Source organism: Motacilla alba, chromosome 17 (assembly GCF_015832195.1).
Source record: "Motacilla alba alba isolate MOTALB_02 chromosome 17, Motacilla_alba_V1.0_pri, whole genome shotgun sequence".
In the NCBI taxonomy this organism is placed as follows: Eukaryota; Metazoa; Chordata; class Aves; order Passeriformes; family Motacillidae; genus Motacilla; species Motacilla alba.
The window spans coordinates 8,807,826-8,942,211 of record NC_052032.1 but is presented as its reverse complement, the minus strand read 5'-3'; the positions used below and the strand labels follow the sequence as shown (position 1 = coordinate 8,942,211).

Genomic DNA, 134,386 nt, shown 5'->3' with positions numbered 1-134,386 from the left:
GGAAAACCCGCTGGAGTTTTGTTCTTTATCCCAGCCCAGGCTGGATGTCACAGGGAGATGCCCTGTGCTGACCCACAGCTCCAGGCTGCCCCTTTTCCATTCCCCCCTCCTGCAGGAAAAGCCTTTCAAGCCTCACAAAAAGCAGAGGTGGGACTGCTCCATCCTCGTGGGCACATTTCCATTCCAAATTTCATCCTACAGCCTAAAAAAATGTAAAAAGTCCTTTCGCTTTGTTGCCTCCCTAAGCCCAAAATATTAAAATCAGCAAATTTGCATGATGGAAGTGTGCAGCGCCGGCCCTACGTCTGCTACAGGAATTTCAAAGGAGTAACGAAAAACCCCTTTAAAGCAGGAGCCTCTTGCTGTCTGCTTTGCATGCGAGATTATGTCAGGACTTCTTTGGATCTGGAAGTTTCTCTCCTCTCACGCTCAACCAACATTCATCATTTCGAGGCTGCCTTAAAATCTGCGGCAAAATATCCCCATATTTTAAAAAATCAGCATTGAATGCCTCGAGCTGCTCAAGGCTGAGGAATTTCATTAGCACTTGACACTTTAAAAAAACAGTGTCAGGTCAGGACAAACACATTCGCTTTTCTGCTCAAGATAAATTCGGGGTTTTTTTTTAGAAATGCTGCATGAGGAATATGTCCCCAGCCAGATTCTGAGGCAGAGCAGCCGTAGAGCCCTTCCAGGGTGAGAGCCCAGCTCCCCTGCCTCGCTTTTCATCCAAGCATCCCCACATCAGCTCATCAGCAGGGGGTGACAGGAGGGGGAATGGTTCCAGCTCAGAGAGGGCAGGGTGAGGTGGGATTTTGGGAAGAAATCCTTCCCTGGAGGGGTGGGGATGCCCAGAGAAGCTGTCCCTGGATCCCTGGATGTATCCCAGGCAAGGTTGGACAGGGTTATGTGGGATTTTGAGAAGAAATCCTTCCCTGGGAGGGTGGGGATGCCCAGAGCAGCCATCCCTGGATCCCTAGAAGTGTTCCAGGCCAGGTTAGGCAGGGTTAGGTGGGATTTTGGGAAGTAATCCTTCTCTGGGAGGGTGGGGATGCCCAGAGCAGCCATCCCTGGATCCCTAGAAGTGTTCCAGGCCAGGTTGAACAGGGTTAGGTGGGATTTTGGGAAGAAATCCTTCTCTGGGAGGGTGGGGATGCCCAGGGCAGCTGTTCCTGGATCCCTGGAAGTGTCCCAGGCCAGGTTGGGCAGGACTTGGAGCCACCTGGCACAGGGAGAGGTGAAATCTGAGAAATATCTCCTGTAAAAACTTCCCTGGCCCAGGAGATGCCCCAATCCACCTCGTGGGGCTGCAGCACTGCTCCTGGGGGGGCAAACACCCCTGTGGGGTGACCAGCACTGTGCCCTGTCCCTCCCTGGTCACCACAGCCACATCAGAGCATCCTTGTGTCACACAGGACGTGGGGGACAGCGTGGCCCCAACACAGCTGAACAGCTCCATGCCCTGGCTCAGGGATTTGGGGTTTGGGAGCCCCCAGCACCTCCCTGGGGGTCTCAGAAAATCCAGCCCCGTCCACAGAGGGCTGCAGAAAACTCCAGTTCCTCTTCCAGTGCTCCAAGAGGAGAGGAGATCCGAGCTCTGTGACTCACCCAGCCTTGAGAGACAGCAGAGCCCTGAACGCTCCAGCCCAGGAGCATCTCCCTCCCCTCAGCCATGGACATTTTAAAAATGTTCTGTGATGGAGAAAGAAACATTTCTTAAGTACCATTTGATGTCTCGGAATGGCTCCGGGGCTAGAGAAAACATGTTTATTTACTACTCTGCTGATTTTAATGCGAAAGATTGGTTCAGTGAGTAGAGGAAACAAACCAGGCAACATTTTCCATAATGTCTGCAAAGTGTTCTTGGGCTGCGGAAATATTTTCTTTCTCTCTCTCTCTCTCTCTTGCCTGAGTTTTTTTCAATCTAGCATTTCAAATTGAAGAATGGCTTGAGGGCTGAAGAAATCACTTGATAAAATACCCAACATTTACATTCTTGCAGGAGAACAGCTAACTTTTTTTTTATTTTTTTTCCATCTGAACAGTGGTTTAGCGAAGCAGAAGAAACAATCCTGCAGCATCCCACATCCCTTTAACCCTTTCTGGCTGCAGCTCTCCATCTGAACTTTCCCTGTTCACTGCAAAACTTCAGGGATTTTGTTCCATCTCCAAATTCTGGGCTCTAGGGCCACTGAAGGTGGCTAAAATACACTCAGCAGCTTGATTTCCGGGTGGATTTCTGGATGTCTGGGTGAGGGAGCCAGCCTGGCTGGGGACCAGCCCATGGCAAAGCATCAATCGCTGCACCAACCTCTGATTTATTTCGTGCAGGGACGTGACTTTCCAGCAAACTTTGGAAAGCAAAAAGGTCTTTCTAATCTTCCTGCCCCCAGAGATTAGATTAGATTAGATTCCTGCCCGCACACCTGCCGGGGTGGGGATGCCCCTGGACTGATTCCCAGCACTTTGTGGCGGTGGGGATCACCCTGAGTACCCCCAGGGCTGGAAGGGGTGCTGGAAGACATGCCAAAATTCAGGAGTCTGCCAGGAGACTCCTTATCCTGCAGCAATCCTTCAGAGGACTTCCACTGTCACATTAGGAAGAATTGTTGTGGTTTGTTTTGTAGGTAGAATAAGTTTTATCTCCCCAGCCCGAGGTGTGACCAGTGTTTGTGCTGGGCTGTGGAGCTGCAAGGCCTTGGGCAAGGTGGAGAGAATGGCCAGAAGCCCTGCCTGTGGTGGCCCACTTAGGCAGCACTGCAGCACGATTGATATTCATGGAGGGAGGAGAGGACACAGGCTCCGTTACAGCCCAGCCAAGTTCCCTGGGATTGGCATAACCCCGAGAATGGTGGCAAGCTGTGGGGTTTCACCCCCGGATTGGGATGACCCCAAAAGATGGAAAAGTCCCTCCTCCAACCCGTGCCTTTGAAGAAAGACTCAGCAGTCCTCTGTTGTCCGTTCTCAAGGTTGTTTATTGTTGGTTATCTAAAAGATTCTTCTCCTGAGCTGCTGTGGCCCGTTCAGCAGGTCAGACAAAGGCACACTGCCCTCCCAGGGGCTGCTGCCATCTTTGATATCACACATTCCGTGTTACATGTTTGTACTTTTCCCCAATACCTACTATCTATATTGAATGGTGACTTTCTACTCGAAACCAATCTGTGAGTGCCAACATCACCAAAGACATGGAGGCTAGGAAGGAGAAAGGAGGAGGACAGGGCACACCCAAATCCCTCCATCTTAGAACCCCTGACCCCCATGTACAAAACTTGGACCCCTGTGTACAAGGCTTAAAACCCCCCTGTACAGCACTCAGAAATCCTTCCTTTCACTTCGTGACTACTTCTAATACAATATCTAAACTTTTGTGACTTCTTGTTCTTCCTGCAAAGTTGGTAAACTGTTCCATGGGTCAGGTTCAAAGCCACAGGGGTCTCTGGCTGCATGCCAGGGTCTCAGATGCTTTTGACCTGGGTCTGGAACGTCCGAGAATGTCTGTGGGACATTCTGAGTTCCGACAGCAAGCCACGAAACAAAATGGATCAGAGCCCCTCGTTCATGCCACAGGGACCTGCCTTCTCCTCTGCTGATCACGGCAGCCCGGCGAACTTTGCCAGGTGATGAGCTCTGCTCCCTCCTGCAGGAATACAGACAATCCTCAAAACCTGACAGCAGCCTCCTCAAAACCTGACAGCAGCCCCCTGGGCGAGGGGAGGGCTGGTTCTCTGGGGATTTGTGGCACCCAGCAGGGCAGAGGCTCTGGCCACGGGGAGCAGCGACCCTCCAGGTGCACCCCTGTCAGCCACAAAGCTCAAATCGGGGCTGAAGGCAGCTCTCACGCCGCCTTTCCTCCTGGAAAATGGACACTGAGAGGTTTGATGGCCCTGCCTCCCGTGCCGTGGTGTCTCCATCTCCTCCCGCTCCAGGATTTCTCTCTGCTCCCATCAGGGAGCCTGGCTGGGGTGCATTTCACTGGGAAAGCTCTAACCCTGCTGCAGTAAATCTCTCCTGGGTCACGGGGGGTCTCATTCCAGCCCAGCAATGTTTCCATGTCAGCCCCCAGAGCTCCCCTGGGAGGCCTGGGGCTCAGAATTGGCATTTTGATGGCATTTGAGCTCTCTGGACCCGGCCGTGACCCTGCGAGGTCCCTGCCACGCAGCCCTCTGGTGACAAGAGCCATTGCCACTGCAGCTGGGACAGTGAACGTCCCCCACGGCCTCCAGTGCCACCCGTGGGACGAGGGATGAGGTGTTAACGCCACATTTTGGGACGAGCCCCTGAAATCTTTGTCCAGCCAAAGCCACAGCACCCAGGGGGATGATTCCTTACCCATGAAATCCTTTTGTTTGTTGTCTTTGGTGGCTGTTCAGCTCTGCCATTTTTTCTCCATGGGGTTTTCTCCTTCCCAGCTCTGACAGGGGTGCGATGGCTCCAGCTCTCCCGGCTCTCCATCCACGCCAGCTCCTGTGATGTCAGCCAGGAGAGGGAAGCTCTGCTGGCAGCCTCTGCCACCCCCATCAGCACCATGGAGTCACTCGTGGCGTGGCAGGATGGAACCAGATGCTCATGGAATCCCAGAATGGGTCGGAAGGGACCCTAAAGACCACCCCTGTCCAAGGCAGTGACGCCTTCCACCATCCCAGGCTGCTCCAAGCCCTTTCCAGCCTGGTGCTGGACACTTCCAGGGATGGGGTGACGTTAAAGTTGTTATTTTTTATGACTACCATAAATAAATCTCTGAGTTCTTCACACGAAGCCTCTACACAAGGCTCCAGCATCGCCCCGTGCCACGCAGCTGACACGAGGCAGATGTGGATTATTTTGACTCCAGCCAGGCTTATTTGATTTACATTAAAATGATTAGGAATAAGTTAAAACAAACAGAAATGAGATGTCTCCAAGGCAGCTGCATTGTCCTGCCTAAACTGGCACAAGGCTGTGTGTAAAAAGGCTTTACTTGTTAGTAAATAGAGAAATCCTTCAGATCCTGCAGGGAGCATTGCTCCAGAAGCTCAAGGCACTGCTTGTTTCCAGCTGGGTCCCCCGAGGTGAGAGCAGGACAACAACAGAAAATCATGTATCATTGGCCTGTTTTAGTAATTATTTATTATATAATGGTGTGGTGCCTGTGCAAGTGGGAGAAGAGAAAGCCCAGCCCTGGGAGGCATTTTGTGCCTGTGTTCACTCGTGGCAGGTACTCACGGCCTGGCTCAGCTGAGCTGCTGGCCTGGGAGCCTCTGACCTCCCTGGACACAGCCTGCAGACTGTGTTCCCAGGAGCAGCATTAAAATAAATTTCCATAAAAGTATCTGCTTTCATCTTAAAGACTCAACGCGCTGGTGGACGGAACCCCGTCTGGTAAATGATGTTGATATTTAATTGGCTCTAAAGCTCAGAAATAGCATTCAAGTCGAGCTGGCGCAATTCACAGGACACCAGCAGCCTTGCTCTGGCTGCCTGCTCTCCCTCTGAGCTCTGCCCATGATTTCTGCTCCCCAGATGAACCATCTGACACTTGGCTATGGGAGCAGACGTCCCGTTAGTGCCGGATCCAAGAGCCCTGGGACACTGAGGCAGCTCCCAAGGGACTTCTGCTGCAGCTTTGCACTGGAGTCAGGGTTCGCTTCAAAGAGTTTGGAAAATTGAGAAGGAGCTTCTCTTTTGGGTCTGGCAGAGGAGGTACAGCTGCTCCCTGGGCACCCTTGTAATGTGGAGGGGGCCAGCCTGGGGGAATTGGGGGACACGGAGCAACACCTCAGCCCGAACTCCCTGCAGACCCAGGCCTCTCACAGAGTGGGGCTCATTTCTCTGATCACTTCTTTGATCACTTTTTCAAAGTGTTTCTCGGTTCATAATTTCAATTCAAGGCTGACCACTCAGCTGCTGAGCCAACAAATGGCGCTCAGGCTCTCCCTGCAGGTCCTCTGACACCCCTCTCTATTTCTGATGTGGGTGCCCAGGAGCACAAGCAAGACGCCTTTAAATCCAGATGCTCGGGTCACCCTTGCAGGGCAGGTTACTCTGGCCAGGTGGAGAGGGGAGGAGGTGGCCACGTGTCTGCTCTGCAGGAGAGGATGATACCCTCGAGGAGAGCGTGGAACTGCCAGAGACAGAGCCAGGCGTTTGATTTTTCTGAGCTAAGCATGTAAATGAGACTGGCATAATCGGTCTGTGTTTCCCCTTCCTTTCTGTAGAGGAGTATTTTGGGTTGAAGTGTCTGTGATGTGACTGATGCAGCAAGTCAGCGCTGTCAGAGCCTGATTCACGAGTCGGTGCTGCAGTGCTGGGGGTGGGAGCGGGTAACCTTGGATCCTGCTCCTCCTCCTCCTCCTCCTCCTGCTGCTGCTCTGCCGGGATCCGGTGTCACCGGCAGGAGCGGCTCTGTCCCCGCTGGAGGGGGGCTGGCCCGCACAGGGAGGGCTCTGCTTGCTCACAGAACCAGCAGAGCTGCTGTCCTGGTCACTGCCAATGGACCAGGCAGGGGCATGGAGCATCCCCAGATGTCTCCTGGAATGTTGCTGCTGGACACGAGAGGGTCTGGGTTTTTGTCGAGAGGGATCGAGTGACTCTCAGGGCTGAAGTTAAGCCAAATCTCTTCATATTTCCCACAGAACTCGAGTGTGATCTTATCACAGGAGCTGCAGTCGGGCCTGTGCATTGGCACGGCTCCTTTGCTATTGTTGAGAAAGTCTTGGTCTGAGAAAATTCAGAGTAATGATGATCCCCCCTGAGGCGTTTTGTGACTCTTTATTCTGTATTTGCCCTGGTAGCTGCACCTTTAAAGCAGAGAGGGCACCCCAGGACAAGGCACCACTTCAGCCCACCCAGGACAGCACTCCAAGAGGGGAGAGAGCTTTGCCAGCCAAAGATCTATTGGAAAGAAACCTGCAGCTGATGAATTTTCCAGGTTTCCCACAACAATTTTGGGAGGTTTTGTTTCCTATTGTTATAAGACAAACTTCTGAGCCGCTGTTCACGAGGAGCTGGGCAGGGATGTGGTGTCCTGCCCAGCCCCCAGACCCCTCCATCCCTGGGGGATGTCTCCCACCTGTTCCAAGGTGCTCCTGCCGGGGCTGGGCTCCTGGCACCCAGCAGGAGGAGGACCTGGAGCACCGGTGGCTGCACACAAAAGCATGGGAAAAAACCTGCTGTGATTTACCCACACGGGGTTCAATAAACATTAGATCTGATGGCATTCATAGTTTTTTCATAGCATGCTCGATTACTGCTTCAGTTATTGCTCAAATGACATCATTCCTGGCAAAGGAATTGATTGATTTTTTAATGAATATTCATATGGCATTTCAGCCAGGAGTAGGCATTAATATTCTAAGAAAGAAGAATGAAACGTACATCCTAATTTAATGAATGATTGTAAATATGTATCTGATGGATAATGCGACTCCGAGCATTTAAAAAGGCATCCATAGTCACCTCGGGGGCTTTTTTTGGGATCAAAGGGTGCAGGCAAGGCAAAGGGGTGAGGGATGGACTGGGCCACCTGGTCAGATGTCACCACAGATCTCCTGTCTCTGAGATAAATCATACACTGATAACACTCGCTGATCCCAGGCCGTGCTGGGGCTGTGGCGTGGATGAGAGCGAGGTGTGACACTGGACAAAGAGACAGGAGGGACAGCAGAGAGCCCCCATTTCTCCCTCTGTCCCACCCCAGAGACGCCGGGGGCTGGCTGGAGGCAGGTAAAGCATCAATCCCCCCGTGGAGCTCTGTCATGTTCCATTCCCTTCAGCAGATTACGGCTGCGAGGCTGGCGGTCCCCGAATGTACATATATTTGTCAGACATTCTTAAGATGTCTCCCCGTTCTGAGCACTGATCCTTTGTGAAGGCAACAGTTGTAGTGCTTAAAGAGCGACAGCAGCCTCGGATCTCCCCCTCGTGCGTTTTGGAAAACACTAAAACCCCGGGCTCGGAGTGCCAGTGCTCAGAGCCTCTTAAACAGGCGTTTTATTGAAATGTGCCTTAGAGCACACACCTGAAGCATCCTCTGGACGCAGGGATAAATCAGGGCATCGCCCTTAAAGCCAGCGAGGTGACAGGCACGAAAGGTTATTTATACCCACTGTGCACGGCAGAGAACGGGCTCTTCTGCTGACAAAGCACAAAGCGCCTCGGCCCCGCAAAAAGCAATCCCCGAAATTCCCTGCGAGCCTGCGCTGAGCCCGAGCAACAGGGACCTTAACGGGAACAGGGCTGCTCTTGCTCCCCCTTCCCGAGCAAGCCACCTCCTGGAGCTGGCAGGGAAGGGGGATAACCCTCGGAGGGATCTCCGGGCTGCAGGCGGGGCCGGGCTGTGCCCGGTGGTACCCGAGCAGCCGCGGCTCCCGCTGGCTCATCCCCGCGCGTGGGACCGAGTTTGCCGATAAAAATACAGCCAGAGTTATGCTTGGTATGGAACAAGCAGGCAGTAGCTGCCGGAGACTTCACAACATCCCGCTCCTGGCTCGCCTCCAGAGCACCAAAACAAAACAAAAATTCGGTTGGCATCTCTGCGGATTGAAGCGAGTTTTTCTTTTTGCAGCAATTGCTGAACAAACGTTTCGATGCTGGTGCCGCCGCCCCCGCCCCTGCTTTCTCCCCCGAATCATGCGCTGGAAGGATGGGAAAGATCTTCAAGGTCACGGGCGAGCTGTGAGCAGAATGACAGAATCCCAGGAGCTCTGAGGCTGGGAAAGCCCTCCCAGACCAGCGAGCCCAACCTGTGACCCATCCTCACCTTGTCACCCAGCCCAGAGCACTGAGTGCCACCTCCAGCCCTTCCCTGGGCACATCCAGCCCTTCCCTGGACACCTCCAGCCCTTCCCTGGACACCTCCAGCCCTTCCTTGGACACATCCAGCCCTTCCCTGGACACCTCCAGCCCCTTCCTTGGACATATCCAGCCCTTCCTTGGACATATCCAGCCCTTCCCTGGACGCCTCCAGCCTTTGCTTGGCCTCCAGCCCTTTCTTGGACACCTCCAACCCTTCCCTGGACACCTCCAGCCCTTGCTTGGCCTCCAGCCCTTTCTTGGACACCTCCAACCCTTCCCTGGACACCTCCAGCCCTTCCCTGGACACCTCCAGCCCTTCCCTGGACACCTCCAGGGGTGGGGACACCCCCACTCCCCTGGGCAGCCCATTCCAACCCTTTCTGTGAAGAAATTCTTCCTGAACAAAGCTGCTCATTGCCCATCTCTGGCCTCAGTGGCCTCACTGCTCTCTGTCACCAGTGTGGGGCTCAAGCTGTGGGTGTTGGGGGCCTTGTCCCAGCAGGGCGTGCAGCAGTGGGGTGGTTTCTCCAAAACACCCTCTTATCATGCTGGGGGCTGTTGGACCCCCAGAGAGGTGCAGCTTGTACACCTGGGCTGAATTCAACATTGGAAAAGCAAATTCACCTTCCTGCCATCCCAGGCTGCTCTCTTGCACCAGCCAGGAAGGAGCACAACCCGGGAATTACAGCAGAGTCAGCCTGGGAAAAATCCCCCAGCAGGGGCCTGAAACGAGGGAATTCAGGGTCTGGCCTCATATTTCTTGTGTGACACAGGACACAAACAATGTACATCTTCTGTAGGTTTGAGTGTTGCAGCTTGACCTTCCAGGCTTTGCTTTCAACTGGTTTATTTATTTCCCTGAGAAAAGACAGGTTTGTTTGAGAGGAAACAAGGTGAAACCCTGACCTTGCTGAAAGCGCTGAGAGTTTGCCATTGATTGCAGCAGAATTAGACATTTACACAGAGTTATAACCAGAGGTTCAGGTCTTGGTTCTTGCTTCTTTGGCGCTTGATGCTTTAAAGGGAGAGACCAAAAAATTCCTCCAGCCCTTCCCTGCATGCCCACCATTCATTCCCCCTCCTGCCAGCCCCCTCTTGCCCCCTCTGGAAGCAGCTACAGTCCTTGAAGCATGAAATTTTCCCGTCCTTATTGCAGCACACGGCTATCGTGTTGTTACTGATCAGAAAAACTCTCCTGTGTTCTCTCTGCATCCGGCCCTTTCCGAGGGCGTTCTCAGCGTGCGAGCACGGGCACAGCTCGAACAATCAATCCCTGTGGAAGCCACCCCCCTGCTCCTGCAGAGAGCAGTCGCTGCGCTCCCCTGGCTCTGGGCAGCCAGAGTGCAGAAATGCATCAATTTGGGGGAATTTTGACCCGACAGCAGCAGCCCCCCCCCAACAATCGCTGCAACGGCGACTTTGCAACCCAGACTCCCCATGCACCCAGAGGAGCCCTTGGCACAGTGTCTTAATCAGTACATAAAATGCTTTCAGTGAAATGCTGCCTTCTTCTGTCTATTTGTCACAACTGATGCTCTGGTGAGCAGTAAATAGGAGATTTGTTGGCAGATCAGCACCACCAGCTCGGTTTGCGAGGCGAGGCTGGAGCACAGAACCCTGGGCAGGTCCCTGTCGTGCCTCGTGCTGGACCCTCAGCCCTTGAGGCACAAATCTCTCCTCAACAGCCCGGCAAAACGCAGACAGAGCGCGGTTATGTAATTCCCAGCACTCCTGATGTTATTAAAAGGGCTGATTAAAGCAATGTATGCACAAGAATCCCCCACCAGCTTCGCTGGGAAAGCTCCGCATTGAAAATTCCGGCCTGCGCTGCTCCCCGCCTCCCTCCCCTCATCCCCATCCCCGTTGCACAACGCCGGTTTCATGTTTGCCACCAGACAGTTTGCAGTCAGCCTCACATGGAAAAGGAGGAAGTAACAGTGCCTACATTGCACAGAACTGCAAGCAGACGCCTTTCCAAGAAACTATTAAGCAGTGCTCATTTGAAGTTTAAACGAGGAAAAAAAAAATTTAAAAAAAAGAAGAAGAAGAAGAAGACAAACTTGGAAGGATTTTTCTTGGCTCGCAGCTTTTTATGAAATTCAGATTTGAAGCGAAACGTGGCCAGGCAGCAGCAGCGGGGCAGCAGAGGCAGGGATGCGCTGACAGAGCCGAGCCAGCCCCTTCCCTGCGCTTGCAGAGGGGCAGCGGGAAGGAGCGGCCCCCGGGGCACAGCCTGGCACCCCTCTCGTTGCCCTGTGCCCGTCCTGCCCGCCCCGGTGCCCAGCTCCATCCCGCAGCTCCATCCCCCAGCCCTGGCGCTGCCCGCCGTTGCTTTTGGCCGCCGCGCCCGGCGCTGGCCGGGGGCCCGGGGCTGCGTGGGTCCCTGTGCCCGGGGATGCTGGCAGGGCACCCGGCGGGCCACGGCGCTGTGAAACGGCCCCTTTGTGCCGCACACAGCGGCAATTGTTCCTCGGGAGCTTTGCATGGACGAGGCCGCTGTCCCCCCGGCGGCTTCAGACACCCTTGATGTCGGGATAAACGAGCAGGCAGCATTAAAGCGACCGCGTTGGGCTTTTCAGATACATCCCTGGGATTTAGTTTTTAAAGCGTGCCTCGTTTTTTTCCAGGCAGGGAGATAAGACTCCTCCGGAAAAAAAAAAAAAAAATCTCTTTGCCCATCTAAATTCTCCCCATTACTGAGCAAATGGTTTGCAACAACAAATTTATTCCGCAGCGTCTCCTGTGCTCTTTTTTGTTTGAAAAAGGCACAAACAGATTGTGATTTTCTCTAACAGATTCACCATCTGGGAAATTTTTCATGCAACTCCTTTCCTCACTGGGAGCAAGTTACTCAGAGGGGAATTCCCAGCAGAGAGCAGACTCTGAAGGGATGGGTCGTTCATTTAATTAGCATGCATAATCTGGATGTCCTTACTCAGGCAAAACTCTCACCAGGGCCAATGGGAGATTTATTTCTTTTTTTTTCAAGAACCAGCTAAGGACTTTGGTATTTGTCTCTTGGTGTTACATACAGTGTTTTCCTTGCAGGGAGAAGCTGGCTTTTGGCTGCATTCGAGGCTCTGATTTACTACAGCCTTGTGCACCCAAGGTCAGGCCGTGGCCTCTGCAGGCCGTGTCACAAGGCTGAGCCCTGGCAGGAGCAGCTCCCTCTCACACACTTCCCCAGCCCAGGGAACATCCCACGTTTCGGGGTGGAGGTCAGCGGGGGAAGAGGCTCTGCAGAGCCCCACATGCATCAGCACAGAGAAGTGGCCAGTTCCTTGTGCAAGGGATGGGACGGGTTTTTTTTCCCCTCGGCAGATGAATTTATCCCTTGGGAAGGTGCAGGAAGAGCAGGGATGCTCCTTTCATCTGCTGCCCTAAAGCTGCTCCTGCGGAACACCAGCTCGGAGCAGACCCCGCTGCCCAGCTCTGCTCCCACCTCAGCACAGCTCTGAGAGATGCACAAGGAGATCTTACACTGAACCATTTTCACTGGCTTGTTACTGGACAAAACTTCGCTTTGAACTGACGGTTTCTGGGCACGACGAGTGCTTTGAAGCAGGGAGACAAAATTAGTGCAGAGAGTTGGCAGGTGAAGAAATGACAGGGTGGTTTTTTTTTCTTTCCCCCAGCAGCAGAGCTGTCCAGGAGCTATGGAAACCTTGTTTGGCTAAATAAAAACGCAGAAAGATAACAAGGCTTCATATTTTCCAGCAACGTGTTTGCTGGAACAGCGCTCTATCTGTGTGTGCTGGAGGCTCCAGAACAGCCAAAGCTGTTCCTGAAGGGAAATGTGCTGTGCTGATCTCCACAACTGGAAGTAAACACCGTCTCCTACCTCTCCAGGAGGGAGGGAAACCAAGCCAATGATGTAGGAGAACCCTGGGAAGAATTGCAGTGAGCCTTCAGGCAGGTGAGGGGCTGGTTTCCTCTCCAGCCTGTTCCCGGATGACTTTGTGAGACTTGCAGCTATAATCTGGGACAAAACTTGGCCCCAAAGCTCCCTCTAGGAACTGGGCAAACGAGTTCTTCCCCACGGGATGGCAAAGGCTCAGTATTCAAATATTACTGAAAGTGAAAATACATCCACGCTTATCCAAACCCTGCTCTCTCTCAGAAATCTTCCCCTTCAAGTTCTCCCCTGCGACTCTTCAGCCCTCGGGGGGAGCATCTCCTGCACGCACGGGGATGGAGGGCTGCTCTAGCCACACAGATGTGTCTCCAGTTTGGTCTGTAATGGCCCCGTCCGTGCCACTGTGGTTCTCCAAAACCTGTGCTCCATGGACTGCAGCTTTGCCAGCCTCTGGAGCAAAGTCCTGTCCAGCACCTGTTCCAGGGCTTCCTTCTGCTCAACATCACTGCAGCACTTTCCACGCAAGGATAACAGGAATGACAGTGTCCACCACAGCAGGAATATTCCTCTATTCCCACAGGAGGCATCACAACTGTGTCCTGAAACTGCAGCTCTGCACAGCAAGCTCAGCTCCACCAGGGAGAGGAGGAAAGGCAGCACCTCCCAGGAATGAACTGCTGCGCCCTCAGTGGGAAGTGACAGCTCCTTCCATCCCCTCCACCCTGCATTGCTCTGTTGTGGAGAATCACAAAATCATTCCTTTTGGAAAAGATCTCCAAGATCAAGTCCAACCTTCAGCCTGAACTGTGCTCCCCCCCCCGCCATCCCACCACCAGGACATCCCCACATCACAACGACACCACCACGAGAAGAGGAAAAGGAAATCCTTCCTTTTTCTTCCCAACCCATCCACCAACATGTTAGCAAGCCGAGTTTAATGTAGGTGGCATGTTTCATACAGAATCTTCCAGGCACCCAAAACACCAGCTGGTGCCATGTTCTGAGGAGTTAACGAGGTGAAACTCCAACACTTCAGTCTCCTTCCAACATTGCCAGGCTGAGCAACAGGCCCAAGGCAGCTTCACCACCACACAGCTCCTCAGGGATCCCCCTGCACCCAAACACCTGCCAAGCCCTGGAGCCAGCAGGACTCATCCTCCAAAGGGTTTGCAATAGCTCTGCCATGCACACACTCTCCCAAATCAGTATTTCTAATATTTTTTCCTAATTAGTCTTAAGGGGGTTTTTAACCCACGATGTGGAATGGCAATGTTTAAAGACCAGACGTGGAAAGAAAGGAACAATCCAAACAAACCATCTGCTCTCGCTGTTCAAGATGGGATCTGCATGAAGGAATGGTGAAATGAAAATTGCAGTAATTTTAGAGTTAAAGCCATTTATATCTTTAATAGACTTAATATATTTTGGAGCCTGATCCATTCCTCCCAACACCGAATTTGGAAAGAGTGAAATACCCAAAAGAACATGAAATTCCCCAACGAGGCACAGTTTGCAAGAAGCTGCTCAACATGAAATATTTCTGGCAAATATCATCTTGCAATGCAGAAAGTTCAACTTCCCCTGTTTCCTTACTTGTACTCTACAACGTTTTGTGTGTCCCTTTATTAATAATGCCAGGTTTTTCAATGAAATTAAAGGGGAGGAAAAGCTCAACTTATTCTTTGCATAAACTTAAGACAACATTTAGTCTGTCTCTTTCTCCCTCCCTCAGTTGTGGTTTGGCTCCCTTTCAGCTTCTGAGAAAGTTTTGGAATCTCAATTCTGCAAGAAAGAAATACTTTGGCAAAATAATCCTGAAAGCTTTTTTAAAAAAAAAATTAAAACCAATGAATTTACATTCTGAACCATTCCCAAGATCTTACTTACTCTGCAACCTCCTGGGGATGTTGTGAGGTTTAATTAGCTCCAGTTGGAAAAGGCTTTGAAGAGGAAAAGTGCCAAATATTGCTCCACTCAGGTAGAGCTAAAATGTCTAAATTATTACATCATAAAACAAATAATTTGAAAATTAATTCCTCTTCCTTGCCAGTGTGACTTCACAGGGAGTTCACTTCCCCAGTGTGCTGGAAGGATCACACCACCAAGGTGTCCAAGAGCTGGTAACAACCGAAAATCAGAGATTTTTGAACATCATGGTGCCTTTGAGGCCACCTCAATCACTGAATGCTGGGGTTGTGTAACTCTGTTTGCTGCAGCAGACCTGATTGATCCTCAGGGCATCCTCAGTGAGGGAATTGGCCACCTTTGGAGAGGATGCTGGGCAGTCCCTGAGCTGAGGCAGCTCAGCCCCAGGGCCTCTCTGGAGGAACACCTGGGCATTTGGCACAGGGTATTTTTTGTGATTTAACAAGGACACCTCCTTCTTCCTCAGGACACGGTGGAAATCTGAGCGGCCAGCGTGGGTTTATTGAAGGGAGGAGTAAAAGTGAGGCTCAATCTCCTGCTCACCAAAGACGCGATAATGACCCGAGGCCCCCAAGATGGGATTTTAACGCTCTGTATACCGAGGTTATGCTCAGCATCAGTCCCTTACCCACGTCTGCCCTTGGCAAGGGTCTCTCAGCCCCCAGGAGTGACCTTGAGAGGCTCCAGCTCCAGGGCAGATCCCCCATCCCGGCAGCTGCTCAGCAGGGACAGCTCAGAAAAGGCTCACTCAGGCTGTCATATTTCTGGAATAAAGCAGCTGGCTCGCAGTCAAATTACAAGTGATGAAAAAGGTCGTGAGACTCCTTGTACCCACAAGCTCCTTTGTTCCTTGACCAAATTAGCGCTGGAAGAACCACCTGCTATTCATGTGTTAATCGCATGATCGCTGCTCCCTTCACAGGCCACACACATCAAAGCCGGCCTGTCACCCTGTTCCTGTGGGGGCTTTCAAAGAACACCGTGCAACCAGAGAAGCTCACGACCTGCCGACAGCCCAGACCTTCATCTCCTCCAACCACCCCAGGTTTGGCCAAGCAGTTGAGTGTGTCCATCACAGAGGCCAGGCAGGCACGGGACCACAAAACCACCACAAAATCACGTTTTTACCCAAGGAGCGCTGAAATTCAGCCACTCCCAGGCGAAACCAGGTCCCACCGCCCATGGAGGATCCCGGGTGCTCTCCCAGGGCTGTTTGCTGAGGGATGCGAGGGGTTTTCTGCAGGAATTCTGGAGCACAGGCACCCTGAGAGGCTCCCCAGGCTGCGATGCTCCGGGCTGGCAGCTGGGCTGGGCATTGCCGGGAGCTCTCTGCACACAGAGAGAGCTGCAGCTCACCCTTATAGGACACTCAGCACCTGGGGTGCACAGAACCAGCCCAGAAGAGGCTCTGGGGAGCTCTCTGCTGGGAGGAAAGTTCCAGACACCAGTTTGTGACAGATGCTGATGCTGCATCTTCGCTGCAGAAAGAGCCTTTGGCTCTCTTGGGGCTAATCTAAAGTTCACACCACCGTGGCCATTATTTATTCAGCTCTGCTGTTCAGCTGCATTGTCTGAAACACTCCATAATGAGAGAATTTTGGGGGGGGGTGCTTCAGCTTTGGGCTCCACACAGAAATTTCTCTATTTATTATCCACAAGCCTCCAAAGAAAAGTGTGTCAGCAAAAGGCTGCACCACTCGCAAGCTGAAATGGGAAGGATCTTTCCCTCTGGGCAACTGGAACTCACAGCTCTGACCAAGGAGGTGATAAAAAAACCAGTCACGTAATCTCACTCTCGCTTATTTCCCTGTGATTGACCCCAAAGATTTCGTGGAGGGAGGGAAAAAGGTTCTGCATAATTTTTACCAACTTGTTTTCAAAAAGTTCCTTAAGGAATGCAGGGAAAAAGGCAATATTCCATCATAGGGCAAAACAAACAAACAAAAGCAGAATAAAAATAAACTTTAGGCCAGCTTCTGGGCTCCATAAATAGAGTTACTTAACTGACTGCACAGTGACATCTTAGATCAAGACCAGTAGAACTGAGCTTAAAATTCCACTGCCTTTTTGAGCTGTTGGTAACCCTCTGCAGCGACCCTCCCTCTCCCTGCTGCAGAGGTGGAACAATTTGTGTCATTCCAGGGAGCAATTATTGCCAGCTCAGACGGCACTCAGCCTCTCATCTGTCCTAGGTAAGACAGTCTCACCTCACCGTGCTCCCTGAGACAGAAGAATCTCTGTGAGAAAGCTGGAACGAATCGATTCGGGGGAAAGCAGAACCAAAAGCTAGGATCTGAGCACTGAGGATCATTGCAATGGGTCCCCCTTAATCACTGCAAAATGAGAACATATTTGCCGTGACTGGGAATTTCAGGAGCACACGATAGCAAGCCTTGCTCCTATCCCTCCCGTGGATTTGTGCTGATAGGGAAAGACTCAATTACTCAGCACTAAATGCCTGAAAAGGACAAAGCCACTCAAAGCTACGTAATCACCTTAACATGGATGAAACAGGAGAGTGGGGCAAATGTATGTCTTGCATAAAGCTAAAAATAAAAGAGGAAAAAAATCCCAAAGCCCTGCAGTGTGTTGAACTTTGGGCCCAGATTCTCATTGGGAATATGCAAAAAAACCTACAAGATACTTATTACATGCCTGAGACATTAAGGAACATTTTTAGGAAAATGGTGAAGATGGATTAAGAGTGTGGAGTGCAAAATTATCTGGCTTCTGTCCTCCAGACAAATCACTGCTTTTTTTCAAGGCCACAGGAATACAGGGACAGCAGGAAAACAGGCTCTTGTGGATTAAAAGAAACTTACACTGTGCAAAGAATAAAACACCCAGTCAAGTGTTGCACTTTGATAATCAAAATGGCACCTCGACCATCAAAGAGATACAAATTCCAGAGACAAGCACGTTAATTTATCCACAAAAATTACCACGGAGAAATAAATTAATTTATATTAGAAAAAAAAAAAAAAGAGAGAGAGAAGAGGATATTGACACATTTTGGGGCTAGAAGAAAAGTCACCTCCTGATCCCACATGCGCTTGGTTTTATTTACATATCCACAAAGACCATGAAACACCAGCCCAGCCCTCCCACCAGCAGCATGGTCACATGAATCCCGTAGATGAGCAGTTCATTCATGAGGCTGAAGTCCACCCGCCTCCGCCCCAGCAGGAGCAGGATGATGGAGAGTTTGTACTGGAAGCGCAGGAAGATGCGGATGCCGAGGTACTGAAGGCAAAACAAGATCGAGAGAGCCACCCAGAGGATGGAGGTGAAGAGGCTGCAGCTGAAGTACAGCAGGAAGCGGATGAAGCCGTACATCCATCGCGACTTCAGGTAGATGTCGAAGTTGTTGTACTTGGTGCGCACCAGGTGCGCGCTGCGCACGGGGCCGCAGGCGGAGTGCAGGCAGGTGGTGTGCGGGCCGTGGAACGAGCGCACCCGCCGGGGAATGGGGATCACCGGCATCGGGCCTGGCCCCGCGCTGCCCGCCCCAGGCCGCCAGCCGCGGGGCACATATCAGGAGGCAGCGGGACACATATCAGGAGGCAGCGGGACACATATCAGGAGGCAGCGGGACACATATCAGGAGGCAGCGGGACACATATCAGGAGGCAGCGGGACACGGCGCAGCTAAGCCCGGGCTGAGACACCTGCGGGGAGGCACGGGGAGCAGATTGGTTTGGTGCCGAGAAATAACGAGAGAGATTTTCTCTAAATAAGACAAATAAAAAGTTTCGGTTCTCCCGAAGCTGCTGAACAGAGCGGCTTATCCCAGCTGATTTCAGTATCAGCACTCACAATCACTCTCCAAACCTCAGCTTCTTCCCCTAAAACACCTTTGTTTTGGCTCTTTGCTTCTTATTCCCCACACAAACACACTCTGTTCTATCAGGGAAGGTACAGATTGGATATAAGGAAAAAATTTTTCACTGAAAGAATAATAAAATACTGGAATTGTCTTCCCAGGGAGGTGGTATAATCACCCATCTCTGGATGTGTTTAAAAAAAGACTGGACATGGCACTTGGTGCTGTGGTCCAGTTGAGGTGTTAGGGCAGAGGTTGGACTCGATGATCTTAGAGGTCTCTTCCAACCTCATCATTCTGTGATTCTGTGATTATTTCCATGCCACATTCCAAATAAATTCCCCAGCCAGCACCAGTTGTAACCTGTTATAAACTTTATCTCATGCTCGCAATTACCAGGCCTCTCCTCAAGCATGAATTTTTAAGCCCAGAAAGACTCTAAAAAGAATCCAGCACTCAGCAATATATGGATTCCAGCTTGTGATCCATGCTGGGAACAATCAGGGAGCTGCTATTCAATGCCAGTGTTAACACAGCAAAGAGGTTTGGTCTGAAATTATCCTGGCTAATTCACAGATCTTTCCTAATCTAACAGCCACCCTCGAGAGCCCACCCACCTGAGCAATAGCATTCATGTGAGAGCAGTAATATTAATTTATGTGTTTGCATGGGGTCACATTTCTTTTAAAAGCAAAAAAAAAAAAAAATTTAAAAAAAAAAGAGTTCTCTGAGTGCTTTCGCAAGTGGATTCCAGATTTGTGCTCATTTCCAAACTTGGCAAAGCTTCACCAAATAAACAAACTGAAAATAATGGAAGGTCTTGGAAGAACAATGAGGCAATCATGTTTTTCACACTCCACAGGATGTACCTCCCCTGGCTCAGGCCAGCCTTGTGCTCTCACTGTCACTGCAAGGCAAGGCCAGGCAGCCTTTCAAAGGCATGCCCCAGTTTATTCCTCGCCTTGGGGGCCTGCAGAGATAAGTGAAACTATCTTGATCTTCTGCAGTGTTTAGGATTGATAATCTTAACATCCTTCCACACACCCATTGTTGCTGTGCAAGTGATGAGCAGGAGCCTCTGAGCTGCTCTCTGCTTCACCCCAGGCTCCTGATGTGCCAAATTCCGGGAATTATGAAATGACAATGCGCTCATCAGATAACGCTGAAAAACAACAGGGACTTCCCCAGACCCCTCACACACCCAAGTGTTCAGATCCAGGCAGATCTTTCCTTTGTTGAACCAAAAATCTGACTGTTCTTCAAATTAAAACTGATTCAAGAGTTACTTCAAGAATTCTTTGGTTTCTTTACTAACAGAACTAACCACAGAGCAAGTGATTAAGCTGCAGGAAATTGTAGTTTTGATATCAAAATCCTTCTCTGATTCAATGTGTATCAGTGGGGGAGTCTCTGCCCTGCTTCCTGCCTCCCATTCCATGGAAATGGAAATTCCAGCTCTGATCTCTCCTGCTCAGCCTCACGTTCCAATTCCTTTTTGCCCTTACAGAAATGTGAGCCAGTACTGGCTCTGCGCGGATCAGGGACTCCCAAAAAGGACCGAGGGCTAAATCATCATTCAAGGAATTTAGGAAACCAAGGGCTCTCCTCCATCATCACCAACACCCTCATAATTTTGGGTGTCCCTTGCCCTGTTTCCTGTCTGGAGCCAGGAAATGCCGATCAGGAATGTGGCTTTGGCCAGGCACAGGAACTGCTCAGACTGCACCAAAACCAGCCCAGCTCTGTGCCTGCAGCCGGGACCCCACACACCTCCCCCACGATGGCTCTGAACCGCTCAGAGCTCGCTCTCAGAGATATTTTTGGAGGCCTAAAGCGAGACAGGTCAAAAATCCCAGGCTGGGGACTCAGAGCATCCCATCCCTGACGGTTCAGCCTCTCCTCGCAACTTCCCTCACAAACTTTCCCAGCAAACTCTGGCACAGTTCTGTGCCCACCCCGGGAACAAACAGCCTTTGGGGGGTTCATGCTCTTTGGATGAACTCAAACATCAACGCCGGAACACCGGGAGGACAAAACAAACTCTGAATGATTACATTTTAGGGCTGCTGCCATCCAACGCGGCAGGTCGCTGCCGTTCTGGGGTGCCACCGAATTCTTGGAACAAGAGAGTGAAGCTTTCCTGGGACGCCTTCTAGGAAGAGCAGCAGAAACTGCTGAGGCGCTTCACAAACTCACAGCTCTCTGCCCAGGAGCTGATCTAAAAGACAAAACGACACAGTAATTTTCAATGTGCTCATTTTGTGCATTAAAACCCTCGCAATTACCAGGCCTCTCCTCCAGCATGAACTTTTAAGCCCATGAAGACTCTAAAAAGAGCCCAGCACTCTGCAACAGATGGATTCCAGCTTGTGATCCATGCTGGAACAATCAGGGAGCTGCCATTCCATGCCAGGACAGGAAATCTTGTGCCGGGTCACCTTCCCCTGCCACAGACTGCTCTGGGGCACGTGAAACACGAGGCAGGGAGCACAGCCTTTCCAAACTGAACAGGGAGCAACAGCTCCTCCCCTGGGAGGCTGGCACGGCCCTGGCACAGCTGGGCATCCCTGGAAGTGTCCAAAGCCAGGCTGGACAGGGCTTGGAGCAGCCTGGGACGGTGGGAGGCGTCCCTGCCCATGGAGGGCCGGGATGGGGTGAGTTTTTAATTCCCTTCCAAGCCCAGACTCCCAGGGATTCTGTGATTATCCCCCAGGCTGTATTTCACACCCGAAGGTTTGGACACCCACTCCGTCGTGGCGTGGATGCCCAAAAAGTAATTTTGGGGGGACATTTCGGGGTCATTTCGGGGCAGCGTCGCCCAGCCCCGAGCATTCCACCGGGAGGCACCTCCGTGTGCCCAGCCCGCCGGCATCCCCGCCCCGAGCGGGTGGCGGCCTCGCCGGGCCGGTAAAAACGCCCAGAACGCTCCGTTTCCCGGAGTTTTCCTCCCTCTCCGGTAAAGGAGCCGTACGGGGAGCACGGTGCGGGATCTCGGCGCACACCGGGCAGGACCCGCCGGGGCTCGGGGCACTCCCCGTGCCCGGAGAGCAGCGCCCGCAGCTGACGGGACCCTCCGGCGGGCCCCGAGCGCACCGGGAGGAGCCGCACGGGGTTGGGGACAATGACAAATAAAGGTTAGAGCCGAGGGACGAGCGCCGGGAGGAGCGGGAACGGCAACTCCTCCTCCACGCACCGATCCCGAACGGAGCGCGGCGGGAGCTGCGGGAGGGAGCTCGGCCTGGCCTTCCCCGGTAGCCCCGCACGGCCGCGATTCCCCCTCGGGGACGGGGACCGCCGGGCCCGGCGGGCAGTGACCGAGCGCTGCCGCACCGCCGGGCCCCGGGGCGGAGCTCCCGCCGCCGCAGGGCGAGGCCCGGGCCCCGCCGCCCGCCGGGCCGTGCCCCGCACTCACCGTGGTGCCCATGGCCGCGCCGGGCCCGGGCGGAGCGAGGCCCGGGCCGCCGGGCGCCCGCTCTGCGCATGTGCGGGGGCGGCTCCGGTTCCTCCGGTTCCGGCGGCGGCGGCGGCGGGCGGGGAGCGGCGGCGCGCGGTGATGGCGTCATCGCGCCGCGCCGCCGCCCGGCCGGAAGTGGCGGGGACGCGTTGCCCTGGCAACGGGGGCGGCCGGGCCTGGTCACACCGGGGGTGACACCGAGGAGGTCACACCGGGGGTCACACCGGGGGTCACACCGAGGAGGTCACACCGAGGAGGTCACACTGGGGGTCATACTGGGGGTCACACGGGGATCACACCGAGGAGGTCACACTGGGGGTCACACCGGGGGTCAGACCGGGGGTCACACCGGAAGGGTCACATCAGAGGGATTACACCGGGGGTCACACCGGGAGTCACTCCAGGGCTGAGGTGCCGTGTCCAGCAGAACCGGGGCAGTACCCAAGAGCTGTCCAGAGAGTCCCCAAAAGACCCAAAAAGTTCCTAAAAAACAAACAGGTGCAGAAAAATCCCAAGCAATATAAGGGAAGGAAAACAACTTCCTCCTGCTGTTTCCCCTTAGATCGAATTAGGAATTCTTCTCCATAATGGAGAGAAGACACAACTTTGGCATTGGCTCCCTGCCCCGCTTTCTGTCTGGGCAGTGCCACAGTGGAAAAACATTAAATAATAATAACCTGGGCCATCTGTGGCCTCTCAGAGCTGCTGCTCTGCACAGACCAAACCCTTCCCAGTGTCCTGGAGCTCCTGCCGGGCCCTTCCCCTGCCCTGCAGAGCAGTTTGGTGCTGAAACACCAGAGAGAATTCAGGATAAGTGAATTCTGGGGAGTTCTCCTGGGAAATTGGCATCTCCACGTCCTCCACGCCCCTCCTGTGGCAGGGAGAAGGGGATGTGAGGAGCTGATAAATTTCCCTGGTAGCTTGGAGCTGGGAGCAGCTGTTTGGTGACTTGGAGAAGCAGCAGAGCCGCCCACGTTCCAGTTATTTCCCTCTGCCGTTCCTTGGGACTGGAGCCGTAACCCAGAGATGGGAATTTCAGCCCGAGCAACAAAATTATGAAGGCACTTTGTCTTTCCTGGGAGAATCACGAGGGTGGCCCTGGGGGCTCCCGGTGTCCTGCAGGAGTCCCTTGGGTGGGAAAGGTCTTTCCTACCCTCCAGAAAACCCCAGGGAGTTCCCCTGAGTGACCCCACAACCCAGCCACGCGTGTGCACCACTGCCAAGGCTGACCCTTGTGGTTTTTGAGGTCAGGGTGACCTTCAGCTCAAGGCCTGCTCTGGTGGAAGGTGTCCCTGCCCCTGGCAGGGGGTGGAACGAGAGGAGGTTTTAAATCCTTTCCAACCCAAACCGTTCCCTGATTCTGTGACAAAAACCAGCACAGCTCTGTCCAATTTTCAGCACATTTTGACCTCTGCGCGGCTGAAATGCTCCATAAACAAGGAAGTGCCCTGGGGTCAGGCAGGAATGGCGGCTTTGACATTCAGGCAGATCAGCTCCTGAGGGAGGGCTGAGCTGAGCCCGCAGGGAGCCCGCCCACAGCCCTCAGGGCCGTATTTCTTCCCCGTGCTAATTTTACTAAAGACACAACTCATATTCCTGTTGATTGAACAGTTTTGTGCTGACAGCGTTGGAGATTTGTGATGGAACTCATCACCAGCCCCGAGAGCGGGCCATTAGTCGCCGTCAGCGCGGCCGGCGAGGCCTCGGGTGTTTTATGGCCCGCTCTGAAGACAAACATACACATTTATATGTCACTTGTTGCAATATAAATGCTAACTTGTACTTCTTTCAAAACTTTTAATGAATTGTGCACATTTCGCAAGATTTATAGCGAGGAGCGGACGGCTCAAAATATTGCTTTGAACATATTTGTCACTTTGGCAACAGAACAAAAAAATCTGGAAGATACTGCCTTTAGAAATAAATCATAAATATGTGTGTCTTAAAAGAGTTTATTTTGGTCATTAATAGCTGATGCTCCCTCCCCCACCCTGGTGCAGGATTTAAAGTTAAATTATGCAAAATCAAAAACAAACCTTATAATACTTAATCAAACATGCATAAAACTGTCAGGGCCAAATAAATTCTCTCAATTAACTCGCTTCAGATTGTGATTGCATTTACTAATTTAATCAACACTAGAATAATTTGGAGACTGGGTAATGATGAATGGCTGTGGTGCTGCACGTGAAGGGCCGCTAAGGTGGTGTGCTGAGGCAGGAATGCAAGAAATGCCTTTGAGGCTGAGGGCAAAAAACTGCAGCTGAGTTGTCACAATTATTTCATAATGGAAACATCTTTTTCTCCCCATTTGGAGGGGAATTTTTGCCAGCGAATGCCCATCATGGACACCCTCGTGTGGATGGATGGCTCCAGGGTTAGCCCATGGAGTCAATCTCATTTCAGCCCGAGATGAGCAGAGGAGTCAAACCTGCAGAGCTGCTCCCTCCCCATTTTTGAGCCATTTTTGAGTCATTTTGTGAGTGTGATCTTTCCCTGGGGGCGCTGACCTCCAGCCCTGCTGCCTTCAGCCTGCTCAGGTCGTTTAGGCTGGAGCTGGAGTAACAGCCCTGTAATAGCGAGATGTCCTTTGGCTCAGTCCTTTTGCACTTTGAATGGATCTGCACTTGCAATAAAATGGGCCTGACCCCTGCCTAGGAAAGCTTTCAATACTATTACTTGTGGAGAGCTAAACATTACACTTCTGCAGGCGTAAGCAAGGTTTTATGGAGAGGTTCTCATTACAGGTTCATGTGAAGGAGGCTGTGAGGTGTATTCAACCCTATAAAATACCTGAACCTCAGGAAAATCACCCCCATAGTTGGTCTTTAACCTTTCCACACCTGTTTTACAAAAAAAATAACAATGTCCACCTAGCTGCTGGGGGAATGAACTCATTGCAAGACTCTCCTCCTCTCTCTCTATCTCTGAAAAATATGCTTTCCACAGCCTAACTGACCATTTTGGCCACTTTTTATTTCAAATGGAGATTGTGCTTTATAAATGTCTGGCACTCAGCACCATTTGGTCCCCAGCAGAAATCAGTAAATAAAAATCCATGTGCTGAAGAGAATATCCAGAAACATAGTTCACAAGTTTCCTTGGGTGACCCAGAAACAATCACTTCCCCAGCAATTCCATAGCCATGTAGACATCCATAATTCTTCGGGGTTTAAAGATAATAAAGTGTTAACTGGGTGTTTTTCAAGCATTCACTGCTGCCTTCAGTCATTTCCAAAAGCACCATTCAAAACCAGAGGCATCTTAAACTCCCTTGGGTTTTGCTGAGCAAGAAATAAAACAAATTAAGGAATTCACTCTTTCCTTTTCCTTAAAGGAGATTTAGGGTTGAGTCTGGCCCTTCAATTTTAAATGTAACCGATCCTCTCTGCAAATCTAAAGTGCAAAAGCTTGTGAAATAATTTTTCCTTATTACTTCTTTCCAGATCTCATCTCGTGGCTGGAAATGTCAGCTTTAATCAGTTTGAGGAGATTTGCATGTGGCAAATACTAATGCAGCCTTTTAGACTAACCAAATGAAAGACATGTAGCAGAAAGTGGAACTCATTCCCAGTTCTGCAGCCCTGCAAGCCCTGGGTGCAGCCCTGGAGCAGCACTCTGAGCCCCCAGCTCTCCCAGCTCCCCAGGGCTGCAGGGTTTTGGGGTGTTATTTGGGGTTTGGCAGCTTTGCATCCCAAGGGAATGAGGGATGTACAGAGCAGCAAGCCCTGTGCTGAGCACCCTGCAGGCTGGGGAGCAGCAGTGCCAGCACAGATGGTTGGGCTGTGGAGCTCAGCATGGCCAGGCTGCCGTGTCCCTGCAGGAATCCTCCTCCTGGAAGCGTTTTATGGCTATATATTTTACAGGTGACTTGCAAAATATAAAACTAGAGCAGTCTGCAGTTTCTAAAGAAATGAATGATTGGTGTGAGGCTTGGTGAGACAGTAATGTTTGATGTATTCCATCTACGCGACACCTCAGGCTGCTTTTGGGCATAATAATCTGCTGCTGCCAGCCTCTGCTGCTCTACAAACAAACCAGGGGATGCTCGGGGGGCTGGGGGCTGCCTGCCTCCCCTGTGCCCCAGAAAACTGCTCCCTCCCTGCTCAGGAATCGGGACAGGGAGGGAAAGTCCGGTGTCAATGTGGGTGGGATCCCAGTGAACCCACAAAAAGGTTGATGTGCATAAAAAAATGTGTGTTGTCCTATAGCAGGGACACTGGACTACCCCAAAAGACAGAGCCTCGCTGGGCTGGCTGCTCCCTCCACCTCTGGAAAATGGGAAGGTGGTTATTTTAAAGATGCTGGAGTCATGGAAATATTCCTGCTGGCCTGCGGGGGCTGGAGCGGGAGCCAGCTGCACACATATGGTGAGTGAGTGACTGTCTCTAAAACAAATGAAAATAGAATGGGATGCTTTGCCAGGGACAGAATTCCTGCCAAAGCTTGTTGCTGCATCATGTTGGCGAGTCCTGATCTGGCTGATGTCAGAAACTGCTTATTATGCAGAAAACTCTTGAGGAGAAGTGTCATTATTGCCTTCTGTTCCTTTGTAGGCTGGCTCTAATTGAAGCAGGAGGCAGGAAAACCCATTCCATCCCTGCCTCGTGGAGCTGAGCTTTGGTGGGATGGCTGAGAAAGCCTCCCAAACCCTCTGGCTCTGCAAAGTGCTCCTCTAAGGGTGATATTTCAGGTCAGAGGACCAGCTTTTCTCTGGGAATCTCAGTTCCCTGATTTTCCATTCATCAACACTATGTCTCAATCATATCATGTGCAGATGGCTCCTCTTAAACTCATTGCACAGATCCATCAGGATCCTCCAACGTGGATGAGATTTGTCTGCTCTGGGGTCACTTTAGCCACAGCAACCTCCTCTGGTGTCACCCACAGTGCTGGCTGACAGGAGAGAGCAGAGACAAACCTTGGCCTGACAACGGGGTTTGTTCCCCAGCTCGGAATCTATGAACTCACCCACCCTGGGCTTTGGCCAAGAGTCAGATTAGGGACGGCATTCAGCCCGCTGGGATCAATGGAAAGCCGAGTTTTCCTGCGTTTCTTAGGCTTCATTCCAGAGCATCAGTCGGTGGCAAGTCCTCACTGCCTGGGATTGACCATGATGGCATCACTGTCAGCACTAGAGGGTCCAGGAACTAGCCTGGACCTGGCACTGGGCCAGGAACCCAAAACACCCCGTGCTTTCTGATGGGGTGCTCTAAATACATCTCTAATAATCCAATTTTCATGTACATTACTGTAAGAGCTCTTTTTTAAACTATTTTTATTTTTTTCAAAACCAATAGGGAAGAGGTGGTGAGCATCCCTGCACCCCAAACTCCCGGGGAAGCATCTCCCGTGTGGGGCGAGGGTCAGCCGCCATGGCCGGGGCGTGGGCAGCCCTCGAGGGTCCCCGCAGCCCCCGAGGGTCCCCGCAGGGTCCCCGAGCAGGGGCTGTGCCTGCGGCCGCATCCCACGTGGCGGTGCTCCTGCCCCAGGGATGCTGCGGCTGCCGCGCCGCCGCCGCCAGGGAGCGGCGGGGAGGGGGAAAACCAACTCGGGAACGTTGGAAGCTTCGAATTCAAGGCAAAACCTCTCCCCCGAGGCTCCGTCGGTGTGAAGCAGGCATGTCCCCCTCGTCTGGTGTATCATTCCCCCTGATACAGCAGAGATGCGAATTGGAGCGGTGTCTGCCATCAGAGGGAACCCCTCTGTGCTGGATCCTCCATCCTCCACTGCGGTCCCTGAGCCTTCTCCACCTCTGGTTTTGGGGGGATAAGCCGAACTCTCTTTTCCGTGGGGTGCACGGCATCCTTTGTCTCTTCCGCTAAGTGGAATTTTGTCTCTGTGTTCCCAGGGCAATCGGCACTGGCAATCCAAGAGGTCTGAGGAAGGGTTTGGCTGCAACCTGAAAAAATGCTTTGCTGACAGTTTGAGAGAAACTTCTGGTGCTCAAAAGCTTTTCAGAGTCTTTTTGACATTGATTATGCATGAAGTGTGCAGTACAAAGGAGAAAATGGCTTTCCAGCATCAAACAGTAGCAAAATCCATATCAATAAAAATCATCAAGTAAAAGGAACAAAGCGTTTATAAGACAAAACCGTCCTCAAATTTATCAAGAATGATTTTCAAACCGGGGGAAATCATTGCAAGGAAATAAAACTGATTTTGGTGTAGATCCCAGCACTGCCCCTCTCCTTATGTGGATCTCCATGGCAAAATTGCCCCTCCACCAGTAATATGATATATTTTATAACCACAGGAAGCACAGGGAGAAGAGCTGAGAACATTTCTTCCAGAAATGCCACACTGAGGGTCACCCAAGGGATGTATTTTGCTGGAGTGTCTCTGCCAGGATGAATCCTGCTCCTTGCTCCCTAACTTCCTGTAATTCACTTCCAGCCTGTAACTTACTGGTGCAACATTTTTCTGGGAAGAACATGAAGGAGACAAAAAACCCAAAGCCCTCATCAATCACAGCCTGGCTCCTGGTACAATTAGCAAGTTCTATTATCTTAAGAATGACACTTGTAGCACGGAGCAAAGCCAGGCGCACCCAATATTCTAATTCTGCATGGAAAAAAGGGAAGGCTTGAATTGCATTAGCATTGCATTAGATTCCCATGACTTTTTATATCAGCACTTGTGAGTTATTTATGAATTCATTTATTTACAAGGACAGCCCTTTCTGCATTCAGTTGCCATGGTTGCTTTAACTCCTGTATCCTATTAATTCTGGATGTAGTGAAATAGATATAGATCAGACAATCATTGTGTGGTGGCGAGGGGTTTTTTTATTATTCTTATTTTACTGTTTGATTCCCTGTGTCCTGACCAGAAAGGCTTTAACACCCATCATCTCTCCAGAGTATCCCCTGCCAGCTGGCTGGGGAGGAGGTGTTGGGGCAATTCCCAGAGCTTTCCCCTCTGCCAATCCTTCCTGGCACAGAGATGCAGCCTGGCCTGGGGGAAATGTGGCAGCTGATTCCTCTCACAGAGCCAACCCGCTTTGGTCTGAAGCAGCAAGTGAAGATCAGAGCTGGGAGCAAAAAGGGAATTCAGGAAGGCCAGTGCCAGCCTGTCTGGGTGGCACAGGGTGGCACAGGGCACCCTCACCTTTGGGAAGTGCTGCAAAACCTGTTGGGAAGGGGATAAGTCTTTCCTGCCCTCCCCCTGCGCACGGTCTGTTTGCAAAAACCACGGTGAATCGCAGGGTGCCAAAGCAGGCTCAGCCCCAGGGAGAAGCCAGAGGGTTTTCTGTCACCTCGGAGAGAGCAGAGCGTGTTTGAGAGCACGAATCTCACGTGCGGCTACTCCCCAACTCCTGCTGGAAGGAGGAGATCAGTCTGGCTGCTCTGCCAGCTGAGGGACAGGGAGAAACTCCTCTGACAAGGGAGAGCTTTGAGGTGCTGCCTGCTCCAGCCAGGACCTCATCCCTGAGCAGGAATGTCCCCTGAGACTCTGGGATCTGCTGGGCCAAGGAGCTTGGGATTTGTCCCTTGGAGAGGGCAGAGGTGCTGCTCAGGGAGGAGGATGGTGCTGGAGATCCCAAAGCCAATGCGCTGGAAGTGTTTTGTAATAGAATTCCACAAGAAAATTAAATCAATTACTGAGTCTAATAAAGCTCTCAAGGTTTTTAATTAAATGAAGTTTTAATTAAGGCAGCATGAGCCCATGCTCTTTTGATATTCTGCTTCAGACCCTAGAGGATTGTGACTCCTTTTTGTAATTTACAGGGGCTGGATCAATCACCAGAGTCACAAAAATGTGAGAACTGTGTCAATTTTATGGGATGAAACACTGTACACGAGCCTGCAAACTCCAACAGCTCGGGCTGGGAGAGGTTTTTGGCTTGGGATCACCTTTCCTGCCATGGGCAGAGCATCAGCCTGAGCTGCTGTCCTGGGAAAAGTCCTCTCCCAAGCAAAACTCTTGCCATCTACTCCAGGAGGCTGCTGTTAGTGGGAAGTCACATGAACTCAGTAATTCCCTGTTCCACACCAAGCTGGCACTTTTGCCTCCCACAGGTTCATCTCCCTCTTCCCTCTTCCCTCATCCCAGAGGGATCCCAGAGCCCGTCCCAGGCTGTGACTCTGCTTCAGGAGCCAGGCAGGAAACTGCAGGCAAACCAGACCCACATCTCCCAACCTGGACATCTGGTAAGTGGCCCCAGAATGTTCTGTCTCTATTTTAGTCTTGTTTTGTACACAATATGCCCAAAACATGCTTTATTTCTTAAGGAGATAAGGATCTTTATGTAACCCATTTTTCCTTAACGCTAAGTCCTTTGTCAGGATTAAAGAATCCTAAAACATCTGTACAGGCTTGGGTGGCAGATGTATAGAACAAACAGCCTAAAATAACATGGAATATTAACCTACTAAATGAGGTATTAAAAAAAATAAAATAAAATAAAAGGACCCTCTTGCATTCTTAGTTACAGCCAATTCCCAACCCTGGCTACCAGGGTGCAGGTGGATAACAAATGGGAAATGGCGAAGAGAGGGGACAGGGGGGACCTTTGCTCACTGTGTGTCTGCAGAGGGGGCAAAGGGAAACCTGGCTCCAGCTCTGCCCTGGGAACCAGGATCCTGGTTCCTGGACAAGTGTGCACGGCTGGACTCAGAGCCTGGGGCTGAGGGCTGGCAGGGAGCCCCTCTCCAGGGCTGCTGGTCCTGGAGTCCAGAGGCAGTGTCTGAGAAAGGCTGGGAGCTGTGGAGAGCACAGGAGCTGCCCTCTGCCAGCTCATGAGTGCTGCTTACCTTCGGCAGCTCAGCATGGATGGACGGACAGGGGTGTGGATGGATGGATGGATGGATGGATGGATGGATGGATGGATGGATGGATGGATGGATGGCTCAGAGCACTCAGTGACCACTCTGTCAACACCCAAGATCAAACCTGCTGCAGTTCAAAGTCTCCAGAGCAGGTCAGAAATCCCCCGCAGTGCCTTGGCCAGTCAGAGCCCAGCGTTAGCAGCCTCTGCCATCCTCATCTCCCGTTTCCAACGATCCATACAGGTCCCATCAGTCCTGGCCACGGCCAGCTCCCTCCCAGCCAGCCAGCTAAGGCCATTAGTGTGATTACTGGAGGTCATGAAGTTCAAACCAAAATGTCAATTTTCATTTGGAAGAATGGTCCCATTTTAGGAGCAAAGGGAATTTTTTTCCTCTCTCAAAGAGACCCCGACTGTGGAATCATTGCTCCCCAAAGACTTGCAAATTTCTGGCCCTCGAAAGGTGCCAATAGTTGCTGGAGCCAGTGAAAAGATTAACAAGGGTCACCAGTGCTTTCCTCTTTGCCTGCACTCAAAGGCTCTGGGGCCTATTTGGAAGATATTAACCAATGCCTTCACCTTCTGCACGTTCATCACCGGGTTTGGGGTCTTTATGGATTTATTGACAAGACAGTGCCCATTAATCTTCCCTGCAGAATGCCAGCCTGGGAGTCACTCAGGTTACATCACCCTGCAGACAGCAGCCTCAGCCAGAGTTTTAAAAGGAAGATGGAAAATGAGGTGAAGTGGGTGGTGGGTGAAGCCAAGTGCTGCTCTGAGGGCCCCGGGGTAGGGAGAGCACCCGCCCAGCAGCCTCTGCCAGGGTGTGATGGCAGAACCTGACCTTGAGGAGGCTGCTGGGCTCTGCTCAGGGTCAGGATGACCCCTCTGTGATCTGGGGTTAATGATCCACGTTTGGGATGATTCAGGAGAGCCAAGAGATGGTGAGAAGATGGGTGCTGACCCCACTCAAAGTGTCCTGGGCAAGGCTGGGGATGTCATCGGAAGTTTTAGATGTCTCCTTTCTGGAGAAACTCAAAACAGCTCTAAAAGGCCTTTCTCCCACCAGGCTGCTGCTGGGAACACTGGCTGGGCCACTGGCACCGCGGGGTGGCACATGGCAGGGCCGGGTGGGCTCCTGCCCACCTAGGAGATGTCACGCTTTTAAAGTGGGTTTTTTCTTCTGTGTCATTGTGCTAAATAATTAAGTCTGTTCCATCTTTACCTAGTGACAATGTGGCACTTAATTAAGTAGTTTAATTAGAAGCTGGCAGCTTTAATTAAGTTTAGGACTGTAGAGGTGATTGGGAGCCTCCAGCCGAGTCGCAGAGCCTTTCCCTGGGGATTCAGTGTGATGGGGAGGGAACATTTGCTCCCTTGTCCATCGTCCTTAGACACACCAGGGAGGGAACCAACTCCTGCTGCAGCCCCCAGCATCTCTCAGCCACTGAGGGAGGGGTGGTTTGAGCACCCTTTGGGAGAGCTGAGGCCACTGGGCCCATGGAGCAGGAGGGGTTGGCCAGAGGATGGAACAGGTGGGACAGCAGGAGGGGCTGGCTCTGCCCAGGGGCTGCCCAAGCCTCCTCACCCTGGCTGAACCTGCTGAACACCTGGGAAAGGTGACTCTGAGCAGGACAGGGTGAAGGCTGTGGTGGGCTCAGAACAGCATCTGCAATTCTACACCATGCCCAAGGCTGTCTAAAAGATGTATTGCTTTTTAATAATGTAAATATGTAAATATTACCGAGGTGCCATTAATCCTCATTGCCTCAACATGATACCACTCTTAAGAACAAATGTAATAAGAGATTATTAATATGCAAAGTAATAGGACATTAACCTGACTAACACCAATAAATTCCCTGCTTAGCACAAAGCCAGAGGTTGCTCACAGAGCAGCCTGAACCCCGCTTGCCTTGGGCCACCCCCAGCAGCACCCCAGGCTCTGCACCACAGAGGAATCCCAGTTATCCCTGTAGGATCCTTTGCCTGGGAATCCCAAACAACTGGGGAGGAGCGAGGAGGTCCTGGGAGAGGAGGAGGAGGATAGGAGCAGCTGGGCTAGGCAGACCCCGCTCCTTACTTTGGAGCCTCAGCTGCTGAGAGTCCTTTTCCAAAGCCTCACATTCTCCCCGAGGGATCTCTTCACCCCTTCTGAGCAGATTCATTTTCAATTCTAAGCATGTATTAGAAAGGAGAGTCTTGTTGGTCCCAGAAGCACGGCAGTGAACCCAGGCTTTGTGCCAGAATTCCTGGCTGGGCTTGCTAAGACATGGCCAAGCCTCCATGTCCTTGGTGGCTGGAATTTTCTCCCAAGGAGCTGCACCTCTATTCACAGCCCTAAACCCCAGCTCTGTTAAAGGTTTCCAGACTCCAAGCTGGGTCCAGTGCAGCCCCTTTCTCACTGCCTGCCTTTGCTGGTGTGTTTCCTCTTGGAATACAAGCACATCCAGGGATGACACGTTAAACAAGTGCCCCAATTTGCAGGTTCCTGTCACCTCTCCTTGGCCCTGGCAGGGCAGCCTCTGCCTTGAGCTGTGTGAACGACAAGTGGGATCAGAGGGAGGACACACGGCAGACCAAAAGGAGCAGGGGAAGCCATAAAGTCTGAATTTAGGGCTTGAAAAGGAAATTATTCTGTGCAAATGGCTGCTTCGGTTCAAATCAGCCCTGCCTTGTAAATCCTGCTCATCCCTCTCAGGAGGGAGAGCCAGTGAAACAGCCAATATTTCAGGAGCACAGACTCCCAGAGACCTTCACCTCTGAGTGTCCCCGAGCCCCACACCCAGGCACGGGCCTGGAGAGCAATTCAGGCACAAACAAAGTCATGGTTTATGCAAAAATTAACCTGTTGCCCTTACTTGGGTCAAAGCAATTCCGTTTAATTTGGTAATCTGGGCCCTTTATCATTAATGAGTCCTTGGGGGGTGGGGGTCAGAGCAACTCTTTTTTGGCAGCAGAGATTACTGTTAATATTCAGGCTGTTCAATAGAGCAGAGAGACCTTTTGCTATTGACAGTACTACTGGTTTTCACCTCATTGGTGAAGGGAAATTGCCAAATTAATCTCTCATTGGATCTGAAATTAATCCTCTATTTTGTGGTTAATGAACCTCAGAACCACAGATTTACCTGGGTAGAGTATATTGAGAAATTGTACACAGTAGTTGTCTGCAAATAATCAAGACAATATCCAAGGAAAAGAATAAAACATAGTTTCCTTTCTGTGGAAAAATTAAGTGGAACACAGTGAAATCATCAGGCTGATTATTTTTTCCCCCAGATCATTACAAGATGATGGAACTCACTGCTGGAGGATCTGTATAAGTTTTCCCTATGAAGGACCTTAAAAAGGCTATGCAAATTCATGTATTACATCTGCATCTACCTGCTTTTAACCCAGAAGCCTCTCATCAGCAGGTTGCTGAAGGCTGTGATATCAATTAAACCACTCCAAGCTCACATAAATAAGGGTTAGGCCAACCAGAAGAGCTCCAGTTTATCTGCCTGAGCTGTTTTTGCCTCTGTCCCTCTCCAAAGCCCTCCTTGCTTGCTCTGCCCGAGCCCTGGTGCTCCTCTCTCCCCTTGCCCAGCTCACTGGAGTGCTGGTTGGAGTTCACTGTGCTCAACTGCACTTCCCTCTCCAGAACGTGAACCTTCCCTTCCCTTCCAGGGTTTCTTTCATGCATCATCATTTTAGCAGGCCCTTTTGTACTGGAAATCTGTTTGCCACATGTTAGCTAGAGCTCATCTGCTAAGATCTCCAGTTAAATATTCATGGGGAGGGAGCAGGTGAACTCAGGTTACACAGCAGAGATGAGAAGGGTGCTCTGGCAGAGGAGACCGACTCCATATCAAGTTAAAAACCCTGTGGAAATGGTTTAGCCCACATAAGGCCTGGGCATGGAGAGGTAGGGAAACATCCCAGTCACACTGTGCTGCTGAAGTGTCACCCATGAAGTGGCACCCTGGAGTCCTAAAGCACAGCTCTGGTGGCAGGTGAAACACTGCGTGAGCCTGTGGCTGTTAGAGAAGCCAGAAGGAACTTCCAAACAGGTTGAGCTTTTAATGGGAAAAGGAAAAGGAAGTGTCCTCGTATTGCACGTGTCCATGCCCAAACACACGGGGAGAGGAGATGGGTTGGATAGGGAATGACATCAAACCTGCAGGGCCAGTCTGAAAGGGTGACTCACAAACAGGTGGTGTTGAGCAGGGCAAGGTGGAGAGCACCCCTGCCTGTGACAGGGCCTGTGCCTTTGGAGAAGTTTGGGGACAGAACAGTGGTCTCAGCCTTTGGAGGAATGGCTGGGGACAGGACAGGGCCCTGTGCCTTCAGAGGAGGAGGCTGGGGACAGACCACCCAGCCAGCTCCTCTCCACTGGCTCTTAACTCCCACAACGCGAGGACAGGAACAATGAGGGCAAAAGGACAAGAGAGCAGAAGTCAGTCTGGGGTGTCGGGTAACCGGTTACCTGAGCTCTGCCTAAAGGTAACTTCCTCATGAATAGCCCAGGAGCGCTCATCCGAACGCTCATCCCAACAGCGACATGCCAGGCTGGTGAATTATGCAGGGCGGGGTGCTGAGCAGATGGCATCGCTGCTGTAACCTGAGCAGCCACACGACACAACACGCAAAGCCCAGCAATTAACCTTTTCCAAGGTTTCCTCTTGTCTTGGGGATTAAACCTCCTTCAAGCCCCTGCGCTCCACTCCTGCCCGAGAGAAACGCGTAATCCCTCAATAAATAAGGGAAATAGATTTTGATACCTCCGGTGGCCCAGTGAGATTGTCACACGGCTCCCAGCCCTCTGCATAAACACCACGGGTCTGGAGAGGGAGAGCTCCATGCTGCCTCTGGCACTTGCCCTTCCCAGCCCCGGAACAGTCCCACCCCGGTGGGCTAAAGACAGGAAAAAAGTTAATTCCATTCCCTGTCACTCCGCCTTGGCGGCAGCTTGGTGACCACACAGTGTGGCGAGGAAGGGAAACACGAACGCGGGCAATGATTTACTGCTTAGATGAAAAAAATATTTGCCAAATGCCAGGCGTTCACCTTGGTGCATGACAAAAGCTATTATTTTAACTATGATACTTGATCCTCTTTGTAATTAAACTGATTAATTCACAACAATAGAGTCTATATCGCCTAATACTTTTAATTAACAAAGTGTTGTACATATACTGGCAGAGCATTACTGGCATGCTTCCTAGGCAATACACTTAATTCTGTAATAAATTATTAGGACAAATGACTAAGATACATTGCACCCTGGAAGAGACTGTCAAGAGAGAAGGACTGGAGACTCTTGGGCACTGGTTGGACCATCATGGAGCAGAACAGAGCCTGGGCAAGGTAAATGTGTGCAAGTACAGCACTGACAGCTACAGCACCTCCAGAACGAGCTGAGTGCAGAGCCAGCCCTGGTGACTCAAGACTGGGGTCACCAGCCACTGTAGGGACACTCAAGGAAGGAAAAGAGTGGAGTTACCAGGAGAAAAAGGCACCGGAATGGAACTAACCAGCAGGACTTGACCCTTGGCACGTGCTGGACTTCAGATCTTAGAGGTGACCAAAGTTTTTAAGATCGGTCATCAGGTATGAGAAGGAAACCATGTCTTGTAAAGTAAGAATATGGAGGTTAGGGGAAAGACCCAATGTTTTTCCAGGTTTATTATGAATCAGTTAAGAGACAAATATCCTGGGGACACATGCAAAGCAAAATTCATTCCTGCAACTTTTGTTGGATCACAGTTGAAGAACCTCACGGTCACAGGTCATCTGAGTTGCTTTAAGACACAATCCCTGGGGTCAAGCTAATTAGCACCACGGATCACATCGCAGGCTTTTCCCTTTCCTCTTTGTTTCCGAGTCCTCTCTGACCTCTGCTCAGAGCCTCCCAGTCACCACTTGCCTCCAGTTTTCTGGCTTGGCTGAAGAAACATCCAGGTTTCTTCCTCTTTCAGTCCAGTTTGGAGCCAGACAAGAGACAATTCATGGCAAACACACCTTTATCCCTCTCTCCAAATTGTGGCAGCCATTTGCTGGACACATCTATCCATAACAGATACTGATTGTAAGAGCCCCACAGCAACAACAGCTGAAGGGTTCTCAGCAGCATCCAGCTGGGGCTGAGCACATTCCCTGCTGTCCCTGGGCAACATGGGCCAGCACCACTTCTCCTCTGACTGGCAGATCCCAGCCCGTTGTGCTTGGTCAGCACATCACAAAGATGAGTTTCATGCAAAAGCTGAGCCTAGCCCCAATCTCATAAATTTGTTATGCATTACATCCAATTAATGTAAATTATTACAGCGACTAAATAATGGCTCTGCATCAGATAAGGGAATAATCATAAGTGAGCCTGAAAAGTACAAAGGTTCAACTCTGTTAACCCTTTCCCCTGATTCCACTGGACCTGGTGTGAGGATTGGGAATCAGCCCAACCCCTTTGCCTTTGGAAAAGGGGACACGTGTCTGAGGCAGATTTAGTGTGGGCTTTGGGGGGGGGGGGGGTCTGTGGTCAGAGTGCCCCAGGCAGGGAGCTTCTGCTCATCAGAAATGCCTCCAATTGTCTGTACTGCTGAGACCTGGAGGCACCCTGGTGTGTTTTTCAAGGCAGAAGTGGTCATCAATGCAATAATTCCTGGGTTCAGATTAAACGGAATAAAGGCATGAGTTCTGAGCAATAAATAAATAGTCCTCTCGCTGCCTCAACGTGCTTCTCATGGATTCATTCGCAAGCTTTCCTGCCTCTTCCTCCTTGCCTTGCTTGTGCCCAGCTCCTCGTGGTACCTGTTTTACCTTGGCAGAGCAGCCCACAAATCATAGTGACACACCAATCAAGAGATCTGGAAATTTTTACACCACTCTGCCTCTTGAAAGATGAGTCACCTTCTGCACCACGTTCCTGGGCATCCAGATAAATCTGTCACAAACTTCTCCTTCCCTCAAGGTGCAAAATTCTTTCAGTAGAGCTGTATTTCCTCCTTTTAAGCTCCTCTTTCTTGCCCCAACACGCATTCCCACCCCTCAGCCATCTCAGTATATTTCTCCCTTTGTTCCTGTTTCACTGACAACTTCATCCTAATAGTCTCCTCAAAGGAATGATGAATGCATAAGCTGCATATTGATCACTGCAGTGATTGATTACTGGATCTCTTTGACAGATGAGCCTACTAAGGTAGTTGCCAATATGGAGGTATGGATGGCAGGGCCCCCTTGTACAACAGTCTAATGGTATCTGACCTGATAGGGCAGAAAGGCAACTCCCTCATTTCAGCAGGAAAAAAGGCCTCTTTATACTCTTTATAAAATAATTCATAGGAAACTTAAAACACTGAGACACAGAGAGATTGCAAATGGGGAAATATGATGGATTATGGGTTGAAAGGAGCCGACTTCTGGAAGCTAAATTGATCCCCAGGAAAATGTTTTTGTCTGCTGTGAAAAATGGGCAATATCTCAGCAGCTCTGGAGGGCTATAATCTGGAAAATAATTTGCTTTTGATTTCCTTTAGTTTCATGCAGGTTTTTTTTTTTTTAAGTTGGTTCCTTGCAGGCTTTGTTGCTCAGCTGGGAGAGTCAGTGATGAAACAGGCGAGGGATTAGCCATGGACAAATACGAGCTGATCCTTACTTATGGTTATAAAGCCCTCACCCCACCCAGTGCCACTTCTTCCACGGGAGATGTTACACCCCCTGCAAACAGCACTCTGCCGAGGAAAAAAAAGCAAAGCCAACACAGAGTTGGGCACGAGTGTATCTGAAATAAATTAGAGAATCCGTGCCCATGATCCTGCAGAGTCCTGCAACCAAATGTGATGAACACACTCCTTTTCTAAAGGAGTGCCTCACTGACAACGAGGAGTAGATTGCACAAGGCTTGCTCAGCCTCCTTACTCAGAGCTTATTTACTGCTGCTGCCCCTCACCAGGATGTCCTGCCTCCCTAATTTAGGGGCTGGAAAGACAGAGAACATAGGGGTGGTCAGTAAAGCCCATTTAGAAGCTTCTCTTCAGCAGAGGAGTTTCTTTCGCTCCCATTTTTTATTCAGCTTCCCGTTTCTGTTGCTAATAACGAGAAATGTTTTGGCAACAACTGGAAGAGTTTTGTCTGAGTTCAAAGTGCTAAGAATAAAATTTATAGGAAGAGTTACAGCCTCTCAGTGCCTGGAAATTCCTTGGCAGTAGGCTTTTGCTCCAGAGAAATATTGAATCAATGGTGTGCTAACAGCTCAGGAGCCTATTACAATAACACGCATACCTTGAGTCCAGACAATCAATAACTCAGCGGGATGCAGCTACCAGAAAACAACAACAAATTAGTTAGATTTCCATAGACTATACATTTGGTGAGTAATAATCTGTAAGTGGAAATGAACCCAGCCTGGAGAGACCACTGAGCCAAATGGAGATCTTTTATTCATGGCTTCAACTATTCTCCGAGCAGGATGTTTGGGGAGGGCTTCAAGCTTCTAAATATACATGTGCATGTTTGGCTTTGCACATATTCCTACTGAGCCCAGCCACTTTATTGCTGCACTGGGGTTCTGTTTGCGAAGGTTTTCCAGTGTAAGTCAGGATAAAGGCCCAGTAGTGAAAGACTGGCAGGCTTAAATTTAATGTATCTTATTATTTGCACGTTCCTATTTTGAGGTACAGCTGAAAATCCCTAAATACAGTCCAGAGGTCAAATCTTTCTCAGGTTACATATTATTGCTGCTGACTTATAGTCTTCTAAGTCAGCCAGGATTGACCTCTGGCTGTATAAAGCACTTGAAGTATAAGAGCTCTCAGAGCAGCAGAACCACAAATCACCAGGTCTAAGTACTACAAACAGTTTTGAGGCTATTTCCATGGTTTCTCTACAGGCAAACTCCTGTTTCCTCTGAGATATCCAAGTTAATTTTTCTCCCTCTGGAATAATGAGCATTTGAATTATTTTTTAATCATAGGTGCCTATCAAGAGTTGATTAGCCCTTTATTACTAGAGCTTCTGTTAAGTAAAGCTAAATGATAAAGAAAAGTGTGAAAAAGCACAGGTGACATCCACACCTCCCCTACTGATTTATTCAGGCCACAGCTGTGCCTGTCCTGTCCCTCACAGATCTGGATCCCAGCTTTTACCCAGGACCTGTACAGAAGAGAAGGGCCATAAAAAATTATTTAAATTACTTGGCTAAATTCAAAGCAGCTCAACTTGCTCATTTAAGTGTAAAATTAGATCAGAAAGTAGCCATGGAGCATCAAAACATTAAATGTTTCTCACGCTCACCTGGCAGGCAGTTTCTGAGGAGGCAGATCTCACAGGCTGGGAGATGATTTTATCTGCTCAGGCATTAAACTCGCCTATTCTTGACAGATTTTAAGGAGCCCTTTTCTGAATACCAGGTTCTGTTTTGCCAGCTGAAACACAAATGCCAAAGAGGATGTGTTACAGAGATATATTTGCTTATTGCTTTTAGTAAAGTCTAAATGTCTGCTGCAAGGTCCCTGGGGAAAGCACATCTGCATTAAAAGTGGCCTTTCCAACAGGAGAGACCCTTCATAGCTACTGTTATTAGTCATAAAAGCTTTTAATCACATAATTCTGACTGGACCTAGTGAGTGCCTACATCTGCAGGTAACAGCAACCACTTGCCTCTGTATTTCTTTTTATTTTATGATCATTATATGATTGTATTTAATTTTGGAGAAACACAAATTGTTAAAGAAAATAAGAATCCCTATAATAACCCCAAACTTCTGGATATTTCCAACCCTGCACCACACTCCAATCCAAGCTGAGAACAGGCAGGAAAGATTCTCTTAAATGAAGATATAAAGATAAGGCTGTGCCTATCACAAGAACACGCATTAAGTTGCTCCAGGAACACATGTACCTGTGGGGGGGTCGGGGAGGGTCCAAAATTGTGAATTCCATTTCAGGGAGACATTTTCATATGGATGTGGGGAAGCATTCAGCAGTGTCATGGAGTGATCTATGGCTATTGCCGACACAGGCCAGGCACAAGCACTGCAGTGAACTTCCACACTCGTGCACGTGGAACTATTTTTCATGGATCTGATGAATTCTGCAGCGACGTTCATCGCAGTAGGACACATTATTGCTGCAATATATGACTATCAGTAACACCTACAAGCCTTTAATATTCTGCAGCTGAACTGTGGAAACAGAAGAAAGTCACTTGTAAATGCCTAATTCACAGTGTAAGTGGGCTGTCTGTCAAAATAATGCTCAGATGTGAAACTTCAAGTAGGAAGCCTAAAAATCAGAAAAATGCAAGGAACCGCTTGATGAATGTTAAAAGCAGTTTAGAGAAGGAGAAAACGACCAGAATACTTTTCTGCTTTGGTCCTCATCACAGAGTTGCAATTAGCTCTCTCTGTACAGGTATCTAATCACAGGAATTTTGCAGTCTTAGCAACCATCATCTGAAGAGTAAAGAGGGTTGTTTCAAGCGACAGGGCTTTGAATATGGCAAAATGGATTCTGCCGTTCATTTTGCCACTATGGGAAATGTCTCCTGCTTATTTCTGTCCCCCAGTTCATTTGTTTCAATAGATGTGCTGGTTAAGTGTGCTGTGCTCCAGGATTTGCAGCTGCATTCCCTGTTCCTCTACGGATGGAGTCAGTCTCCTTCAGAGCACCCATGGGAACAGATCCTCAACTCTACCCCTCCAAGGACATGAAAGTTAGGTGGTGGCAGGAGAATTCAGACTTGGAGAAAGAACGGAATGAACAGAAGGGTTGCAACACAAAAAAACACATGTAAAACTGAGCATTTTGTGTTACATGATGGGATCGTCCACTCCTGCCTCGCTCCAGTGCCAAACCCGCTGCGGGATTGGCAGCCTGTGAGTCCATCAGACTTTCCCTGTGGGTGCTGCACCCACACGGTGCTGGCACGGGGCAAACAGCAAGCAAGAGCTGCGGAAGCTGCAGCACGGAGCGAGGGGAGCGCCCCTCCTGCACCGCGGCCACCCAGCGGGACAATCCTCCTTGGCATTCCCGTCATTGGAACGGCCCTGGAGCAGGGCATTGGAACAGCTCTTTGCATGAAACATCGTCCCAGGCTTTGGCAGGAAGTTGTGCTTACCGACAGGCTCTCATAGGAGGCACTTGATTATATTAGACAGATAATTATTGATCCAGCTATAGTTTATCCTTGCTGCCTAATTTCAATAAACAACAGCTTGGGGGAATTAGCAAGGGATTCTGTTCCCCCTCCCCCTGCTTCTTCAGGATTTGTCAGAAACAAGATGATTTATGTGTATTCCAGTAAGATTCTCGTTTGTTGGCAGGCTGCAGGGATTGTTTGGGGTTGGAAGTACTAAGCTTTTATATTTAAATGCTTCCATGCGAGTATTCATGGGTCTCACTGCCTTGCATTGTAATATCTGAATAATAACTGTGACTTATGCAAACCAGTTTTCAGCTGTTCATCGGGATCAATTTTTCATTTTAAGCAACTCCCTGCCATCCCGGGGGAAAAAAAAAATAATAATCTGGTAGGCAAGAAGAGTGAGACCCAAGGAAGGCAGCAATACTCTTCCCTTTTTAAATAATGCACAACTCATTTCTGGAGCACTTTCAAATGTGTTGCTTTCTATTAAGCACAGATAATATTCTGAGGATGTTCCCCCCTCCTTTCAGGTGAGGCTTTTGGAATAGCAAAGGTCCACAAAGCACAGGCAGGATGGCCAAATAACTTCAGTTCCTTCAGGAAACCCCTCGGTGTCATTTCTCTTTTTTAATAAAAATCTCCCCCGTGGACAGTGAAAGAAAATTCTTACCGCTAATAGTTAGATCTCTGCTGATAAATACGTGTTTTTAAAAACACCCTGGTTTTATTTCTACTTCCTGGCTGGTTTGGGAGTCCCAGTTGCTAGAAGGCTGCTCGGGATTTAGTTGGCTCTTACTGGCACAATTTGGAAGCTTGCTGTACAATAAACACTTCATTAAGCACCAGACTGATGAGTTACAACACGATTTACAGATGAGCACTTGGGAATGATCTGCTCACTTCCAGGCCTGGGCTTCCCAACGGGAACCAGATCCCAGCTGGTGCTTTTAGCAAGGCCAGTTAGATTGATGCTCTGGTATTTCAGCTCTGTCCAAGAGTCAGAGTAGCCAAAATTCTTTCAGTAGCTACCAGATACAAAGGTCACATAGGAAATGGCTTGAGTGGGTCTCCATGAAAAATCCCTGATTTGGCAATATCTGTGTGCTTGCAGTCTGTGCAGTGAGGAGGAGCCTGGAGTTCTTGCAGGTGTCAGCAAGGAATCTGTTTGTCCAGGAAAATAGAAAGTAAACAGATTCTATACAGGGCGCACAGTATTTCATACTGTCACTTGATTATTTACTTCGCTTTCAAGAAAGGTTTCAGGATAACCTTTAAAAACTGAAAACAAAGAAACTCAAAAAATTCAACCCAACCCTCTTCCCACCTCAGTTCCAAGACCTCCTTACTCCCGAGTAACAGTCCTATTATAAATTGTAAATTTTGCCAAGAAAAATGTGAGACAAGGACCTGTTGTAGCTGGGAATCCCAAAATAAATTGTAAATCTGGGATGGCACAGCCTGCCCATTTCCTTTGGCCTCCCAGAAAAAGAATAAAATCCTTTTCCAGAAGCTTTTGCAGTAGTGGGGCAAGAGAGAACAACCTTCCAACAGACACATGGCCTGGTTTTAAAGACTTAGTGGGGAACATCCCCACAGCCCATGGGAAGAGCCCAGCAGTGAATCACCAGCACAGCAGAGAAAATTTACCAGGTTCAGTCAAAAATTGTTGGAGTGGGACAGTTTTCACAAAATATTGAGGCTTTTCCAGAAGAGACCCTGTGTTATTTTTCACTCTCTTGCAGCACAAGCATCCAGGATCTCCTTTGCTGCATATTTAGTGAACAGCATCTGCAGCATCTTAATTACAGTAGCTGTTCTCATCTTAATCTCTTGCTTCAGAATAAGGTTAAGTGTAATCTGTCCTAGATTCTTATACAGATGGTTCGTTTCTTAAATACTTGAGAAGAGTTTAGTCGATCTTTAATTCCTTAATCTGGGAACCAAGACCAACCAACCTGATTCTGACTGATATTTTAGCAGATTTTACAAGAAAAATGTAACACAAACATGGGTTGATTCCTTTTCAATATATTTTTTTGGTTCTAATGTAAGTCACTGGGAGTGAGAAGATCCACATGACTCTGTCTTCCTCCCACTTAAATCAAAGAACTATACAGCATTATGGATAAAGAGCACCTGAATGTCAGAAGAAGCCAGTAAATATTTTTTCTTTAGCTGAAATATAGGAGTTTCTAAACAGTTCAATAATATAATCAGTAGAATTTTTATTTTTACTCTATAATCAGATTGCTGGCATTGCCAAAAAATACAAATCCTGATTGGACATAGATTTTCTTTCTGCAAGAAAGCTGTGCCTACCCAATTATGATCCTGGCAGGGAACAAAGTGAGACACAAAATGACAGTTTTCAGTCTGGTTTATATTGAAACACAGCAGTGAAAACTGATGTAAAATTTTAAACCAGAGTTTTGGTTTTTAGTTATTTATCTGAGTCTTGAACCAAACTTCTTGACCTTCACACAACTATGAAGAAAATAAAAGGGCAGATTTTTCACTCAGACTAAAGGAATGAAAACCTCAAGGGTTCACTACACTTTTTCTTGTCTGCTTCATTTTCCCTTTACGAGCTGAGTTGCTCTTTTATTCCCAGTATGGCAGCAAGGGAACCCAGCTGATGAGAGCACAGTTTCATCACTCCACACTCCCAGTGAGAAGCAATGACAGCTCCCCAAAGCAGCCAGAGGAAGTTATGAAATGAGAAATCACCACCCCAAAATCCTGTGGCAGTGTCAGCCCAGGATGCTGCATCCCCGGAGTTAGAGGCTGTTGTCCAGCACAGCCCTTCTTTTCCAGAGGAAATAACTGTTCACCTCTTTAAGCTAATAATCACTTCACCATTTTAATTCCCTAGCTCTTGGCTTGTGCTTATGATTTCAAGCTTTGCATTCAGTAAGACCCTAAAGAAAGCTCAAGAAATGAGCTCCCCAACAGTCACTTCTCTTGATGGGCTCTTCCACAACAGGCTCTGCCCATGCTGACCTTTGGCAAACCTCCAGGGAAGGCATTTTGACACCCTTTCCAGCAGTTCTGGGAGCTCCATGAAGATAATCGAAATGTTTTATTTCCCCTCAAATATGGAGTGAGGAATTTTCTGGGAACATTTTAAAAAACAGCTGTGATGGGCATGGAATCATGGAATTGTTAAGGTTGGAAAAGAACAGTAAGATCATCAAGTCCAAATGTACATGAAGAAAGCCTACGAGGAAGATGAAGAGAGACTTTTCATAAGAGCATGTAGTGACAGGACAAGAGGGAATGGCTTCAAACTGAAAGAGAACAGATTTTGATGAGATTTTAGGAAGAAATTCTTTCCCATGAGGGTGGGCAGGCCCTGCACATGTTGCCCAGAGAAGCTGAGGCTGCCCCATCCCTGGAAGCATCCAGGACCACTCAGATAATGGTGATTCCACTGGGCACCCTGTGCCAACCCTTTCCACGTATAACTTTTTCCTAATATCCAACCTAAACCTCCCCTGGCACCACCTGAGGTTGTTTCCTCTGCTCCTTTCGCTTGTTATTTGGCAGATTTTGTTGCTCCCCTTTGAGATTCCCAGGACTGGAGCCAAATGCAGCAGGATATCTGCACCCACCCTGCAGGGCGAGTGAGCCATTCCCCCAAAGCCTCGTATTAAGGCATTGATCCGAGTTAACAATAATCTTTATTTATGTCCTTGATAAATCAGCAGCTCCTCAGGCCCAAGCCGCCCAGCAGGACCCCTCGAGAGCCGGGTCTCCCCACACAACCTCTTTGTCACAGCCCCTTCCCCCTGCCCGCACTCAACTTCCCCAAGTTCCTAATGTGCCTCTTGGCAAGCCGCAATTTTTCTCCGGGATTATAAATTTCCGCGGTTGCCCTGATCCGGCAGCTGCCGGGCTGCCAGCGCGCCGCGATTGCTCCCCGGTGACACGAGCAGATCGATTTCTCGCCTCGCAGCGAGCCGGCGGATTAACACAGTGATAAATGGCCGGGGATTGATTTGCACTTAATTGACAATTTGGTGAACCTGCTCTAAAGCCCCGAGGTTTGGCCCCGGGAAATGGAGCGGGATCGATCCGTGAGGGGAGCGCGGCGCGGGCCGACAGGGGGCGCCAGAGGCTGCGGCACCGTTGGCGCGGGGCCCTGAGGGCTGAGGGGAGCTGGGGGGGGCGGCGGCGCCTTCCCGCCTCTCGCTGTTCCCGCCTGTGGAGTCGCATCCCTGACAGGTTAAAAAAGCATGGATGTGGCTCCCGGGGACACGGGATAGTGGTGATCGTGGTGGCGGTGCTGGCGTGATCATAGAGTCACGGAATGGTTTGGGTTGGAAGGACTTTGAAGCTCAGCCTCTGCCGTTGGCAGGGTCACCATCCAGCCCGGTCTGGGGCGGCCACAAATTCTCTGGGGAATCTGTGCCACAGCCTCAGACACAGAATTTTTTTTTCTTTGTAATATCCCATCTAAGCCTACTCTCGGTATGAAGCCATTCCCCCTCACTCCAGACAAAAAATAAGATAATCTCCATCTTTCTTGCAGGCTCCTTTCACGTACTGGAAAGTCGCAATTAGCTCACTCCGAACCTTCTCTTCTCCAGGCTGAGCTACCCCAATTCTCTCAGTCTTCCCTTACCCAGCTGCTCAGGGAGTGGTTCCAAACTCATTACCTCAGGCTTTACCTGTGGCATTATGTTTATCTTAAATGTAACATAAACTCCCCCCAGGATCAGTCGCCTGCGACTATGGGGCTTTATGGACAAAGCAGGAATGGGTTTATTGGCAGGAGTGAAAGTAAAGGCCAGGGAGGAAGTTAATTAACAAAAACCCTAACCTTCCTTTGCCTTTTCTGTCGTCTTTTGTTCTTTCCTTCTGTTGTGCCAAATCCCACAGCTTTTACCCAATCGCCCCACAACACAGCCTGCATTGTATGATAAAAGCCCTGTGCAATTCACGACAGCAGAGCAACATTATCCTCCAGTATTTATCTATTATTTATCACAAAGAACTTTAGAGTTGACAAGAGAAGCACTATGGAGCCAACCTGTTGAACAGCACGTTTCATCCCCACTTTGTGTTTGAGGTTCCTGAAGGGCTGTGTAACTGCATGGCTGTGTCCCCACAGTGAGCACAACTCAGGCACCTTCTGAACATAAAGACTGTCTGAACTGGGAGTTTTTCCAGTAACTTTTAAAATTCCAACTAACCTGAGCTTCAGTTCCAACAATAGCATCCACAACCACCTCGGCATTTCAGTCTCTAGGTTACAATTGTTACATCTGGTGAAATAAAATTGCGAACATAGATAAATCCTTCCTATTGAAGAATCACTTTAGGCTTCACACCTCCTCCGGCTCACCCCAGTGCCACCTTCTCCCGGGAAGTTGGCACAAACTGATAATGAGTTTCAGTTTGTGAAACAAATGCAGATTCCAGAAAGGACGAGTCAATTGTTTGACAGAGCAGACCAAATCCTGCATTCCCACAGCCATGTGTGCACACATGCAGAACCCCTCTCCCTGGAACTGCAGAGTTCCTCCTGAAAACAATCACACAAACTGCAGCACACACTGCCCCCACAATGGGCTCTGACCCTGCAAGGCAGCCCTTCCTCGAGGAAAATCAGAGTTTTTCCCAACTCCAGGACTTGGCTCCAGCTCTGCTTCAGGCAAGGATGACCAGTACTACCAAAAAACCTCGATCACCTTGCCTGCAAGGCAGCCTTCTAGACTATTTTGTTACACTGGTTACATAATGGAAAGGAGATAGAGAAGCAAATTAATCACATGGGATAAAGAAAAGATCTTTTTAATGTTACCTGTAGCTTTGTGGCATCTTCATACTGATTACAGCAAAGGGAAAATGGATTAGAAGCCAAGTCAGAATGCACCGTCAATACATTTCATTGGAAATGAAAGGGCAGGTTTACTACTTAATTAAGAACCATATCAAAAGACAGCTAAAATTACATGGAAAGAAAAACTTGAAATTTCTCTGGCCCCAGAATGACCTCCACTCCTGCCTGCAGCTCCCTTTGTATGCAGTTTAGCCAAACCTCCACGTGTTCCTTACCTGGAGAAACAGCAAAGTAGCTGAGGGTGCCAGGAAGCAAAATAACAGTGTTTGGCTTAATAAATAAATGCAGAGTGATAACTCCTGCCGTGAAGAGGGTTTAAATAATTGTATGTTCAATGATTTTATCTCCTTGTGCAAGAATCAGGAGGTAAAATAAAACCTGATACTGCTAGAATGAAATAGCACCTTCTGACAATTCCAGTGTGGTAAAAGCTGGTGACTGCTGAGCATTCGTGTTTTAATTATTGGACACACATAAATCATTTATTACACATTGATTTGTTTTTTAAGGATGTTTTGGTAGTGTGAAAACAGCTGGTAATTAACTTGTGATCAGGTAGATTTAGCCCCTCAGCAAAGCAGGGGGAACATCTGAAGGCTTATGTTTATCAACCATTTCGCTTTTAATTCTAAAAACAAGCCCAAAGCTCACGGGTTCTTCCTGAAGACATGGAAATTATTTTGAGGAAAGCCATGAAAAATTGGAAGAATTCTCCCCGTCCAGAAGAACCAAAAGTAAAGCTTTCCGATTCATAAGAATTCAGATTGTGCCTGTGATTTTTATTCGATTCCTAAGCTGTATCCAGAGGAACAGCTAATTGGAAACTAGGAGTTCATTAGTTGTTCAGAAAAGCAATATTGGCAGAAACAGCTGAATCCTTGGTACAGCAGAAGCCTGGCCCTTGTCCTCAGTGTCCTTCTGCTGGCTCCAGTGGGTCAGGGTTTCACCCAAAGGGTTGAAGGCTTTTCAGCAGAGAAATTGTTTTATTTACTGCACTTTTATAATGAAACTCTTAATAAAGAGACTTTCCTCTAAAACAAGCAAGGAGGAACGGAAATGAGCTATTCTGTAATCAGCCAAGTCAAAGCAGCAAATGAACCTGGCAGGTTTGAGTTTCTCATTCGGATGCCATTCAATGCCACTGTTATTTCTGAGCAGGATGGTGCAGCCAAGTCTGGAAATGGAGGGATTTGGAAAACAACAGGAAGAAATCCCATATCCCCTACCTGTCCTGTGAAATGCTGCAGGAGACCTGTGGATAATTATTGCCCACAGCAATCTGGGTCTGCACCAGGGGACAGAGGGTTAAGCCCAAGTTATTTTGAACAATAGATTTCACTTTATTTTCCTGTTTCCTACTTTGCAGACTTACATTCTGAGGCTTTACCACTTAATCCCCACTGTAGTAATAAAAATTTTTAATCCTGTGTTTAAAATATGAGATTTACTTGTCAAAATCTGGATATACAGCATGGAATTATAATCGCTGTTCAGCAAAAGCAATTCCCCTCAAGTTCAGGCTGCTGTTTGGGAGAGCCTGTCAGGTGCTTTGTGTCAGCACTGGAGGAATGTGCAGACTGCAGGGTCACAGCAGCTTTCCCTGAATGCTGGAGACTCAAGTTCCCACACATTTCATAGCTACCAGCTCAGATTTCCCATTTTTCTCTGACTTGGTGTTTTAATCCCCCTATTCTTGCTGGGGTGTTAATAGCAAGTTTGGCTCCCTCAGCCAGCACCTGCCAGGCAATTACTACCTGGCAATTAATGGCTAAAGCATTCATCCAGCACAAAAATCAGGTTTTTCACGGACAACATCACAACCACGGCCGGGCACTGCTCAGCTCTGCACGGACTTGAGTCAGGGAACTTTTGGCACCAGGAAAGCTTTGGAAGCTTCAGCACTGGGCACCCTTGGCAGGCCCAGGACACCCAGACCAGCCAGGCACTGCCCCAAAGGGTCAAGGTTAAACTTCTCCTGAATTCAAGTTGAGGTGCTGATAAGGAGCAGATGTGGGATCTAACACAGATTAAGATCCAATTGCCAGCGCTGCCTCTCTGGGAGAGGGAATTCCAGGCTGACCTCACCACTTTAATAATAAACTTGAAATATGTTCCTCACTGGAACAACGTTTAGTTTCCTCACCCAATATTTATTCAGAGCAGATTTGGAGTGTGCCACACCTACCCATCTTGTGTTATAATAATATTACAGAAAATGTTAAACTCCTTATGTCTTAGTGTGGCAAAATTAATGCCAATATCCCTGAGCTGTTTACTGGGTTATTAAACAGCTCTAAGCTCTCACAGAGGTATACAGATATTGGAATAATTCTGTTTCCAACAAAAGCATCTCCAGGGAAAAGTCAGATGCCAATTTGTCAGCGCTTATTCTAGATTTTTTTACATTTGATTTGTTTTGAGACAATAAGCTGGGAGTGTTGTATTTATCCCAGTGCCACCTCTCCCAGCGTTAATCTGGAGAAAAAGAGAAGTGACTGCTTGGATTATTTTTTTCCCCTTCAAATTGCACCTTTCCCTTTTGCAGCTCATCCCCCTTATTAATTACAAAATTTGGTGCTAGGAAAGGAGCATACAACGAGCCAACTTGTGGCAGGGAAGGGTCATTACTCTGGGGTGTTTTCAGAGTACCTGGTTATTTCAGCATTGCTTTGAGATTGTTTCTAACCAACAGCTCTTTATCTTGCTCAATGGCAAGAACGCTTTCCCTTCCTGGCTAAAAGAAGGTTTAAATCTCGGTGAGGAAAAGGAAACCTAGGAATAGTGATTATTTTTTCTTAATGGAAAATTATAACTATCAACTAAATCATCCTTCATGCTAGATATGACAGACTTAAGCACTTTGAAGTGATTGATTTTTAAATGATATTATTATTTCATGGTTGAAGCAGCAATACCCTTTGCTTTCTCAGACCCTGTGTATCATCCTATTCCTTACCCAGCAGAGACACCATTAAGTAGCAATTCGGGACATTTATTGCTAGAGATGGAGATAAAATTACATTATTTTACTTGTACAATGCCCACGTGTCTCTGCCATACCAGGTCACATGCACTACTCAGGGCTGGCTTTACCCAGGCCGTGGTGCTGCCCTGCTTTTTGCTGTTTTCCTGAGAACTGCTCCAGTGTCCTCTTCCTGGCCAGGAAATGAGGACACAGCTGCTGGATGGGCCACCCAAATCCCACCTGCAGCCAGCCCTGCCTTTCACCCTGTTGGTTAAACCACTGCTTCATTCAGGGCAAGAAAATCTTCAGTAAACACATCAAATGCATTTAAAATGCGATCAGCCCTCAGCCAAATCTCTCACTTGGTTATCCTGACTTGAAAACCTGTGCTGCAGAATCAGAGCTGGGTTCCAGCTCCAGTAGCTGGATGAAATAAAGATATTCTCTCTGCCTCGTTGGACCCAGCACAGACTCCCTTCCCAGCACATCTTTGTCCAAACACTGTGACCTAAACTGCTACAAATGGAGCCAACCTTTCCATCAAGAAAGCCTTAATTTATGGTGAGCAAAGAGCAACAAATCACAGCCCCTCAGATTTATGGCCCCCAGGATCTGAATTGACCATACAGCACAGCAGCCTTTCCAGCACTCTAGTCATTTCTTTAATAAAGTTGAAAATATCAAATCTGCATGCATGCAGAGCCACCCCATCTGAATTTTATGTAAAGTGCACAATAAGTTTATGGATGGTAGTAACATATTACTCCTTGTAATTTCATTATGTAAAAAGACACGGTTGGGATCTCTTAGGCCCCTATTTCAACATTTATGAATTAAATAACAGAATGTATGCAAGGCTGGAATTGGAGAACAACATTTTCAAACAGGCAGAATTGATGAGGAAGGGTTCTCAGTATTTTATGAGGCTGTAACAAAATCTTTGCTGCCTAATTAGAGAGAATCTGACAGACAATGAGGAGAAAAGAACAACAAAGGAAAGCAGAAATCTGTCAAGGTGAGGATAAAGCAAAACTTAGTGCAAATTTAGGACCTTGGAACAAACCCACCCTGACCTGCAGATAGTTCTAGTATCAGACCTGGGCGCAGACGTCAGGACTTGTGTCTGTCAGCAGGAGAACTGGGATCCCCTCAGTCAATCCAGCCCTAATGGTTACTCCTGCAGCTGTGTGGATAAACCTTTGCTGTATCTCATCAAACTAGAAAAATATGGTCATGCCCTGGGTCTGTTCCTCCTCTCACTCCCCCTCCCAGAAATCTTGAGTTTAATTGCATTAAAAGTTCAATAGTTTGGTCACAAAGGCTGTACAACCAAGGAAGGGAAAGCCTGGAGTAGATTCTGGGTTTATGATGTTATGCGTGGGACATCTCATGCCCTGAGTTAAGTAAACTCTAACCTGTTTGGGCAATACCTTCTGGTCCATAGAAATGCCATTATTTAGACTATCACAATCAATAAATTGGATTTTGCTTTTGCAAGTGAAAGGGCTGTTATTTTTCATACAGTTTGTCAATAGGCTCCAGCTTAGGAGATATATGAAAGATATTCTACGCAGGCCAGAGAGTTATGAGCTCTCAGGCAGATGAATTATTTAAGTTCTTTTCACTTTTATAAAAAAATAAATACAGAGATGGCCAAAACAGATGCCATAAATTGTGGGTTTGATGTAGGATTTCCATCTTTCCTTGTCTGTTCTAAAAAGCCTGGGTTCTTTGTGCTGAAAATCCTTTTACCATTTGCATCTGTGCAGTGAAAGACATTATTATATACTGAAATAGTGTCCTGTGAACTGGACTTACAGGTGAAGACTTACTGCACTCACAGCTGCTGGGTCACCCTGGGAACTGCGGCAGCCGAGGACATTTCATTCCCTGCTGCCCATTCCCTCCCTGGCTAGGCCCCAGGAAAAGGCAGGAGGGCACAGTACCTTCCATTTTTTTCTGACATCCCTGTGATTCCCTCCTTTCTGCCAGTCTAGCAATTACCTGCCCCCATGAGCTACTGTAAAGAAATCTCAAAGGAAACAAAGTGATTTTTAAAATTATTTGAGAATATAACAAACTCTGTGTGATCTGCACAGAGAGTTCCTGTGATACAGTGGTTTGAAATCTGCCTTCCAACCTGCCCCTTCTCTTTGCCCCCAGTCTCTTTCTAACCCTCACACCCCAACTCAGCAGAATTTCTGCCCTGCCATGATCCATTATTTAATCCTAATGTGCTCTATATACCTCATCAGCATGTTCAATGCATATATTTTCATTTACAAGTCTGCTCTCAAGAGCCAGGACAGAGAGCAGGGCCTCTTTGCTGCCAGATGCTGCAGGGATGTTTAAGCAGAAGGGGAATTCTTACATCCAGTCTCATGTATTAGGGCATTGGTTCCTTTTCTCCACCAGCACATGCTTGGAGCACTCTAAGCCAGCCAGCTCCTGCCCTTGCTGTTTCCTTACCCAATCCACTCTAGTTAAATACCTTTTTCATAAGGAGTTTTAAATTATAAGTCTAAATGAGGCCAATAAATTATACTTCATAAAATCCTGTGCACATCATTTCCTCACAGAAGAGGCTCCAAAGAAATATTTTCCATGCCACCACCTATGTTCCCATCCCTTTGCAATATAACATTTATTCTAATATTAAAATGGCAGCTGCTCTATAAATTGTGAATCATTAGCACTCTTCATTGATTTTTCCCTTGCAGCCTGCAACCCTGGGCAGCGACTGCATGTGAATATCAGTCTATTGGATTGAGATTCATATCCTATTTGAGGGTCAAAGACCAAGACCTCGTGAGCTTGAACTTCTATCAGCCTAAAGCTGATCAATACCTGGAGATGTATTTGATCCTGGCTGCTAGCACAGATTAAGGGGCCATAAATACAATCAGAAACGTGAGGCTGCTGGGGGAGCAGGAGCCCAGCCGCAGAGATGCCAGCTCCAGGGGCATTTCTGGGAGCAGGGACAAACCTGCAGGGCTGGGTCCTGTGATTTTGGGGAGGCTCAGCCCAGCATGCATCTGCTGGAGGAAGAAAGGAGAATTTGCAGCAGAGACAGGACCCGGCATTGTTTTCCATGATGCTCCTGTCAGACATGGGACCTTTTCAAGTTCCCACACCCCAGGTACCCCAGGATGTGAGGGGACTGCTCCTGACACGGACCAGAGCCAGCTGCACAACCACTGCTCTGCTCGCCATGGACACCACGGGTGGAAACACCAGGAGGATTAATTGAAAAACATTAAATAGATCAAATAAGTCCCTTTTTTTCCTTTGTCCTCTCTCCCCCTCTATCTCCAAGTGAAACTTTAAATATATGATTAAAATGACCTATTAAAGAGAAGAGACTCATTCCATTTGAGTACATTAATGGTGATTCTCTGCTGGCTGAGGAGGAAAAAAATCCATAATCATAAGCCTTATTAAAGAGCAATATCCTTTGAGAGCTTATTGTTTTCCCCTTTGGAGAGTGCGAAGCCTTGAAAAATAGACCTGGAAACAGAGAGAAATAAAGACACTGTGTTGCACTGCTCCAGACACCACGGCACTCAGGGAAATTACCTCCCTATTTTTAGGCATGTTTACAACAGGCCTATTTGCACTATTACCTTTGATCCTAAACTCTAATTTAAATTATTCTTTTAAACGCTTGGGAGATCAAGAGGGGAAATAATTAGAAGTGGCAGGAAGTCTGAAAAAGCAAGAGGCTCTTCTCTGCGAGAGTGGCTGAGAGATGGGGTGGAGGATGTGACTCTGGGCAAGCAGCAAAGGGCACAAACCATCCTTGCTGTGTTTGGGGGCACCGGTGGCACCAGCAGGGCACCTGCAGGATGCAGCTCCCTCGGTGCTGATTTTAGGAGAGAAGCCTCTGTCTGGCCATAATCAAACACAAGCTGGTGTTTATATTTACATGGTTTCGTGTCCTTGCGGTGTCCTTGGGGGGAACAGACTTCATTATCATAAAGAATATGTTTTTATTCCACTACATAAGTACTACTTATTATCGTCTCATATATTTTCTGACACTACCAAGGGGTCTTTATTGTTGTACATCGAGGTCACTGACAAGTAATATATTCAATCTATTAAGTTATTAGGGAGATAAATAATTTGGATGCAAGCTGAACTCTGAACTTTTACCTTTTCCCCTGACAGCCGGGTAGTTTCTTGGCATTCATACTAATCTCAGCTCTGCTTGAATAGTAATTCCATTAGGGTTATGGCTGCAGCTATACATATGCAATGACCTCAAACACAATTTCTTTATGGACATGGGCAATAGGAATATTAAAATTTTAAGCCAAAGAGGATGTAATGTAACTTTACATTATTTATTGTAGACACAAATCCTTTATAATATTAAAGGATAAAGAATTAATAAAAGAAAGATCCCATAAACAATCCATAAAGTCAAATGTAGTTCTTGATTTAATGCAATTGCTTTTTAGTGTCTTGTGGTTACAGACTTGCACTTCATTAAAAAAAATCTAGTCAAGAATCAGGAGCATCCTGGTAACTCAGTGGTCCCTGGGTGGTTTGGAAAGCAGCTTTAACCCTCTGGTTCTGCTTGTGACAGTCTACCCAGGGATGGTCATAAGCCAAGGAGTGGGTAAGCTTAATCCAGAGTTATTACAGTTATTTTGGTCCCTGAAACCAGGACTAACTGGTTATCTCAGTCCCTGAAACTGGGATCTCTGTGCCTGCTAAGCAAAGTTTCCCTCTCTGAGGCCACACAAGCCAGGTCCTGCTGCCAGGACACCTTGGGATGGGCTTAAACCCGGCAGCGCCCCAGGGCAAGTCTCTAAATTGGGAAGTGCTCTTTCCCCCCTCCCAAATATTCCACCACGTAGTTTATCACTCCTGATAAACCCAGCTGCAGGGACTGGGTGCCTCTGAAGATGCTGTGTGAGAATGTCACGTGCCAGATTCTGGGAGAGGAAATCCCCCCTGAACACTGGAGCAAGGATGCTGCTTCCTCCAGGCTGATGTGGCGTGGTGCTGGCATCCAGAATTTAACTCTGCCAAAATCACGTCATATCTGATAGGTGTTGACAACCAATGTGTTAAAGCTGCTTTCATGTAAATTCTCTCTAATTTAGACCTCTAATATCAAGAGAATGTAAACCTTGCTGAAAACACCAGTATCCTAAATAATTAGCTAAACTTTGGAATGAGCTTTTTTCTAATGAGAACAGAATGAAAGTGGAGGAAATAAACCAACGAGACTTTCCTACTAATTTTTATATTGCAAATACCTGCTGCTGTAATCGTAGCTGTTCTCTTGCCACGTGTTATTACTTTTTTCCCTGTGTTTATTTGGGATTGGAGCTTGGGATACATATGAGAGTTTTCTAATTACCTCCTGGACATTCTAGAACTATCCCTGTTAACCAACCTGAATTATTTTTCCAGAGAGAGGAATAGCTGTGTGATCCTGCCTCTAACTGTCCGGGGAGATGTTTTATTCCTGCTGCTAAAGACAGAAGTCAAACCCATCTGGGGTGTAACACTGCCACAGTCAGAGTTCAAGCACTTCTTTTCACATTCTCCATTCTTGCTTCTTTTTTTCCCTCCTCCCTCATTCATCATCCCCTGCCCACGCCCTCTCACCACTCCTCAGTGTCTTCTTCCAACTGTGAAATCTCTCAGGGGCTCAGAGCAAGTTGTTCCCCAGGCACCTGCAGCCTCCACCCCACTCTCCCTGGGGATCTGGACACAAAACAGCCCCCAGCCCATCCAGAGCTGCCCAAATCCCTCCCTCAGCCCCAGGGCAGCAGGAGCTTTGCCCACAGGGAATGTTTGTGTGTGATGTTTTCACACTACAATGTGCCAATCAATGAGCTTGATCCAGATTTGAGGTTTTTCTCAGTTTCCCTTTTTTGTTTTTTGGTTGTACTTGTTGGGCATTTGGGCTGCTCCAGCTCTGCCCCAAGCTTTTGTATTGCAATAAGCAAAATTCACTTTACATCACCGCTTTCAAACCAGATCTCAGTATTAATTTGGATTTAATAGAACTATTGCTGATTACATAATTACCCATTGATTTTAATAGTGAATTGGGGGCTACTGAACTCGAGAAAAGAGCCTTAAAGCACTTAGATTGCAACAGTGAAGCTGTTCTGTCCAGCAGGGCTGGTGACCTGCTCACGAGTGGGCACCAAGCCAAGCAGAGCGAGGAGCTTTGGGACTCCCCCCCAGCAGCTGCTCCCTTCCCCAAGTCTGCTGTTCAATAAATCAGCGATGGATGGGTCTGTCAGGTGGGCACAGCCCTAAAGAACACCCCTGAATTCTGTGGAATGGCTCTTGGGATGCTCCCAGGAATAGAGTTTGGCCCTTCCAAGTGAGCATTCCAGCCTGAGGAGGGGTCCCTGCAGCCAGGGTGGGCTGGGATGTTCCTGCAGTGCGTGGGGAGCACAACCCCCTCTCTTCAGGGAGGGACACATGAGGGTTTAGCTCTGCTGCTGCAAATCAAACGAATGACATGGATTTGTGGCCTATCATCTTGACAGCCTCCTTTAAACTGCTTATTTTAAAACAGGATAAACAGAGGATTAATAACCTTGCAGAACACAGAGAGCCTGGTTCCTCCCAGGGAAGCCTCTGTAACATCCCTCCCCAGCAGCTGGGCGAGGATCTCGCCCCCCTCCCGCCCTGCACCCTGGAAATTGTGTCCCCAGGAGGGAGCTGTGTCCCCCTGAGCCTGCAAAAATAATTCAGGATACCCGTGATTCAGTTACAGGAACAAGATGATATTGAAAGATTATTTTCCTCTGCACTGCTTGATTTAGGAGGGAAGAGGTCCATGTAGTAAATCTGAACACTTTCTTAATCATCAAAATAAAATTATTTCAAGGCCAACTCGTGTTCCCACACTGAGGAACAGTCTGCTCCCCTCACCCCTCATTCAAGTTGGATAGAAATGCTCTTCCAAAACATTCTTGCAAGTCAAAGCAGCTGAAAAATTCACAGATTCCTTCCAATAAACACAAACATACTTGTATTTACAAGTGAGTAACTCCACTGAGCAGCCCAGGGAGGATTTTATCCAAGTCCTCCTGTCACTCAGTCATTTCAGGGCAGATTTTCCATCCGTTGCTGCTGGACAGCCCCACAGAGCCTGTGGGTGAGCAGGGAACACCAGCAAGGTCCCTTTCACACTTCTGCCAGACCTTGCTGACTTGAAAATGCCACATTTGCAGCAAGGCAGCAGCACGTCTAATAAATCACATCTGTACACTGCTTTATTCACAGGCACTGACAGTTTAGGATTGACGACACCCAGGGCAACCTAATGTCAAGCACTCCTAATGAAAACTATCCCATTTTGCTCCAGTAGCAGCAGCTGCCAACAGACATAATCTACTGGCATATGGAGAAGGCCATGCTAATCCCTGCAAGGTCATTAACAAGAGGGTGAAAATTACATGCAAAGCACCAGCTGTGGCATCCCCGCTGCCTCACACTTGCTGTAGCAGGGGCAACGGAGGTGAAAAATGTGGGTACATCTCAGCAGCCAAGAGTTGTGGTAGAGCAGAGCTATTTCCACCCCTTCCTTCCCCCAAAGCAGGGGGCGGTGCTGCTGAAATTCTTCCCGTGAAAGGAGCTGGGAGACTTTCAGGTGTCACAATGTGCACAGGCTCAAGGAGAGAAGAGCTGCAGGATGGCTGGAGCTCGCAGGAGAGCAAGGAGGCCTTGGCAGGAACCATGTCCCACCTTCCCAGCAGCCTGACGCTGCTGCCCTCCGTGGAACAGATGCCAAGAGCATCCTCACACCCACCTTTCCAAGCAAATCCAAGCAGATGTGGTGCCTGGGAAATAGTTTAGTGGTGGATCTTGGACTTTATGGTCTTAAAGGGCTTTTTTGCCCTGTATAGCACAGAATTCCAAATGTCTTCCCAGCAGTGAGGAGCAGCATTACACATGGACAAGGGGAAGCAAAGCCTCCAACCTCTCTTTTCTCCAACCCCTAATCCACAAATAAGGCCCCTGTCACCCCAGGCTCACCTCAGGTTTGTACATTTTAACACTTATGTGCACATGAGCTCTGCTTCCATAATCCCAAACTCACTCCCAAAGAATATCTTACCCCCAATATTTAGGTGGGAATTCAGGATCTCAGTTTTTCTTTCCATTAAATTGCACAAACATTTTTATAAGCCGTAAATCAAAAAGTCTGTAAAAACCCCTCAGCAACGACTACCTAAAACAAATCTTTTCCAATTTAAATCCCAGCCTGCATAACGATCAATCCCATAAACCCCTAATTGTTAGCATTACTTTGGGTAATGTTTAAAAACATTAATTTCAAAAAATGTAATAGGAAAAAAGCTCTTTAAATCGGCCAAAAGATAAATGGTCTCTAGCAGCATGACCTTTCCCCATACCACAGTGACATTGAATCATTTTAAAGTTATTTACATTTTCATTCTTCCCAGGAAAAACGTTGACAAGGCTTTCAGGGACCATAATGGATACACGGTAACATCTGTGGGAAGTGTGACTGCATCAGGAGCCCTTCCTCGATTCCTCCTCGCACCAAGCAGCTTTAATTAATAGTGGAGAGGTGATTCCAGAGTGAGCTGGCTGAGCTGTGGGAGGTGCCACAGCTCCCCAAGACCTACGAGGGGTTTAACCACCAGCATCTCCCTGTCTCGAGCCTGTGTCCCTTCAGCTCTGCTTTTCCAAGGTGAATTTGGCTGATAATCCCCATCAGGCTGCAGGTTGTGACAGCACAAAAACACCTGAGATAAGTCTTGGCTTTTCTTTCCAATCTGTAGTGGAACATGCCCCTGGCAGCTCCCTGGGCAGAGGCTGTGTCGTGGTGTGCACGCACTGTCCCCAGCACACAAAACACTCCAACAAGTGCAGCTGCAGAGACTCAGCAAGCCATTTCTGGGGTAGGAGAAAGTTTGGCACCACCCCTGCACTAATTCCCAGCAGGAGCAGGGACAGGCTTAAGAAAAACGAAGAGAACTCTGATTTCCCTTCCTCCATCCTCTGCTGAGCATTTGGGACTTCAGAAAGCAAAACATCTACCCTGGTGGAAGCAGGAGGTGCCTCCTGAGTGACTCCTGTCCCCACAGGCACTGCAAGCCAGGGGTGGTGGGGCCAGACTCAGCCCTGACTGAGCCTTCAGCAGCTTTCCTGGAGATTCCAGCAGCCTTCCCTGACATTCCTGCTGCCCGTTCCAGCCCAGGCATCCCGGCCCTGTCCCTGCAGCCCTCTGGGCACGGCTGTACCAAGGCTCCCCCGCGGCAACTCGAGCCCTGCTTGGCTTCCTCTAATATTCATGACAAGTAATGTGCCAACCCCCAGGGGCACCAAGGGATCGGATTTCAGCAGTGCTGCGCCCAAAGGGGTGACACGGGCTCACCTGGGCTCCAGGGTCATGCAAGGGACCAGGACAGGTGGCAGGGCACAGGGACACATCCTGTGTCATCATGGCCAGACTGCAAATGTCTGAGCTGCTGCTTCAGTGCTATTTTGGTGACAGCTCCTGCAAATGCTGGCATCGAGGGGTGGCTCAGGACTCACTGCATCCCTGTGCTTGGTGCAAGCACTTCAACTCACACACAGGACATGACCCTCATGTTGAAGAGGGACAGAAATATCCCACCTGATCAAAGCATATCAATTAGCATTCATCTAAGTTAACGAGATGATTCGACTAACACAAGGGGATTTATTTCGGAGCATAATGGTTTTTCTGTTGGCAAATGTAGTGAGAAAAACCTGCACAAATCTGTATTTCAATGGAGCTGGGCTGCAGCCTGGCTCAGGGTGGTTGTACTGCCCTGGTGCTGTGGCACGGCAAATATCAGCATCCCACAATTAGCATGCAGCTTATTAATCCCTGCAAATAAATGAGCCTGGTCCTCCAGTCCAGAAAAACACTTGGGGGACCAATTCTTTATTTCTGAGTGTATGATTAGTACAAATTAAAACCAGAATAAGTTTTAATTTTGCCACATCAAGCAGGTTCATCAACACACCCTTAACCCCCAGAGTCAGATCCCAATAAAGGCATAACAAGGGGATGTTTCAACTAGAATGATTAGGATAGTCCAGGAAAATTAATTCTGAAGTTCATGGCAGCCTCCTGTCAGAAACAGGCCACAGTGAGGAGGGAATGTTCAGGAAATGAAAATGAAAAGGCTGTGCTAAGCACTGCTGGTGGCAAGGAGCAGGCAGGACTTGGCTCTGCTCCTTCTCAAACACTCTCATAAAGGAATCACATCCTATGAAGCCAATTCAATGTGATACACTCAACAGCTGGAGCCCAATTCCCAAACACAGAGCCCTGCTGCCCAAATCCTCCCTCATTTACTAAGGGCTCCCCGTGGCTCTGATTTGGGCTGCTCAGAGCCATCGGAGCAGGTGCTGCTGCGGAGGGGCCCAGGGGGCTGCACATTGACCAACAAACACAGGGCACCGAGGACAGCACGGGATGTCCAACTTCACTTTCCAAAAAGCACACTTCAAACCAATTTCCCTTCCATGCTGCTGCCTTCTGCCACTCCGGCTCTGCCCAGCACACACAGCCTTGCTCTGCTCTATGAAACCCACAGGGTTTGTGGCACCTTCATCCCTGTGCACCCAGGGGTGGTTCTGGTGCAGGGATCCACAGCCCCAAAAAAAAAGCAGTGCTCCTCTTCTGCATACACAGACACAGCTGGGCTTGTGCCTCTGTGTGCCAGGACTCCCCTGTCCCCAGCACAGAGGTCCCCAGAGATGAGGCAGCAGCAGACCCGGAGCAGGGTTCCCTCCAAGGGTAGGAAAGCCAGAATTCCAGCATCCACTCTCCAGGCAATATTATAACTCCTTTCAAATTATAGTTCACATTTGAGAAAACAAAACAGAGCCCAACAAATCTTAGTGCAGCTTGTGGCACACAGAAGGAAAAGCAGCCACAGCTCATGGGCGGCCTCAGAAAAAGGAAGCAGCAAACCAGTTCAGCCTCTCAAACCAGGCTGTGTTAAAGTAAAGGCTCATTGTACAGCAAGGTGAGATCATCTAAGCTTTGAGGGTTTTTGTTGGGTTTTTTTGGATATGGTTTTTTTTTTCCATTTGAGAGAAGAATCAGGGGTCCTCCTTATCTGTTTCATTTATGGTGCACACAAATCCCAGGACAAATCCGGGGGAAACACCAAGCACCACATCCTGAGATGAAATCAACCCCACACCTCATGGTTTTGGAACCATCTCTCCCAAACACAGCCAGCACAACTAAGCTTTAATTCAGAGGGAAGACTCAATCCCAGATCCTACATGGTCAACAGAGCCCATGATTGTTGAGAGCAGTTAGGAATCAACAGGGATACAGCCCTGGATAAGGGGGGCCAGGAGCCATTAAATAATTCCCTCTGGCCTCACCTGCGGAGCCCGGGCGGGCCTTGGTGAGGCACATCCCTTTTTGCAGGCAGGTTTGGGGAAATCAGCAGTTTCAAGTGGAAATCAGCCTTCCACCCCAAGCCCTGCCAGCCGGTGGGAGGGAGGCCCTGTCCCTGCACTTTTTCCCTGCTGTGCTTTGCACTCCTGTTCCCTGCCCTGATTTACCCCAGCGCAGTGAGGGGAGCCCGGCCTCGCACCCCATCCCTGCTGTTAACGAGTATTCCAATGGGCTGCTTCCATGGATTGAGAACAACATCCTCCCCGGGCAAAACAGAAGTGATTCCTGAATTAATTTAGATTTCCCGCTGCCTTGTTAGACCAGCTGGATATGGCACGCTTCATCTTCCCTGCAAACAGTGCCGCCCTCCCTGGGGGACACTCAGCACTTTATAAACCTGTCAAGCCCTTAAAGCCGCTGACCGTGAGGCTTCACAACAAAACCTGGGGAGGTTTATGGCCACACACACACACACCAGGCAGCCCCAGAGAGGAGCTCCAGCACGGATGGGTTGGGACTGAGGGGATGTTGTTTTGTGCTGTGCTTTCATTTAAAAGCAAGCAAGCAAAAAAAAAAAAAAAAAATAAAAGCGCTGCATGATTTATTTTAAAGCATCCAAGCTGCTGCAGCCTGCGGTGCTTTGAGAGCGTGTGTATGTACATGGGAAATGGGAGATTGTCTCCAAAGTCATTTGCATTCATTCCCCTCTCCCCCTCCTCCATGCAGGGAGTGTTTTAAAAAGGCTTATCCTGCAAAGGGCTGAATACCTGCAACTTGTGCAGAAATCTGACTTCGGGGTGCAGAGCACCTCATCGAGCTGGTTTTTATTTGGGAAACATATTGTTCTGCAGTTCCCCCCTCCAGTGCTAATTTAATTCTCTACTCTTCTTAGACAAGCTTCACAAAACATTTTTTTTTTTACACAAACAGCATTTTTCAGCATCTCTGCGACCCCGCTCAGGCCGAGCACTCCCGGAGCTCCGGGCAGAGCTGGGCAGGCAATGCGGGATGATCCCCGGGGATGCTCCCACCGTCCGGGGCTGAGCCCATCCCTGGAGCAGCGGGGATTCGGGCTCCAGGCTCCGCTCGGTCCCTGGGGCCGTGCTCAGCTGCCGGACCCTGGCTGTCCCCCAGCTGGAGGGGCTGCCAGCTCCCGGCCACTCCGCTGTCCCTCGCTGTCCCCTCCCGGCCGTTTGCTCAGCCTGACAAGTCGGCATCTGATGGAGCCGCTGCCGTTTGGGTCCCTCAGGGATTATAAGATGACTGCAGCAGGTCCCAGCTATTCTCTGCAGCCCAGCATGTTGTTGCTTCATTAAACGCCAAATTGTTACATTAATTCTAACTGCCCTGTAGAGATGTAGCTGTCAGGAATGATTTAGTCGCCTCCAGCTGACTCGGAGCCTTTTTCCAGGCTCTGCAGAGGCGCTGGAAGAGGCCAGGGCTTGGGTGGGAGTGGGATGCAGGACTTGTGTCCAGCCTGACACTGGCTCTGCCCTCCCTGGAGAGACAGGGACACTCTTCAGGCCTCAGTGGAAGAAGAACCGGGGAGCTAAAAAACGTGTGGAATTTGCTTTTGCTGAGCTGTGGGCGGCTGGTGATGAAGTTTCCCGTTGACAGGCAGCGTCTTTGCTGGAATATTTACTGAGACCAAATCTCTGGGACTCTCCCTCGTGCTAGCCAGCAGCTCTGCCTGTGCTGCAGGAGGAGGATCTGGAGGTTTTCCTGCCTTCTTCCTGAGGATGGGGATTTGGGCAGGGGGAGGTGAGGTGGGACATGAAGGTGGTGGGAACACCTCTGCTCAGATGCTCTGATACATCTGGGGGAGTCCACCAGAGGGACCTGAGGATGAGCTGGACATGATCATCCTTGCTCTCTGTGGATGAGGGGTTTCACCTGCCCCACACCCCCAAAAGGGGCACTGAGGTCCCCAAAGCTCTGAGCCCAAGCTCTTGGTCCCCTTTTGTCACCTCTTCCCCAGATCAGACTGGATAGGAGAGGAGGTGTCTGTGCCCTGGGCATGAGGGATTTGGTTTCGTTGGCCTCACATGGGAAACCCAAATAAGAAAAAAATAAGCTGCTTTTATCTTTTGGCCTAAAATCTAAACATTTCTGTAGGGAACACAAGTTTATGCACAAAGGTGAATATGCTGTTTGGGGGGGAAAAAATTAAAAGGTAAACTTTCCTCATTGAGAAGACAAAAAATTTCCTGCCTCCCGTGTCATGTGCTGATGGAAATCAGTGGAGGTTGTAAAGCCACCTGCAAATTGAGCAGTGCAAACCTCCTCTTCCTGACTCTGCCGGGGTTTTACAAGCTGTCAGTCAGTTGGACAGTGTTAGTTTTATTTGCCTCTTTCAAATTGGTTTTCTTTTTAATGGGAAGAAAGCATTTATATTAATGGAATCCTTGAGCCTCGGCCCTGAAAGGAGAGGCTGAAACGCAATCCCTGAATTTGAGCTCAGGACACTCGGAGCTCTTCTCCCTGCTCGGAGCAGCACAAGCCCTGGCAACTTCCAGCCCTGTTCTGCTTTTCTGAGCAAAGCACAAAGGCAGGGGGAGATTTGCATTTCTTCCTTTCTGAAATTCAGCCATCCCCTGGGAATTCCCAGGGGCAGAGGAACAACAGCACCCGTTATTTACTGGGAGGGAAACGATGAGAAAAATATCTATAAAACACAGGTTCAATTACCACAGTTATTAGACTGTTTTTATAACAACAGAATTATCCTAAAACCAGCTGCGTTTCTGTCTTTCTGTAGTTAATTCTTAATTTGTTGGAAATAAGAGTATTTCAAAGTTTATTTTTAGTCTTTTATATGAAAACATTATGAATACTTGAACTGCCAAAACATTTTGATGCAAAACACCTTCCCAGGTTTGCTGAGGGCATTTCTAGATACAGAATTCTTGAAAATACAAACTCTTCTTTTCTCTTTCACTGAAGTTCTGCAGTCTGCTTGTTTTAAATCCCACAGTTTTCTGTTTACTCCATAAATTTCCTTAAGAAGTGTCCCTGTGATGTAACTACAGGCTGGCAGCAACAGTTGGCTCTTTATTATTCACTTCTGGGGAAGGAAGGAGAAGCTGCCGAGCCCAGCTCAGAACTGAAGGACACAAATTTTTGCCCGGGGTTTCTCCTGTCCTTGCCACGGCTCTCGGAGTGAATCTCCTGGAGAGAAAAGAGGCAGTTTCTCTGTCGGGTGAGCAATTCTTCCCTAAAGCCGTGCCCGTGGACCTGCTCCGCTTTGGGCAGGCTCCTCGTGCTCCCTGAGAGCAGAACTGGGGTGCCAGGAGGGAGGGCAGGAGGGGGCGACGAGCATGGGGGCAGCACAGCCCCCAAACTGCCCAGCAGTGGCCACGTATCCTTTAGAAAAGGCAAGGAATAAAAGCCAGGGTGTTCCAGGTGTGCCCCGGGGCTGTGCCAGGCGCTGGCAGCCCGCAGGGCACCCGCAGCTGCCGGGGCATCGCCCTGTGCCCATCGGGCTGTGCTGCTGCACTCACGGGCACGTGGAAAACCTCGGTGCAAATATTGCCTGTCTTCCCAGGGGGGTGAGAACCGCAGAGCCCACGGGGGTTGAAAGGTGTCTGTCCTCAGATCCTCCAACCGGAGAGCTCAGCACAGCCTGCACTGTGCTCCCAGCAGGGTGGCCATGGACACGTGGATGTGTGTGCTCATCGGGATGTGTATTTGTGTGTAAATAAACAAATAAATAAATACATTTTTACATATATGCATGTGTTTGGTCAAACTGACTCCCTTAGGACTTTTTTCCCCCTTTCTTTCTGATTGAAATATTTCCATCTCTGTGTTTCACGTTCACAACTTTCTGCAGACAGACAACCTCAGACTCTATTTCCTGTTGCTGGCTCAGCCACCACCTTTGCCACAAATGCTGAAAAAGAACAACGTCCCATCAAAAATATGATCAGAGCCAGAGCAATCCTGTTCAGATCTCCCAAGGACTGCCAGCCTCCCTTGTCCTCTTTTTTTTTTGTTCTAAAGCATTTCCACATCAGTGGGTTTGCTCCTCTGTTGAAAGGGGTTTTTTCAACACTTTTTTTCAATCATGGCATCAAGTTTTAAGAGCTTTTAGTTTCAGGTTTTTTATTTACTGATATTGATGTGAATTTAGCAAAAGACTATGTGAAGTTTAGCTGACAAATTTATTTGTAAGCTCGAAGTATTTGATCATCAGAGAGAGAGCGAGAATATAAATAAAAGACACTGGACATCCACATAATCTACAGTTAATTCCATAATTTTTACAGATAACAATATACACATTGTCTTGCCTTTCCTCACAATCAGCTTGCACGATATCCGTGGAAATACACAAATGCCTGGAGCAGGGACGTGTCCCCAGGGAAGGGGGTGCTGACTCCAGCAGTGCCTGGGGAAGGGCTCGTCTTAAACCAGCCCGACCCCCCAAGAAGGTTTTTGGCAACAAGACATCAGGGTGATTTTTGAGACGCTTTGCAGTAAAACTGATGCAAAGAAATTTCAAGGAAAAGCATAAGATCCACAACCCAGATCCACCACCGGTGTGTCTGGGTCAAGAAAATTCACCTCTTGACCTCGTGATGAACGTGGAATTACTTGGTAATAAATACATCTATTCACGGTTTAATGCTTATGGAAGAGTCAACCTAGCAATCTACAAATTAAAAAGGGGAGAAGCAGAATTAACATATGATTTTCTTTTTATGAAGGAAAAGGGCTGTTGAGAAATGATTGGCATATTAAAGAGCTTTTTTTTTTTTTAGAAAAGTTAATGTAAATTCAAAGTAAAACAAAACATACCGCGTTGGTGCACTTTTAAAAAATCTGTTGGAAGAACAGAGAAGTTTCCTACCATGGATTTCTGAAGTGATTCACTATGAACATTTCTCCTATAGAAATATAGACATTGTCACACCTTTCACCGTGGATGAGGATTTTATTTTCCCTTTAAAATGTTTCGGTGTGGATGGGTGACGGGGCAAGTCCTTGCTTTGGAGAATGCACCGACAACAAAACGCAAAATACCTCATATCAAATCTGTAAAGCACAAGTCCTGGTGTTCGGTGAAGACGCGAGAATCGGTTTGGTTGGGACGCTCCGGGTGCCAGTGGTGCAGTGCCAGGGCCTTTGTCCACCATCATCATCACCACCATCGTGCCAGGGTCATCTCCGAAATCCCCTCTGCTCCCTCCGTGTCACGTTCCCGCCCCGCTCGGCACTCTCGGCTGTCCCTCTGTCCTTCCCAAGAGCAGGTGACATTTAACAGCACCGAGTCCTTTCCCTTCCCACTGCCTGGGGGTGGCCCCTGTATCAAAACTGAGCGTGGTCGACCTCATCCAGCCAGGAGGCCGGGCTGGCCGGGAAATCCGGGTACCCCCCGCTGCTGCCGGTGGAGAGGTCGGAGCTCGGTCCATTCCCGGCCAGGACCCTCATGGGCTGGGGCACCCCTGGTCCGCTCTGTCCCATGATGGCCAAGCCGTTGTCCGGGTAAACCAAGCTGGAGATCAAGGGCTGGTGGCCTGGCAGCGCCTGCAGGGACGCCGGGGACGGGGGGATGCCGTAGGGGCTGGCGGAGCGCAGGTCGTGGTACTGCTCCTGGGCCGGGATCCCGCTGTGCTCCAGGGCAAAGCTCCCGTTGGTGCCAGCCTGCCGCCCCAGCGCCGGGGAGGCTTCGTTGAGGTTGCTGTAAATCCCGTTGGAGTGGCTCATTTCGGACATGGAGGGCTCGTCTGCAAGGGAAAAGGACTGGATTTACTGGGAGAGCAGCGGTCGGCCAGGAACTCTGCAAACTCCAGGTATAAATAGATTAAAAGGGTGGGAGCTGAGCAGTCTTGCTCTTCCACCTCTAATTCCTTATTATTCCCATCCTTGTTGACAAATCTTCATGGGCAGCCTTGGGATTAATTTTTTTTTCTGAGTACAAACATATAATGCATCTTGGATTTTAAAAATATGCATGAAAAGTACATATTAAAAAAATAAGACTGTGATTCAAAAATAATTCTTTAAAGGAGAAGTGAATTCAATGTCTTTCCACCTTTTGTTTCTATTTGGTTTTGAGGTTTATCTTGAGCTACCTGAACCAATGGGAGATAAATCCCCATTGCTCAGGAAAAGAGATATCAAATTAAGATATTTGTCTGCTCAGGAACAGGGTAATGAAACCACAGGAACACAGAATGTATTTCCATGGCTTAAAAACACTCCTGAAAAATGAGCAATATTTTTTAAGTTCCCAGCAAAAATGGTTTGTATTTGTTAGGGGCTTTGTGGACAGTGAGAGCTGCTCTGTTGCTGGGGATACAAACCTGTTTGTGGCATCGAGCTCTCAATAATTGTACAACATTTTTTAGTTATTATTTATAGACCATTCATATTTAATGAGCTGATACACAGCGTGTATAAACAGACTCGAAAATCAAATAATTTTTAGGAGCACGGGAGAGGAGCTGAGATGAAAAAGTGTGGGTTTACAAATACACAGCCTGTGTAAATATATACAGAGGTTTGCATTTTAGTTTTTCTTCCGTTGCTGAAAATGATACAAAAATTTGGGATGGAGCTGGGATTGTCTAGAACATGCTCCTGCAAATGCAGCCCAGCCCGGGGCCCTGTAGGTCTGGAGAGTGCGGGGTGAGCTGCTGTTGGTCTCTCCTGGGTTTGTCCCCAGAAATCTCGGCCCCAAAAAGGGGACAGTCTGCTGCAGAAGCCGCCCAACATGCAACAATTTCCTTTTTGAAGCACAGAAACAGCTCCCACAGGACTGAAGAGTCCTAGTGAGCAACTGCACGAATAAAACCACCCCTAAACAAGACTAAAAAAAAAAAAAACCACACTCGTTTTCCCATGGAAACATTCAACATTCCCTGGTTCTGGGCTTCCCGGTTTTTGCATTTCCAAGAATCCCTTGAAAAGGCCGCGTCCGAGCAGCGGCTCTGCCCCTGCAGCGCTGCCCGGGGAGCTCTCCCTGCTCCTCCCGCAGCTCTGGGGCCCGGCCGGAGGCAGAGCGGAGCTTCCCCCGCCGCTCCCGGGGCCCGGCTGCCGCTCGCTGCCGCGGCCCCGGCTCCGCCCGGCGGTGAATGCCGCGGCTCTGCCCCTCTCCCGCCCGGCCGCTCGGTTTCACCGCGGCTTCATTGCCGCCAGTTCCGACCGCGGCCCCGAAAGCAGCCGGGGCACGGCAGCAGCTTTGCGGGGAGGACCCAGCCCGCGCTCGCAAAGCCCGGCTGGGGCTGCGGGGACCGACCTGTGAAGGAAACCTCGGCGTCGCTGTCGGGCCCCTCCTCCTGGATGCTGTCCTTGTCGGACTTGGATGTCCCCCGGGATCGCTTCATGTTCCTGAAGTACTGCCCCCACCGCTGCCTCCCCGCGTCCTTCTTCAGCCTTTTCTCCTTGGCCCTGCGGTTCTGGAACCAGACCTGCGAGCGGGGCACGCCGGGGAGCTCCGAGCCTGCGGGGCCGCTCCCCGCCCTTCGCCCCCGGCCCGGCCCGCCCGGCCCCCGCTCTCACCTGCACCACCCGCATGTCCAGCCCCGTCTCGGACGAAAGCTGCTCCCGGACGTGCCGCGCCGGTTTGGGCGAGTTGTTATAAGCGTTTTTGAGGGTCTCCAGCTGCTTGGCCGTGATGGTGGTGCGGGGCCTCTTGGCCGTAGACTCGGCCTCTGCCGACGCGGGGCGAGTCAGGGGTGAAGTTACCGCGGGGGACGCGGGACCCCCGACCCTCCCCGGGCTCTCCCGGCACCCTCCCGCCCGGTGTGTGAGCCTGTCCCGGGGGGCAGGAGCGCCCCGAGCCGCCCCCCCGCTGCCCTCGGGGGTGGAAGGGACGGGGCAAGGGGTACCTCTCTGCTTGGCCGTCTCGTAGTCCGCCTTGCAGACCAGCCTGCTGTCCTCCATGAGGTAGAACTCGTCGCCGGTGGCCAGCTGCCGCTTGCAGACGATGCAGGCGAAGCAGTGCAGGTGGTAAACGAAGTCCTGTGCCCGGCGCACCACCTGGGTCGGGGGGATGCCCTGCTGGCAGGCGGCGCATTTCGTCCCGAAGCGCCTGAGCGTGGGCGACAAGCGGCGGCCGCTGAGCCGGGGAAAGCCGGGCGCGGTCCCCGGCGCTGTCCGCGGTGCTGCTCCCGGTGCCGCTGTCCCGGTGCTGAACCCCAAACGCGCCCGGGCCGCCCGCGCCGCGACCCCCGCCCGGCCCCGGCCGCCCCCCGTCCCTTCCCGCGCCGTCCCCACGCACTTGAAGAAATCCTCCTTGCAGTAGACGCCGTCCCCGCGGCTGAAGCACTTCTCGGCCAGCTGCGTCTGGCAGTCGGAGCATTTCAGGCACTTGCTGTGCCAGTGCCGGTCCAGGACTTTGAGGATGAACCTGTCCACGATGTGCTGGTTGCAGCCGGCGCACAGCGGGATCTCTGCGGGGAGGCAGCCCCCGTCAGCCCCGCCGCCTCCCCGACCGGCCCGCCGCCCCGGGGCTGCCGCCGACCGACGGCGGACCCGCGGGTAGCCCGAGAAACAGCTCGAAAAAAAGCATTATTCGTTCAAATTCGTTATCGCGGCGTCGTGGAGAGCAGCGAACACCCGGGCCGAGCACACTCCGGGAGAAGTGCCCGGGAGAACCGGGATAAACAAGAAGGGAAGTGATGGAAACCGAATTAACCCCCCGAGCGAGCCGCCGGCAAAGCTGTAATTATCCCAGGCTCTTTTTCCTTTTCCTAAACTTCCAAAATTCCCCTGCGAGCAACGGCGGGGGAGCCCGAGCGGGGTGGGGAAAGAAACTGCCAAAAATTACGAGAATTGCACTGAAAATAAAAACGCGGCAGTTTTGTCCCGTCCCCTTCTAGATACCGACAGAGGTTACACAGAAAGAGATAAGGACACAGTCATGGAGAAATAGAGATATAAAAATAAACAGATACAGCAGACAGAGGACGAAATGTACAGATATATATAGACATAAATATATAGATTTCAGTATATCGGTATAGATAGAGATAAGCAGGTGAAAATATGGATATGAGGTACATAAATACAGATATATCGGTATAAATAGAGGCAGAGAGATGTATGACACGGCTGTACAGGAACAGATGGGCACGGACACGAGAGTATTTCCATGTAAAGATAATTCTATGTAGATGTAGGAGCTGGATCGCCGTGCACGGGGGTAAGGGGTGGAGGTGATAATCGTTATCCTTAACAATTCACCGCGTCCAAACAAACAACCCCGACAGCGGCAGCGCTAAAGGCAGCGGCCCCGGCCAGGATGGAGCTCCGGCCCCGGCGGCGGGCACGGTAGCACGGCGCAGCCCGGCAGTGTCCGGTGCAGCCCGGTCCGCGGCTCTTACGCTGCATGGCGATCCGCGGGCCGCTCCGCTCCGCTCCCTCAGGCGGGCCGCGGGCTCTGGCGCATCTTCCGCCGCTCTCCCCCCGCCGGGCCCCCCCAAACCAGCGGCTGCTGTCCCCCCCGCTCCGGGCGCCGCCACCCCCGCGGCGCCGGGGATTTAATTCGCTAAAGCGGGTTATTTTTAGACGCCGGCCCTCGCCGCCGGTGCCGGTCTGAAGCGCCGGGCAGGGAGGGCATCGCGGCGCGCTGTATTTAATCCCCCCCGCCCCCGGGGCCGGCGGCACATCCCCTCCCGCCGCCCCTTCGCGGCCGCGCTCGGCGGGAGGGACGCGGCCCCGGGGCGCCCGGAAACGCACCCCGACGGGGCCGGCGGCGGGCGGGGGTCGCGCCGGGGGAGGCAGCGCCGGCCGCTGCCCCGAGCTCGTTGCGAGCCGCGAACTCCGGGATTTGGCCCCGGTCCGGGCAAAACATCCCACGGTTCGGCCCCCACGGCGGCGCGAACCCCCCGGGACCGGCCCTCGGCCACGGTAAGCCCCGCCGAGCCCCGCCGAGCCCTTCCCGCCGCCTCCCCGGGCCCCGACGGAGCCCGGGAGCGCGGGGCCGTGAACGAGCGTCGTGTCCTGCGGGAAAAAGGAGTTTGCGCGTCCTTCGTTCTGCCGGGGGCTCGGTTTCGGCGGTGTCGCCTCCGGCCCTGGAGAGCAGCTCCCGGTTGCCGGGGCAAACCAAACGCGCAGGGGCCTATGAGCGCACCGCGGAGAGCCCACGGGGACAGCCACGGAAAGGCGAACCGGGGCACGACCGGGGGCACCGGCTCGTTCACGGCGGCTGCGGGGCCGCGCGGTCGGTCCCGCTCACGGTGACACCTCTGGCCCCGCACACCGGCGGGGCCCCCGCCCCGGTTCGTCGTTGATTTTCTTTTTTAAGCCACATCGACAGCTTTCGATGTTGGCGAGAACCGGGACGGCCCCGCTCCGGGACCGGACCCGCTGCCCCGAACCGGGCTCGGGCTCTCCCGTTGAGCCGCGGAGCCCCGGCCACACCGGGGGAGCGCAGCCCGGTTCTCCCCGCCCCGCCAGGGCTGGCCCCGTTCGTTCAACGGGACGGAAGAACGTTTAAGAGAAAAATTAACGGAGTTTTTCTAAAGCGGGGAAAAAGCCGCGTGGGAGCCGGGCAGGGGGGCGCGGGTGGTCCCCGCAGCCGGAGGGAACGGTCGGGTAGCGGGGAGTCCCCGTTTCGCCCCTGTCCTCGTTGAGCGGGGAGCGGCGGGACCCCGGGGCAGGAGCCGCCGTTCCACCGGGCCGGGCAGAGCTCCCGTGAGCGCCGCTTTTCCCTGGGATCGACGGGGACCTGGAGCAGCCGCGGGACCGGCAGCGAGGGGGGCTCTGACACCGGGACGAGAGCGAGAGAGGGCGCGGGGCGGGCGGGACGGACCGGGACAAGCGGGATGGACCCCCCGATGCCGTCGGGCCGCCCTTCCGCGCAGCCAGCCCCGACCGCGGCCCCGACGGTGTCCCCGGGACACAGACGGAGCACGGCAGGGCCCGGGGCTCCCAGAGCAGCCGCCGCCGCCTCCGCGGGGGGACGCGGAGATGTGCGCGCCTCCCCCTCACCTGGGCTCCGCGGGAAGGGGCAGAGCTCCGCTGCCTTCTCCGAACCGGCTCGGACCCGCTCCAGCAGCATCGCGGCCTCCGTGGGCGCCGTCCGGAGTGCGCGGGTGGCTGCGGAGGAGTGGCGGAGCGGCGCGGAGGGGCGCGCAGGGAGCGGCGCGGGGCTGGGCGGAGCGGGGGGGCGCGGGGGGCGGGCCGGGGGCGGCACCGGGCCGCAGCTGGGCCGCGGTTCAGCGCCGGGCTCTTTAGCATCACAAAAGCGGCCGGGGGAGCGCAGTCCCCGCAGTCCCACGCGTGGCCGAGCCCGACGCGTGGGCCGGGGCTGCGGCCGCCGCTCTCGGGTGCAAAGCGGCCCCGGGACCCCCGGGAACCCCCCGGCGGCCGCACGAAGGGGGTCGGGGGGAGCCGCCGTCGGGGGGAGCCCCCGCCGGGGTCCGGCTGCCCGCCGGCCGCCCCCGAGCCCAGATTTCGTTTGTCCCCGCGGTGCGGGGCTCCCCCGACGCCGCCCTTGGGCAGCGGGGGGGCTTTTTCCCCGCCGCTAATTAATTAACGAACGCGGAGAGGTAGCGGGTGCCCGACCCGCGGCCAGCGGCGGATGCGGGAGGTTAATTGCGCTAATTGAAGATGGGACGGACGCGGACGGAGCTGTGTGTGCGGAACACGCGGGGCCGTGCGGGGTTTTTGGGAGCGCGGCGGCCCCGGGGCTGTGCGGGAGCTCGGGGGGACCGGGCCGGGGCCTGGCCGAGCACACAGGGCGGGTGCGGGGTGCGGGGTGCGTGTGCCCCTGTCCGGAGCCTGTGTCCTGTCCCGCCCCGCTGTCCCGCGTGTGCGGAGCTCTCGGGGCGCTCCCGGGGGCGCGGGGCCGCGTTGGTCTGGGGAGAACCCCGCGTGTGCGCGCAGCGCTTGCCGCGGGCAGCCGGAGCTGATAATTGTGGTTGTTACTGTGAGCCCGTTAATCCCCCGAATCCCTTTACCTCCTGCTCGCAGGGGATTACAAATTAATAAAAGCAGCTTAGGGGCGGGAGCCTCCAAACTCACATATGCTCCTGCCGACGGCAGCACCGGGACTTTCGCCCGTTCCTGGGGGCGGCCGTGGAGCCCCCAGCGAGCCCCGGAGCCCGAGGCACCCGGCCCGGACCACCCTCCCCTCCTCCGGGTCCTGCGGGGCCGAGGGCCGGGTCGGGGCTGTCCCCTGGGCTGGTTCATCTGGCCCGGGACAGGATCCAGGCTGCGGGACAGCTCAGCCCTGTGAGGCTGGGAAATGCAGGGACACACTCTGGGGACCAGGACCGGGGTCCCCAAATAAAGCACCCAGGAATGCCAGGCGGGAGTTGGGGTCCAGGTCCTGCCCGAGTGGGACCGGCACCGTGAGCAGTGACACCGGGTGGCACCAGCACCAGCACCTGGCCCTCGCCAGGGCCATGAACATCTTCTGGGGACACCTGATGGCCCACACGTCCCTTTTAAGCTCGGTTTTCAAGTGGATTTTTAGTCTGAGCCTCTGAGGAAGCACTTTAACCAAACCCGTGTGTGGGGGTGCCAGTTCCCCCGGGCACGGGGCAGGGCCGGGGCAGCTGTGGATGGGCAGGGGGGATGGCAGGGGCTGTGTCCCACCCAGGACAGAGCCAGGGGCTGTGACCCACCCAGGACAGAGGGCAGGGGCTGTGACCCACCCAGAACAAACAGCAGGGGCTGTGTCCCACCCAGGACAAAGGGCAGGGGTTGTGTCCCATCAGGACAGAGCCAGGGGCTGTGTCCCACCCAGGACAGAGGGCAGGGGTTGTGTCCCACCCAGGACAGAGCCAGGGGCTGTGTCCCACCCAGGACAGAGCCAGGGGCTGTGACCCACTCAGGACAGAGGGCAAGGGCTGTGTCCCACCCAGGACAGAGCCAGGGGCTGTGTCCCATCAGGACAGAGGGCAGGGGCTGTGACCCACTCAGGACAGAGGGCAAGGGCTGTGTCCCATCAGGACTGAGTCCCACCCAGGACGAGCCAGGGGCTGTGTCCCACCCAGGACAGAGGGCAGGGGCTGTGTCCCACTCAGGACCAGCAGTGGCACCTGCCAGCCCCGTGGTCTCACGCTGTGACATCCAGGACCCCACAAAAGCCCTTGTGCTGCTCTCCCTGCACGCCCTCCTGTGCCCTCCTGCTCAGGGGGCAGCAGGCACCAGACCTGCCCATGGCCTTCCTCACTTGGGCTTCTGCCATTAATAAAAAGCAACCCACTCAAGCGTTTGTTTCTTCTGGTTTATTTTCTCTTCCCTGGCTCAGATTCCTCAGCAGCTCCTGAGAAGTCTGGGCTTAAAAATGCACCTCCCCAAGAGGATGGATCAGGTTTATCATGGACAGGTTCAGGAGCTGTCCTGGCAACAGAGTTCAGCTCAAAACAATTTGCAAACACAGGTAAAGAGCCCAAACACATCCACTTTGCCCAAACGTTTGCAGTTTATTTTAAACAAGCACATTAATTTACAATTTAGTACAAAACAGTCACTTTTCCTTCCAAGAGAGGAATGAGACAGTAAAAACCCAACCTAACCAGAACAGACTTGGAAATGTCAAGTTATTGACTTCAAATAAATAGAACATTTAAATTACTGAAATGGTATTGTCACTATTTCCCACACCTCATGTGCAACACCACACCTGGGACCTTTGTTCCCATCCAGTTCTGTGCAGGAACAGCAGGGTGGATGCACTGCTGGAAAAGAGAAAATTAGGAGTTCACACAAATAACTTCATCAGGTTTCTTTAGCACTCGCAGCTTTTGTCTCTCCTGGCAGATTCTGCTCCTTTTATTTTAATATTTCCTGCTTGAAAACATCCTGAGAGCAAAGAAAGCTCCATGAATTACAAAGGGCCAAGTGACTGGCCCAGCACAGCACGGCTCCCCGAGGGAAGTGGCATTGCAGGAACCTCTGTGGACAACACACCACGCAAATAAACCCTCCAAGGTTGAGGATGTGGGGCTCGGAGGGAATTTTTAAACCAGAAACACTTTCCTGGCAGCATCACCCGTCCCCCAGCACAGACTGTGTTGGTACAGAGACATAAAATGGTCTAATTTGGCATTAGAAAGACAGAAAATAAACCCAAGATTTACTCAAGTGAATTCAAAGTCAAGAAAACCTTCCCAGATGAGGACATGGAAGTGAAAGCCTTGGCTGGTTCACTGGCAAGAGCTGGAGGACCAACACAGACAAGCAATATCCTAATTTCATTCATTTCATACTTTCATACTCTGGAGAGACAAAAAAAGCCACTGAAGTTTGAGTATTGTTTAATTTTGTTGTGTTTGCAGCAGGGTCACAGCAATGTGGAAATTACACTTTATTCCAAATTTTATTCCCCCCAGACTTTATTCCAAACCCACATTGGCTGGTTTTTAATGGCAAAATCATCCCTACAAACCCCCAAGGCCTTTTGCTTTCACGTGCAGACAAAAATGAGCAGAATGAGTCAAAGCTTCTGAAACCAGGTCTGTGCATTTGCTGGAATTCTGAACAACCAATGCCTGAATTTCAGCTTGAGAATGTGCAACGCTGACAGCAGGAACTGACTGGCCCAGGTTTCCAGAGCCAACATGTCCTGGGTTAGGTTTCCTGCTGTTTGGGTTTTCTTTTAATGCTAACAGTCCTTGCTGGTGGGCTGAGAACACCCCTAAGTCATCTGATTTTCAAAATCAGTGTGGAATTTTCAAAATCAGTGTGGAATTTCCAGGTTTTCCTCCGAATGAGCCTTGCCCTGGGATCTCACTGGGTTCCAGCCCAAACCCAAGGGCCCTGATGAGCCTGGAGCCCCTTCCCCATGGGCTCACCACCACCCTCGTGCTTCCAGGGCGTTTGAATGTCCAAGCCCAGCTGCTCTAAGGATGGGAGTCATAAATTCCTAAAGAGGAAGGACCCAGGATGGTTCCTCCTGCCAGAACTCTGGAATTCTGAGGGTCCTCAAGGCACAGACCCAGCCCTCTGTAGGAATGTTGGACTGACAGGATCATGGGAACTGAGATTTCTTCCTCTGACACATTCACAGCAGCCCCAGAAAGTTGTTCCTCTGCGTGGGTGTGACTGTGATAAACCCAGCTACGAGGGGCAGTGAATCTCTGCAGCTCAGTTCTGTCATTCCAGCTGGATGCTGCAGAGACACGTCAGAAACACTCAATTTTATGTCAACAGCCAATGTTTGATTATGAAAAAATAACCCTGTGGAGTTTCGGTGCTTTTTTGTTGCCAGGCTTCAAACTTTCTATGCTGGGGCTTCTGAGGGAAATCAGAGGAGGAGACACCAGTGGTATAAAAATCCAGGGAATTGGCCAGGCACTCCTTACTCCTTCTCGTGTAACAGAGGAGCCAGCAAACATTCAATTAAATTAAAAGTTGCAAATGTAGAATTGAAAGGAAAAGCCTTTTTATATAACATAATTAATCTGGAGAACTCACTGCCACGAGAAAACATTGAGGCCAAAACCTATTAGGATTAACTAAAGATTAGGTAATGGATAACCAGAACATGCTCAATTACATTGGATAGGATTATAAACTTCACTACCCAGGACGTGAATTATCCCCCCAGCCAGGATCACTGCAACTCCTACTCCCAAGGATGATTTTGTAATGTTTTCATGATTTCTTCTCACTGCTGCTCCAAGGACCCCACACAGAGCTCCAGAGGGAACTGGACATCCCAGAAGAGGCAGCTCTGGGTGGAAATACCAAGGGAAGTGTTAATTGCTCTCTTGTGATGGAGAAATTCAACAGAGGAAACTCAGTATTTGTACATTTTCCAGTCTGTTCTGCCACAGTAACACAAACCTTGCTGTCCTTCACTAAAAACATTGTTTTCCTTTCCTAGAGTCCATCAGGATTGGTTTCCACCTGGATAACACCATAATTATTTAGCAATCAGCATCAGGCTGCTAATTGTGCCCCAAAACTCTCATCCTAGTGATGACACACACACATCCTGGGCTGGAATGCACCAGAGAATGGACGAATGATTTGAACATGAAATGCTTCCTACTTTAAATATGTAAATAACATTTCAGAAAGTCACAGAGGTTTAGAATTGATTTAATCAGAAGAAAACTCATGTTTCCTGAAAAGAAACATCCGAATTCCTGCTTCTCCCAGTGAAGCAGCCAAGGTACCATTCAGCACTCGGGGAGGTGAAATCAGCTCTGGATGAGTTAAAAAAAAACACCACCTGACTCGAAAATACACAAAACAATATCCAATTTCCTTCTCCAACAGGCACAGCGGATTGCATAATGCAATGTTTACTCTGGAAATGAGTAAAGGATGTTGGTGGGAAGTCATGGAAAAACCTCAACTGCCAAATGCAGCTCCCGGGTGAGGACATTGACGTGGCCCCGGGCAAAGCCTGGGGATCTCAAGGCCAGCTCCACCCGTTCAGCTGAACACCTGGGAAGAAAGGGGCCTGACCCAAGGAATACTGCATATAAAATCCCTGATCATAAATATTAAAGCCGTGTCTGGGACCCGAGAGCCACGAACAGCGAGGACTCCTACACCGAGGAACGGTGAGACTTCACTTTCCAGCGCTTGGACCTCACCCGGAAAAAGAAGTACATGATCATTAAAAACAAGGATGATGCCACATAGAGGATGACACACAGACTCATGTCCAGGTTGGAAAATCCAATCCCCAGGAAGGACACAGCCTGCCTGCTCCCTTTGAGGTTCACGGATGCAGCTGCGTTTTTGCCGCCACCTTGGACAGCTCCAGGATTTCCCACTGGCTTCTCCAACGCCTCGGAGCCTGGATCTCCTGGCTTCTCCTTCTCCTGGAGCTTGTTTTCTCCATTTCCCCCCGAGTTCTTCTGCAGGGTTTTGTCTTTCCCCTCCCTCGTGTCTCCCTGCTCGTTGGCACTGGGGTCAGCCTGGCTCTCGGTGTATTTATAGAGGATGTTTTCGCTGCTGTAGTGGGACTTGAGGAATTGCAGCACTTGGTCTTCGTTCCAGCTGTGCAGCCCTTTGATTTCTTCATGACACGCAGGACAAATGTCTGGAGTTGGCCACTGCACTTTGGGGAACTTTGGATCTTCGGTTAAATCACCTAATTGGGAGGAGAAAAATAGAAATGGAAAGAAGTCAGGAGGGATGAGCAGGGAAAGCTGCACCATCAGCCACTGCCCAGGGAGCGTTTTCCACTTTCAGCGAGGTTGGCGCAAAAAGCCACGGCACAGTAACTGAATTAAACAAAGACAATCACTAATTCGGAACTTTTCTCATCGATTCTGACCCCAAACATTCCAAAATACAAACACTACCTCACAATTATTTCCCTTTTGTCACAGTAAAAGCTGCGGCATTTCGATCCCAAGCCCAAATCCTGCCATTGCTGCTTTCAGAAGGCAGGAACACACAACGGTCTGGGCCCCGCAGGGTTAACCTGAATTATGGTGCAAAACAAACTGCTCTTTTCACTCCTTAATCCCTGTTTTCTGCCTGGTTTGCAAGAGCAGCTCCAAGGCCAGACACTGAGATATTGCCATGTTTCTGTGTTGTGAACCATTCCACCCCAAGCTTGCTTTTCCACAGCTCTGCATCACCACCGGAACAAACACCTGCAGTATTTTAAAAGCCACGTTCACCTTTGAGATGTATTTTTCAGCTAAAAACCAAGTCTTTAAATAGGTAACACTCTCTTGAATTAGATCTAATTTTAACGTTTCAGATGCTCACAGCTCTGGCCACGGTTCTGAGCTGAACACTGCAGCTGGTCTCACACTTTGCTCTAAAAACCAATATTTGAAAATGTGAACGGAGATAATTTTTAGAAAAAAAATCTCCACCTGGTAAAACCCCTAATTTATTAACCTGATTATTACACTAGCACTTAAAGTATTTTAGAAATAAAAATTCTGCATTTTATTCTCATTTTATTATTTTTATTTTTTTTTTAAAGCAGGAAACTTCCCCATGATTTTGGGTAAAATGGGCATTCAAAAGACATTTAAAAATATTTGTCTCCTTGATATTTATGAGCAAAAGAGCCAATTGGCTTTTTTATCCTAAAGATCACTCAGCAATCAATTCGTTTCAATAAAAAAATGCAGAAACAAAATGTGTTACAGCAAGGTTACAAACGGAAAACTCCCTGTACTTTGTGTTTTCCTGCCAAAGAGGGAACTGCTGTAAATCCTGTGCATTCCAAAGGAACAGGAATAATTCAATAGGGCAGAGCCATATCCAGGCACCTCCTGACCCCCACCCCAAGGTGTTGTCATTGACCAAACATCATTTCTCACACGGCACCACAAACACAGATGCAGCTTTTAAGGGTGAAAATATATCACTGTCCCACAGAGAAATTTTAGCAAACTGAAAAAGCATAATTTAACATTATTATTTATTCCAGTGTGTTTATACTTCTTACTAAAAGGGTATTTTAGCTGGCTGCTGCATCACCTAAATCAATATCCATGTGAGTTTTCCAATACCTTAATGTTCTAAAGAAGTGCATTGCTCCACCACTTGGCCACTCCAAGTGCACAGGAGTTGCCTGTTACAGGAACCAAAATTAGAGGATGTTTTTATTTAATCTCTTATTATTTACCTTTTTTCTCCTCAGAGGAAGGAGGCAAACTGTTTGTACTCACAAGAGTATTTAATTCTTCATAAATCTTGGGAATGCAGCAGGAGCATAATATGAACACAATGTAGCATATTGAAATTGTAACTAATGCTGCATTACCCAGATCCATAACAGCAGACAGGGATTTAGTGCAAAGAGAAACCAATTTTCTTTAGTGCTTCAGTTACTTGATACCTCCATAACAGAATGGATTAAACACAACCAGTATTTTAACAGCACTTTCAACTGAAAACACAGGGATCTGGAGGGGGCACAGATTTCCTTTACACAGTAATTTTATTTTATTCAGCTGCTGATCTGCCAAGAGCTGAGGCTCTTTTATCCTGAGGAAGCCTCTTGTCCAATTGCCATCATTTTCCAAAACAAAACGAAGGCAGGTTTTAACCCTAAACTGGTGCAGAAAGAAATGCAATTCTTTTTTATCCACTCCTAAGCAGCTGAATTGCTCCTTCGATTTGTGCTCCAGAAAGAGCCTCACCAAGCAACAGGTGAAATCTCACAAGAAACCAGCTCTGAGAGTGATGTTTCTCATTCTCCACCAGCCCTGGCTCAGGAGTTTCCCTCCCCTACCTGCCAGCCTGTTGTTGACCACGTTGTGCTTCTCCCAGAGCCACAGAACAGCCTGGTCCGAGCTTTTCACAGAATCCATGGATTCTCTGGCCATCTCCTCAAAGTGCTGAGCACAGGCCTTGCACCCAAAGAAGTGCTGGATGTATCTCCTCATCACCTGCAGCACAATCTGGGGGTTGTCCTCCAGACCTGCAAGACAAGGGACAGACACAGCTCCAGCAGCAGGGAAGTGAAGGGGGGGAGGAGGAAAGGAAAAGTTGCTCCATTCTCGTTCCACACAAGTGACACCTGAGCTGAAATAAATCACTTTTGCAATTTGAAGTGGCTGTTTGTGCCAACACAGGCAACACATTCAGTACAACTGCTCAAAGCTACCCTGAACACCACAATCCAATAAAAGTCAAGTGGTCTCTACAGCAAAGTTTCTCCTTTCAGAGTATCTTAAAATTTCAGGGGAAAAGCAAACTCAGTTAATGAAAACCAGACATTATTTTTATCAGAGAACATTGTGAAATTGCTAAAATATGTAAAATTCACACTTTCTGTATGTCACAGCTCCTGTGGAATCAGAGATTTCTCCAAGCTCTTGCCCAGTATGTAACTGAATGTTTCTATGATGCATTCACCTCTGTACTCATGCCCAGGCACTGAAGTTATGGTGACTTTGCTACTGAAAAATCAAGAGTCAAAGCCCCTCTGCAGAAGGTGCCCGTGAGGGCTGTTTGTTACTCCTCAATTCTGAGGAATCAGAGAGCTCCACAATCTCATTAGAATTATTAATTCCATGGCTTTTTTGGCAGGCTCTGAACGCGCAGAGCAGCCGCTGAAAAACACTTTGGAGAATAAATCAGGAATTCCTGCTAAAATAAACACAAACACAGGATTCTTTTTATAATATTCACACTTCCACACTAAAGATAACGCGAAAGAAGAATGAATTCAGCAGGAAGAGAGGCCTGCACAGGCTGAGAACTCTGTGGCCTTTCTTGTGTCAGCAGGTAGCTCCTCACATCTCTAAGTGCCTTGAAAACCTGATATAATTTGTTGAAATCCTAATGGTTTCATCTCTGTCACACAGAATTTCTGATTCATGCTTAATTGACCCAGTAAATTATGTCAAAATGTATTTAAAAATGCCCTGTGTGTTACCACGAGCACACACTTGTCAAATTAAACACATTTTATGGTGCAGATTGATCAAATTACAGACTCTGCTGCTGAGCACCACGAGTAATTTACTATTGCTTTGTTTTCTTGGGAAAAAAAATCAACAAAACCTGCTCAAACTATCAGAGCACTCATCTGTTATAGGAAATATATAAAGATTGTCATCAACACCTTTATTTAGAACAACAACAGGATATTCTTAAACACAGCAGCAAAAAGAAGTCTTTAAGGCCCAAAGGAAATCCTAAAAAAACCCTGATTTCTCCTCAGGCATTCAATATCTGTGATTGAACAGACATGTATAAATAAAAGCTATGAGATTAAAGCAGATTAAATTACTGCATTAAAAGAAAGGCTGGGAAATTATTTTGGAAGTTGAAATGAATTTCAGGCAGAACAGTTTTACCATTTATACTGCAATGTGTATTTAGGAAAAATGATAAACACAACCAGCAAATTATCTCTTTGTGGAGAAACAAGAGCTTCATACACAAATTTAATCTCATTTCTCCTGTGCAATGGCACACCCTTGAAAATTCCTTTTGTGGGGAAATCTGTCAAATTCAGCACTAGATTTAAAAATGTCAGATAGTTTATTATAAAATCCACAAGGCTGTTCTATTCACACCAAGACATCCTGCCACCTGAAACCACGTTTCTTGCCATGGACTGAGCTCAGGAAATGATTTCTACAATGATTTTACACATCTTTGGCTGTGAGCAGCTCTCTCCTGAGTTCCTTTGGATCCCTCCTGCCACTCCCATTGCAGGTTCAGATTTCCCCCTTCAGCATTAAAATGTATCAAACATAACCCAATGAAATCATTTGATCAAGAAAAGCCACAGGGAGTTCACCCAGAGTGCCAGGCCCTCGAGCAGAGGGGACGACCGAGAGAAATCCATCTGCTTCAGAAAGCAAACAATTGCAAAATGGCTCATTTTGGTTGTTTTTCTTTTATCAGCCCCGAGATGAATCTTCTATTAACATCTGCCATGTATCATTGTGTAATCCTCCTTTTCTCTTTCCTCCCAAACTACTGCAATTCAGGGTAACCCTAATCTTTAAAGTGGACAAGAACCATAAAACCCTACCTGTGGTGGGAAGGATTAGGGAGTACATCATGCTTTTTAGTAGATGGGATTTAAACAAGCAATAAGGAGAGGAAAACCTCCCAAGACATAATCCCACAGTCTCAGACTGACCCAATTCTTTCACCATAAGAAGTGATCATCACATATCTGGCCCGATTTACAGCCAGGGTTAACTGTGCCAAAGAGTTCTCAGGTCCTACAATGTATTTTTAACTTCAGCCTCATGCCTGAAACACACAATTGGAGGGGTAATTTTGTGTGGTTAAATGTTAAGAATTAATAGATTTAATCAGAACACTTTGGGGCTAAAAAGGGGAAATTTAAGTTCTGCAGGATCCTGCTGAACAGCTCAAAATCATCCAGCACGAACCCCTCAAGCTCACTGCACTAAATGGAAGAAATTCAATCTACAGCCACATGAAAAACAAACAAAAACAGAAACAAAAATCAACAACAGAATGATTTGCTATCAAAAAATGCCTGTTCTGCAGGAGAATTATTCAGATTTGAAGCATTTTCACTCTGTAAATAATGCTAGACAAATGTATGGATCTACAATGTGAAATAATAAAATCCTTTTAAACGTACAAGCAACAACTGGTAAATTGAAAATTTCTGAGTTTTATGATGTTCATGTAGAATTCTCATATTCCTTGGAAAAGACATTGAAAAGGCTTTAAATGAAAACTAAACAGAACTGTAACCAAACAAAGCACTGGCCTGGCAACAATAAAACCCAAATTTTTAGCATTAGTGATCCTATTTTCATTGGGTGAGGAGAATAGATTTTATAACCAGCAGGTTTTTAAACAGGAATCATCATCAGAATATTAACACTCAGCTTCACAAGATGCTGCAAGTCTAAAAATGAGCAATTTTGCAGAGTGCTGGCAAAGTAGTAAATCACTGCAGGGATTAATGACAGGTACATTCAGCTGAAAAAAAAAATAAACCAAAAAGTCATAACATGCAGTATTTAAGAAATAACATTACAGAAGGATCAGCTAATGGCTGTACATCTTTTACAGCTACTGAACTGGATGGTAAAACCTCATTTTCCTCAAATTTCATTCCCAGTGCAACCTCAGGTAACCTGAATCATTTTCATCCCTTTTCAGGGAGCTCAACATTTCTTTGTTTGAAATTCTCTTTTTTTTTTTTTTTTCCTTTTTCCTGCTTTATTACTCCCACCCTTAGGGCCACACACTTTATTTAGCACATTTCCAAACCTCCCTGCTGCAGCCAAGCTCTGACCCCTGCTGGTGCAGCCTTGCAGCCACTCTCCTCCACAAAGTGAATCCTTGAGCATTTACACACCAAAAAATATTTGCTGCTCACCTGTGTTTAGCAAAGCTTTTGGTCTCAGTGCAGCCTGCACAGTGAGGGTATGGAACAGCTTCCAGAGGGAGCAGCTGTAGCCCCTCAGCTCTGGTCTGCTGCCCTGGCAGCCCACCCACTGCACCTTCCTGGGGAGAAATATCCCAGAAATCTGCAAAAAAAGAGATGTGTTTAAGGTATGTGCTGCTCTGGGCTGAAATGTTCCAGTGAGTGTGGCAGCACTGCTGATCCCACATGGAATCGAGGTGATCCAGGGTAAAGAACAATAAATGACTTTCTGCACTTGGTAATCAGTTCATGCTTCAGGCAAACAAAAATCCTCAAGTCTCAGATACTCTGAAGCATTATCATGAGGCTCATCCCTTTTGGACAAGATATAAATTGTTCAGTCATTGCCATCAAACCTACTAAAATCAGCCTGACAGAGCACACAAAGTAGTTTAACCTGTGAAGATTATTTTTTTTAAGAACACAATACACAAAAATATCCCTGTACACTGCCAGAGCTCCAGCTTCCCCGGGGACATCCAAAATTCCCTATCACTGCACAAGGTTTACATGATTTACAGTGCAAAGCCTTAACTGGCTGTAAAATTCCAAATTATTTCTTCTTGGAACAAACCCACTCCTTATTCATTGCACCCGAAACCCAGTGCAAGATTTTAATTTCTGAGACTCTTCTCTCCTCTTCCTAAAACACACAGGAGGCTTTCAAATTTCAGACAGAAATAGGGAAGAAACTGTGAAGTTCTGTGCAAAGACAACCCCGTGACAGGGCTTTGCCAAAGTGGGATGGGATTCCAGCAGGGAAATTAGAGAGTATTTGGGGAAACTCTTCAGGAATAATGCACATTTCAGCGGGTAAATTTCCCATCACTTAAACTCTGACCTTCAAGAGAACCCTGCTGACAGCAGGCACAGCAAAGTCAGAAATATCCTCTGGGAATCTTGCATCCCTGGGGATGACATTAGGGAACAAGTATTGCTTGCTCATTATAAAACCCAGCCAGCATTGCATGTTTCAATTCTCTCAATTTCTTTGTGTGGATATGGGTTTGTTTTTTTTTCTGCTAATGATTTCACTTTATTTTCATTTTAACCTTCTTATAACTCCATTATGACTGGGGGAGCAGCAGTAAGTGATGTCTTAGATTGATAGAGAATCTTATCCTGTCCTAATGCCCTGTTTTATGCTGGAACTGGGAACAGCTTACCCGCATTTTGTTGTTGACCAGATCCAGGATAGCATCATAAGGGATTTTATCTAATGGAAGGCTCACCAGCCACTCCTGCAAGGTCTCTAACAACTTCACCACAGGCTGTCGGCCAGGAAAAAGCTGAGAAAAATAAAAAAAATAAAAAAAAAAAATAAAGAAGAAAACATTTTCAGGCACAAATCTCATTAGCAATGAGATGCTTTTGGTTTTATCCAAATGGTTTTGCTGTCTGTTAAATGCTTCATTTTGTTTTCTGAGGAGCAAATTAATTACTTGTTCTGCTTGCAGTAAAAAGCCATCTCGCAGCAGCTTTTGCTTACAAAATTCAACAGGTTTTTTTGTGCAAAATGTTAAAAATTGTTAAAATTTTAAAAATTTTAGCAGGCAGGAATGCTACAGAACAACTTGACGTTATCTAGGATTTCACATTAAGATAATTCAGTTTGGAATGTTGCTCAAAACAGAGTAAAACACCCCAGTGAAACAGAGAGGCTGAAATCCTTCTCATTTTTGGAAGAACAATCATAAAAATGAGTTCTTTTTAGTAAGATTTCTGTGAGTTTAGGAGTTGTTATCCAGAAGAACATTTTCCTTTCATGTGTAACTGTGATTTCCAAAGGGATCTGGAATCAGGGACTTCCTTAACTCAGAACTTACAGGAGCCACAGCCTGGCAGAGTGTGAGGACCTGTAAATCAGTGGTAATGCCATTATTTTCCAGCAGAAAAGCTATTTTGCTTTAATAAGGGTTGGAATTATTACAGAATTAAGTCAAGTATCTGCCATTCTTTAGGATCCTTCCAGAAGGAGCAGGATTTCAGTCATGAAAATTCCCCAGGCAGGGAACCAGAGATCTCTGTGCCTTTGGATTGACCATCACTATAAACAGGAGAAGAATATGAAAAAAATCCTGAATATTCAGAAATATTTTCAGAAATACCTGAAAATATGAATGAGAAAAATGAGGAACGTGTTACATGACCAAAAAAAAAAAAAAAGGCAAATAAAGGATAGCAACTCCTGGTGGGACAGAGCAGGGGGAGATGAGCAGGCACCTAAAAGGGAACATTCCCCATTTATCATCAACAGCCAGGGAATCAAACGACATCAGCTGGCCAGGAACCACAGGGAAGAGCAGAGGAGGCTCTGGGGATAATATGATGGAAAGATTACCACCACACTTTCTTAAAGAAATGAGGCCAGCTGCAGATTTCTGAGCTCTGATGGCTGCAGGGGGGAGCTGGCTGGGTAAGGAACTGTCTGATTTTCAGATAAACCCCGATATTTGGAAATGGTTCATATAGGCCTTATTATTCCCTTAAGAGTTATTGGTTCACTTATTCAAAATAAAACATAGTGTTAGCTACACAGGGAGTAAAAATAAAGATATATTGTTCATTTCAGGAAGCTGGCGTTATAAAACAAAGTGATTTTAAATTCTTTTCAAGTCATACCACATTATATTGTGTGTATTTTCTTTTTATGCAAATGTAACACATAAGCATTTTAAATTTTTAAACACTCAATTATATTCAATAGCTCAGTTATTTTTGAATATCTATTTAATCAAAATCAGTAGCTCAACTGTATTCAAAATTCAGACAGAAGATACTAATATCTCTAAATAGAATAGCATTTGCCAAGTATGCATTAATGAAATCCAAAAGTCAAGAATGAAAAACAAAGGTTGGTTTAATCCCACTGAGTAACAATAGCCACTTATCCTGAAAATCTGATAAATGGACTATATTTACAGTCTTTGTTCAATATGCTGCAGACTACTTAAGCTTTATTTAATTTTGAGCCCCCTAAGGTGAAATTAAATTGCATTTTAACCCTGTAAGTATGTCAGAAGAGCAAACAAGACCTCAAAAATAGCCTTTAAATAAACCCACCAGCCTCTTTCTGAAGCTCCTGAGGATGCACACACTCAACCACTGTGCAAGACATTTTGAGAGACTTATGTCCCACGATAAATTTTCTGGTGCAGCCCCTTCATCTTCACAAATAATCAAAGCCCAGAAGTGCCTACCTTGGCAGAGAGGGTGACAAAGTCCTTGAAGGTTTTCAGCTCGGCTCCCTCGAGTGCCTTGTGCGTGGCCAGCTCCACCCGGAGCAGGAAATGCAATCCTGACTCAAGGTCAGCCATGTAGAGCCTGGACCTGGAACACACATCCATCATCGTGGCATGCTCTGGCAGCCTCCTGCCACTCCTTCCCTCAGCACCCTCCCAGGCCAGATCGATGAGAGGAGGTGTCACTAAAGCCACCCCACAGTGACTGCAGAGTCCTGCCCAGCCCGAGCGGCACAGGCAGAGTTTGGACAACTGAGGCACAACCACACGTGAGAAAGTTTTGGTTTTATATTTGACTGAACTTTTTGCTTCCCAGGCAGCTTTACCTTGTAATGAAATGACAGCCCTGGTGTAAGGAAATTACAGCTTTTCTGCTGGGCTGACCACAAACAGAAACAGGACATGCCCTGAGCAACAGGGAATCCTACACAGGGCAGGGTGCAAACAAGACTGGAAATGTCAGTGTTGGGAAGGACTGAATTAGAAATCCTCTCCCAAATGCAGCAGTTTTACTGCAGGTCCTTCACCTCCCAGTTAAAACACAGCAGCTCTTAAGACAAGAGTTCTGACAGGTACAAATAAACCATATAAATCAAATAAAACGTTTTCCAAGTTCTTTCTCACAACTAAATATCTTCCTAACTAAACCTGCTTTACAAAGTACAAATGTAGCAGGCACACAGCCCCAGCTTGCAATGCTTTTCAGGCAGTGTGAGACAGAGCAATGGAACTGAACAAACAGAAGCTCAGAGAGCTCACACTTCTTGTAAGAGTTCAGCAGCACTTCTGTTGCTAAAAAAAACAGAATTAAAAAACAAACACTGAAGAAACTGGCTGCTCCCACCTCCTAAATAACATATTAAAAGACAGAATCATCTATAATTATATATACTACATCTATAATTTAATTTAAGCCACAGACTTATTCTGAATTCATCTCCTTAATTAATATAGTACTCACTTAAGGTATAAAAACCAGCAAAATTCTGCTTCAAGTTTCTTAAATAAAGAGACATCCACATGAATTCAGGAGGTTCTCCAAAAGGATCCTATTTAGAAGATACTCGGAGTGGAGATTCATGCCAACAAGATTTTGCCTTGCTGGAAAGCAGCTCAATTTAACTAAGTTGTTTTGCTAACTGAATGCTCCATATAAAGCATTTTATAATAGTCACTGAAAGAAGATGACACTAATAGTGTCCATGAAAGGAAAAGAAGTATTATATTAAAGCACTCAGTCCCACATCTTTTCCATCTAAAGATACTGAGGGATTATCTCTCTGCAAAGGCTTTGCATCTTTTTCTCAAAGAGGGTGAAGATAAACCTCAGGGGATTTGGGCTGATAAACATCTTTTACAGTGACTTTAGTATTTTCTATTGTACTTGTATTTGACAAGCCCTTTCCAGTGGGCACAGTTTCACTACTGCACACACAGGAATCTCCTACAGAAATCTTACAGCTTGGCATTTTACCATGTATTTTTTCAGGGACACCTTTCACTTCTTTCAGGTAGTGGCTGGTAAGTCCTTGGTATTTTCAAGGCAATTGAATATTTCCCAACACTTCTAGTAAAACATTCCTTCCAGAGCAGTGCAGACATTTGCTGCTAAAACCAAAATACCTCAGTAATTTCACCTGTGAATTGTTTGAAAAGCTGCTCACAATTGAACTGAACGGAGTGAAATGAAGTAAAACACAGAACTGCTCTAGGGTTTTATAATAAATGACAGCACAGCTTCCCACGTGGCAGGAAAAAGCTGCAGGTAATTTTTAATAACCAAATTTATAAAAATCAAGGGCATCACTTACTTATCAAACTCTTTCCACACCTTGATTTCTGGGCTCTCCTCTTTGTTTTCTGGAGCAGGCAGCTGCAGTGGCAAAAGGAGTTTTTTCCTTACACCTGGCAGTGACTTTAAATATGAAGAAAAGAAAGACCGTAGAGGCTTCAAACTGCAAATGGACAGAGAGAGAGAATTTTAATCTCAGACTAAGTGAATGCCCAAAGCAAATAACTGTTTATAAAGTAAGATATTCACTTTGGTTTATGTTTTACAGTCCCGGTGCAGCATGGCCTGCTTTGATACAAAGTGAAAAGAAATAATGTTCAATTTGTGAATAACAAATCACTTGGATTAGGGGTGTGAAATTCCATTCAAAATAGGAACAAATAATGTTTATCCAAATGTCAGTTCACGTTACATAAGAAATGGGTTTTCTTAACATCTTTGATGCTTCGTTTGTTTTTTCCACTTTTATTCTAAAGATTTTTTTCCTTTCAGAAGTATCACAGTAATAAATTGAAGCTATAAATTTTCAATAGTGGTAAGTAAAAGCAGTATTAGGTCTTTTATTGATAATATAGGGAACACACAAGTACAATGTATTGATGAGGTGTCAGGACATCAAATCCTGACATTTTTTTAAGTTAAGTGAACGTCCCCCTCTGACAGATAATTACTTACTTGTTAATTAATCCATGGCTGCCATTGGGCTGTATCAGGTAGCATGAGGGGACTGAGGTGACCCCCAGCTTCTCCAGGAAAGGTTTATCAACATTCAAGGCTCTCCTCACCACGATGTTTTCATACTGGATCAAGTCTAAGATAACCTGGGTAATGAGAGGTTGCCATGAATTACACATTGTTCAAGGAACAGCCAATCTTGCAGGACAAGACACATAACCAGGTGAAGTGCACCATCCTTTAAGGGCATCATTAGCTGTTTGCAGGAAGTGCAGCTATGGCTGCTCTGTGCACGTAAACAATTTCACTTAAAGAAGATTTACTCTTCTCTAGAAATTATTACTCCTATTTTCCTTTTTTTATTTTATTTTTTCTTGGTCTATTCTGTTCTTTTCCTCTCTCCTTCCATCAGTGATGACACATGGCCTCCTTTTCTTCAGCAGTACGGGAAGGTTTGTCCATTTTGTCTTGTGCTGTAAACATGAGAACAATGCTATTTTCTGTTTCACTGAACTATTCCATAAAGCTCAAATACTACATAACACTAACAAACATTTTTTATCCTGAAAGCAGACTCCGCTTTGTGTTAATCAAATGAATCTGTCTTCCCCTCTAACTGTAGATAATAAAAACAGTGTGATAAAAATCTGAAGAACTTTATAACCTTCACGTTTCTTCAGTAATGCCCACTTGCATCACCACAGCAGCTCCCAGAGAACAAATGCCTGGAAGCAGCCTGATCCCAAAGTGAGTCCCACTCTTGGCAGCACAACCTCCTCCACTCATGACGCTGGGCCATCTCACATCAAATCTGATTAGAAACATTTTGCAGACACTGGATGTTTCCACACAGACTATGCTTGGGTAATTATGCATTTTTTTTCCTTCACTTATCCTAGATCTTAGCAGGAAGAGAAAAGTAACAGTTGTCTGAGCTAACAACAGGCTCACTAGGTGGGGAAATGATACCCTATCAAATATTTTATTGGGAAGCAAAACCTAAAGACTTCCACTTCCTCTGTGTTTCTGAACTGGGTAAATAATTCTATGCTACTATCTTAATTTCTCAAAATTCATATGGGAAGAAAGGAAACTGGAGAGTTTAGATCATTACAAACAGCTGTCCAGAAGAATGAGTATTAAAAATGGCTCTCCAGTAGTAACAAAACAATAATGTAATCTGGCAATATTTTTATTGTGATCTTTCAAATTCTTGAAAGAAAATTCAGGATTTAGAAAATTTAGGATTTATCCTCAGTGCTGAGGGTAAAACTGATAAATTAACCTTCTACTAAAATAAGAATGGAAGAAGTTAACATGACATCACATTCTTTTGTAAGCAAGTTCCTCTGTGTGAGTGAACACCCCAGCCCTATAAAATCCCTGGGTTTTATGATCCCCCAAACACGTGTGACCTGCTCTAGTGCTACATTCAGGGAGCTGTTGCTTGGCTAAATAAGCTCAAATCCAGCTGGTTTATGGTGACATGCATTCACAGCCACTCTGTCCCTCACAAGTTACCTCTCGGCCCACGTAGGAGCTGTTGCTCTCAAACACAATGGCTGTGTAGTGGTGGCTGTTCTTGTCAAAAAGAGATGGGAGATCACTGGACCTTTGAGGAAAAGAAAAGCAATTTAGCACAGAATGCAATCCACCCACTGTTACTCCTGGAATTTCCTATTACAATCTCATAGCAGAACTGGTATTTAAAAAAAAAACAAACCACTTTAAAAAGATTTTTAATCTTCTACAGTTTATTTAATTAACTGAGTAAACAGAGAGCAGCTACATTTGAAAACAAGGAACTTACAACACTGGATCCAGTGGTGGGCAAGCAGGAGGCCTCAGCTCCTGGGAATGGTTCTGGAGGAAGTCAATCATCATCTGACGAAGAGTCTGCAGCTCTCGATCTCCTCCTGCTGAGAACAGTTCCAAAAAAACCACAACCCTTCAGAAAACTGGGAAAAAATGACTCACACAAAGGTTTGCTATGCATGCTTTTCTGGGTCAGGTTTTTGCTTTAAATTCAGACTTAAAACTCAGCATACTATTTGGCTGAAGAAAAGGATTTGATTGTAGGATTTTATTTTAATGTTGCTGTGAGATCATATTTAAAAGCTGTCATCCCATCCTAAAATTAATAAAGCCTCAAGACTTTTCCAAATGTATCCATCCTCCTGCCTTGCTGATTTTCTCTTCAAACAATGCTTGATTCTCAATGTGAACATTTTCACTGTAGTTGCTGTGGGCAACTTCAGCAGGATAATATCCACAAATAAAAATCTGCCAAGGTACATCATTCCCACAAATGGAGAGGCCACAAAGCCATGGAACAAGAGGAGGGAATAACTGAAGTGTGAGAATATTTTATTTGCTTCAAAAGAACCACATTAAAAAGCAGAAAATGCTTCAAATGGCCAAGAGGTAAAACTAAGGTTCCCTTGTAGAGGAAGGGTTAATGGTGCAGGTGGTCTCTCCTCTGACCTCTGGCCTTTCAAATGTTCATCCATGGAAAGGGACAACATTACTTTTGTCCCAGACAAACCACCTCAAGCTGTGATCCTGACAAACCCCGGGATAAGCCTATTTTCAGGGAGTCACCATCTGAATAGAGGCTCTCCCAGTGCAACTCAGGATGCCTGGAAAATGGCTGAGGGATCAAAAGTCAGGATTGAGCAAATTGGATCTCGTGCTGCTGGGGAGTGTGGTGGGAAAAAAGGGATTAAAAAAATTAACAAGCCATTTGTAAAAATTATGAGCTACATTAAAAAAAATTAATTCCTAAGTTTCTGGAAGAAATATTCTGATTAACACTTCACAGAGTACTGGAAATATTCTGTCTTAAAGAGCTATTTAGTGTCCACCCATCCCTGCCCAAAGGAACTGACAGGATTTTGCTTGTTGTGTGACACAGCCCTGGCTGACAGGAAAACTGCCCTGGGAATTTCTCACAGTAAAATGTTCTTACCTTGGTAATTTTCTCCAGTTGTGAACTGCTTTGTAAATGCTCTGAAGTACTGTGTGTGAGAAAAGAAAATTCACTGTACCAGACAAAAAAAGCCCAGTTTAGGAACAAAAACAGCTTTCAAGAGTTTTTACAGCTCTAACTACAAAACATTTTTATTTATCTGCTCAGGAGACAGTTTTCCCTCTCAGCCTGTGAGTTCCAAAAAGCTGCTTCTCACCTGAGGGCAAGAGGAAAACTCCCTTAATGCATAATTCAATGGTGTGTATTGATCCTGCACTGCAAACTTTAACCCAAACACAAATGAACTGATCACCAAATCTGTGCTACCAACTGTGTGTATTTGGAACACTATTCACATTTTCCCAACTCCCTCCAGTGGTTAAACAGGAGATCTAAGGGAGCTTGGCTGCCTTCTGCCACAAAAAAAAAATAAAATGGAAAAGATTCTGTGTTTAATAAAGAGGATATCACAATTTACACCTAAAACTTTGAAGAGTAAAAGAAAATAAAAATATTGGTTTTACTATCAGGGGAAAGGATCACAAATCCTACATTGAAATGCCTCCTGTTCCCTCTCCTGTCATCACAAACACTTTATTCAACACTCTCCATCCACCACATTATGCTCATACTTAATAATGTGATTAATTCAGACTGACTGAGAAGGTAAAAATTGCATTTACACTTGAAAATGAACAACGGCAGATACTTTTGGCTAATATGGCATCCTCTTTAAAAGGCAGTTTAAGCATTTTATTATGAAAAATATCATGAAATTAATCACAAGAATAGTGAAGGATCTATCAAGGGTAAATTTTTAATTGCTCATGCAATAAGCTGTCTTCATGAGGCAAGTTCAGTGTGTTCCCTTTACTTTCACACACCAATTAATAATCCTGTAACATCTGGATTTGAAAAATATTTATACAAATGGTTATTATCTAATAAATCTATTGAAACTAGGGGTTATATATAAGTGATAACATGATACTTTGCAGAATGGCACCTTTCAATGAGGATTTTTCAGATTCAGGACTGAATTACTGCTCAAAACAGCTGCATCAGCTCCTGCATTCAGCAAAACCCCCTCAAATGAATCTGTTATCAACTCTGCAGTTTTCTCAGCAAAGCAAACCTCCAGCTACAGAACAATGAGTTACCCAGTTTAATTACTAGAAAACATGCATCATTTGCCTAAGGCAGGATGTCCTGCACTTACCCTGAGAGTTGGGTAGTAGTGAATCCCATATTCCTTGCACGTCTCATAGTTCCCTTCTTCCCCACAGTCCAGCACTCCAACTCTAATTGCAGATTCCCAGTCTGCAAACAAAGATATCGTTCAATTCTCAGCAGGAGCGACCACGGATCCCAGCTGATGAATTACCTTGCTTCCCATGGAAACCAGCAACAGGACTCTGAGAGATTCCAGTGGCATAAAAATCCAGCCCTGGGTCGATTCTCATTTGCCATTCATTTCCATCCCCCAGTGTAATACAATCTACTGATTTTTAAAATAACTAAAACCTCCCTGTTTTTCTTGGCTGCATCAGTGTTTTCCATGCACCTGAACACAAGGAATCACAGCACACAATGCAGCAGCTCCAGGGGTGAATCCAGGCAGATGAAATCAGGGCCAATCCAACACTGGCAAGGAACTGGATTGAATTCCTCAGCTTTTCCCATTAGCTGTGCTCATAAAATAGAGCATGCAGAATGTACATAACTGAATCAAATTCATCCAACAGTTACTCATCCACATGGCTGTCAATTACAAACCCATAAATCTGATGCACCTCGTATTAGAGTTTTTTTAACCAGCTGCTTTTTCTCCGACTTACAGTTTTCTGAGAGGCCTCAGAATTACACACAACCCCAGCTCATGTAGTGTCTGCTGCAAGCTGCATTTATCTGGCAGTATTGTTCAGAAATACATTAGTTATACCCCACAAAATACCTGAGTTTTAACCAGTGTTGAGTTCGAGCATCACTCTGACTCTCCTTTACAGCAATAACCACGAGAGTTCAAGGATTTCCATAAATATGCTTATATAATTCAGTAAAAGCTTTCAACTAACTTACAGCTTTTTGCTTGTCTTTTTGCTGGGATTTTTTTTTTTGAGCCAGCCTTTGCTGCAGCAATCACTTTAAGGAAGAACCACTCCAAGAGAATCCTTAGACAGCTGCTTTTTGAAGCTAAGTTAAATCAAACCAGCCGTGGGCAGAATTTGAAGGTCCCCCACAATTCCCAATAAAATTTAAAAAGCACTAAAACTAAACCTGCTTTTATAGCAAAGAGCATGAAAGCTTCATCAAGTTCAAGAGCTGATGGGCAGTTCTGGTCTGTGACATTTAGCTTGACCTTTACTTGTGTTTGGAGGAGGCCAGGGCAGCTGATGGAGAGGTTTGGGCTGAACATGCCAAGAGCTGAGCGGGCACCAGGAGAGCAGATGGGCACCCATTCACAGCAGCACAAAGGACACAACAGCCCATTTCATCAAATAAAACGCAAAGCACAAAAGAAAAGTTTGGCTTCTGGTTATCTCCTTCATTCAACTTTCACCACTCCTCCTCCTTTTTCCACCTGTCTGGATCCTCCTCCACGCCATGAATGGGAGCTCTCTGAACTCAATGCAAATCACCCAGCACAACAAAGCAGCCCCACTCCAGCTAAACACCCGGGTTAAAGAGCACCAGCTGGGATGTGCTGCTTAGCATTCCTGCTGCTGGAAACGGAGCTTCTCCTTTCCAAGGGGTGCCAGAGCTGCTGGAGGGCACAGCTGACACTCTGGAGTTACTGCGGCACCGTAGCCTGGGCTGGCTTTTTTCAAAATGCTGATTAATTTTAAATTAGCAGTAGTGGTTTTGAAATACCTGACCCACGAGCGATGGGAAAGAGGCAGATGAGGGATGCATTAACCAACACAATCTCTGTTTATGCTAAACAAGCTCCAGTGAATGACAGGGCTGTGTTGGACAAACTGGAATCCTGCAGGTGGGTCAAACCTCCCACGTGAGAAATGCCACAGAGCATCGAGCAGAGAATTACAAGGAATTCACTTCCTTCCCATAAACCTGGCTGTTTTCCATCAGGAAGTTTCAGGCAGGGAGTTAAAAGGCTCATCACAGGCACCTCTCTCTCACAGCTACTTGAGAGTTGCCTGTGTTGACACTTGGTGTTTCTGAACCATGATCAGCTGACTGCTGCTCCCCACCAAATGTGTTCAAAGATCAGTTTCTAGCAGGAAATCATTACTATGGACTTGAAACAAAACCTGCTGAATTTGGACAGTTCTTCCAAATCCCGAAGAGTGAATTGATTCTGTGTATTACTCACAGGTTGTCCTATATGGGATTTCCAAGGGTTTGTTACTACACGTAATTCCAGTCCATGGATATTTTGCTGGATAGACTTAATCATCTTTTAGACAGAAAAGGGATAATTAACTCTAAAGGCCACTTTGGCCACTGCTGTAACAAAATGAAATGTGTGATTAGGAAAGCAGCAGCATTGACTGAGCTGAAAGCCTGTTCTGAGAGGGAGTATCAAAACAAAAACATAAATTACACAAAAGCAAGCACTGATCCTATTTTTCAGCAGGATTATGTTCTGCTGTGAAATCTGCAATGGTAGCTTTGCCAAGATTTAACAAATGAGAAACAAAATTAAAATTAGGTCTATTAGCACAGGCCTTTTTTGGACAAAGCTGCTGCACCCATTTAAATGGATTTTATTTGGACACCAAATCAGCAAACACAACCCCAGTGATCTAGGAGTTCCCTAATGTAAAATCTGCATCCTCGAGGATATCCTTTAATATCCCAGCAGATGAGTGAATATCTTTGAAAGAGAAATGTTGAGACAGATTAAGCGGGCAAAATGGTTTGGATTTGGTTTCTTTGATGAAGCTACCAATGAAAAGTATGACTGTTCTCAGTCTCCTAAAATCCATTCATCCAGCTTGAAAATGGAAACATTTGGCTGACAAATAACACCAAAAGCCAATAGCATTTGCTGGTTGTGCCAACGTCCACAAACATTCAAAATCCACTTTCTAAATGAAAGTTTTCATAAAAGCTCAGTGGATTAAAGGAGACAAGCCTTTAACTGATTGCAGTGATACAAGTGCATGACAGCATCTGCAGTTCCATGTCTGCTGGTGAGGAAGAAAATATGTATTTGAGGAAGTCCTTACAAATGACAAAGGAATCACACTGCTGTAATCCTGCCTAAAGCTCTGGCCAGTTTGGGCTCTTCATGCTCTCCACTGCTGTGCTCAAAGACCTCCTTGTTACTTCAGAGAGGGAGAAGATCTAATATTATTTTGGCCAAGAGCAGATTAAAGCAGGAGGGAAAATGTTACATAAACTTATGCAAATTAAACAGAGAAATGTTACTGGTTTATAAACAAACCCTTCATGCAAGTAAGGAACATTTGAAGTGCTCTGAAAACCATGACAGTTCTGCGTTTCTCTGCTTTTGAGTTTTTGCTCACTGATCACAATTCCTCAGCGTGTGATGCACTATTTTAGGGTGGGTTTCCATTTCCATAGATCTAAATGCACACCTAATACTTCACCTACATTTCATGGGAGCTGTTAAGGCTTTTCAGAGTGTCACAGAATGGCCAGAGCTCTTCAGTCCCTCTCAAAGTGAAACCATGAATGCATTAAAAACTGTTGTATCCATCCTGGAAACATCTCCTGGTTGAAATGTGAATTAAGAGTGGTTTAAAAGCATTTTACACTGCTATATTAAGCATAACATTTCCTACAAATCTGATCTCAGGCTTCCTCCCCAGCAGAAGTGCTGAACTTTAATTGATACCTCAGGGGCCTGTTTGTTTCCTTACATCTACAAACAGTGTAAAACTCTTCAGCACCTGCCAAAAAAACCTGAGCAGGCTAAGAGACAGCAAGGCAGGTCCCTCAGTATAAGCTGTAGATGCCACCATTACTTTTAAAGTCAATATTTGATAAATCTGAAAACCTGGTTCTCGCTTTGCTTGATTTTTTTATTATTTTCTGGTGGTCCTTTTCCCCCTTCGAGCCCATCCACACAACACTGAATTTGCAAGATATAAATCAAGTGCGTGCACAGCCTCTCCAGTACCACAGTATTTGTTGCTTATCCTCTGAAACAAGCTGATCTCTTTATAAAACATTCAGAAGATAAACATCATGCCTTCAAGAGTTCAGTGTAAACAAACCTCTGGTTCCCAGGGACACTTACACGCAAACCACACTGCTGTGTGCGTGCAAAGAAATGTTTTATGCCTGGATTCTTTCAAAACCTTTAATTTGGAGGTGTGCTTCCACCATCCACCATTCAGCTATTTTGGCTGGTGTGGCACCACCAGAGCAGAGGATGAAGATGATGCTCACACACCAGAGCAGAGGATGAAGATGATGCTCACACACCAGAGCAGGGGATGAAGGTGATGCTCACACACCAAAGCACCTCTAGAGCAGGGGATGAGGGTGATGCTCACACACCAGAGCAGGGGATGAAGGTGATGCTCACACACCAGAGCAGGGGATGAGGGTGATGCTCACACACCAGAGCAGGGGATGAAGGTGATGCTCACACACCAGAGCAGGGGATGAAGGTGATGCTCACACACCAGAGCACCTCTAGAGCAGGGGATGAGGGTGATGCTCACACACCAGAGCAGGGGATGAGGGTGATGCTCACACACCAAAGCACCTCTAGAGCAGGGGATGAGGGTGATGCTCACACACCAGGGCAGGGGATGAAGGTGATGCTCACACACCAGAGCAGGGGATGAGGGTGATGCTCACACACCAAAAGCACCTCTAGAGCAAGGGATGAGGGTGATGCTCACACACCAGAGCAGGAGATGAGGGTGATGCTCACACACCAGAGCAGGAGATGAGGGTGATGCTCACACACCAAAGCATCTCTAGAGCAGGGGATGAGGGTGATGCTCACACACCAGAGCAGGAGATGAGGGCGATGCTCACACAACCCCCGGGCACACGTGGCATGGCCCACAGGTGACACAGTGACCGAGGCCCCGCGGTCCCCCAGCCCAGCGCCCCCCGGGGCACCGCCGCGGCCCTGCAGCGGCTGCGGGCACCGCGGGAGGCCGCGAAGGGCCGCGAGACAGCGGCCGGGCCGATGGGGCCGTGTGCGGTGACCCGGTCCGAGCCTCACCTTTGACGTCCCCTGCCAGCGCTCGCCAGGTGGGCGCGAAGGCGATGCAGTGGCCGCAGGACGAGCTGTAGAACTGCACCACCCAGGCGGCCGAGGAGTTGAGCAGCGCCGGCCGCACGGAGCCGGCCGTCAGCACGGTCAGCGGGTCGTGGCCGGGCCGGTACAGCCGCGCCGTGGCGGCGGCCGCCAGCAGCACCAGGAGCAGCACCGGGAGCGGCACCGGGAGCGGCACCGGGAGCGGCACCGGGAGCGGGAGCAGGACCCGGCGGCCCCCGCCCGCCGCCGCCATGTTGGGACGCGCGGAGAGGGGCGGGGCGGGGCCGCGCCATAGCAACGCGCCCGCCATGGCGGCACGGCCTGAGGGCAGCGCGGGCTGTCCCGCGTCCCTGAGGGGAGCGGCGAGCGTCCCGTGTTCCTCGGAGGAGCCGTGTTCCTGAAGGGACCGTCCTGTGTTCCCTGAGGGGATCGGGAACCGTCCCGTGTTCCCTGAGGAGAGCGGGGATTGTCCGTGTCCCTGACGGGACTGTCCGCGTCCCTCAGGGAAGCAGGGACCGTCCGGTGTCCCTGAGGGGAGCAAGGACTCTCCGTGTCCCCTGAGCGTTGCAAAATACGGAATATATACAATTTTTATTTAAAAGGAATGTTCTTTGATGTTTGATTCAATCCGTGCAGCAGAGAGCAACCAACAAGCTCCAAGTGTTAGGAAGGCGCTCGTCACCGAAGTGGCCGCGCACCGGAGCAGGCTGCCCAGAGAGGGTTTGGAGTGTCCCTCACCGGAGATACTCCAGAGCCATCGGGACACGATCCTGTGCTCTGGGATAACCCTGCTGCACCAGGAGCTTGCACTCCCGGACCCACTGCGCTCCTTTGCTGTCTTGCCCATTCTGGCCTTCCGTGAGATCGCTCGGTGGCCAAATTTATGTGATAATTTATATAGAAAGAGAAGTTCTAACTTCACGAGACTTCTCGCTGAGCAGAGATGAAAGCAGGGCAGCCTTTGGGTCGAGAGCTCTTTCATCCCTGAGCACCTCTCTCGGCAGGGAAGAGCCATCTCTCCTCCGACTGCAGCTCGGATTAAAGGCTGTGTGTAGGTGGTTTGAGAGAAGCTCTGTCCTTTCCATCAATTCAGGATGAGCACTAGTAATGGATCTTAGCCCCTTTTCACTCTCGCCCAGTATGAAAGTCTCCTTTCCTTTCTAAATACAGCCTCAAGAATTTTCATTACCTTAATGAGAAGCAGGAACCCAACAACGTCCCCAGAGAAGGGTTTCAGAGGATTTTAAAACTCAGATAATGAACGACTGAGGTCTCTGAAAAGATAATTCTTGCTTCTGTTGCTCACAAACACTTCTTTTAATCCTTCAAGAACAAGTAGGGAACAAAGGGGTTTAAATTCTTACTTCAGGCCCATCGGGGGAGTTCAGGGTTAGAACTTAATTCATCATTGTTTGTGGCTAACAACCCTCAAACAGTACAAGAGTAAATTTCTGCTACTTTTGCTTTTTCCAGACCCTTTATTTTATTTGACCATTAAATCTAAAATGGTTCAGACACATATCTTTTGATCCATATCCACAGCTACAACCTAAATAGTTTCTCATATCACATCCCAGCTTTGGGGTTTTCTCTATTTTTTCTGGGTACAGCAAGCAACAAAATAGATGGTTACAATAGCAGAGCTACAACAGCTTCCAAGAACTGAAAAACCTCGTAGCAGCTGCTAATTAGGATTTTAAAAATCTGCAGCACCTAAGATATTTTAGAGCACATTTTATTTAGAAGAATTGTTAAATGTATGAAGATGAAAGAGATGGATTGCAGGAGAATTAAATCTAGGGTTTAACTGAGAAATAATCATTTTCTATGAAAGATAATGACTCCTCTTGAGGCTAGTATCAAGATTTATTGACCCAGGAGGTTAATATTGATCAAACCCAAGGCAAACAAAATATTAGACCTTGAAGGAGAGTAATCTTGATATTGAAGCCTTGCCACTGAGTGAACAGGTCAATATATCTGGGTGCCAGAATCTCAGGTTTTGAACACAGAATGGTGGGGGATATTAAACATGTCTGACATGTTCTGTGTGCACACTTGTTATTCTCATCAGCAGGAGGTTCTTTATGGCTGTGTCCTTCCCTGCAGAGCAGTGTGTGAGGGTTCAGGCTTCACTCACAGCCCTCACTGCAAACCTGGTGGGTCCCTCTCTGCCTCAGGTGTAACATAAGGCTAAAAGCAAGCAAGTCCTTCAGCTATTTATTCATAGCTAAGTGATATTTTTAATAGATTTCATTCCAAACAAGGGATCCTGCTGCTGCAAAACCAGAGTGAGAATAAACTGAAAAACCAGAGTGCTGCAATTTATAGATTTGTCATTGTATCCAACACTCTAAGTCCAGGAGAAAAAAAAATGGAGTTAAATTGTTATAAACTGACAACAAGAAAATAAATAACTTATGTGGATTAACTAATCAATGAGGATAAAGTCAGAGACAAGGAAATGTACCACTAGAGACATGAAAATAGTTTATAGGATAAGATCACCAGTTAAGGAGCTGGGGGCAGAAGTTGCCTTTTTATTTCTGTTCATATGGCAACAAGCAGGGGAGGGTTTAATGTGCTCAGCAAAACAAATATACACCCATTCACTGCTGAGAAGAACAGTGTGTACAAGAGAATCTGTTATTCTAACTGATTTCAGTGAAAATAAATGAACAAAATAAGCCATGTGTATAATATTTTATTCAGAAAACAAGTACAAAAACAATTAAGCCAACAGTATTTAAAAATATAAACATAAAAATGTCTTTTTATTCCCCCACGCAGATTTTAAGTATTGTTAAAAGTTAAGTCTTTAGATAATTTCTCTTTATTGATCCTGATTTAAATTTTATTTGAAGGACACTCTGAATAGGACTGGAAAAAAAATCTGATCTCTTTACAAACAATTATTCAATAATGAACAGTTTCTGAATTCCAGTAAGAAATATTTGCACTGTATTTATTTTAAAAAGAACTAACAAAAATTTGATTTTCTCAGTACAAAATAGATGGGACCACAGCAATTAGCATAGAGAACAATTACCATGCTGAGGAAATGTTTCTATTTCCTTGTCAAAATCTTGATTTTTTTTTCCAGTTTTGCCAATACAAAAGGAGTATTGATTTCCTCTCTTTTGTCTATTAAAGTACATTCTCAGCACTCCACATTTGGGTGTTGTAAAAATTCAATGGGCTCCTGTGAATTGCATGATAAATAACCCAATTACAGGCACACATCTGATTGTTAGGAACTGAAGGTGCTGGTAGAAAAATCTCCAATTTAAAGTGCATCACGTCAGTATTTGCTTCATTTGCATAAAATTATAGCCATTTAACCTGATTGTCTGGCTCCAGGTCCTGCCATTCCCTGTGCCAGCTCCAGGCTCCTTTGAACCAGTTCCACAGTGTATTAAAAGAAAAAAGATGGTGCACAGTCACCCTTCAAACAGGCTTTTTTCAGATAAATCTTATTAAGAACTCTGATTGTATCAAGGATCAAGATATCAAATATGGCTTCAGTCATCCTCATCTTCACTGTTAATTCATCAGCACCATAGGAAGTCCACTGAGATTCTTCCTTGTGGAGCTCCTGGATCTGAAATATAACATGGAAACAAATTTTTACTTCAAAAAGGAGAGTTTCTCAAAAGTACTGAGACACAGCACCTAATCCAACAACTTTACATCTGCATCATTAATTTTCTAAATTTAAACCACTCACGAGAGCTGGAAATACTGGATTGTTAATTCAATTTTAAAAAGGCAGTAATTTGAAGATCTGAAGTTAATTTAAGTAAATGTAATTCTCACAAAAGGACGAGAATTTCTAGTTTAAATCTAGAGGAAATAAACAAATCCCCATTGGAAATTCTGCTTACCAGAATAAGGTCCACTCTGTCTCTCTTACAGTTTCCATACTTGGTCATATTTAGGATTTTTCTTTTCATTTCTAAGTCATTCTTTTCCAGGTTCATTATTTTAATAATTTCACCCTGAACAAACGTCTACAAAATAAAGAAGGCTGAAAAGAACTCTCCTCATAAGAATTCTGGTGCTGTGAAGGTTCCACATGAGTGACAGGTGCCAGTGTGAAGATCCAGCTTTCAGTCCAGAAACATCCCAAAGTTTAGGGGACTGATCTAGAGGCAGCTAATCAATACTGGCCAACCAGCACATTTCAATCATAATATTACACACAAAATAGCCATAATTAGGAGAGTTTAAAGGCCCATTCCCATTCTTAACTCCACACATATGGAATATTTTGACTAATCAGCTCAGTCTATATTTATTCAGGCATTTCAGGGTAATACTGTTTCTTCTCCCATCACCTCAGTTACATTGTCATAATCCTCCCAAATTTCACAATTTTTTTTTGCAGTCTCTGCTCTTTTCACTCTTGCTCCTGTACTTTACATTGCCAGAACATACCTTGACATCACTGACATCTGTCCTTCTGCAGGGATGCCTGGAACAGGAAGATCCCACAGTTTTTTCCATCCATGGGAACATATTTGGCTTCGCAGTCACTTGATATTCTGCACACAGCAACTCACGGCTCAAATCAAATATAACCTGTAACAAACCCAGCAGGACACTGAAGTCAGGAAAACTGGATTCCAGGCCCCAGCTTTCCATGGAACTTGGCTTTCCCTGAACAGACCCAGACAGACACCGGGTCAGGTGTCCAAGGGTTAGGGTGGAACTCTGGATTCTCTGCAAGGACATTTATTCTACTGGAATTACTCTGCAGCAAATTACAAAATACTCCTGGTAGTACCTTTTGGTGTCCCTTTAGTTATATTTAGTGTTAGCAACTGGAATAACATTAAATATTAGCTAATATGATTCAGCCCTTAGAACACTACAAAAGTTATTTTTAAAGCTCTAACTGTTAATTACCTGATTATACATCCTCTTGCTTTCTGCTTCCAAATCATTCCCTGGGAGATCACTATATTCCAAGTACTTTGGCATGTTGATGTTCCTGAAATTTGATTTTATGTTCTCTGGGGTCCATAATTCTTCCACAGCATATGCAGACAAATTTTTAACATAAGAACTGTTGTGTGGTATCACAAGAGGAACTTCCACGGTTTTCTTCCAAGGAGCTGAGTGCCACTGGTCTAATCTGTACAAGTGTTGCTTTTGTGTCTGTCTCACCGGCATGTTTTGGTCAGAATTAGGCTGATCAAAATCTTCAGAGCTTCCAAAAACACCAGCATCAAGGATTTTTAAAAGGAGCTTCAAGAGAGAAAAAGAAAAGACAGATATATTCCATCTTTTCAGAGGTATTGGGATTATTAGCAACTGATCAAGGTTACACTTAAAGCTATTTTATTCATGGGCTCAAAGAAAGGCTTACTGATGTATTATTAAAAATTCCAATAAAGAACTCCCATTTTCTTTGTTTGGATCGTACATGTACTATCCAATGGCTACAGAATAATTCCTTAAATAAGGAATAGGTCACATCAAGTGACCAGTCAGGTTCCTAACATTGATATAATTTCTGTGGATGATGAAAAACTGGGCCACACAAATTCTTGCCTCTATAGACCCAGCTTCAGAGCCAGCTCTTGAAATAAAAACTTTCTCACTGTACTTACAGGCAAAGTGGTTGGAGAAGTCTCTGGAGATAAATGAAGTATCTTGTCTGCTTTTGATCTGTGTTTTCTTTTAATCTTCTTATATTCTTTAACTGCATCATCTATAAATTTAGTTACAATTCTGTCTGTTACTGTGTGACAACCATGAATGCCAAGCATATCAAAATCACCCAGTAAAACATCAGAAACCGTTGCTGATGGCTCAGATAAGGCAGCAACTGAATTTTCTTTGAGGGGAAATGGTTTCTGATTGTCTTCTTGCCTCAGGCCTTTGCCATAATTCATCATGTCTTTTTCAAAGGCACTTTTATATTTGTGTTGAGCTGTTTCAGAAAATGCAATTAAAATGTCAAACAGAAGTTTTTTACTGAGTTCACTTGCAATATCATCAGCAAGTTTAATTCTTTTCTGATCCTCTACCAAGCAACAAATATTTTTGCTTGTGTTTACCTCATCTGTCTTGCTTTTCTTTGGAAGAGCATCTGCAAATACAGTTTGTTTTATTTGTGCCACTTCTGGTTTTTCTTTATCTGATCCCAAGCACGTTAAGTTCTTTTGACAGAGGAATTCATTACAGTTACACTGCTTGGAATGGGGAAACTTTTGCCCTTTTCCACACAGCAAGGCACTGTGTAACCCAGACTGGTTTTCTTTCACTTCTGAACCTCCTGCACTGCTTGTGTCTTCTGCTTTCTCCTCTGCAAACCCCACTCTCTGCTCATCATCTTCAGAATAGTTGCAGTCTCCTTTGAGGGAGTCATCATCATCATGGAAGGAGTCAGAGTCTTCATTCCCCATGTAACTGGAATTATTTTTGTTAACCCCAAACAGGTGTGAAATCTCATCAGGTCTGACAAAGACCCCACAGTGCTGAGCACACTCGAAATACTTCACCCCTTCATAAGTTCCAGCATTGTCACCTTCAGCTTTGTCCAGTGCAACACCAGCCCAGTGGCCACTGCCAAAATGAGTCTGGCCTTTGAACATCAGAGTTCCAGGCTGGCTCTGCTTTACCAACACTCTGTCCCCAATTTCAAATGATGATAATGGGTCATCCCTGTCCTCCTCAGCACTGGGCAGCTTTTCACACACTTTGCATTGTTTCATTGGGAGTTCAGGACTCTTACTTCCACCAGAAGAATCTGTATTTGACACAGGCAGAAACTCCAAATGCTGCAAAGGCATCTCCTGTTCTCCATGCAGGTTTTCTGACAAACAGCTGGAAAGAGCTGTAATAGATTGTTCTGAGAGACAACCATCCCGAGTTGAAAAAGCACCACTTGTCTCTGTAGTGAGCAGGGGAAATTCTTCAGGCATGGTCTTATCAGGTAATGGGGGTAATGCATCCATTTCCAGTGATATATCTTCACCCGTGCCCTGACTAGACTCCGAGCCTGTCATTTCTTCCGGTGGAGATGTGAAATCATCCGTGCTGGAGGCAGGATCATCATTTTTCATTGCATCTGCACCTAAAAGGGGAGGAGGAAGATCTTCTCTTGGAAATGACAAATCCTTTTTGTTAGAGGATGGCAAGTCAGCACTTCCAGAGGACAATACTTCACCCACAGGACACAGCATTTCCAACGAGGTATCCTCATCAGTTGGAGGGAGACCCTTATCACTACTGCAGGTTGCACCAGTGCATGAAGGGCTGGCAGCTGCATCACTTCCCAGTGCTGGGATCTCCTGAGAACAGGGCTCGTTTCTGCTGCAGCTTTGTGAGGCATGCAGGTGTGGCTCCCCCACCCCCTCAGAAGGGTTTTCGGACTGGGAGGAATGTGCTGACTCGGTTCTGGAGATAATTGTTTCGTCTGCTGGGATGAAGGAAAGCAGGTGATCATCGCAGCCATGATCCAACGAATCTCCAGGGTATTTCTGGGAGAGAGATGAAGTCTCAGCTCTGTCATCTTCAGGCAGCTCACATTCATTGTGTTTGTCACTAGGTGATGTTTCCTTTCCATGGCTTATTGCTATTGGCATCTCTTTTGAGGTATTAGCAAACGCAACACCACTGTCACAGACAAACTCTTCTGGGACACTGACATCTGTGTCCTCTCCATGCTTCAGCTCTAATTCTGGGTCTGAAATGGAACTTTTTGAGAAGCTGATCCAAACTGCAGACACTTTCTGAAATTCTGAGTGAGAAGAGTCTGATTTGGCACTTTCACATTGCAAAAAGGAGTTATTTGACTTGGACAATGATTTTGTGGAAGTCGGTTCCTCAGAAAATGCTTTTAAATTTTGTTCATCAGAAGCTTCATGAGAAATATGGTCCAAATGCTCCAAACAGTGACTGGCATCCACCTGATGGATCTCAGAAGGGACAGGCACTTCCACTTCTTTAACTGGAACATTTAAAAGAAAAATATTTTAAAGAAGAGCTTGCTGATAGATCACTTAGGACACTTAAAACTGGAATGGAACCTATCATGCTCCTCACTGTGATATCTAGGAGTAAATTAGGAGTTGGACTTTATGATCCTTATGGGTCCCTTCCAAATCAGGATATTCTAGGATTCTATGAAATGCAGAAAGATGGTTCATTAGAAAAATGACAGAAATAGGAAATACTGCCACAATATGTAAATGTTTATATTACAGAAATTATGCATACCCAAAACTATGTAAATGATATAACTGACTCATATATAAACAGACAGTTTTATTTTTCACCTGTCCTACTGAGAGTAGGAAATACGAGCTGAGGATAAAACCTGGAAACAAAAATAACTCCAGCATGTCCTGTCCAAGTCTATCTTCAACTGATCTATGTTCTTTTAAAAAGAACAGCCCTAAATTCTTGAAAAACTGTATCAAAAGAGAGCAAATTGTTAATGACACAATCAGAGTAAGTTATGATTTTGTTCTGGGGAAGCAGTGTAATCATCTCTTAATAAACCTCAGAGATCCCCACCATCTTGCCCAGCAGTGATTTATACATTGGCTATAGTGAGCAAGACACTTTGGTAATAAATGAGAAGATTGTCTCTCTTTCTGTCTGGATTAAAATTTGATTGAAGTAGTTGAAACAGATTGGACATAATAGCATTAAATATGATTGACCTGTTCCTTCAAGAGTGTTTTCTGCCTGAACAAGGCATAAGTTACACCAAGTAGGAAGCATCCCCAAGGCTTTCACTGGGTTCTTTCTGCCACATGGATTAATACCTTCATTATCTTGAGGATCAGGGTTTGAAAGAAGTGCCTTTTCCTCCAGCACAGATTCCTAGAATGTAAACATTTAGGAGAGTTAATGTTTTGAGGAAAAAATGCATGTAACCAACACACTTATTCTTATTTTGACTTCATGTTCCTAAGTGCCAAATGAGTCTTGTGCTGGCCCTATTTTAAGGCAAATATAATCTGGGGCACCCTTTCTTTAGGCATGAATGGAATTCCAGAGGTGGTCCTTACCAGAAATACACACTTTTGGCCTTTTCTTGTAACGAGTGTGGCTATAGGTTCCATTCCAGCTGAATTTGTAGTTTCCAGAGGTAAGAAAACATCATCCTGAGCATTAAGGGGCTGCTCCAAAGCTGGCAACTCCTCCACCTGTTTCTGGTGTTGTACCAGTGGTTCCTTGTTCTCAGTAGAAAAGCTGTAAAGAGTTTCACATGGAATGCTGTGTTCCTGATTTGTATAAAATATGAACATACCCATGCAGGTGGATAAATAGCATAATCACCCCTCTGCACTCCTACACAGGACTGAGATCTATGGACAATCAGCCAGAATTTGGGTGCATTTGATTCCACCAGCCCTTGGCTGCTCCAGAATGACACCAATATTCACTGTTCTCCTACGAGCAGCCTTGTCAGTAATAAGAAGTGAAAGCACAGCCAAGAAACCTTTTAAAGATTTCTCTGACTTGTAATCAATAACACCATGAATTATAGATCAGTTCCATGCAGGGATTTATTTGAAAGCCTTCCCCTGTGGGGACTTAAGTAAATGCACAAACCTGACTCACCACCCTGCTAAAGCTCTGGGTACCACTGAATGAAAGGGGGTTTTAATTCACATTGATAAATATATGTCTTTAGCTGCTTTTTCTCTTCCTGAAGCAAACTAGATTTTTATTCTGAGCAGTGTGGATGCTGCGGGGCTCTCATTCACACTGCTCAGCTCCTGCAGCCCAGCAGGAAGCAGGCAGGGATGCTCCTGGGGAACAGCAGGATGGGGATTTCTTAGTCTGACTAAACTCCTGAACTGTATCTCTCTACAGGATTTTACATGACACCTCTGTGCTTCAGTTTAAGCCTAAAATTTAGCCCTGTGTATTACAAAATCCTTCTGTGGTTAAATCCTCAGTGAAGCACAGACCAGCTCTGAGGGGCTGAGTGATACAGAGGCTCAGAGCCAGCGGGTGACAAAGGAGTGAATTTCCCCAATTAAATCAATACGTTTCTACTCATTCCATATGGGTATTGTGAAGACTAATTAATATATAGTTGCAAAGTGTTTGGGTTTGTAGTTAAAAGCCACCATGAAAGCATGAACTATCATTAGCAGTTGCGTGGCATCATTAAAGGTGCCCTGAGGAACTCACCATTGGGACAGAATGATAAGCAGTGATCTTGATTTATCAGCTGCTTGAACACAGAAGTTGGAAAACTTTATCATCATACACTCCCTCTTTGGAGTATCTAAGCTCACACAATTATCTAGGACATACCTGTCTCCATCTTCTCCACTGGATTCGGTCTTACCTTCAGCAATCACTGAGAAAAGTTTTACTTACCCCTCATATTTCTTGCTCTTTTTATGCTTTAGCTGGACACAATTGTCTTTACTCCCTGACTTCATAACCTCCTGCTTTCCAGCCACACTGTGCAGCTTTTCCTGGACTTGTGCTGTTGAATGCTGCATCATTAAGATCTCTCTCTGCTGCTTTAATAAAAGCTTCCTTTCTTGATGGGCTGCCCTGTGGATGTTTTTCAGGTGCTGGATTTCTGCCTACACAAAGCAGAGAAAGAAAAGAGCATAACAGAGGGAAGATAATGAAGAGCTGTGCTTAAAAATATGTATAATGTTTCTTCACATAGGGCACTATTAATCCCAAACGACCCTGAAAATTCAATAGTTTCCCTTTTTATAAAAAATTTGCAGTTTTATTTTTCAACAGGGGTTTCACCTGTGAAAACTGATGACAGGTAAAGGGATGTTTGATGGTGTGTCAAGTGGTGAGACCTTTAAAAATGGTCTTCAGATCATTCAGAACTACAGGGTGCTTGTGGTTTGCACTAGGAATTCCTTTCCTTAAATGAGAGGCTTGCACTATGTAAGGAGCAGGACAGAAATTTTCTGACTACCAAGTGTAATTATGAACCTAGCATAGTGGAATAACCAAGACTATAAAATTAGCTGTCAGATTAATTTAATATATTTCAACATCACAAGCATAAATCAGTGGAAACCTACATTATATGACCTGTTTGTTATGACATAAATAGAAAAATCCACAATAACAGTGAGGTAGCAGAAGAGGAAAAAAAAGATGTTTTCTTTTATCCAAGATTTACAGACTGCTGACTTTGGCACAAAAGCCACCTCACTGTGGGTATGTAGGAAACATGGAGAATAATGGATGCAAAGTGATTTTTTTTTTTTTTAAACACAAACCCCACTTGCTCCAGCAACTCCAGACACCTCCCTGTGCTGCATCCTCCCTGTGGATATGAGATGAATGCCAGCTCCCCTCACTGCAGCATTACCTGCTCCCATTTCAGCTCCATCAGGATCTTGTGCTGCTTTGCTGCCATGGCAGAGGCTCCAGTACCATCCTGCAGGTTTTCCAGAACACTGGAGATCACAAGGATGAGAATCAGAGTCAGATCATTAAATGCCTTGAATTTATGGATGGGACAAAAGCTCCTCTCTAAACAGCTGTAGGTGTGGAAGGCTCTGCAGAAAGTTCTGATGGACTCAGAAGACATCTCACCACCCTGGGGCTGTGGTGCCTGGACCTCTCCTGAAGCAAATGGAGTCTTCTGAGCACTGGGGGGGTCCTCAGAGTGTCTCAGTGTGGTCAGCACTGAGGGACACCCCTCACTGTCCCTGAGAGCTCCTCAGCCTGGTCAGTGTTGAGGGACATCCTCACCGTCCATCCCTGACGGCTCCTTATCCTCATTAGTGCTGAGGGACATCCTCACTATCCATCCCTGAGGGCTCCTCAGCTGGTCAGTGCTGAGGGATGCCCCTCACCATCCATCCCTGAGGGCTCCTCATGTCATTAGCACTGACGGACACCCCTCACTGTCCCGGAGGGCTCCTCATGCCATTAGCGCTGAGGGACACCCCTCACTGTCCCGGAGGGCTCCTCATGCCATTAGCGCTGAGGGACACCCCTCACTGTCCCGGAGGGCTCCTCATGCCATTAGCGCTGAGGGACACCCCTCACTGTCCCGGAGGGCTCCTCATGCCATTAGCGCTGAGGGACACCCCTTCGTGTCCATCCCTGAGGGCTCCTCAGCACAGCTGGTGCCCCACACCACCACAGAGGAGGCCGCAATAGAAGCTCAGCTCTGCTCTGGAGGCACTAAAACCATGCAGGCTCCTTTCCTCACCTCATTTTTCACTTGCTACTTGCTTTCTAAGAAGATTTTACATTTATTGTGTTCCCCTGAAAGGAGGAGAAGCAGTCCTGGCCTAGCAGGCCTGCAGCAGCGGTGCCCCCGCGGCCCTCACCGTCTGCGGTGGCCCAGCCAGGCCAGCTCGGCCCTGGCCCTCTCCCGCAGAGCCTTCCTCCGGAGCTGCAGGAGCACTGCCTGGTGCCGAGCCCGCAGCTCCTCTGCCCTCAGGCACTGCTCCACCACGGCCAGGCTGGAACCACAGAAGGCGCCGGAGCCTCCGAAGCGTGGAATGGCTGCGCTCCGCTGGGGACAGAGCAGAGTATTGGTGACCAGTTTGATAGAGGGACTACAACCAAAAAACCAACCAACCCAGAGAGAGAAGCACTCCTCAGATTGTTTCTGTTACCTGGCTGTTGGAGCTGGCCTGGTCACTGCTTTCCCCAGAGATGTCCCAGGTTTCCCCATGGGGCAGATTCACCCAAGGTGACAGCAGATTCGAGGTGTGATGGCTGTGCTGTGACTGTCTGTGATCTGCTGGCAGAGATCCCAAGGCAAAGAGTTAATGTCACCAAAAATAAAATATCTGAAAAGACAAAAACCAACTGCCCCAGTACAAGTTAACATCCATTTCTGAACTCAAGGTGCCTCTGGCAAATATTTGTCAGCCAAGCTCATGCACTGCCCTCAGCAGGAGCTGGAGGAGTCATCCCTCAGCTGTTCACTTCCAGGAACAAGGTAGGGACATCAACCTCCTTTACAAGTGAAATCATGGCAAACAGGTAAAAATTTAAAAAGAGGTCCATCAATAGGGTAAATAACGCTCAGCTCCCAACACGTCTGTCTTAGAAGGGCCAGGAGTACAAGGGAAGATGGCCATAGTTTAAGTATGCATAATGAACATAAATATTCAGGTCAAGATTTTCAAAATTAGTTAGAAAACTGTGTTCCAGGCCAGGTTGAATGGAGCATTTTCCCAATACCACTAAATCCTTTAATGTCATGTTCACCTCCTTGAAGCACTGGGCAATATGAAGCTCCTCCTCCTAAAAGTTTTCTTTCTCCCAATATTTTGGGATCCACTGGATTGGGATCTCTTTCTATCTTCAATGCAGAGTGTCTCAGTGAACCCATCTCTTGATTACTGAAGGTAAGAAAAAGGAAATATTTTCTTACTGCAGTCAGAAATATTATTTCAATTCCTTACTTTCAGAGCCAAGTCCTCCATGGAGATTGAATATTTTCAAACAAGAATGCTGCTCATTTTTATGTGGTACTGAAAGTTTTACCTGTGCAAAGGTGCCTTTCTGGTAATTGCATCCATAAGACCCTGGAAGCAATTCTCAAGTCTTTATGCCACTTTAAATGACATTTAAAAATGCACATACAATATTCTAATTTATATCAAGGGTATGATAGTAAAGCAAAATGAAGAAAACTATACTTTTCACACAAGTTTCAGAGGGGTTTCTACTTTTTTAAAAGTGCAAGATCTCCCACAACATTGGAAAGATGTTAATACTGTAGTTTGGGCATAAATCAGAGCTAAAAACACTACATAGCAATTACTTTAGTGCCCCAAAATATTAATATAGTCAAACCACAGGCCAAATCCTTGGAGTGCCTCACTGTATCCTACCTCCTGTAGCTGCCAGCAGCAAGGTCACCTTCCAGCCAGTGTCCTCTCTGTGTCTGCTCTGCGTGGCAAGGTCTTGTCACAGGAGGATCACTGCCTTTGGAATTCCTGCTGTCCTGCACACACACAAATTGTCACACACCTCAATGATCTATTTGAAAAGCAAAACATTTAAACTTTTTTTCCTCATCTTCTTTGGAAAGCCCCTGGTTGTAGACAATGCTTTTCCTATGCCAACAATCCCTAAAGAGTTGATTAATTAATGGGCTGGGAGAAATCTCTGGGCATGTGAGGGTAAGGTGCTACAGCAGCTCACAAACTGCTGTGTGTTTACAACTGCTCTCACGAGAGCTGGGGCCTAGAGGTGTACCCCAGGATCTGAAATCATAGCTTACCTCTGAACTGAGCTGCAGCAGGCCCCGCAAAAACCTGTGGCTTTCCTCAACCTCTTGCTTTGCCTTCTCCCTCAGCACCAGAAGCCGATGTTTCTGCTGCTGCTGCTGGAGCTGTGTAAGGAAGTGACACATGATAAATGGTATCTTCAGCCAGGTGACACAATACCCGAGAGCTGAGGGGCAAAGGGCAGGACAGGAGCTGCACAGCCAGCTCCTGCCACATCCTGCTGCCCTGGGCAAGTACAGCAACATCCTCTTACCCACAAGAGCTACACTGAGGTCTCCAAACACAAATGAAGCCTGGCACCTCACCTTTACAGTCCATAGGTTTATAACCCTGACTCAGAGCAGCTGATGCCAACTGAGTATGGCCCAAGCACACCCGAATCTGGGGATAGGGAGCACCTTTTCCCCTGGGACAGCAGAACTGGAATTCCCTTTTCTCGTTACACAGCTTTCCCACTGACCTTCAGTTTGTGAGCCAGAAATAAGGAGGTTTGCCTCAAAATGTCCAGGTGTCTCCTGTGTTTCTCTTCCAGCTCTGTGCCACCAAAATCTCCCTCACCTGCAGAAGTTTAGGGGATCATCACAAGGGGAATGTATACATGGTTCCAACTGCATTTTCCTTTAGACTCTTCCCTGGGCTTGTTTTTGGAAGCCTCCCAAAACTGACATCTGCCTTTATTACTGAAATAACTTCTCTGCATACATTTACCTCTTCCACCATAACTGGAGAAGGAAAATGTCAGTACCTACATCCTGTCGAGAAATGGGTGAGCAGAAAGTCCTGCAAGTATTGGGAACTGTCAGGACTTAAGGAGAGAGGAATGAGGAACAATTCCTGCTCTAAGCCTGAATTTCAGAGTATGGGTTATTGTCACTCTTGGTCCCACTGTTCCCTTGCTGCACCGACAGGATCAGAGCCAATGGGTACAAAAGAAAAAATTCCCAACCTTGTGACAAGGTTTCCCAGGTGAAAAAAGGTCACTTTGGGAACTCGAGCAGCATCCTGCACGTCCCCTCCATCTGCATTGGGATGCAGGCTGGTTCCTCTCTCTTTTGTCACGGGGGACACAAACCCCTTGAAAGAAAAAAGCTTTCATTTTAAAGTGGGGAAGTTTTCCCTCTTGCTCCAGGTGCAGCTTTTTCACTGCTTCTTCCTTACTGCACGTCCCCTGCCCGTGTGTGACAGTGCAGCTGATATTATGTTTACCAGTGAAATGTTCTTGGCTGCTTGAGCTTCTCAGATGAATTGCTCAGCTTATGCAAACAGGTTGTGTGTTTATTCTGTGCTGTGCCACTGTCACAGCAACCAGAGTCATAAAAGAATGGAAGTGTGGGTCATAAATAGAAATAGGTTTGATTTGGAAACTTGAGATAAAATCTCTGTCTCTATCCAGGTCACCTGAATCCAAATTACCCCGTGGTGCAGGATAAGCCCATGACATGCAGAGTTTGTTTTTGCTTTACAGACTGAAGGGTCTGGAACTCAGAAGGAGCAGAGATGTGGGCTTGTTTGCATGCCAGGATGGGGTTTGTGTTTATGTGGGTGCGAGTGAAATAAAATATTAAATCTTTGAGGCTGGTGCAGATTTTCTATTAGAATGCTGCTCTGTTTTTATAAACAGCTTGATTGCAGACTTCACTTTCCTCCTACAATGGAGGAGGAGGCTTCTCCTACAAAGCTTCTCTTAACACCCTTCTTTTCAGTGTCAACAGACTGGATGGAAATCTCATACTATTTTTTGGTAATGGGCCTTTCCTGGCTTTGGAGGGTGGTTTGAAAAGGCAAAAATCATATCTAGACATGCCAAATTGAGATATTTTTAGAAAGAATGTTCATTTTAGCCAGTCTTTCTAATTTTGAGGACTGAGCCAGACTCCTTAATGCTGATTAGTTAACTAGTTAACTAGTTAGTTAACTAGAAATAATTTTGTGCAATGACCGATTTAGGAAAATGGAGTGGATGAAAAAGCTGGGTTTTGTACAGGGAAGTTTTATTAGTGTTTTTTTTAGCAATTTAATAGAAAAAAAGACAAGTGGACAATTCTTCAGTGGGTCTACAGACAGCACTTTCAAAAGCTCTTTCAATACTAACAAATAAGGTCGTTCTACAAAAGAAAGTTACAAACTATATTTATTGATGCTAAGTTGCCTGAGCAGCTTTTAATACTAATATCTGGGCCAGTCAGAAATATGATCATCTATTAGGATATAATTTAAAACCTGGAAAATATTTTCAATTTGTGCCTCACACTGAACAATTCTCTTGTTCTTCTGACCAAAGCCCAACCAGTGGTATTGACCTCAAAGTGATTAAAAAGTTTGCTCTGATCTCTTTTCCCTTCTTTTGAATGTAATTTTCCTAATTGTGGCTATTTCCAGATGCATTTCTTGTGTTGCAACATCCTGCATTAAAGAAAATACCATCTGGCTAAACTTCACGTCCTTTTAGGTGATGATGAATGGCATTTACTGCCTACCCAGATAGCTTCAATGTGCATACACTCAGCCTCGTGAAAAAAATGCTATTTATTAAATCACTTTCCGCTGCACCTGCAGAATCTCAGCAAAGCCCTGTAGAATCTCCCTGACATATAATTAAAAAAGCCCAGCTAAAAGTCTCATTTTTCTAATCACTTGAAGCAAGGCAGAAGCATTTACTGCTGCTTTACTCAAGGACAGCTTTTTCTCTTTCTGCCCATGTCAGCAATCAGACCAACCCAGTTATTATAAAAAGACATAGTTGCAACTTTAACTGTAAGCATGACTTTGTCTGCATTATTGCCTGGAGGTGCAGGAATATGGGGTGTAAAGTGTCCTGAAATGCTGCTGTGGAGTGGAGCAGCAGATCCAGGAGGAATTTCCCCAGTAGCCCCCATTTGGGCAGCCCTTCCCCTCTCTAAAATTTCCATGTTAGCTCAATTGCTTTATTATTTCAAGGTGCTCTCCAGGTAAGAGGAAATACCACCCAGACTTCAGCACTCTCTGTGCAGGAAAGGACCTGCAGTGATGACAGGTAAAAGGGGAGGAAGAAAAGAGGTTTGGTAACTTCTGACCACAAAGGGCAGTTTGGCCCTTCACAAGACCTGGGAGCCAGGAGCAACCCCCAAGCAGGAGACTCTAAACATGAAGGCTCTGCCTGTTCCCTCAGGAAATCCACGGGCTGAGCTGCACTCTGGAGTACCTTGGAGAATCTGTATTTCCACAGCTGCTGGATCAGGCCCTTCTCTCCTCTCTGAACACGTCTGGTATCCTGCTTGGCACTTGGAATGGCTGCTTACCAACAAGGGGATTAATGTGGCCTGTGCTGCTCCTGTGCTCTGCATGTTTTGTATTTATGTCTAAATCCTCTGGTGTGGAGGGCTGGCCTGAGTTCAGCTCCCAGCCAGATGTTGCAGCACATGGCAGCGCCTCACCCTGCTGCTGCCCCTTGTCACACGGAGCTGCAGGGGGGCAGCTCTTGGCTCAGTATAGCAACAGAGCTGGGCCTGAACCCAGGCCTAACCAGAATCCTGAATTTCTGTGCAATGGTCCTTCTGTTCCTCATCAGTTATTCTAAACTCTCTCAGTCAGGGACAACATCATTGCAGACAACTCCAGAGGTGCTGAAGGCAGGGCTGGAGCTCGCTGGAGCTGTGGGAATTACAAAACACAGCCAGGATTTGGGAGGGAACACAAAGAGCTGCCTCAGCTCAACACTCTCCATCAGAGCCCAATTAGCTGAAGCCATGCTGATACATTTCTGTGCTTATTCCACTAATTTAATAATTTCTCCCTCTTCTAGAAGCAAGAAGGCAGCTCCCTCTAGTGATACAAGAAAATATGTCCATCAGCAGTTTAGGCAAAGATGATACATATAAATCCATTTTCCTTGTGGTTCAGGTTTAAATGATGCATTTCAAGAACTATGGAAAACATTCCATTTGCTTTCCTAGTGCAAATTATTTTAAAGCAGTAGCCATGATTAAGCTTCAACATTTAGAAAATACTTTTTAAACAATTCATTTCAGCTTAAATGCTGATATCGCTCAAATAAAAATAAAAAATAAAAAAAAAGGAGACAAACAGTCTGCTCTGATGAAATGAGATTTCTGGCTCATTCAGTCCAATCCATTTCAAAGGCCATTCCCTAGACTGTAGGAAGGGGCACAGGCAAAATGCTGGGTTTTTTAAAAATCATATAGTTCTCTTATTTAATAGAAATACAGAAATTTGGATACTGTGGGCTGTATTCAGAGGACATGCTGGAGTAGCAAGGAGAGTACAGCTCATCTCCTCAGCTCCCTGTGGGAGAGCCCTGCTGGTTTGGCAGGAATGACACAAAGATTTTACACAGTAGTTCAATATGCAAAGCCCTTCCTTATCAGCTCATTGCTTATACCAAGTTTTGTGCCTAAGCCGATGAGAAATTCATGTAAGTGCAATGTGAGATACTTCCCAACACTACCTGTGGAGACAATTTTTGCTCACCACAGTATGAGCTTATAGGATTTACAAGTCTGGGTTTTATACTGGCGGTGTTTAAAAAGAAAATTCAACAATTCAGGACAAGTTCACTGTCTTACCCCAGGTAGTAAGCAAATATTTTGTGAATATCTTCTTCTCTCTGCTTTAAGACGTTTGAAATGAAATTTGTTATTTTGCCAAGTGTGTTTACTACAGCAAATCTTTCTTTGGCACAGCCGTGGGTGGTCAGGTGACGTGTGTCCCTCTGAAAGGTAAATATGTGCATTTGGCAGCAGTTGTAGAATTACACCTCATTATGTTGCGTGTGCACGGTGACTCCTGTGTCCCATGAAAGGACAGAGCAACTGCTGGGTGATGCCTTGAGCAGACAATGCAGCCTTGAGTCTGAATGCCCTGTCCCTGCTCTGGGAGGTGACAGAGCCACTTGTGACCCATATTTCAAACCCACTTTGTGCTGAGCACGACAGTTCTGTGCTTCCCGTGCAGCAGCGTGGCCATGGTGGGAGTGCTGCTTCCCAGTCCAGCCTTGGGCTGGCAGCTCCTGCAAATGCTCAGGGAAGGGGAAGGTTTCTCCTGGCACAGACACGAGGCAGCAGCTCCTATTGTTCCTGTGGTGAATAGTGGGTGGCTGGGCCTTGCAGAATTGGGGCCCTCAGTTATTAATAGTAAATAAATAGGTTGTCTTTCTCTTAGGGTAAAACACTTCAGACAACAGCCTTGCTGCCCAATCGTCTAAGATGCCCTCCTGGTCCCGGCGGGGGAGGAAGAAGCACAGTAAACAATACTGGCTTCTCCACCACCCCAAAATCCAATATGATGTATAAAATGTTGTGAGGAAAACAATGAAGAATCCTTAATAAGAGCAAAGGCTTTTTGTAAGTACCCTCTTTGAGGAAAGGTTATCTGATCTTGTTCTTTTGTCTCGGAAAAGCCCTTAAAACAATGCACCATCTGCTCCTGTTTGGTGGGAGCAGGCAGAGATCATTTCAGACAGAGCGGTCTGCACGCTACTGGTCGGCTTTTAACCCTTTCAGCCACAAACTTTCCCTTGTTTCCGTGCAAACCTCTGCTCCTGGCAGAAGTGGCCGTGCCCTGCACCCCTGGCCAGCCCCGAGCACCCTTCAGTACATCCCTCCATTCCCCCTGCACCCTGCCCATGTCCTGTGCTTTGGTGTCCAAGCAGGACAATATCCCACAGTGCTGGGATGGGGTAATTATGAAGAGTTAATTTTAAGGCTCCCAGAGACCTTCAAATGAAGCTACCAGGTGCTGGAAATGTCTCGGAGCTAAATGGGGTTTGTTCCACCTGTAGCTGTCACTGTGAGCTGAATTCACACCCGTGACAGCACAGCATGGAAAAGGCAAAGAGCTTCTCCTGAATTTTATTCAAATTTAATAACAATTCCATATAATCTCTTAAATTGTGCATGGACGTTGAGAGGACAGCTTTACATGCGCCCCTTTTTCACCTTCAAAATCTGGAAGAGAGCCATCTATCTGAAATTCCCCCTCACCCCAGAAGATTTTTCAGCCCTAGCCAGAACCATCATCAAGAATTCTGTTGCAATGAGGAACTGTTCATTCTATTGCCACAGCACAAGAAATACTTTGGGAGGGCACTGAGTGACCCTCTGGGAGATGCCACCTTACCCAAGTCCTGCTCAAAGCCGCCAGGGCTCAGAGTGGCAGAGGGCTGGAAGCTCAGGCTGTCCCAGATCCTCAGGCTCTCTCCAGGAGATGGGTTGGCCATTTCCTCTTGGTTCTGAACTTTCAAAGCAGTCTCACATCCACACTGATCCCTCCGTGCCGTGAGTTCTCCCTGCGGGCTGCGTCAAGGTAACAACAACAATTACTACGTTTTTGAGATGTGTAGAAAGCAATCTTTTGAACTAAAAAACCCAAAAACTAACGGTTATTTCATTTAAACAGAACTATTACATTTTGTCAAATGGAAACAAAAGGCTCCCTGAGAAGTCATACCTGGCAACGAACAAAATCTCCTGTCTTGTACCTTGATGCTGTCAGGAAAGCTAACAACACTCATTTTTACCTACTCTAATTGCTGCTCTGACAGAGCTGGGTATTTTTCAACCTGGTGGCAAATTCAAACAACAACCTTGCAGTGTGGAAGCTTAATTTATGGGGGCTGCATTGTACAATCCGTGCCATTGTTGGGACTTGGTTGCACAATCCAGCTCTGAACCTTGGCAATGAAATCTGTTTAGAAACACAAAGTCCTGAACTCTGTTCTAGTGTTTCTGGGACTTGTGCTGAGCATGGCTGTGGCCCAACTAAGATCTGGGAGTGATACACATACTTCAATATTTCAAAACAATGTCAGCACCAAGTCCCACAGATGAAGACCTCAGCTAACTGATTTTACTTTGTTTTGGTCTGCAACTACCTGAGCTTCACTAAAAAGATTAAGAAAGAAGGTGTGAAAATGGGCATTTATTGATCAAGCCTCAGCTGAACCACAAGCAGGGACACTGAGACACTGAAATGGTGACAGATGTTTTCTTTTTTATACAGAAAAATGAACGTGGAATTTTTTTTTTTAATCAGCAATCAGCTTAGGGAAATCTTATTTCATTTTTCTCGTTAATAAGCTTTTCTTTGTTTTTCATGACCCAGAAACTGCTAAAACGATTAGTACAGCTTCCACTAACGCGTCTTGGATGTAGTCTTCAGAAAGTAGGAGCAAAGGTGCATGAGAGAGAAAGAACAGAGGAAACAGGGATTTCTTACAAAGCAGTTCTAATATTCACTGGTTAAATGTGCTGAGTTTTGTCTCTGCAGTTGTGTTGTGATGGTTCTTTAGGCGCTGTTCTCTTTGGCTCTTGGGAAATGCCTCCTCTGTTTGGGGAGACTGATGGCCAAGGTTTGTGTCCTGGGAAGGGCATCGGTGGAAATCAATGCAGATCCTACAGAAAACACTGGGTTTCCACAGGAGGGGCCAGCAACGCCTGCCCTCCAGACACAGCCAGCTCTGCAGAAACCACCACAACTCCCAGATGAGACTCTTTGGGTTTGCACTGAAGAGAAAGCTTTGCTGAATCCACAGGAGGAGGCAGAGCTGTGATCCAACAGGTGACGCTCCAGCCACCACCCTCTGTCCCTGAATCCACCCAGAGCACTTTCAAATCTGAACTTACAGCAAAAACAGGATGATTTTTTTTTACTCTTGAGAGTGTAGCCACTTATAGAGGCAACTGAAACAAAATAAGATGGAATTGCCCACACATTTTCTGGCAGTTTGGAGAATTCCCATCAGTGAGTCATTTGCATCAGCAACAAACCTCCGCCAGCCGCCCCTGCGGACAGGGGAGCAGCCGGGCATGAAATGGAACATTGCTTATGGAAACAGGCACCTGCAGGATTTGGTGCATGAACACGAGCTGCTGTTTTCAGAGCTATAATTAAACATGTAAACAGCAAACTGTGCTGTTGAAACGGGCTGTGGAGAAGGTCATGCTCAAGAGCGCTGGGTTTGGAGCACTGCATGTTTTGTGTTTGTGAATGAGGCACAAAGTCAGTTTTAACAGGTGGCTTTGTTTAGATGAGCTATTGGAGAGACAGAACTCAGGTTGTTGTAGCCAAATGTGGACTCCTAACTCCTTAGCAGTGGAAGTCAGAGCACAGACCCAACTCAGCTGCTTTTACCATCCCAGTTTCTAACCCAGCTCTGACTACATCAATGAGAGCTCTGTAGAAACAGGTTACAAGGCCAAGAACACAGCATGGACCCCTCCTGTTAGCACAGCCTGGGAAGTTTGTGTGCAAGTTAAGAGACAGGCTCCCTTCACTGCCTGCTGACACTCCCCACAGAGAGTTCATGCACTCAAAGTGCAAATGTTCCTGGAGCAGGAGAAATTATGGCCCTGCAAAGTTCCTCAGTCACCTCCTTAGAGCACACTGGTGCTCCTTTATCTGGTGGCTTTCTGTCTGATTTGATCTGTAGTGAATCAGTTGATACCAGATCAACTTCAGGAATAACTTGATCACGGGAGCCTCACTCTGTGGGACAAAGGACTCATCCACTTTTGCTTCCTGTGAGTGTGCAGACTTCAGGAGAGGTGTTAAATCGGACTCTAGCTTATATACAAATAAAAGCTGAGGACAAAAGACAGGCTTCTACTCAGAGCCTTTGTATTAATTATGTACTTCACCAGTTGCTAAGGAAGGGTTAGGCATGGGGTGCTCTTTCCTTTAGATTGTCCCCCAACTGTCCCTGCTGCTGCATCGCAGGGAGCCCTCAGCCCACCAGGAGATGAGTCTGGAGTTACTCACAATACAGCCACCCTTTCCACTTCTAATCTCTAAATACAGTGATATTTTATCTGCAAGTAGCTCTCCTCATCTTCTGAAGCAGCAATGCAAGAGGGTTGTGATTTATTGTCTGAGAGGTTTTATTGGTGGTTTTTTCGGTGATGCTCTGAGGACTTTTTGACTCTGGCTGCTTTGCTTTCTCAGTAATTGCATTGTTCAGCAGATCACTGCAATCTGTCTTATTTCTCCTTGGTTTGATGCTTGTCCCTTACAGCTGGGGGGCTGCTCCCATTGGGAGCATTCCCATTCCTGCACCTACCACCATTCCTGTGAGTTTGGGTGGTGTCAGGACAAGAGTGATGGAGCCCACGGCTGCCGGGCTGTGCTCCCCGAGGTGCAGTGCAGACACAGCTCTGACTGTCTCCACTGCACACTCGGAGTGCCTGCTGCTCATGCTTTATCCATTTGCTCTCTTCTGTGACAGAACAGCTCCATAGTCCTTGCAACCAATCTCTTGGAGCAGAGATCAGCCCAACCTTTGTGAGCGTGGTGGTTGTGCACAAAGAACAGGGGTTTAACTCTTGGTAATTCCAGTAATTACTCCTCATAACTTTGGTACGCTCATCTGTCTGGACTTCTCTCTCCACTTTCCATTTTCCTCCTGGAAAAGCTGTAAACAATCTTCTTGAAAAGAATGCTGGGCCTAATATCCCACCTTCAATAAAAACAGAAAAACCACTCTTTTTCCCACTGGAGAAGTTTAGCTGCAGGTAGGTAGGCTCAACCACCTTGTTCCCAGGCACCATCAGAGTGCCCATGGAGCAGATCCAGGCCGTTCCTGCCTGGGCAGGATCCCACAGCACCAGCTCCTTGTCCTTGTCTCTGAGTGGGACACTGGGGACAGGGTGGCCAGTTTGCTGCACATATGTCCTTTCTTTGGTAATGCGTGTCCAGGCCATATTTAATCTTCCAGGGCTCAGGGGATTTATTCTCTTCCCTGCAGCATCGTGTGGCCTCTGTGGGAACTCTGGCTTTGTCCCTCTCAGTGGCCGGGTGGGGACACGCTCTGACCTGCAGTTAATGATTGTCCCTTCATGGTCTCCCCTGTCACCAGAGAGGACCCAATGGGGCAGTTTGCTCTCTAAGACAGGTCAAATTCAAAGGGGTTTCTCTCAATTGCTGTCTACATTAAATATTTAATTAACATAGGCTGACAACAACCTACATGAATGTAATCCTTTTTTCTACTCTTCCGGCTACCAAACCAATTTTCCACAATAATTACACGTGTGCTGTCCAAGGAAAGGTGCTGTGTGTGAGCAGGTGCTGCTCCGCACGCACACCACCTACAGAGCTGCACTGCTGGGAATCTTTCACCCACTTTTGTCGCAAAGCGAGTGAAAACAATCACTAGAAATTAATTTTTAATTAATCCCCGCCCGAAGGAGGCCGGGGCAGCTTTACCCAGGGGTTCGCTCCGTCCCGCTCCGCGCCCGCGGCTGCGGCGCCCTCCGGTGGCGACAGGGCGTCATGGCAGCGCGGCGGGAACCCACCGGGATCCACCGGAGCCACCGGGATCCACCGACCGGAGCCACCCGGGATCCACCGACCGGACCCACCCGGGATCCACCGACTGGAGACATCCGGGATCCACCCGAACCACCGGGATCCACCGACCGGAGCCATCCGGGATCCACCGGAGCCACCGGGATCCACCGACCGGAGCCACCCGGGATCCACCCGAGCCACCGGGATCCACCGACCGGAGCCACCCGGGATCCACCGGAGCGACCGGGATCCACCGACCGGAGCCACCCGGGATCCACTGACCAGAGCCATCCGGGATCCACCGGAGCCACCCGGGATCCACCGACCGGAGCCACCCGGGATCCACCGACCGGAGCCAGGACACACCGACTGGACCCACCCGGGATTCACGGACCAGACTCAGGGATCCACTGCTCCCAGGAGATCCAGCAAGCCCGGGGATCCACCGCTTCCAGGAACCCACCGGACCCGGGGATCCACCAGCCCCAGGAACTCGCCATCCCCGCTATTTATTTTAAGTCTGTGTGGCACATTCAGCAGAGGATAATACATCCAGCTTTGTTATCCCCAGATTTTCAACTACATAGGGTCGGGTTTATATTTCCTTTCTTACTTCTGGGAGAGCCTAGGCAGCAGAAGGGGAAGCGATGCGTCCAAAATCAGTGGTGAAGCCACAGATAAAATTATGAAATGTCATTTCACAGAAGCAATGAGAGGGAAGTGAAGTCTAGGAGAACCACTGCCCCGAGTCTGGCCCCATGCTGAATTGGTGCTCCTTATTTTAGACACATGCAAGGCACATTAAGCAGAGAATAAAATATCCAGCTTTGTTTACCTTCTAGTGAGGAATCTGTGAGCTGGAGAGGCTGGGCTGCTTGTTGGCTTTTCATGCCACAGACTGATGTCCACCTTGGAGCCCTTATTCACTGGGAAACCTTTTAAAAAGACAAATGAAGACATTTAATAAATATGCTCTTCATAGAAATGAAATAGCCCAAGCTTTGGCATCTATTCACTGCCTGCTTACGTGTGAACACTTCACTTCAATACAGCTCTTCTTATCCACAGGTTTTTAACTACATGGGCTTAGGTTTATAATTCGTTTACTTCTGGGAAAGCCTAGGCACCAGAAAGTGACGTGTCCAAAATTGGTGGCAAAGCCACAGATAAAATGATGAGATGTAATTTTACAGGTGCAAGGAGAGGGGAGGAAAGTAAACCTAGGAGAGCCACTGCTCAGGGATTTCCCAAGGCACAACATTTCCAATAAATAGCCAAGGGGAGATGAAGCTTAACCCCTGCTTGTAGCTTTGAAAGACCTGGGCAGTGGCATCTGAGCATCCCTGTTGTGTCACGTGGAAAGGATTTACCTTGCAAGGTGTTGCTCAGGCCTCCTGCCGAGCTGAGGTGACTCTGTCCTGCACTGTGAGAGATCCAGGGCAATCCCTCCCTCTCAGCATTCCCACCAGGCAGAGGAGTTGGCATTTCCCTCTGTGTGCCCGGGGCTGCTGCTCCCTCAGGGCTGCCAGTCCTGCCCAGCCCACGGCATTCCCTGTGGAATGTCACACGAAGCCCTTCAGGATCTGTGGTGTCCAGAGGCATCTGGGCAGTCATTGTCCTCTCTTGCCTGCCCCTGGAAGTCTCAGGTTCTGGGGCAGAAGGAGGATCACTGTGCAGGTCCAGAGCTGTCTCTGTTGATGGTTTGTCAGCAGAGGCTTTAGCCCAGCTGGCTGCACTCAGCCTCTTCCTTGCCACCTCGATCTTTTCTGCAAGCTCCCTGGACAGACTGTGAATGGCTCTCAGTTGACCCTGTTTGCTTCTCTGTGGAGAAAGTCCAAAAGATGAGTCCTTGGAGGAAGGTTTTGCATCTTTCTGAGGAACAGAAAAGCTCAGAGGAGCTGAAAGCAGAGCTGGGGGAGAGCAGTCCCTCAAGTCTTCACATTTCAGAGGACTGAGAAACCAGCGCTCAGGTTCCAGTGGTGCTGGAGGAACTGATGCTTCTCCTTTTTCAGGTGATTGAGCTGTTTCCAGGAGTTGATTCCTGTTAAAAAAACCAAGAGAGATGCCTGCAGTGTGAGCTGAGAAAATGGCTTTCTAGGATGCCTTTTATGTCTGAGTACCTGCCTCTGTGATCTTCAGGTGATAGAGGAGAGGATGTTTCATCCACCCAGGCCATGAAACTCCTTTCCAGCACTCCCCCACTGGTTTGCTCCTGAAAGAGAAGAGCCCAGCAGTGTAAGCACTCAACAGCTGGCAACAGGAGGGTAATGTTTGGCTTTTATTCCACCCCATAACTTGCTCATGTAACACAGCAAACCTGTTCCTTTAGCTCGGGCAGAGGAGATTTCCAGGTTTTTGGCCTGAAGTCGAGGGTTCCAGCCCTACCAATGAGCCCAGCAATTTATGCCATAATTATAAGCTAATTGCTCTGCTTTTCTAGATAAAACTTTTTGTCTCTCTCAAAGCATTTGTGTGAAGTGTTTCATGTCCTACATGTGCTGCACTGATCGAGATTGGAGGGGTTTCAATCTGCCACTCCTTAGGACTTACTTGCTCCAATTCACTCTGAGGATTTCCTTTGGCAGAACCCGTTTTCCCAAGGGGTTTGTTCGTCTCATCAGGACATGGTTTCTTCCCAATAGCTTCTTTTTGTTTCCTGTACAATTCTTGCAACCTCTTCTTCTTCATCTCTGCAGCCTGTGCCACAGACTTTTTCTCTTTGAGGAGTTTTCTCTTTCTTTCTGCCTTTTTTCGATACATAAATTCCCGAACACTTTCAGGGCTGTAGGGGTGAGGTTTTTTAAGGTTTGCCCTCCTCTTTGAAGGTTGTTTAAGGTTTTCTTTCTCAGGCCCTTTCTCTCTCTGAGGAAATGCACTTTTCCCTCTGCTGCAGCTTCCTGAGGTGCTGGGCTTGGCTCCAACTTTCATTAATGAAAGTCCAGGGCAAGGCGAATGGATCCCCTGGGGTTGGTGTTTCACAGCCTCTCTGGAAGCCCTGACATGTGTGTGTTCCTCACAGGACTGCCTTTGCAAGAGAAGGTTCCTGAGTGCTTGGTTTGTGCCCTCTGTGGCTGCACTGCTGCCCCTTTCAGCCTTGCTGGCAGCAGCCCCAGCGCTTTGGGCTCCAGGGCTCCTCCCCACAGGTTCACTGTCCTTCACTCTGGAGCTGCTTTCCATCACTGGCATTGCCCCAAATCCTCGACCTCCTTCCAAAAGTTCTGTGGGAAAGATTTGGAAACAGCAGAGATGGGATTATTTCACAGAGTAACAATTCCTGTATCTATAGTGTGCATCTCCCAGCCTGCTTCCTATGGCCACTCTGAGGACTGTTTGCATTGTCTGTGACACTCAAGGGAGAAGATAAACCTGTAAAGGTGGAATTTGAAGTTGCAGTAGCCAATTGTTACTGCAAGAGCCATTAAAGAAAGGTGCTCAGAAGGGCCTGGAAAGCTTTTGTTTAAATTAGGTTTAATAAGCCTTTTTTTTTTTTTCTCTTTTGGAGTGTACCAAAAACAGCCAGTGCTGTAGAGGGACAGCTGTACCAAAGGTCTTTGCTGTGCTCTGCTCTCCAGTTCTGCTCCTCAAATGTGGAAGTGGAGGGGGTGGACCCAGCAGCCTTCTAGCCAACTTCTGACCTTCTCTCCATGCAGAAACACCGGGGAGATTCACACCTGAAACAGAGAGTTTGTATTTAATTATTAAAGCCCCACATGTTCTTTGAAAGACTATTTTAACTCTCTTATTCAAATCTATTTAATGGTGATTTCCAGGAATCACACTCAAGGTGTGGGGAGATCTAAAACATTTCAGTCAGAGCAGGTTTAAAATTTAAAAAATAGTGTTACTTTGATAACAAAAAAGTTTTTCAAGCACTCAGACTTTGGAGGCTGCCAGGGTCATGAATCAGATGAGTTCAGGAGTGTAAAATGTGAAGGTTCAGTGCTTTCCTAAGGCTTTACCATCAGCAATTATATAATTTAACACTTCTAGTATGTTCACACAGTCTTACAAGTTTTACTCAGGTATCACCGACTCGCAGAGGCCTCAAGAACACTGAGGAAAGGTCAGGACTTCCTGGGTACCAGCACATTTGAGAACTGAAGGGAAGGGGATAACAAAATTAATATTTTCCTTGTGATTACTTCAAACTCACCAGAGGAAACTAATCCATTTTTAAACTGGTGAGAATCAGCAGGATGTGGTGTGGAAGAATCAATGGAGGATACAGGACGAGGGACAATGTCTAATGCAGAAATAAACTGTGCAGAATGCAACACAAACAAATTACTCTTGCTTAATAGGTGGTGTCACATAATAGACAACATTTATCACTGTTTTACTTCATAATTTCAGGTTGCATTCACAGCATGCCAATACTGGCACAATCATGTATTTATTGCGAACACTTCTCCAGCACAAGGTGGCTGAACAGGTTCTTCGTTGGGTTTTGCATGGAAATTCTACCCCCCAAAATCTCCCCCAGTTGAAATACTCAAGGTTTTTTTTTAATAGGAAAGATTTTACTCTGAAATCAGCCTGAGCTCAGTGGTTCAGTGCTCAGTCAATGGTGACACAAAGGACTCTGCAAAGACTCCCAGGCCAGTGGGACTGCCCTGAGATCCCCCCGTGCTTTGGGACCAGTGGAAGGCAGCCTCTTCTCCTCCGTGCCACTGAAGGGGTCACAGCCCACAGCTTTCATTCTTCACTTGCAGCAGCCTCTGGGATGCTCTGCAGGCTCCTGTGAGTCGTGTCACAGGGAGAGTGATGGTTTTCTGACAAGGAAGAGCTGCACTGCCTGCGGGGCTGAAGTCACTTCCTACAATCCCGTGGACTTCCTTTGGAAGGAATTCTCACCAGTTCTGTGCATGGTGTTCACAGCAGGAACACGGAGGGAATTGCCAGAATCTGCAGGGCTCAGGAGGGCTGGGATCCATCCATGTCCTTAACCAAACACCTTGGTGTTTCACTTTGTTTTGTGTTTAGCAGTACTAAAAATGCATTTATTTTATACGCTGTCTTAGCTCCTCTGAATTCACCAGACAAATTCTTTTGTGGATCTAACAATCTTTGCCTCACCATGTTGTTTATTTCAATTAAATCTTCTTTTTATCTGTATTGTGTTCATTAACTACAGCAACTGTGATGCTAAAGTTCATGAGCAGCCTGCATTCCTGATGAGAACAGTTGATAGAAGAAACTCTTTTGATTTAAATATTCTCCTGGGTTTTTTCCCTACCTAGGAACAGATGAATATTTTATAGCTGTGGTGACTTAATTTTTTGTTAACTACAGCAAATTTATAATTCATCAAATTCCTGAGTACTCTGGCTCTGACCCCTGCCCCTCATTCATCTCTTTGTAGCCCTGCCTTGGCTCTTTCAGTGACAGAAACTAATAGCCAATAAAGACACCATGACACTGGCAGTTACAATGATGAATGCTTCACGTGGCATGGTCTTATTATGACCCACTCTCAGAGGAAGAGCAAGCCATTTTTCAAACAATCCATTAAAACAAAAAAAAAAAAAAAAAGGAGGGAGAAGGGAATTATTACATATTTCATGCATTTTAAATCATACTTAGGGACTACAGCACACTGTCCTGATAATTCTATCTGGATTAGAGAGTTTGGATTTTTTTTATTTCTGCTTCACACAAGTGACTTGGGAACTTGGCTGGTGTAAAGTACAACCCACAGCACTTCCACTTCTTCCCCACAACATTTGAATGCAACCACTTCTATGCAAGGCTATAGAATTCAATGGGTAAAATAACACCAGGAGCTCCAACCTGCCCTTAGAAATACCTGTCAAATAAAAGTGAGAACCAGCAACTGAGACTTGGATAATGCACCTGACTTTTCACTGCCTGGATTCAGTCCCTGCTTGGCAGGCCAGGAAATCCCTGCCTTTGGTAGCACCCTTAATTCATTAGGGAAACAGGACTGAACAGGTGACAGACAGCTCTTCCCACTGAGGATGTACGACTTATTTTTCATTTCTGATGAATTTTAATCCTGGCAAGTCTGGAATTCAGCTGCTGCAGGCAGTTCTGTTCATTGGTCCTCATAATTTCTCATGGTTTTCAGCCTTACCTTTCCCTGCCACTGCTCTCTCCAGAACACAGGACTTGGATGAAAGCTGCCTCTGGTGTTCTGTTTGAATTCTCCACGCTGAGCTTCTCTCTCTTTGGTCTTTAATCGGGAGGTGAAAATAAAACACAGAAAAGAATTAGTGTAGCTAAAATCAAATGCGCTGAACCCAACACTTCACTCCCAGCCCCATTTCCTTGGAATGCAAAACCAGGAGTCTTTTAATTGAAACTGGTCACCAAACATGCAGGACTCCTTTATTAATTTTTGTTGTATAGATGTCCCAGCAAAGGAAGCAACGGCCTGGATCCATTCCTGAGGCTCCATCCATGACCCTGTCCATCCACACAACACAAGAAACAGCCCTGCCCTGACTGCTGCATCCTGTGGGTGCAGTGGGACACCTCCCCTTGGTGCCTCTGGAGATCCAGGCCAATCTTGCCATGCACAGCAAACGCTGAATACTTGGGGAAGTTCCCAATTATGATACCTCATTGCTAACCTGGGATCTTTGGGGCTTTTTTCTAATCCCTTCCTTGTCCAGGGATGGTAAATCCTTCTCTGCCTGGTATTCTCTGCTCTTCATCAGGCAAGGAGGGAACAGAGCTGGGTTCAGAGCACTAAGACCCAGAAAAACAAGTGTTTGAGAGCCATTGGGCTACGAGGAGCTGTGCAGATGCTGGGATGCAACAGCTGAGCTCCTGCATGTGTGGAGAGCAGCACTGGGCTCCCAGGCTGGGCTGCAGGTGTCTGCAGAGGGAACACTTGGCAAAGCAGCTGTGACACACTTCTGTCAGTCGTAGGGGACAGGCAGACAAAGTGAACAAGATGCAGCTGAACTGAGTCTGTGAGCTGTGAATCCCCAGCCTCAGTCTGTGTGTGTCCCACAAGTGGAAATTTGTCTGGCAGTTCCCTCGTTCAGCTACATAAAATGGTCTGGGTTAGAAACAAACTGAACAAGCCTTCCCTTGGGAATGTCCCAAGGGGGCTCAGCCTGGACTGTGGCTCTGGCTTCAGGCTTTAGGAGGGGGAACATCAGGCACTGGGGACAGAAAGCACTGCCTGATGCAGCTGGGAAGGGACACTTGGCTGCCACAGACCTGAGGGCAGCGCCACAACACCACAACACAGGGAGGGAATCCAAGGGAAACGGCCCTGGAAGCTGGCAGGGTGTGCCAGGGATGCCAGTGCCCCGTGAATTAACACTAATGCTATTACAGCAATGAGATTTATTCCCTGCAGCTTTCCAGCTCGGCTCCAGTAGTGCTGTGTTCCCTCAGTAATCCCCCTCTGCTGGGGCTGCCCCCGGGCAGTCCCGACCCCTGCCTTGCTGCCAGCAATCCCAGATCTCCAACCACACTAAACTGAAGTGACAGCTGTAGACGGATGGTTCTCCAGCCCCAAATTTAGCAGCAAAGTAGGATAAGAAGGTCTAATAATATTTGCTTTCAGATCCACACTAGTTCCACTGAATGAACTGTTAAATCCCCTGTAATGCCTCTGAACGACACAATTCCTGATTTAAATACCTGTGGTGCCTCTCCTCACTACTGTACTGCCTCCTATTCCATGTTTTATATGTGGCAAAAGGAAGGATGTGGGAGGAAAGGGAAGATTTGCAGCAAATTCTTTACTATTTTGAGGAAATTTATGAATTTGTGAGTGCTGGGGAGTAAATCCAGTGGACTCAGTGAGCAGGGTGGGATGTGCAGCACAGGGAGGTTTGAACCTGCAGAAATAAATGGATTTCTCACAAGAACATGGGTGATGTCCCCCAGGTACCACAGGGAGGGGTGGAATCTGTGCTAAGTTATTCAGCTGTGCCAAAGCACTGCTAGGGAATACCCAGTTCCAGCCTTTCTCCAGAGATTCCCGACCACCACTGACCTCTGTGAGCTGGAGCAGGAGGAGCAGAGGCCACTCTGCAAACCTTTCTTTTCAGGGCTCTCTTTGGCAGGGGGTCTTTAGCAAAAATCAGGCGCTCCTCCTCCCGGCGTGCTGCTTGCTGCTTTCTCTTCTGCTCCTGGATCCTCTTCTTGAGTTGCTCTAACTTATTTTGGGGTGATTTTCCCCACAGCTCTTCCAGCCTCTGATCCCTGGCCTTGCTGGCTGCTGTCAGGTGGGATGTGGGAAGCAGGAGAGCCGTGGGCATGGGAGTGCTGCTGCCACGTGGGACAGAGAAGGAGCTGCTCCCTGCAGGGCAGAGAGCTGGGCCATGCAGGCAGCAGGGAGATTTTTCCTTCTGTGCTGGGAACGCTCTTGAATCTCCCAGCTCCCTGAAATTGCCCCTTCTTGGGCTGTCCAGGCTCTTTGCAGGCACCCATGTCCCATCCGAGCCTTTGCCACCCACAGCCCAATTCCTGGCAGGGCTGCAGCGTCCTGAGGCTGCCCTGGGGGACAGAGGGGACATTCTGGATGCACCAGAGATCACAGCAGGGCTCCCAGGCGAACAGGTCTGTGAGTGAGCAGGGGACAGAACAGCAGAGCTTCTCTCTCTTTGGAAGAAGAGAAACAAGGGTCAGAATGCAGGGTTAAAAATGATTAAATTGGTCAATACACTGACATGAGTGACTGCTGAGCTTGTTCATGTTCTGATGTGGCCTCAGCCTCTCCACAGAATCAGCACTTTGCCAGCCACCAGCAGCCTGGCAAATGAAGATAAAGCAGGGGAAGTGCAGTGCAACTTGTGATTTGATATGAGAAATTATGAGCATGGGCAGAGAGCTGACACCAGGCCCTGCCTTCCTCCCCTGCCTCGTTGGTCACAGCTGGGGGAGGAATTGTTTGGTGACTCTTTTGATCCTTTTTTTCCATAATAAAAAGTAAGGTGCTAAATTTTTCTGAAGTCCTGCATCCCAAATTTTAAATCCCTTTATGTGTGCCTTCACCAGCTCACCCCCCAAAGTGCTGTACACTCAGGTTATTATTTACCTTTGGGCTAGAACAATCTCATTGCTCTTTCTCTCACTCAAAGCTGCTTCATCTTTGTTCCTCTCACCATCTACAGCAAATCAAAACTATTTCAATGTCAAAATGTCAAAAATATTCCTTAACCATCAAATTCAAAGAGCAACTTTGACTGGGGACTATCCCCCCAAAAAAACCTGGCCCATAAATATTAAATAAATATTAAAGGCTGGCAGCTTTCTGGGAGCAGAAACTGCTCCCAGCCAATACACCACCTCAGAAACAAATATTTAACATGCAAAAATAACAAGTGAAGTCTGTTCTTGTCATTAATTTGTAAGAATGTTCTGGAATTGGGTTAAATTTCCTGCTTTTCCCTTCTCCCACTTCATCTTTTAGAAACTATTTTAGACACATTATGTGTTTGCTGCCAAAGTTAGCAAACAAAATGTTGCATTTACATCAGTTTATCTCTAGGGAAGGAACCCTCAGAGGAGAAGCACAGGGAGCTTCTCTGTGCTGTAGCTGGTGGGTGGTGATGCTGCAGCTTTTGCCTGAGCTCTCCCCAGCAAGGTGTGACTTCCTGTGCATTGTGATATTTTGCTGGGAACACACAGAAAGCTGATGAAAATACACACTTGTCTCAATAAAGAGGGTTTTTCACTATCTCCTGTCACCTTCCCTTCCCTCCAGCACCAAAGCAGTCCCATCTCAGCAGTTTCCCAGTAACTCAGAACTCACCAAAGCTCTTTTCGTGCCAAAGCTTTCTTCTGGCTGCCTGTGATTTGGCACAGCTCCACGTTTGATGACAAAATTTGTTTTCAATCCTTTGTAGCTGTGAAAAAGCAGATTTTTCTTTTGAAGGGAGACATATGTTTTGGGTTTTTTTCTGGAGACGCTTTTTGCTGGCATCCGCTGCTTCTCTGATTAGTTTTGCAGCTCCTAGTAACTGTGTAAATACTGGCTTGTCTGAGCATGTTCCTTGTGCTATTTCCTTCAGTTGGAAAGAATGCAATTGACTGGGAAGATAAGAGGTGAAATCACCTCTCTCCTTTATTTACACTTTTTCATGTGTGTGTGCCTCAGATTTTTACTGATGCTTTTAAAAACAGCTTAAGCTGGAGGTGACCCCAGCCAAGAGCAACTTCAGCAGTGGGATGCTGCTGCCAGGCTTTGCTGTGCAAGCTACACCCCGTGGATTTGGATGATATTCTGCATTTCTCCAAGGAATGTCAGTTATGATGGCAGCTGCTGTGCTCACAGCTCCATCATGCTCCCTACTA

At 47.6% G+C, this 134,386-nt stretch overlaps 4 protein-coding genes across 11 annotated transcripts; all 4 read right to left on the bottom strand.

The window, feature by feature from the left end:
* Positions 1 to 17,495: 17,495 nt before the first annotated feature.
* On the bottom strand, positions 17,496 to 21,951 carry TMEM250 (transmembrane protein 250). Its single transcript, XM_038156671.1, has 3 exons — positions 21,793 to 21,951; positions 20,435 to 20,598; positions 17,496 to 18,225 (listed from the first exon to the last, which is right to left on the bottom strand). The coding sequence occupies exon 3, from the start codon at positions 18,038 to 18,040 to the stop codon at positions 17,621 to 17,623; it is 420 nt and encodes a 139-aa protein (XP_038012599.1). The 5' UTR covers positions 18,041 to 18,225; positions 20,435 to 20,598; positions 21,793 to 21,951; the 3' UTR covers positions 17,496 to 17,620.
* Positions 21,952 to 66,011: 44,060 nt separating this feature from the next.
* LHX3 (LIM homeobox 3) lies at positions 66,012 to 73,033 on the bottom strand. Of its 3 annotated transcripts, none has more exons than XM_038156685.1 (6): positions 71,276 to 72,120; positions 70,171 to 70,342; positions 69,779 to 69,981; positions 69,450 to 69,601; positions 69,187 to 69,358; positions 66,012 to 67,672 (listed from the first exon to the last, which is right to left on the bottom strand). In XM_038156685.1, exons 1-6 carry the CDS (start codon positions 71,280 to 71,282, stop codon positions 67,254 to 67,256), a joined length of 1,125 nt encoding a protein of 374 aa, XP_038012613.1. In that variant the 5' UTR covers positions 71,283 to 72,120; the 3' UTR covers positions 66,012 to 67,253. The 3 variants fall into 3 exon arrangements, with proteins under 3 accessions (XP_038012613.1, XP_038012612.1, XP_038012614.1); XM_038156686.1 differs by lacking the exon at positions 71,276 to 72,120 and adding an exon at positions 72,885 to 73,033 and having other exon boundaries at positions 66,014 to 67,672; XM_038156684.1 differs by lacking the exon at positions 71,276 to 72,120 and adding an exon at positions 72,885 to 73,033 and having other exon boundaries at positions 66,013 to 67,672; positions 69,450 to 69,981.
* A 4,902-nt stretch (positions 73,034 to 77,935) lies between these two features.
* On the bottom strand, positions 77,936 to 99,860 carry QSOX2 (quiescin sulfhydryl oxidase 2). Of its 2 annotated transcripts, none has more exons than XM_038156533.1 (12): positions 99,567 to 99,860; positions 94,611 to 94,711; positions 93,392 to 93,440; positions 92,234 to 92,342; positions 91,945 to 92,035; positions 90,424 to 90,569; positions 89,768 to 89,911; positions 87,915 to 88,044; positions 85,881 to 86,003; positions 84,667 to 84,817; positions 81,070 to 81,258; positions 77,936 to 78,957 (listed from the first exon to the last, which is right to left on the bottom strand). In XM_038156533.1, exons 1-12 carry the CDS (start codon positions 99,853 to 99,855, stop codon positions 78,407 to 78,409), a joined length of 2,073 nt encoding a protein of 690 aa, XP_038012461.1. In that variant the 5' UTR covers positions 99,856 to 99,860; the 3' UTR covers positions 77,936 to 78,406. The 2 variants fall into 2 exon arrangements, with proteins under 2 accessions (XP_038012461.1, XP_038012462.1); XM_038156534.1 differs by having other exon boundaries at positions 92,234 to 92,339.
* A 2,437-nt stretch (positions 99,861 to 102,297) lies between these two features.
* CCDC187 (coiled-coil domain containing 187) lies at positions 102,298 to 134,004 on the bottom strand. Of its 5 annotated transcripts, none has more exons than XM_038156658.1 (25): positions 133,845 to 134,004; positions 133,128 to 133,197; positions 132,084 to 132,691; positions 130,200 to 130,298; positions 127,648 to 127,776; positions 126,656 to 127,323; positions 126,226 to 126,317; positions 125,476 to 126,146; positions 124,941 to 125,040; positions 119,939 to 120,114; positions 114,285 to 114,382; positions 113,818 to 113,928; positions 113,426 to 113,538; positions 112,797 to 112,930; positions 112,196 to 112,323; positions 111,905 to 112,092; positions 110,932 to 111,019; positions 109,959 to 110,173; positions 108,632 to 108,815; positions 108,281 to 108,443; positions 105,218 to 107,562; positions 104,511 to 104,852; positions 104,040 to 104,183; positions 103,487 to 103,612; positions 102,298 to 103,203 (listed from the first exon to the last, which is right to left on the bottom strand). In XM_038156658.1, exons 3-25 carry the CDS (start codon positions 132,604 to 132,606, stop codon positions 103,018 to 103,020), a joined length of 7,023 nt encoding a protein of 2,340 aa, XP_038012586.1. In that variant the 5' UTR covers positions 132,607 to 132,691; positions 133,128 to 133,197; positions 133,845 to 134,004; the 3' UTR covers positions 102,298 to 103,017. The 5 variants fall into 5 exon arrangements, with proteins under 5 accessions (XP_038012586.1, XP_038012588.1, XP_038012587.1 ...); XM_038156660.1 differs by having other exon boundaries at positions 108,386 to 108,443; XM_038156659.1 differs by having other exon boundaries at positions 112,196 to 112,320.
* Positions 134,005 to 134,386: the final 382 nt, after the last annotated feature.

What these genes read in the sequence shown, in the direction of transcription:
- CCDC187 (XM_038156658.1), bottom strand. Translation starts at nt 132,606, where the DNA reads ATGTCCCCTCTGTCCCCCAGGGCAGCCTCAGGACGCTGCAGCCCTGCC. An exon ending in TTGCCCAGTGCTTCAAGGAG is followed by an intron (nt 112,324 to 112,796) that starts GTGAACATGACA and finishes GATCTCTGCCAG; the next exon opens with CAGATCACAGACAGTCACAG. An exon ending in AGGCCAGCTCCAACAGCCAG is followed by an intron (nt 112,093 to 112,195) that starts GTAACAGAAACA and finishes CTCTGTCCCCAG; the next exon opens with CGGAGCGCAGCCATTCCACG.
- LHX3 (XM_038156684.1), bottom strand. Translation starts at nt 72,954, where the DNA reads ATGCTGCTGGAGCGGGTCCGAGCCGGTTCGGAGAAGGCAGCGGAGCTC. An exon ending in TGCAAGGAGGATTTCTTCAA is followed by an intron (nt 69,982 to 70,170) that starts GTGCGTGGGGAC and finishes GCCCACGCTCAG; the next exon opens with GCGCTTCGGGACGAAATGCG. An exon ending in TGGACATGCGGGTGGTGCAG is followed by an intron (nt 69,359 to 69,449) that starts GTGAGAGCGGGG and finishes CCCCGCTCGCAG; the next exon opens with GTCTGGTTCCAGAACCGCAG.
- TMEM250 (XM_038156671.1), bottom strand. Translation starts at nt 18,040, where the DNA reads ATGCCGGTGATCCCCATTCCCCGGCGGGTGCGCTCGTTCCACGGCCCG.
- QSOX2 (XM_038156533.1), bottom strand. Translation starts at nt 99,855, where the DNA reads ATGGCGGCGGCGGGCGGGGGCCGCCGGGTCCTGCTCCCGCTCCCGGTG. An exon ending in GCTCCTACGTGGGCCGAGAG is followed by an intron (nt 90,570 to 91,944) that starts GTAACTTGTGAG and finishes CTCATTACCCAG; the next exon opens with GTTATCTTAGACTTGATCCA. An exon ending in TTGTCACCCTCTCTGCCAAG is followed by an intron (nt 86,004 to 87,914) that starts GTAGGCACTTCT and finishes TATTTTTCTCAG; the next exon opens with CTTTTTCCTGGCCGACAGCC.